This window comes from Cryptomeria japonica, chromosome 6, assembly GCF_030272615.1.
Source record: "Cryptomeria japonica chromosome 6, Sugi_1.0, whole genome shotgun sequence".
Classification (NCBI taxonomy): domain Eukaryota; kingdom Viridiplantae; phylum Streptophyta; class Pinopsida; order Cupressales; family Cupressaceae; genus Cryptomeria; species Cryptomeria japonica.
This window is the reverse complement of record NC_081410.1, coordinates 677,393,947-677,538,125: the sequence shown is the minus strand read 5'-3', so window position 1 is coordinate 677,538,125 and position 144,179 is coordinate 677,393,947. Positions and strand designations below refer to the sequence as shown.

At 34.5% G+C, this 144,179-nt stretch overlaps 1 non-coding gene across 1 annotated transcript; it reads right to left on the bottom strand.

Annotated features, from left to right (window-relative positions):
* Positions 1 to 30,381: 30,381 nt before the first annotated feature.
* TRNAV-AAC (transfer RNA valine (anticodon AAC)) lies at positions 30,382 to 30,452 on the bottom strand. Its single transcript has one exon. It is a non-coding gene; the product is annotated as a tRNA-Val (tRNA).
* Between the last annotated feature and the right edge of the window lie 113,727 nt (positions 30,453 to 144,179).

The following is a 144,179-nucleotide window of genomic DNA, read 5'->3' as shown; positions in this document are numbered from 1 at the left end:
AAAAGGAGGTCGGCTATGATTAGAAGGTAGGTAAAAGAAATAATAAAATAATGAAAGGGGTAGGTAGTGTATGAATTAAGAGATGAATGACATGTGTCATGGGTAGAAAAGGTTAATGAATTAATTAAATAAATAAAGATTTATTTAATTAATAGAAGAAGTGGGATAATTAAATAAATAAGATATTTATTTAATATAGGAAAAGGATAATTTAAATAAATAAATGTATTTATTTAAATGAGATATAAAGCTAGAAGAGGATAAATGAATTAATTAAATAAATAAAGATTTATTTAATTAATATATGAATTAGGCTAAAATAATTAAATAAATAAAAATATTTATTTAATTAGACTGGACAATTTTAGGTGTCTACAAATGGCAATGATAGAAATTAGATATTTGATAAAATCCGAAATCCGATTTTATTACTCATATTTTAGAGAGAGAGAGAGAGAGAGGGGGGGGGGGGGGGGGGGACAGAGAGAGTGATCATAAGGGGTCATACGGTGTCCCATGACCCCTTAGGATGACCCATAACAACACAATTTGGTGTCTTAAGGGGTGGTATGGTGTCCTAAGGGGTTGTAGGACACAATATGACCCCTTAGGACACCATATGACTCATAACAAACCAATATGGTGTCATAAGGAGTCTTATGTTGTCCTTAGGGGTCATATGGTGTCCCATGACTCCAAAGAATACAATATGACCTATTAGGATACAATATGACTTGTAACGACAAAATTTGGTGTCTTAAGTGGTAATATGGTGTCCTAAGGGGTCATAGGATACAATATAATCCTTATGGACACCATATGACTCATAACGACCCATATGTTGTTATAAGGGCTTGTATGTTGTCCTTGGGGATCATATGGTGTCCCATGACCCCTTAGGACACCATATGACCCATAACGACAACATTTGGTGTCTTAAGAGGCCATATAGTGTCCTAATGGGTTGTAGGACACAATGTGACCCCTTAGGATACCATAGGACCCATAATGACTGAATATGGTATCTTAAGGGGTCATATGGTGTCCTAAGGGGTCATAGGACACAATATGATCTCTATGGATACTATATGACTCATAATGACCCAATATGGTGTCATAACGGGTTTATGTTGTCACTAGGTATCATATAGTGTCCCATGACCCCTTATGACACAATATGAACCATAACGACATAATTTGGTGTCTTAAGGAGTCATATAATGTCCAAAAGGGTCATAGGACATAATATGACCCCTTAGGATACAATATGACTCATAAGAACCCAATATGGTGTCATAAGGGATCATATGTTGTCCTTAGGGATCATATGGTGTCCCATAACTCCATAGGACACAATACAACCCATAACAACAGAATTTGATGTCTTAAAGGATCATATGGTGTCCTAAGGGGCCTTAGGACACAATATGACCCCTATGGACACCATATGACTCAGAACGATCCAATATGGTGTCCTAAGGGCTTGTATGTTCTTCTTAGGGGTCATATGGTATCCCATGACCCCTTAGGACACTATATGACCCATAAGGAAACAATTTGGTGTCTTAAAGGGTCATCTGGTGTCCTAAGGGGTTGTAGGACAAAATATGATCTCTTAGGACACCATATGATTCATAACAACCTAATATGGTGTCACAAGGGGTCGTATATTGTCCTTAGGGGTCATATGGTATCTCATGACCCCTTAGGACATAATATGACCCACAATGATAGAATTTGGTGTCTTAAGGGGTCATATGGTGTCCTATGGGATCGTAGGACACAATATGACTCATAATGACCCAATATGATGTCATAAGGGCTTGTATATTGTCCTTTGGGGTCATATGGTGTCCCATGACCCCTTAGGACACCATATGACTCATAACAACACAATTTGGTGTCTTAAGGGGTCCTAGGACACAATGTGACCCCTTAGGACACCATATGACCCATAATGACCCAATATGGTGTCTTAAGGGGTCATATGGTGTCTTAAAGGATTGTAGCACATAATATGACCCCTTAGGACACCATAGGACCCATAACAACCCAATATGGTGTCATAAGGGGTTGTATATTGGCCTTAGGGGTCATATGGTGTCCCATGACCCCTTAGGACACAATATAACCCATAACAACAAAATTTGGTGTCTTAAGGGGTCATATGGTGTCCTAAGGGGTTGTAGAACACAATATGACCCCTATGGACACAATATGCCTCATAATGACACAATATGGTGTCATAAGGGCTCATAATTTATCCTTAGGGGTCATATGGTGTCACATGACCCCTTAGGACACCATATGACCCATAACAGCACAATTTGGTGTCTTAAGGGGTCATATGGTGTCCTAAGGCATTGTAGGACACAATATGACCCCTTAGGACACCATAGGACCAATAACAACACAATATGGTGTCGTAAGGGGTCATATGGTGTCCTAAGGGGTTGTAGGACACAATATGACCCCTATGGACACCATATGACTAATAACAACTCAATATGGTGTCATAAGGGGTCTTATGTTGTCCTTCGGGGTCATATGGTGTCCCATGACCCCATAGGACACAATATGAACCATAATGATACACTTTGGTGTCTTAAAGGGTCATATGGTGTCCTAAGGTGTTGTAGGACATAATATGACCCCTTATGACACCATATGACTCATAACGACACAATATGGTGTCATAAGGGGTCATATGTTGTTCTTAGGGGTCATATGGTGTCCCATGACCCCTTATGACACAATATGACCCATAATGATAGAATTTGGTGTCTTAAGAGTTCATTAGGTGTCCTAAGGGGTCAGAGGACACAATATGACACCTATGGACACCATATGACAAATAGAGATGCATTATGGTGTCATAAGGGCTCCTATGTTGTCCTTAGGGGTCATATGTGATGGTATGATGAAAGAATAAGTATTTGATAGAATTCGGAGAGGGGGGGGTGAATCAGTATATTGAAAAACTGATACAAAGTTCCCAAACTCAATCTTAGTCAAACCAATTAAATATATCTCAGTCAAGATCAATATTCATAAGAATACTTGGCATCAACCGGTTTGATTGTTAAGACAACTTTAATAGTAAACAACTTCAATCTCATAAACATCAACTATGCTTAATCATAACTCAACATATTCATCTCTCAATGCTTCTACTTAACATGCCTTATTAGAAATTAACCAAATCAACAAATAAGGTCATAACCACAAAAGCATTCACCACTTGAAACAAATGTTTATACGTGGAAAATCCAAATTGGTAAAAACCACGGTGAGATGGGACTCACAAGGATAGCTATCTGAACTCTTCTGAAGTTTGCCCTATTAGGAGCCAAGCCTATGAAATCTTTACAATAAGTCTTGTTAAGAACTAATTCCAGTTAGGAATCACCTAGTTAAGGGATTTACAAATATGCTTTGATGAAATAGTACAATACCCTATTAGGAGTAACCTCGCTAGAGTATTTAAGAATCCAAGCTAATGGACCACCTTGTTAGAAGATTTAATGAGTAACCAAGCTTGTTAGAGCTTACCCGGTTAAGGGATTTTACTTCTTTTGTAATTGTTAGAAAACAACAAGTTTTCTTGATCTGTCTGAGTAGCACTATATTTGCTTGATCAGATCCTTCTAAGCTTCAATTTGCCTTCACTCAAAGTGCAGATCCATTCACTAGTTAGGCAACTACACACTCAACAGGTTTTCATCAATCTTGCTAACAAATTTTACAAACAACTTCATCAACCTTAAATAGAAATCAATTTGGTCAGTAACACAGTAAAAACCTAATTCTCATCATCAAGATTACAAATAAGTCAGTTCAATCTTGACCGCTAGAAATCATGACAATCTCTTCACATTCTTCAAGAAAATTCCAACCGCTCCATGATCACTACTCCATTGGACTTTGTAACTCATCACGCGCTGTGCATTAAATGTAATCCACTTTGCTCCTTCCCTATAAAATAAGAAAATGCACCAAACCAATTTGAATTTATCCTCATACAATGATCACATGTGTCTTCATCACTATCGCTCATCAGATAATAAACCAAAAAACTTGATTGGTTAGGGTTTAACAGCTGATAGGGTTTACCAGTTAAATTACATAGAAAGGTTTAACCCTTTACACCGGTTCACTTGTTCAACTCACAACTTTACATACCGGTTTACAACATCTTCAACACAGCTCTTCTTACCGGTTACTAGCCAATATAAAAAACAACAATATCAATAATAACATAAATACCATTATCGGTTCAATTGACATCAATGACAACATATCATTAATGCAATCTCTATGCAAAATACCAACAATATGGTGTCACATGACTGCTTAGGACACCATTTAACTCACAATGACACAATTTGGTGTCTTAAGGGGTGATATGGTGTCCTAAGGGGTTGTAAGACACAATATGACCCCTTTAGACACCATATGACTCATAACGACCCAATATGGTGTCATAAGGGGTCATATGTTGTCCTTAGGAGTGATATGGTGTCCCATGACCCCTTAGGACACAATATGACCCTTAACAATAGAATTTGGTGTCTTAAGGGGTCATATGGTGTCCTAAGGGGTCGTAGGACACAATATGACCACTATGGACACCATATAACTCACAATGACCCAATATGGTGTCATAAGGGCTCGTATGTTGTCCTTAGGGGTCATATGGTGTCCCATGACCCCTTAGGACACCATATGAACCACAACAACATTATTTGGTGTCTTCAGATGTCATATGGTATCTTAAGGGGTTCTAGGACATAATATGACCCCTTAGGATACCATATAACCCATAACAACCAAATATGGTGTCTTAAGGGGTCATTTGTGTCCTAAGGGGTCATATGACACAATATGACCCCTTAGGACACCATAGGACCCATAAAAACCCAATATGGTGTCATAAGGGGTTGTATGTTGACCTTAGGGGTCATATGGTGTCCCATGACCCCTTAGGACACAATATGACCCATAATGACACAATTTGGTGTCTTAAGGGGTCATATGATGTCCTAAGGGATTGTAGGACACAATATGACCCCTATGGACACCATATGAGTCATAACAACCCAATATGGTGTCATAAGGGGTCGTATGTTGTCCTTAGGGTTTATATGGTGTCCCATGACCCCTTAAGACACCATGTGAACCATAACGACACAATTTGGTATCTTAAAGGGTCATATGGTGTCCTAAGGGGTTGTAGGACACAATATGATCCCTTAGAACACCATAGGACCCATAACGACCCAATATGGTGTCTTAAGGGGTCATATGTAGTCCTAAGGGGTCTTAGGACACAATATGACCCCTTAGGACACCATAGGACCCATAACAACTCAATATGATGTCATAAGGGGTTGTATGTTTTCCTTAGGGGTCTTATGGTGTCCTATGAACTATTAGAATACCATATGACCCCTAACAACACAATTTGGTGTCTTAAGGGGTCTTATGGTGTCCTAAGGGGTCGTAGGATACAATATGACCCCTTAGAACACCATAGTCCCCATAACGACCCAATATGGTTTCATAAGGGGTTGTATGTTGTCCTTAGGGGTCATATGGTGTCTCATAACCCCTTAGGACACAATAGGACCCATAATGACACAATTTGGTGTCTTAAGGGGTCATATGGTTTTGTAAGGTGTCGTAGGATACAATATGACCCCTTAAGACACCATAGGACCCATAATGACCCAATATGGTCTCTTAAAGGGTCATATGGTGTCCTAATGGTTTTTAGTACACAATATGACCCCATAAAACACCATATAACCCCTAACGACACTGTATGGTGTCGTAAGGGCTCATATGACCCATAACGACACTGTCTAGAGTCATGAAGGGTCATATTGTGTCCTAATGAGTTATATGACACAATATGAACCTTTAGAATACAATATGACCCATAAAAACACAATTTGGTGTCTTAAGGGGTTATATGGTGTCCTAAGGGGTTGTAGGACACAATATGACCCCTTAGGACACCATAGGACCCATAATCTATGTCTCCCTCTCCCCTAATTTCTCTATCTCTCTCTCCCTTCACCCTCTCTCTCTCTCTCTCTCTCTCTCTCTCTCTCTCTCTCTCTCTCTCTCTGTGTCTCTATCTCTCTCTATGTCTCTCTCCCTCTCCCTCTCTCTCTCTCTTTCCCCCTCTCTCTCCCCTCTCTTTTGCCCTCTTTCCCTCTGTCTCTATCTCTCTCTCTCTATCTCTCTCTCCCCTAATCTCTCTCTCTCTCTCTCTCTCTCTCTCTCTCTCTCTCTCTCTCTCTCTCTCTCTCTCTCTCTCTCTCTCTCTCTCTCTCTCTCTCTCTCTTTCCCTAATATCATATACTAATTTATCTATAAATTAATATATTAAACTATTATATATTAATAGATTAATTATGTGCAAATTTAGTTAGTGAATTTACTTGTTAAAATCGGATATGCAATTTTTGTTGTACAAATTTCAAATTTTAAATTTTGGCTCGAGAACGCTTTGAGATTTGGCTTGGAAGTGACAAGCCTGGAAAGTCAACTGAAAAAATGTGTTTTTCAGTATTCCTTGATTTTCCAGAATTTACACTAGTGGCTGACAACTTTTTTTGTAGCCAAAATTGATAAAACAAAAAGAGTTTTTTAAGGACGTTCTCAACTTTCGAACAATATAAGGCTTCTCTTATTTTGACTTTAATAAATAATTATTATTTATTTTCTAATTGAATTCTGACAATAGTCTTGATTGATAAATTGATTGAAAAACATTCATAACTTTCAAACGGTATAACATTTTTTGAATCCAAAACATGCATCACATCCTATGCTTCGTCTACTATAGGGAAAAAAAATTTTAAAAAAAAATTCATAAGGTTTTGACCAAGTTAAGGTGGTCAAACGTAGGAGTTTCTGAATTTCTGAAAAGTTGTAAAAAATTCATAAATAATTATTTACTTTATAAAAAATTATAACAAAATATGCATCACATCCGGATATGAGTCTAATATTTATATTATAAATATTATTAAAATTATTATGATTTGATTGTGATTAAGGTGGTCAGACCTAAGTCTACTTCTTATCTTTTTCCTGAAATTTAAGTACCATTGCATTCAAATTTGAAATTTTCATCAAATAGGGTTTTTTTTTCAGAAAACAACCAATAGCTTAGAAACTAAATTTAATTTTCTATAGATTCTCTTCTTATATATTTTAAAAATAATATTCACAACTTATTCAAATTTTCATTTCAAGTTGCATAACTCTGATTTTCTGAAATTTCATTGCCACTTAAGGGCTTGTTTTGGCACACAAGGGTCCTGCGCATATCCCATGTTATTAGTAATATAATATTTTTGGGTGGTGAGCAAAAGGATGTTCATGAGTGATAGGTCGTATGATAAGGAAATCAAGAAATTTTGAATTTCTTGTGATGACATTTTTATAATGCATTTAAAAAATATTGTCAATTTTGAATATTAATTATAATATCTTGAAGATTTCTTTTTTTTCAAAGAAAAGAGTAAAAATTAATTAATCATAGAAAAAAATTATAAAACAAAATTGGTCAACAATTCAACAAAGTGCAATTAATTGTACATCCTTATCTTTCACAACTAATTGTTCAAACATATGAGATAGATCTAATGGTAGATGCCCTCTGTCCTCAACATTCCAATCGTTCAAAACCCATTTGTCCAAGCGATCTACTACTATGTTCCACTCCAAGGGGATATGAGAAAAGGTAATAGACTTAAAAGAAGAACTCAAGCTTAGAATCTGCCTAAAAATTATAGCTAAATTCCAGTTAGTAGAATCTAATTGTTTCTCATTCTTGACACATTCACCATTACTTGTGAATCATATTCACAAATAATTCATTTTGATATTTTTCTTTTTTAAAGAAAAGGGTAAATATTTATTAACCAGAGAAGAAAATGGTAAAAAATAATTGGTCAATAGCTAAACAAAGTGCAATTAATTATACATCCTTATCTTCCACAACTAATTGTTTGAACATATGAGATAGATCCAAAGGCAAATGTCCTCTATCATCAATATTCCAACCCTTCAATCATTTAGACACCCATTTGTTCAAACAATCTACTCCTATGTTCCACTCCAAGGGGATGTGAGAAAAGGTAATAGACTTAGAAGAACTTCAGCTTAGAATCTGCCTAATAATTACAATTGAATGCCAATTAGCAACATCAAATCATTTTCCATTCAACACATTCACCAACACTTTTGAATCATATTCACAAATAATTCATTTCAAAAAAACTATTTTTTTAAGAAAAGGGTAAATATTTATTAACCATGGAAGAAAATTGTAAAACAAAATTGGTTAGTATCTCAATAAAGTGCAATTAATTATACATCCTTATCTTCCACAACTAATTGTTTGAACATATGAGATATATCCAAAGGAAAATGTCCTCTATCCTCAACATTTCAACCCTCCAATCATTCAGACACTCATTTGTGTACACAATCTACTACTTTGTTCCACTCCAAGGGGATGTGAGAAAAGGTAATAGACTTCAAAGAACTCAAGCTTAGAATATGCCTAATAAAAATAATGAAGTGTAGAGAACTATTGTACAAATTGAGTATGACGGTTCAAAAAAAATGATTTGATGTTACTTTTGAGTACCACTTTTGGGCAAAAAGTGGAAGTGTTTTCCCTATTTTTCAAATTTTCTGTCGATTGATGTAAAAATTTGAGGCACTTAGAGATTGAATCTCTGAAAACTTCGGTAATAGAAAATGTATTGCTCAGAGTCTAATTTTCAAATATGTTATTTATTTCAATACCCACATGATAGAAATTTATATTTAGTAGGCATGTTTAAAAACCACTTTCTCAAAATGCATGTTTCAAGACCATACCACAAGTGTATGACCACCATATTTTGACGTAAATAAATGAACTTTTGCAAATACTTCTGGGAAAATATACCTAAGACACCAAATATTGATGACAATATTTTTTCTTATTTTTTTATTGAATACATTTTTTTTATTAATTTTTAATTGACTATAAAGTACATTTTCAAAACATCTGGTGTACGACCACCATAATTTGATGAACATTTCATATTTAAATTTTTATTTATTTTTAATATTCAAAAGAATAGTATTTATATTGATTTCATACAGTTTAGTTTCTAAAAAGAAGAGAAACAAAAAAGTTATTAAAGTTTTACTCAATCTCACTATTTTACATTTAGATAGCACTTTTGATTAATAAATATTAAAAAAATAGTAAAATTAATCATATCACTATGAAATTTACATTTTTGAAATTAGGACAATAAGAAATCTAATGGGTTTTCGTTTCATCAAAAAATACAATCAAGAAGACCTTCAAAAAATTACGGGAAGCAAGAAATCTTGTATTCCAGTGCCTTAGCCATTTTTGTGGAGGTCCAAGCATAGGCTTGGTCCCACCAAGCCTAACCTAAAGCCAAAACCGAGGCATAGGTTTATTTCCCACTCCATATTTTATGAAACGGACACCCATTTAAAATTCAAAAAAACAGGCACCCATTTTGAAATTTGTAGCATTCTAAGAAACATGTGCCCATTTCTAAAAATAGTGCACCTGTTTCTCTACGATAGTCCAATCCTAAGTGGGAACCCATTTTTCAAAACATGCACCCATTTTATTTTTATGGGTCGGGCCCCCAAAGCTAAATAGGTGTCCATTTCTTAAAATACAGGCACTTGTTTCTAGCGGCAAATATTTTTGCTCACAGGATTTCCACAAAATTGGGACCCAATTTCTTGCATCCACCCTAATATAACTAAACATTTTTTCTGTTGTTGGATTTTCCTCTATGAAATTACCTAGGAGAATCATTAGATACTAGCAAAACAAAGATATTTGATATTTTAAAGAAATAAAAAATATAGATTACAAATTTACCAATAGCTTTATATATACAAATTATGATTATGTAGGTGAATTAGAAGACAAGAAATCCACTTTAGATGTCCTTATGCATCGAGGTCCAAGTCATCATTGTTAGGAAATCTAAGAAGCAACTAGTGCCAGCTCTATCCTCTATAAAACCATAATGTGTGGTAGTTGTTGAACCCAAGGTGGGACTGAGAAGGGGTTGAATTAGTCTTAAACAAAAATTAATCCAGCACAAACAATTAAATAACAACACATGTCCAACTCATGAACACCAAGATTTTTTACGTGCAAAATCCAAATATTGAAAAACCATGATGAGATCCTACCCACAAAATATATACATTGTGTATATCATATTACAATGAAAAGAGCTCACTACTCCGTACTTTCAAACCAAGGCTAACTACTCTTGGGGAAAGATACAAAAGAGAACTTGCAAAACCTGAAGCTATCTACAACAGGGCAAGATAAAAAATGATCTAAAAATAAGGATTTACTGATCATAAAATTGTCTTTGAACTCTGCATCAAGCAACCAACATAAACACACACAACTCAAACCTCAACTGTCAACACTTTCTTTCATATCTCTGTCACAATCTAAAATTATCTTACATATCTTTCAAACATTCTTCTTCTCTACTCTTTACCAAACTTCACTGACTGTTTTCACATCACACATTTACACTCCACGTCTCATTAATCACATAACTCAATTACATTCATTTCTATATACAAGATAGATCATCAAAGCTTAAACCAAGTCGTCTTGAACCAAAATATACCTTTCGAACCAAAAACAGGCATGTTGGTCCACTCTAGGAGAAAGAGGGAACCAAAACACATCTTCCAAAGATTAATTCATTGATCCACAATCATCAGATCATAACCAACACTTAATGCATCAATATGAAAAATTAATGATCAAAACATTTCCTCAATGCAAATACCTCTAATTCAGATCTTCACTCACTATGGTGACACCCATAACACATCAAAAAACTTCAACAAAATATATTTGGACCAAGGATAGGTCTAACATAGAACATTACAATGAGCTATGATCAATGCCACAACATCCAGAGAACACATATATATTTCCAAACCACAAAACTATCATATCCATGATACCAAAATAATATCCAAGAAAGATAACACTAGCAAACAAAATTAGTAACACTTTCCAGACCTGAACACTTCCAAAACAACCAATGAACACCATGGGGCTTCATTGGATAGCCAATATTATATCATGTGCATTCATATTGGGGGGTTTAATATCAAGAATAATAGGATAGTATCAACAATAGTACTCAGGTAATTAAGGAGTAGTAGATAGGAGAAAGGATGATCCAAAAGACTTCTCTTTTATTATTATCATTGTAATAAGCCCATGGTGGCTTGTGAGCTTGCATGTGGGGCCAATGGGCCAAACGCAAGGGAAATATGAATGCTTGTGAGCACATGTCGTCATTATTTTCTCAATGATAAAATTTTATGTTTCTTTTTTCATTCCACTGTGTTGTGTTTTGGTATATGTTTGACTGCAAGGTTGGATAGTTGATTTCAGACCCTTTGACCTTGATTGTATCATTGCTGCATTTCCACATAAATTTGTTGTTCATTTTTATAGATATGTGTTCTTTATTTAATTGATTTACAGTATTAAGAATTGAGTTTGTTTTTGGTGTGACGTTTGTAGAATTTATTAATGACAATCAATTTGAAATACGCATATATTGATCTACCCTCCTCTTAGAATATCTATGTGCTTAACAATACTTGGGCATATTAATCATAAAATACATTTATATTATGAAATTACTGGTGTTGTAGGTCTAGCCACTTTTCTCAAGATAACCAAAAACTATGAGGCTTGCATTATGAAAAAATAACAAAGAGATCAATTTCCTAGTTCAACTTGGTGATTGCAAATAAATTCTAACTCATTCACTTTAATTAAGAGAAGTAAATAGTAAATAATCATGTACATATTTAAACTAAATTATTTATTTATGTCTAATAAATACACAAATAGAGTTATGTTTTTCAAATAAATGTCAAATTGACTTTGCATGTCTTTTAGAGTTGGTAGAATGGATTGTATATTTTTTTAGAAGTGGATACAATAGCTTCTGAGGTCGAGTTTTGGATGCATATTGTTTGTGCTTTTATCTATTTCTTGTGTGTTTGATTGCATTTATCTACTTGTTGTGGGTTATGACTTTTTGGGCTCAGCATTATTTGTAATGAGCATTGTAAGATTGAAACATATTGAGAGGCATCCTTCTGAGGATTTATTTTGTATGAGCACTGTAAGAGTGAAACAAATTGAGAGGCATATTAACTAGTAACCTCCAAACTTCTGAAACTCCCATTCGGTCATATCTAAAGGACATACGTGATTTATCTTTAACCACCTGCTTATGCAGTGAAAGTGAAAGGCGTGGTTGCATGTTCCCCATGCAACTGCACATTCTTCGCTGGTGGGTCTAGGTTGCTTGGCCTCACACTCAATGCACAGGTCCCTCAGTCGCCTTCTGCAAATACCACAATTCTCAACCACAGCATTCGAAGCCATTCCTGCCCGCGCCAAAAACCACCATCTCCGTCCATTTTCTTTCCCTCTCTATAAATATCATTACAAATAAGCGTTCAGTTTTTTCACACTACCTCACCCGAAATATAACGGAAAAGCAAGATGGAGACGCTTATTGGATTACCGTTGTTTGCTTATCATGTCATATCGTTACACATACAATTGTAATGTATTTTACTAGGTTACATATATATCTTTGGGGTATTATATATATTTGACTCCCCACGCAACATAGGAAACAATAAAAAAATTCAAAATAGAACTATATAATATTATATTATTAATGTTTTTTGTAATAATATATAATATTATTATTGCAATTATTATTAATTTTCTATTTCTTTGTGGAATATTATAATATATTATTATTATTAATTTATATTGTTTTGATTATTATGATATTATTTTATAATTTATTGAAAATAATATTCATAATATAAATTTAAAATATTTTAAATGTATTATATTATTATTTTAAATTATTGTTAGTTATAATATTATTTTTATAGTTTTATTAGTAATATTATATTAATATAGTGCTATACGATAAGTATAATACTATTATATTCTTATTTTGAAGTGTATAATATGAGGGCTAGGGTTTAAAACTTGGTTAGAGTTAGGGTTACGATTATAGTTAGGGGTGGGACTATGGTTATAGATAAGATTATGATCATGATAGAATAACAATTATGTGGGCTTTAGTTGAAGATTAGGGTTAGGGTTAGGGCTAATATCATAGTCAGGGTTATGCTTAGGATTAGGTTTTGCATTAGAGATATAATTATAATGAGATAATGAGAGTTAGTATTGTACTTAGGATTAGGGTTAGGGTTGAGGTAAGGGTTACGATTCGGGTTAATCTTAGTGATTGTAATTAGGGTTAAGGTTAAGATTAGGGTTAGGGTTAGAATTAGGGTTAGAGTTACATAGTTAGGATTATAAGGTTATATATTATTAAAAATTAGATATAAAGTTAAGTTAAAGATTATAATTAATAAATAGATATAAAGTTAGGTTTTGGGTCATTATCAGGTTAGGGTTAGGGTTAGGGTCTAGATTAGAGGGAGTTATAGTATTATCGATAAAATAATAGTTACATTTGGTTTTAGTTATCAATTAGAGTTGTTATTTTAGGATAATGCTTGGAGTAAGGGTTGAGGTTCAATTATAATCAGTATTAGGGTTAGGGATAACGTTTAATTAGGATTAGGGTTAGCATTACAACTAAATTAAGGTTAGAGTTAGTGTTATGACTCAAGAAGGGTAAGGATTTAAGGATAAAGCACGTTGTTAGGTTTTCAGGTATATAATAGAGCTTTGTTTGAAGGTTAGTGTTTGAATTTAATTAGGGTTATGGTTATGGTTAGGGTTATTTCTTAGTTTAGGGTTTCTGGTTTGGGTTATTATTATGGTTATGGTTAGGGTTTAAATTTATATCATGCTTAGGTTTTAAATTTATATCATGGTTAGGATTAGGGTTTACATCATGTTTGGAATTATAAATAGGGTTAGGGTGTACATCATGGTAAGGGTTAGGCTTATGGTTATTTTTTAGCGAAAAAACTATCCAACCCTTAGGTTGCACCAAGATATTAATACCCTCCGTATATTATTAATACATTGTAATAGATGATTGGTGCACATCCTACAGGCTATAGAGCCATTCCCTAATTTTAGAGTTAGGGTTTACGGTTATGATTAGGTTAGGCTAGGGTTAGGGTTAGGGTTATGATTAAGGTAATGGTTTAGAGTTGTGGCTAGGACTATGGTAAAGGTTATGGTTTAGATCATCGTTCAGGTTAGTGTTAGAGTTAACATTAGTATTATAGCTAGGGTTATGGTTTATATCATGGTTAGTGTTAGGATTAATGTTAGTGTTTACATCATGGTTAAGGTTAGGTTTAGGGTCAACGTTATGGTTAGGATTTGCATCATGATTAGAGTTATTGTTATGATTATGGATAGGCTCGGGGCTTAGGATTATGGTTAGGTTTAGGATTTGAATTATGGTAAGCGTTACGATTATGGTTTGGGATAGGGTTTAAAATTAGGATTAGGATGATAGTTCATGTTTACATTATTATTCAGATTAGGGTTAGGGTTAAGGGCTACAATTAGTATTATGGTTAGGGCTAGGTTTAGGGTAAGGGTTATGATTATTGTTAGAATTCACATCATAGTTAGGATTAGGGTTAGGGTTAGGACTTATCATTATGGTTAGGATTAGGGTTTACATCATGGTTAGGGTTAGGGTAAGATTTATTGTTATGGTTTGGGTTGAGGATTAGGGTTAGAATTAGGATTATGGCTAGAGTATTATGATTATGATATAATAATAATTATTAGAGGTTTTAACTTAGGATTAGGGTTAGGGTTAGTATTCTAGTTAGTGTAGGAGTTTCATCATGGCTAGGGTTATGCATAAGATTAGGTTTTGTATTAGAGATATAGTTAGATTTAGGTTTGTTATTAGGCTAGGCTCAAAGTTAAGATTACATTTAGAAATAGTATTAGAGTTAGAATAACAATTATGATATGTGTTCTGGATAAGGTTTAGATTATTTTAGGATTAAGGTTTAATTTGGTTTAGTACTTAATTTGATTTAGTATTTAGTATTAGGGTCAAGATTATGTAAAGAATTAAATTAGGGTGGGAAGAATAGACTAATCATAATATAATAATAGTTACAACTCAATTATTTTTAGTGTTCAATTATGTTTAGGGTTAGGGTTCAATTTTATTTACAGCTCAATTAGGGTTAGGATTAAGGTTCAATTTGGTTTAATGTTCAATTATATTCAATTTTGGGTTATGATTCCATTTGTTTTATATTAGGGTTCAAGTTATGTTACTAATATAATTAGGGTTTACATAAGTGAAACAATCAATTATGTTAAAGGGGCTTAGGATCCAACTTGGTTTATTGCATACTGTAGAAGAGTCTTCTCCTTTAATGGATGATAAAAATTGACATATGATTTCCTCTTCATAGGAAGAAATGTCTTTCAAAACCTCTGAAAATTTTGGAAACCGCAATGCTTTAACAACTTGGTAGCTTTCTTTCTCTAGATTCATTTCAAAAGATTCTTTTTCTTTCATATTTTCAAAAAAATCTTCAACAGAGAAAGATTTTGTTTTATTTCTAACACAAGCCTCACTAGATAAACCTTCAAATAATATCATTGTATCTTCAAAGTGAAATGACTCCGGAATAGATTCATTAAAATACTGCAAAGAATCGTTCTTACCATCTTCTTCTATAAAATTGAAGGCTGCATATTCTTACTGTGTGTTAATTTGAAAACTTTCATCTTTAAAACTTGCTGGGACAAACTGATTTTCAATAATTTCAAAATTGACACTTTCTACTTCAAGAGAGGAAAAAGATTTCAATGAATCTTTATCATTCAATCTCACAAGACCTCCAATGTTGTCTTGATCATATGTTAAATCTTCATGAGGCTGAATCATTGCTCCTTGGATTTCTTGTTCACTCAAGACTGGATAGTTGTAAGATGAAAAGAAAATGAAATAGCTAGAGTATCCTCATCATCAACTCTTAATTCCTTTTTAAGTTGTGATATTCTCTCTTCATGTGCTTGCAGTAAATTTGTTATTTCTTCTATCTCTTTCAACTTATGAAACCAAGTGCATAGGCTCATCCATAAGAGTGCAGATACATGTTCATCTTCCATACTTTTCTTTGTTTTTATAGCTTCAGTAATACTTTCTTTGCAACGATCCCTAAAGTTGTGCATCACTTTATCATCCATCTGAAAAATTCCCAAGATGGTGGGATTTGGTCTTTTCCCCAATCTGGCAAGCTTTTGATTTTGCATGATGATTTAATAGAGTCACCAATCCTACAAACATAGAGATATTTAATAAAGCTAAGGAAAGAAAGCACCGATCTTTCATTTTCAAGTCCCCAGCAAAGTCGCCAAAAATCTATTGGTTAACAGATTTGTCCTTCTTAAATACCTTTGAAAAATGACTCCTAAATGCCCAAATTGAAAGACAAAAATAAGAACCAACAATTGAGTCACTTGTAATGGTGAGTGTAAGTGCTCTCTGAATTTTGATATGAAGGTAAAACTCCCTTCATTGGATAAAAATGTATATTTTCTGAATATGCTTTTAACCGGAAAGCAATAAAGGCAACCAATATCTGCTCATAGCCATGACACAAATGCACATAAGATATTTATAATGAGGTGAATGAAGATAAGTAAAATAGAGTTTAATTATCCACAACCATGAAAATACCCTTTCCAATAGATCAAAATGCTCTGGATATTGATCGAGTCTCTCTCATGTCTAAAAGGACAAGGGGGATCAGAATATATATAGATAAAGAGTTAGCATCAGATTTCTTTCCAAATACAAATTATTTCTAAAATCAAAGTTTCAGAATCAAATGCATATACATAGTTTGATGCAACAGAAAAGGCAATGAAAGAAAATTACAAGAGAGACAAAGATCATTGTAATCAAAAGAAAATATTGACAAATCCACAAATCAACAAAATCTTCTTTATTCTATCAATGCCAAAAATGTGAGCTCATAGACTCAACACTTCTGAAAAACAAAACTGTGTAGTCCAGAAAACAATGCTGCCCCCTTCTTTTTACAGCCGATGGATCCAAAAAAAAGAACCCCCACTCTTTTCTTTCATTACATATATATAGCCTCAGAGAATTTCAGTTATCAATAACTGATTCTTGAAAAGATTATTAATTAAACTTTTCCTTTATCTTCTATCTTCTTCTCAACAACTCTTTTTTTTGCTTCAAATCTTTTATCCTCCATTCCTTTCTAAAAAATATTTGAAGAGAATTTGAATTAAACACATTTAATTATGTGTTGACAAGTGGACATATTTTTTCTTATATTTGTAGGGTAAATTTATTATTTGGATCTCCATTTCAAAACAAAGTCTCCACCGTGAGCTTCTCATAACAATCTTTTTTCTCATAAATTTGTATAGACCCGTACTCAGGGGTAAATAACTTTCGAATGCAATAAGATTGTTCTAATCGTTCTGGTGAGGATTTAAAAAACTAGGTTTTATATAACATATCAAACATTCAACCTGATCACATGGTACAATTAAAAGTTATGCCCCCAGCACTGAGACTGATTTTTCTGTCCTAGAAAATTTATGGTTACAGATTACATTGAAAATTACAAACATTAGACATGTCAATGTTATTGGATTTTTGAAGTTTTTTGAACTCTTGAACTCACACACTTTGAACCTGCATTTGATGAATATCTGAACTCTAAATTTGAACCTCTAAAATTGAACCTTGAACCTTGAACCTACGGGCTTGAACCAACGTGCTTGAACCAAAGAAGGTTCAAAGTTCAACTTCAAAGACCAAAAAGTACAATGAACCTGAAATTTGAACTTTTTGAATCGTTTGAACCTTTTGAACCTGCAGGATTCAATCAAAAGGTTCAAAAACACAAACTGCCCCCACATTATGTTCAATTGATCACCTTTTTTCATATTTGGCTACGCGTTGAACCTTTGAAACTTGAACTTTTTGAACCTAAGAAGGTTCAAGGTTCAAGTTAACTGATAATTGTTCCTTTCAGATTCCATAGAAAAACTTGCATAACTTGTTACTAAGGGCTCTCATTCTTATGAAATTTAAACTGTAGAATAAATGATTCAAGTAAAGCATAACCCAGAAATCATTTTGGCATAGGACATATAAAACTTGGGATTTAATTGTTCGGGTATATGGGTAACCCAAAAATAAAATAATTAAAATCTCTCAGCCGACATGGAGTTTGGCCATAAAAACTTCAGCATTAAATCATTAACAATAGCTGATTATGAGGCTTTAGGAATGAGTAAAAATATAGGGGTAACATTGGTTCTAATTAGGGACCAGGACTGTAAAGGACTAGGAGAATCGAGAATGTCTCTGGGAGAGATCATTGCCTCGCATCCATTGGGTAACAAAGTCAAGGAGAAATAGAGCATGGGGAGCTACTTGTAGAGAGGGTGGAAGAGGCAACAAGAAAAAACTAACAAGCCAAAACCCACATTAAACCAAGACTGAAAACTAAAAAAAACTACACCTAGGTCACACCAAAAATTTATTTAAAAATTTGTACAGGGCTGGGAAATCCTTTTACCATACGGAAACTCCATGTTGCTCATGCAAAACTGTTAACTGGCTGGGAAAAATATCAACCTTTCATCAGCAATGGATTGTGACCATGAAATGTAGCTAAGAATAATGACCCTCTAGCAACTATTTCACTGCTAACTCTCAAATTAATGATGTGCAGGAAAAACCTGTATATATGCTCATCTTCAAAAAGCCACCTTTCATCATAAATTTCTGAATTTTCTTAAACTGTCTGCATGGTACTATTCAAGCATTTTTCTATTTTTGATTGCAAATAATAATAGTCAAAAAATTTTACATGAATGGATGCATCATCTTTAGAATTTCTAATAGTAAAATCACCACTCTTAAAAGGAATTTAAGCATTTATACCGAGCTTGGAATAAAGAAAGACTTCATCAAGCATAGGATCTACATTAGCTGAAAAAACTCCATCTTTCTTTATTGCAATGAAATCTAAAAACTCTCTATGCACAGCAAAGCATGAAATGCATCAATACTTGAGCTTACTGTAGAAGATCCATCTCCTTTAATGGATGACAAAAAGTGACATATGATTTCCTCTTCACAGAAAGAAATATATTTCAAAACCTCTGAAAATTCTGGAAACTGCAATGCTTTAACAACTTGGTAGCTTTCTTTCTCTAGATTCATTTCATAAGCCTCTTTTTATTTCAGATTTTCAAACAAATATTCAACGAAGCAAGATTTTTTTTTATTTCTAACACAAACCTCACTAGATAAACCTTCAAATAATACCATTGTATCTTCAAAGTGAAATGACTCTAGAATAGATTCATTAAAATCTTGCAAAGAATCATTCTTACCATCTTCTTCTATAAAATTGAAGGCTACATATCCTGACTGTGTGTTAATCTGAAAACTTTCATCTTTAAAACTTGCTGGGACAAGCTGATTTTCAATAATTTCAAAACTAAAACTTTCTACTTCTGGAGAGAAAAAAGATTTCAACAAATCTTTATCATTCAAGCTCACAAGACCTCCCATGTTGTCTTGATAATATGTTAAATCTTCATGAGCGTGAATCATTGCTCCTTGGATTTCTTGCTCACTCAAGACTGGATAGTTGTAAGAGTGAAAAGAAAATGAAATAGATGGAGTATCCTCATCATCAACTCTTAATTCCTTTTTAAGTTTTGATATTCTCTCTTCATGTGCTTGCAACAAATTTGTTCTTTCTTCCAGCTCTTTCAACTTATGAAACCGAGTGCATAGGCTCATCCATAAGAGTACAGATATATGGTCATCTTCCATAAATTTTTTGTTTTTACAAGTTCAGTAATACTTTCTTTGCAGTGATCCAAAAATTCGTGCATCACTTTATCATCCATCTCAAGAATTTGCAAGATGGTGGGATTTGGTATTTTCCCCAATCTTGCAACCTTTTGATTTTGCATAATGATTTAATAGAGTCACCATTCCTACATACACAAAGATATTTAATAAAGCTGAGGAAAGAAAACACTGATCTTTTGTTTCCGATTCCCCAGCAGAGTCACCAAAAATCTATTGGTTAATAGATTTTTCCTTCTTAAATACCTTTCAAAAATGACTACCAAATGCCCAAATTGAAAGACAAAAAGAAGAACCAACAGTTGAGTCACTTGAAATGGTGAGTGCAAGTGCTCTCTGAATTTTGATATGAAGGTACAACTCCCTTCATTGGATAAAAATGTATATTTTTTGAATATGATTTTAAACAGAAAGCAATAAAGGCAACAAACATCTACTCATAGTTGTGACACAGATGTGCATAATAGATTTATAATGAAGTGAATGAAGATAAGTTAAACACAGTTTAATTATCAACACCCATGAAAATACCCTTTCCAATATATCAAAATGCTCTGGATATTGATCAAGTCTCTCTCATACCTCAAAGGACAAGGGGGATCAGAATATCCAGATAAAGAGTTAACAACAGATTTCTTTACAAATACAAATTATTTCTGAAATCAAATTTTTAGAATCAAATGCATATACATAGTTTGATGTTAAAGAAAAGGCAATGAAAGGAAATTACAAGAGAGACAAAGCTCATTGTAATCAAAAGAAAATATTGACAAATTCACAGATCAACAAAATCTTCTTTATTTTATCAATGCCAAAAATGTGAGCTCACAGACTCAACACTTCTGAAAAACAAAACTGTTCAATCCAAAAAATAATGCTGCCCCGTTCTTTTTATAGCCGACGGATCCAAAAAAAGAACCCCCACTCTTTTCTTTCATTACATATATATAGTCTTTGAGAATTTCAATTATCAATAATTGATTCTTGAAAAGATTATTAATTAACCTTTTCCTTTATCTTCTATCTTCTTCCCGACAACTCCTTTTTTTTTCCTTCAAATCTTTTATCCTCCATTCCTTTCGAAAAAATATTTGAAGAGAATTTAAATTAAACACATCTAATTATGTGTTGACAGCTGGACATATTTTTTCTTATATGTGTAGAGCAAATTTATTATCTGGATATCCATTTCAAAACAAAGTCTCCACCGTGAGCTTCTCATAATATTTTTTTTTCTCAAAAATTTGTATAGACCCGTACTCAGAGATAAATAACTTTTGAACATGATAATATTGTTTTAATCATTCTGGTCAGGATTTAGAAAACTAGTTTTTCCAAAACATATCAAAAATTCAACCTGATCCAACGGTGCAATTAAAAGTTATGCCCCTGCACCGAGAATGATTTTTCTGTCTCAGAAAATTTGTGTTTACAGATTACATTGAAAATTACAAACATTACACATACCAATGTAATTGGATTTTTGAACTTTTTTGAAATCTTGAACTCACACACTTTGAACCTGCATCTGATGAATATCTGAACTCTGAATTTGAACCTCTGAAATTGAATCTTGAGCCTTGAACCTGCGGGCTTGACCCTGCACGCTTCAACCAAAGAAGGTTCAAAGTTAAAGTTCAAAGACCAAAAAGTACAATGAACCCAAAATTTGAAATTTGAACCTTTCGAACTTTATGAACCATTTGAACCTTTTGTACCTACGGGATTCAATCAGAAGGTTCAAAAACACAAACTGCCCCCACATTATGCTTCATTTATCACCTTGTTTTCATATTTGGCTATGCGTTGAACCTTTGAACCTTGAACCTTTTGAACCTAAGAAGGTTCAAGGTTCAAGTTCAATGATAATTGTTCCTTTGGGCTTCCATAGAAAAACTTGCATAACATTTTACTGAAGGCTCGCGTTCTTATGAAATTTTACCTATAGAATGAATGAGTCAGGTAGAGCATAACCTAGAAATCATTTTTCCATAGGACACATAAGAATTAGGATTTAATCGTTTGAATATATGGGTAACCCAAAAATAAAACAATTAAAATATCCCTGCCAACATGGAGTTTGGCCATAAAAAACTTCAGCATTAAAACATTAACAATAGTTGATTATGAGGCTTTAGGCATGAGCAAAAATATAGGGGTAATATTGGCTCTGATTGGGGACCAGGACTGTAAAGGACAAGGCGAATCCAAAATGTCTCTGGGAGAGATCAGTGTCGAGAATCCATTGGGTAACAAAGTCAAGGAGAAATAGAGCATGGGGAGTTGCTTGGAGAGAGGGTGGAAGAGGAAACAAGACAAAACTAACAAGCAAAAACCCACACTAAACCAAGGCTGAAAACTAAGACAAACTACACCTAGATCACACCAAAAATTTATTTACAAATATTTACAGGGGTTGGAAATCTTTTTACCACACGGGAACTCCATGTTGCTCATGCAAAATAGTTAATTGGCTAGGAAAAATATAAGCCTTTCCCCAACAATGGATTGTGACCATGAAATGTAGCTAAGAATAACGACCCTCTGGCGATTGTTTCACTGCTAACTATCAAATTAATGATGTACAAGAAAAACTTGTATATATGCTCATCTTCAAAAAGCCACCTTTCATTATAAATTTCTAAATTTTCTTGAACTGTCTGCATGGTAATACTCAAGCATTTTTCTATTTTTGATTGCAAATAATAAAAGTCATAAATATTTGTAGGAATGGTTGTATCATCTATAGAATTTCTACTATTAAAATCACCAGTCTTAAAAGGAATTTCAGCATTTATACCGAGCTTGGAATAAAGAAAGACTTCATCAAGCATAGGATCTACATTAGCTGAAAAAACTCCATCTTCTTTATTGCAATCAAATATGAAAACCCCCTATCCACAGCCAAAGCATGAAATGCAGCAATACATGAGCTTACTGTAGAAGAGCCTTCTCCTATAATGGATGACAAAAATTGACATATGATATCCTTTTCACAAAAATAAATGTCTTTCAAAACATTTGAAAATTCTGGTAACTGCAATGCTTTAACAACTTGGCAGTTTTCTTGCTCTAGATTCATTTCAAAAGCTTCTTTTTCTTTAATATTTTCAGAAAAATCTTCAATAGAGCAAGATTTTGTTTTATTTTTAACACAAGCCTCAGCAGATAAACCTTCAAATAATATCATTGTATCTTCAAAGTGAAATGACTCTAGAATGGATTCATTAAAATCTTGCAAAGAACCATTCTTACCATCTTCTTCTATAAAATTGAAGGCTGCATATTCTGATTGTGTGTTAATCTGAAAACTTTCATCTTTAAAACTTGCTGGGAAAAGCTAATTTTCAATAATTTCAAAACTGAAACTTTCTACTTCTGGAGAGGAAAAATATTTCAACGAATCTTTATCATTCAAGCTCACAAGACCTCCAATATTGTCTTGATTATATGTTAAATCTTCATGAGAGTGAATCATTTCTCCTTGGATTTCTTGCTCAGTCAAGACTGTATAGTTCTAAGAATGCAAAGAAAATGAAATTATTGGAGTATCCTCATCATCAACTCTTAATTCCTTTTTAAGTTATGATATTCTCTCTTCATGTGCTTGCAGCAAATTTGTTCTTTCTTCCAGCTCTTTCAACTTATGAAATCGAGTGCATAGGCTCATCCATAAGAGTGTAGATACGTGGTCATCTTCTATACTTTTCTTTATTTTTACAGCTTCAGTAATACTTTCTGTGCAGTGATCCCAAAAGCCATGCATCACTTTATCATCCATCTCAAGAATTTCCAAGATTGTGGGATTCGGTCTTTTCACCAATCTTGCAATTTTTTGATTTTGCATGATGATTTAACAGAGTCGCCAATCCTTCATACACAGAGATATTTAATAAAGCTAAGGAAAGAAAGCACTGATCTTTCTTTTCCAAGTCCCGAACAGAGTCGCCAAAAATCTGTTGGCGAACAGATTTGTCCATCTTAAATACCCTTCAAAAATGACTCCCAAATGCCCAAATTGAAAGACAAAAATAAGAACCAACAGTTGAGTCACTTGCAATGGTGAATGCAAGTGCTCTTTGAATTTTGACATGAAGGTACAACTTGCTTTGTTGGATAAAAATGTATATTTTCTAAATATTCGTTTGACTGGAAAGCAATAAAGGCAACTAACATCTGCTCATAGCCATGACACAGATGCGCATAACTGATTTATAATAAAGTGAATGAATAAGTAAAATACATTTTAATTATCCACACCCATGAAAATACCCTTTCCAATAGATCAAAATGCTCTGGATATTGATCGAGTCTCTCTCATGCTTCAAAGGACAAGAGGGATCAGAATATCTAGATAAAGAGTTAACAACAAATTTCTTTCCAAATACAAATTATTTCTGAAATGAAAGTTTCAGAATCAAATGCATATACATAGTTTGATGTAAAAGGAAAGGCAATGAAAAGAAATACAAGAAAGACAAAGCTCATTGTAATCAAAAGAAAATATTGACAAATTTACAAATCAACAAAATCGTCTTTATTCTATCAATACCAAAAATGTGAGCTGACAGACTCAACACTTCTGAAATACAAAATTGTGCAGTCCAAAAAATAATACTGCCCCGTTCTTTTTACAGCCGACAGATCCAAAAAAAAGAACCCCCACTCTTTTCTTTCATTACATATATATAGTCTCTGAGAATTTCAATTATCAATAACTGATTCTTGAAAAGATTATTAATTAACCTTTTCCTTTATCTTCTATCTTCTTCCTGACAACTCCTCTTGTTTTTTCCTTCAAATCTTTTATCCTCCATTCCTTTCGAAAAAATATTTGAAGATAATTTAAATTAAACACATCTAATTATGTGTTGAAAGGTGGACATATTTTTTCTTATATCTGTAGAGTAGATTTATTATCTGGAACTCCATTTCAAAACAAAGTCTCCACTTTGAGCTTCTCATAATATTTTTTTTTCTCAAAAATTTGTATAGACCCGTACTCAGAGATAAATAATTTTTGAATGTGATAATATTGTTTTAATCATTCTGGTCGGGATTTAGAAAACTAGTTTTTCTAAAACATATCAAAAAATCAGTCTGATCCAATGGTGCAACTAAAAGTTATGCCTCCGCACCGAGTCTAATTTTTCTATCTCAGAAAATTTGTAGTTAAAGATTACATTGAAAATTACAAACATTACACATGCCAATGTTATTGGATTTTTGAACTTTTTTGAAATCTTGAACTCACACACTTTGAACTTGAATCTGATGAATATGTGAACTCTGAATTTGAACCTTTGAAATTGAACCTTGAGCCTTGAACCTACGGGCTTGACCCTGCGCGCTTCAACCAAAGAAGGTTCAAAGTTCAAGTTCAAAGACCAAAAAGTACAATGAACCCAAAATTTGAAATTTGAACCTTTTGAATGCTTTGAACTTTATGAACCGTTTGAAACTTTTGAACCTGCAGGATTCAATCAGAAGGTTCAAAAACACAAACTACCCCCACATTATGCTTCATTTATCACCTGGTTTTCATATTTGGCTACGCGTTGAACCTTTGAACCTTGAACCTTTTGAACCTAAGAAGGTTCAAGGTTCAAGTTCAATGATAATTGTTCCTTTGGGCTTCCATAGAAAAGCTTTCATAACATTTTACTGAAGGCTCGCGTTCTTATGAAATTTTACCTATAGAATGAATGAGTCAGGTAGAGCATAACCCAGAAATCAATTTTCCATAGGACACATAAGACTTCGGATTTTTCCATAGGACACATAGGACACAATCCTCACTAGATAAACCTTCAAATAATATCATTGTATTTTCAAAGTGAAATGACTCTAGAATGGATTCATTAAAATCTTGCAAAGAACCATTCTTACTATCTTCTTCTATAAAATTGAAGGCTGCATATTTTGATTGTGTGTTAATTTGAAAACTTTCAGCTATAAAACTTGCTGGGACAAGCTGATTTTCAATAATTTCAAAACTGAAACTTTCTACTTCAAGAGAGGAAAAAGATTTCAACGAATCTTTATCATTCAAGCTCACAAGACCTCTAATATTGTCTTGATCATATGTTAAATCTTCATGAGGGTGAATCATTGCTCCTTGGATTTCTTGCTTAGTCAAGACTGGATAGTTGTAAGAATGAAAAGAAAATAAAATAGCTGGAGTATCCTCATCATCAACTCTTAATTCCTTTTTAAGTTATGATATTCTCTCTTCATGTGCTTACAGCAAATTTGTTCTTTCTTCCAGCTCTTTCAACTTATGAAACCGAGTGCATAGGCTCATCCATAAGAGTGCAAATACATGGTCATCTTCCATACTTTTCTTTATTTTTACAGCTTTAGTAATACTTTCTTTGCAGCGATCCCAAAAGTCATGCATCACTTTATCATCCATCTCAAGAATTTCCAAGATTGTGGGTTTCCGTCTTTTCTTCAATCTTGCAACCTTTTGATTTTGCATGATGATTTAACAAAGTCGCCAATCCTTCATACACAGAGATATTTAATAAAGCTGAGGAAAGAAAGCACTGATCTTTTGTTTCCGAGTCCTCAGCAGAGTCACCAAAAATCTGTTGGTGAACAAATTTGTCCTTCTTAAATACCTTTCAAAAATGACTTCCAAATGCCCAAATTGAAAGACAAAAATAAGAACCAATAGTTGAGTCACTTGCAATGGTGAGTGCAAGTGCTCTTTGAATTTTGATATGAAGGTACAGCTCGCTTCATTGGATAAAAATGTATATTTTCTGAATATTCTTTTAACTGGAAAGCAATAAAGGCAACTAACATCTACTCATAGCCATGACACAGATGCTTATAAATGATTTATAATAAAGTGAATGAAGATAATTAAAAAATATTTTAATTATCCACACCCACGAAAATACCCTTTCCAATAGATCAAATGCTCTGGATATTGATCAAGTCTCTCTCATGCTTCAAAGGACAAGGGGGATCAGAATATCTAGATAAAGAGTTAACAACAGATTTCTTTCCAAATACAAATTATTTCTAAAATCAAAGTTTCAGAATCAAATGCATATACATAGTTTGATGTAACAGAAAAGGCAATGAAAGGAAATTACAAGAGAGACAAAGCTCATTGTAATCAAAAGAAAATATTGAAAAATCCACAGATCAACAAAATCTTCTTTATTCTTTCAATGCCAAAAATGTGAGCTCATAGACTCAACACTTCTGAAAAATAAAACTGTGTAGTCCAGAAAGCAATGATGCTCCCTTCTTTTTACAGCCAACGGATAAAAAAAAAAGAACCCCCACTCTTTTCTTTCATTACATATATATAGCCTCTGAGAATTTCAGTTATCCTCCATTACTCTCTTCTTCCTGACAACTCCTCCCTTTTTTTGCTTCAACTCTTTTATCCTCCATTCCTTTCTAAAAAATATTTGAAGAGAATTTAAATTAAACAAATCTAATTATGTGTTGACAGGTGGACATATTTTTTCTTATATCTGAAGGGTAAATTTATTATCTGTATCTCCGTTTCAAAACAAAGTCTCCACCTTGAGCTTCTCATAATAATCTCTTTTCTCATAAATATGTATAGACCCATACTCAGAGATATATAACTTTCGAACGCGATAATATTTTTCTAATCGTTCTGGTGAGGATTTAGAAAACTTGGTTTTCTAAAACATATCAAAAATTCAGCCTAATCCAATAGTGTAATTAAAACTTATGCCCCCCACACTGAGACTGATTTTTCTTTCTCAGAAAATTCGTGGTTACAGATTACATTGAAAATTACAAACATTAGACATGCCAATGTTATTGGATTTTTGAAAATGAATATCTGAACTCGAAATTTGAACCTCTGAAATCAAACCTTGAACCTTGAACTTGCAAGCTTGAACCTGCACGCTTGAACCAAAGAAGGTTCAAAATTCAAGTTCAAAGACCAAAAAGTACAATGAAGCCAAAATTTGAAGCTTTTGGACCTATGGGATTCAATCAAAAGGTTCAAAAACACAAACTGCTCCCACATTATGCTTCATTTATCACCTTGTTTTCATATGTGGTTGCACGTTAAACCTTTGAACCCTGAACATTTTGAACCTAAGAAGGATCAAGGTTCAAGTTCAATGATAATTGTTCCTTTGGGCTGCGATAGAAAAAACATGCATAACTTTTTATTGAGGGCTCCAGTTCTTATGAAATTTTAAGTGTAGAATAAATCAACCAAGTAGAGCATAACCCAGAAATCATTTTTGCATAGAACACATAAGACATGGGATTTAATTATTTGCGTATATGGGTACCCGAAAGATAAAACAATTAAAATCTCCCAGCCGACATGGATATTGGCAATAAAAACTTCAGCATTAAAATATTAACAATAGGTGATTATGAGGCTTTAGGCATGAGAAAAAATATAAGGGTAGCATTGGCTCTGATTGGGGACCAAAACTGTAAAGGACTAGGAAAATCCAGAATGTCTCTGGGAGAGCCTAGCATCCATTGGGTAATAGACTCAAGGAGAAATAGAGCATGGGGAGCTTCTTAAAGAGAGGGTGGAAGAGGCAACAAGACAAAACTAGCAAGCCAAAACCCACACTAAACCAAGGCTGAAAACTAAGACAAACTACACCTAGATCACACCAAAAATTTAATTACAAATATGTACAAGGGTGGGAAATCCTTTTACCACACTAAAACTCCATGCTGCTCATGCAAAATTGTTAACTGGCTAGGAAAAATATGAGCCTTTCCTTAGCAAGTGATTGTGACCATGAAATGTAGGTAAGAATAATAACCCTCTGGAGACTGTTTCACTGCTAAATCTCAAATTAATTATGTGCAAAGAAAACCTGTATATATGCTCATCTTCAAAAAGCCACCTTTCATCATAAATTTCTAAATTTTCTTGAACTGTCTGCATGGTACTATTCAAGCATTTTTCTATTTTTGATTGCAAATAATAACAGTCATAAATTTTTGCAAGAATGGCTGCATCATCTTTAGAATTTCTACTATTAAAATCACCACTCTTAACAGGAATTTCAGCATTTATACCGAGCTTGGAATAAAGAAAGACTTCATCAAGCATAGGATCTACATTAGCTGAAAAAACTCCATCTTTCTTTATTGCAATCAAATCTGAAAAGCCCCTATCCACAACCAAAGTGTGAAATGCATCAATACCTAAGCTTACTGTAGAAGATCTTTCTCCTTTAATGGATGACAAAAATTGACATATCACTTCCTCTTCACAGAAAAAAATATCGTTCAAAACTTCTAAAATTTTTTGGAAACTGCAATGCTTTAACAACTTGGCAGCTTTCTTGCTCTAGATTCATTTCAAAAGCTTCTTTTTCTTTCATATTTTCAAAAAAATCTTCAACAGAGCAAGATTTTGTTTTATTTCTAACACAAGCCTCACTAAATAAACCTTCAAAATAATATCATCGTATCTTAAAAGTGAAATGACTCCTGAATAGATTCATTAAAATCTTGCAAAGAATAATTCTTACCATCTTCTTTTATAAAATTGAAGGCTGCATATTCTGACTGTGTGTTAATCTGAAAACTTTCATCTTTAAAACTTGCTGGGACAAGCTAATTTTCAATAATTTTAAAACTAAAACTTTCTACTTCTGGAGAGGAAAAAGATTTCAATGAATCTTTATCATTCAAGCTCACAAGACCTCCAATGTTGTCTTGATCATATGTTAAATCTTCATGAGGTTGAATCATTGCTCCTTGGATTTCTTTCTCACTAAAGAATGGATAGTTGTAAGAATGAAAAGAAAATGAAATAGCTGGAGTATCCTCATCATCAACTCTTAATTCCTTTTTAAGTTGTGATATTCTCTCTTCATGTGCTTGCAACAAATTTGTTCTTTCTTCCATCTCTTTCAACTTATGAAACCGAGTGCATAGGCTCATCCATAAGAGTGCAGATACATGGTCATCTTTCATACTTTTCTTTGTTTTTACAACTTCACTAATAGTTTCTTTGTAGCGATACTAAAAGTCGTGCATCACTTTATCATCCATCTCAAGAATTTCCAAGATGGTGGGATTTGGTAGTTTCCCCAATCTTGCAACCTTTTGATTTTGCATGATGATTTAACAGAGTCGCCAAATCTGCATACATAGAGATATTTAATAAAGCTGAGGAAAGATGTTGAGACATGGACAAGCTAGGACTCGAACCTAGGACCTTCCAACGCTACTGGAGTGCTCTACCACTGAGCTACTGGCCCCGCTTGGACCAGTCCATCGTCAGTCTAGGTGTGGCTTATTTCCAACACCAACATCCCCCCCTTAATCCACACCTCTCGTGTGCTTGGGGCTCCTAGCCTGGACCTGGCTCTGATATCATGTTGAGACATGGACCAGCTAGGACTCGAACCTAGGACCTTCCAACGTTGCTAGAGTGCTCTACCACTGAGCTACTGGCCCCTCTTGGACCAGTCCATCGTCGGTCCGGGTGTGGCTTATTTCCAACACCAACAAAAGAAAGCACTGATCTTTCATTTTCGAGTCCCCAGTAGAGTCGTCAAAAATCTATTGGTTAACAGATTTGTCCTTCTTAAATACCTTTCAAAAATGACTTCCAAATGCCCATATTGAAAGACAAAAATAAGAATCGACAGTTGATTCACTTGCAATGTTGAGTGCAAGTGCTCTCTGAATTTTGATATGAAGGTATAGCTCCCTTCATTGGATAAAAATGTATATTTTTTGAATATGCTTTTAACCGAAAAGCAAGAAAGGCAACTAACATCTACTCATAGCCATGACACAGATGTGCATAACAGATTTATAATGAAGTGAATAAAGACAAGTAAATTACATTTTAATTATCCACACCCATGAAAATACCCTTTCCAATAGATAAAAATGCTTTGGATATTGATCGAATCTCTCTCATGCCTCAAAGGACAAGGGGGATCAGAATATCCAGATAAAGAGTTAGCAGCAGAGTTCTTTCCAAATACAAATTATTTCTAAAATCAAAGTTTCAGAATCAAATGCATATATAGTTTGATGTAACAGAAAAGGCAATGAAAGTAAATTACAAGAGAGACAAATCTCATTGTAATCAAAAGAAAATATTGACAAATCCACAGGTCTACATTACTTCATTCTTGACAAACATGTTTCATTACTATATTGTTTTTCTTGGATTCTTTTTTATGTAAGTTATTATTGATTTACATTTTCATATATGCTAGCATGTTATACAATTTCTTATGTTTTAAGTATAATTATATCATGTTGTGTCTAATTAGAGTTAGTTAAATCACATTAGTCATTTAGTTCTCATGCTTAATACATTCTTCTTTTACATCATCACAGTAACATTTGATTAAATAATTGGTTATTTAATTAAATCACACATGTATCAATTTAATCATGAAGTATTGAGAAATCAATCACATGGAAATTAAATCAGATATACATTCTCATTACTCATATGTTACTTCTAATCTAAGCAATGTGTACATTGTAAAAGCATTAAAAATAACATAAATATGAGTATCATCATATATACATCAATACATCAAAATCATCTCCTATCCCTAGGACTAGTAACAAGAGGATGGTGGTTGTATTCCCCCTCCTGATCTGGCCATGCAGATGGCCTCATGGGGGCTGTATCGTGATACGGACTGCTAATGACTCTGTGAGGAGCTCCTGCGATCTCTCTCCATCATGATTCCTCGGTATGTGGCTGCCTTTATTTGCGTCGCTGCTAGATCATGCTCTGTCTATTGTAATATATCTTGTAGGTTCTCCACCTTCGTCCGAATAGGGGAGAAAAGGTCCTTGAGTTGTCCTGCACTCCTCTGGGGTTTGTGCGGTACCTGTACATGTGTAGTAACAATAAGGTCTATCACTGCATTCTAAATCAGAGAATGCCACTCTTGGATGCTAGCTACAAGATAGAGAGAAAGTTTTCATCAATAACATTCTATATCATCAAATTTAAAGCACGTAGAATGCATATGTTAATAAATAAAAGAGCACATTACCTGGATCTCCCTCTTGCCAATGAGGATCATGGATAGCGACTGCATGAGACTGGGACCCGCTTGGCTCTCCCCGCTCATATTATCTCTGTATAGTCGATATAGGACGATGAGGATCAAGATTAGGAACCCTTATGGGATCCTTCTCTGCCCACCCTGGGAGACTTGGTGGATCTAGGGCTCTCGTATGCTCTCTCAAGTGATGAACTGCACCTGACTCGTTCTCCTCATCCTCATCCTCATCCTCCTCCACCTCCTCCTCATCCTCCTCATCATCATCATCTCCATCCTGATCTCCCTCTCTGGTATCAGGATTGCCTCTGTCTTCGCCTACCTCATGCTCCTTTGTTTCATCACCCTGATCATTTGAATCCTCCTTAGATGCATTGGATCCCTCTCTATTGCCTGATTGTCTCCATGGTTTGGAGTTGCCTCTAGGGAAGTCTACTAGGAAAATGGCTCTAGGGTATGTCCTCCTCCACCATGTGATGTATCATTGGTGAGTGCCTGAATCATCTCTATAATCTCTTGCTATGTCCTAGTCTGACCCATTTGAATTTGTGATGTCAATCTCATCACTTGTAGGCCTAAGAATGGCTCCTAGCCTCGACATCACTTGTGAGTGTCAGATGTATACTAGTACGTTAGTAGGAACATACTGCTCGAACCCAAACTGCCGCCGAACTCGGTCGAAGTAGAAAGGAATGAATAAGTGGCTATAGCATCCCTCTAGTAGATGGTTCCTCTACATGCTAAATATCTATCTGCATAGCCCTTCCTACATGGACATCCTGAGGTAGTGTCTCCATATGATCTCGCCCGTTGTCAATCTATCCATGCTCAACCTCCAATACAGGAGGTCATCGAATTGCCACTCACGAGTTAGAGGATAAGCATATACCCCATGCTACTTTGGGACTATCTCTATGGGGTTCCACCAGGTCTAGTGCATGTGATATGATCAAACATCCACACCTATAGTAGTGTGCATGTCATAAGGTTGCATCCCTTTCCGAACACATACTCTCCCAAGTCATGATAGAGATGTGCAAACATGGTCCCACCCCAAGAGTATACCATCCTATGTCTCTCCATGGCTAGTATCGTGTGGATGAGTCCTCTATTATCGAAGGGATAAACTCTTGTGCAAGAGTAAAAAGGATAACCATGGTTAAAGCAATGAATGCTTAAAGAGACCCATGAGTTAAAGGATGGCTGAGTGAGAGAGAAAGTCTCTAACCAAAGGTGAAGTTTGAGTTAACCATTTATGGTCATGTAAGAGCCTTTAATGGTTTTAGAAGACTTTTGATGTTAGCTTTTTGAAGACACAAAACCTTTAATGGTTATTGAAGACTTTTGGGTTGTTTTGAGAAGTGACCTTTCTTAAGGGATGTGCAAATGATTAGAGAGGGGGACTGGGCTAATTAGAAAGGGTTAGAAGAGCTTAGAAGGGGGTTGGAAGAGTCTAGAAAGGGGGTTAGAAGAATCTAGAAGGAAGTTAGTGAGCAAGTGGGTGAGGATAAAAGGGGATTTTAATTAAAATAAAATTCATTTATTTTAACTAAAATTATGCAACTTGCATTTGTAGGAGAATGCAAGTGGGAGGGTGTTAGGGATTTTAAATATTTATTTATTTAAATATGAGAGAGATGATTTTAGGGATTTAAATAAATGTTGATTTATTTAAATGTGGAGAGGGGTTAATTAAACAAATATGCTTTATTTATTTAATTAATTGCGAGAATGTGGTTTAATGAATTAAATTAAATAAATTCAATAATTTATTTAATTAATAGGAGAAGAGGGTTAAGATGAATTAATTAAATATTAATTTAATTAATTTTTTATCGATGGTTAAATAATCAAATAAATACTAAGTATTCATTTAATTAAGTAGACAGATTTGGGTGTGTACAATATGTATGTATGTATGTATGTATGTATGTAGATGTATATAGAAATACATATGTATATATATTGTGGGTTGAATTCGTGGGTAAATGGGTGGGCTTGAGAAAAGGGGAGAAAAATCCAAATTGGCCTAGAGGGAGTTTGAAAATAGGGATGGGTGTAGTGTCCTAAATTGTACTCTCTTATAATTTTGTCTTTACTTTGGCATTTGTCCTCCAAGGTCTGATTGAAGTTCCGATTATGCTCACACCATGCATCAAACTCAATATTTTCACTATCTACATTTGTCTCCCCTTAATCCTAGGACCCTGATCTCTAGGACTAGGGCATCGGTGGCATGGTCCTCTTAAAAGGGGCCCATGTTGGAGCCTCATAATGGTAACACGATTTGAGCAAGAACCTAGATTCTGTATTGGCCTGTGTTGGAAAATTAACTTATTTTTTTACTAACATGTATAAAAGGAGGTCTACCCCTCTCATTTTGAGATGACACATTCATAATTCAAATTCAAGATCTCAATTACATCTTAGCAAATTCAAGTGAGAAAACAATCAATATTCTTTCAAGCATTAGAGCAGAAGAGAGAAGTCAAGATTCAACCATTGGAGATGACATTCATGTTCTATGTTTTATGAAGACTATCTACATGAAACCCTAATTCCTTGTGAAGACAAAGAAAACTTCATTAGAAGGTATATCATTAGTCTTTAAGATATTTTCAGCCTTTCCCTCAGAAGGAAAGCATTTCCATGGTAGTACTTCATTTACATTTCAATTATGTTTCATGGTCAATTCCAAAATTGAGGTTTGACCTAAGGCAAACCTCTATTCCCAACCATTTCCCCCTTTCTACTATGTGCAGGAATAGGTACAAAGCTGTGTTTCTGAGGAACGATAGGATTCGCAAAGAAGAAAAGGTTCCCTCTTGGAAGGCAAAACGTTCAGAGGACCAAGGCGACCACCACCATGATCCTGACGATTTAGGTTGAACTTCTAAGAACAGATCTAAACCTTCATCGACTACTTCGATACAAATTTGTGGCTCCCTTTGATGAGTGTAGCTCACTGTTTATGCATAATTGCTTCAATATCCACATATTTACCCTAATTTCAACATTTTTCATTAAGTCAATTCAATTTAAAGGGAAAGAATAGTTTCATCTACAAATCTGGGAATCTGATCATAATCTATATCTATCGAGGCTAGATCTATCAAATTCCATCATTCCCTAATGTAATAGTAATTGAGCAAAATTAATGGTCTTACTACATTCTATGTTGAAACCCTAATTTGTCACCATCACATTTTGGTGACCCCGACTTCTTACATCTTAATTTCTGATTCAAGTGTTCTCAAATCTGGTTGTTTATGCATTTACAAATTTAAATTTACATTTACAAGTTCAATTTTCAATTGAATTACATTTAAATTTAGAGGTTAAGTTCACAAAACCCTAATTTTAATTCTAAAATTGAGCTTGTGGGTTGTCTAATTTGGATTAATTATTTTAGATTTGACTATTTATGTAATTTAAAATTCAAATTTGCACATGGTTTTCATGGTGCATTTGAAAACACATGGTTATTATGAAATCATTGAGAATGCATGATTTTATCTTTTAAGTTCTTTATCAGAGATCAAAGAGACAGAGAAATTATTTCCCCACCATGTGTAGTGTCTTTGATAAACAAAGACCCAACCACGGTTAACCAATGAAAATGTCTCCTTATCGGAAATCAAAGAGACTTTGAAATTTTCACTCTGATGCAAGCGTGTCTTTTTAATACAGTTTGGGCCAACCATGCCACTTCTATTTGAATGCTAACATACATGGTAGAAAACACAATGTGTTATGTAGAAAGTTCAAAAACACATGGTTTTTCATGGTGTCTTTGAAAACACGTGGTTATTTATCGAATCATCGAAAACACATTGTTTTATGCTTTAATGTCTATTATTTGTCTACTAGATTAGATATAGAAATCAGAATAATATGGGTGGAGGATGCAATCCATTGTGGATATGTGGGCTTGAAACCAACATAAGTTCATTCATAAGAAAAGCTTACAAGGAGGGCGTCATATATGCGCTTGTATTAACAGTCTTGCATGTATGCGCACGTCGACAGTCGAGACTCGGGCGTCATTGTGTAGTTGAGAATCCTCCAACTATTTTTTATCTACCCTCACGCTCTGCATTTGCTGCCCAAGCCCCGACACCCGCACCTATTCCGCACATTTTGGCTCCTAAATTTAAAAAAACTTTGAGCCTTTTAAAAAAACCTCATTTTAACCCGTTCATAAAAACTGTTAAAATAAAAAAAGTTCGCTTTAATAATTATTTTCAAACTAAAACTGTAAAATCATTGTAAACTAAATTACAATTGTAATCAGTGTAACGATATGACAATGATAAATAATTAACAATAATCCAATAAGCGTCTCGAACTTCCTTTTCCGTTATATGTTGGGTTAATTAGTTAGTTGGAAAAAACCGAATGCTTGTTGTAATGATATTTATAGAGGGGGAAGGAAGTAGTTTTGGCAAAGACAAAGCATAATTCGTTTGGATAAAATGGAGAAGGCTGTAGCGTGGGCCGTGTTGATCCTCCTTCAAATGTACCCGACTACAGCTTCCCCAAATGACATTACTTCAAAGGACTACTTGCTTTCCAAGCCATTCAAAGCCATTCCTTTCGCTGCCAGTTATGCCTTCACTATGCCTCAAGATGGAGAATTCAAAGCGCTGTGGATTTTCAAGTGGGGAACAACCGGCGGGTGAGGATTTTCATACGGGAAAGAATATACGGGTGCGTGCGGAATTTAACTCTGTATTTGATAAACAAAATAATAATAATCTTTGGCATTCATTCTAAATGATTGGTGTGCACTTGCAGGAAGAAGGTGAAGATTTCGAAAAACAATTCTGAATCACCGAAAGGTCCTAAACCATCGGCTATGAAGCATGTAGTTCTTTGAAGTCATGTAATTTGGGGCAGCTGAAGTTGGGTATATTTGAAGGACCATCATCACGGCCCATGCTACAGCCTTCCCCATCTTATCTTTGTCTATGCTTTGTCTTTGCCAATCCCTATAGTGTACTGAAGGCATAAGTGGCAGCGAAAGGAATCATGCACCTCTGCATTGATTATCAGTCCAATGAAGTTAGTTCCACGAGTAAAGAATGTATGTTGCATGGGGAACATGTAGCCAGTTCCACCAGTGAAGAATGTATGTTGCATGGGGAACATGTATTCAGGCAGGCCTTCCACTTTCACTGCATATCAGAGTGGTTCAAGACGGCCACGCTTAACCGACACACTCTAACCTGTTACGTTAGGTGTTCAGGCTCACATCTCCTAATAAACTTCCCTTTTTCGGTTTAGAAACTTCCCTTTTTCGGTTTAGAAGTTGCTGTTAGTACCTAACTACATTACAAATTAGGCGTACATAATTTGTGACCTCTAATTCAAGAGGATAAGTTCTCTACCATTAGGCCAATTCAGACTGAAAGGGATTATAATGTAGGCACCATGTTATGAGTTTGTGGATTATAATGTAGGTACCATGTTATGAGTTTGTTTCTCCATTCAATAGGCAAAACAATATTTGATTAGCTTTTTAAGATATTTAAAAAGTTTGTTTTTTGGGGGTTTGTTTATACTTAAAACACTTAAATGTTTTGTTATTAAGATTGTAAATTAATATTATAAAAATAGTCGTTTTTAGCAATTTTAATTTTTATGATAAAATTTGTAAATTATAATATATATTTATTAAGAGTAATTAATATTTAATTCTAGTTAATATTGTTTAAAAATAATTTTTTTTATTTTTTATTTTTTATTTTTTATTTTTTAAAATAAAATTATATATGAATTATAATTGATATTTAACATGAGTAATTTATACTTATTAAGAATTAATTTTAATTTTTTAAAGTGTTTTAAGTAATTAATAATTATTAAAAAAATTAAGTATAATTTTAAATAATATATTGTTCTGGACGTCTAGAATTTGATATTTCAAATGGTTGATTTTGCAATTACAACTTTAATTAGTAAATGATAAATTTAATATAATTTTCTAATTTATAATACTAATATATAACTTTATATTAATTAGAATCTTATCAAATAAGTAGACCATCATATTAAATTTCATTCCAGGTCTAGTTGTGGGGCATTTCTAACATCAAATAAATTTACAATTCGATGGAAATAAATATAGAGTGGAAAAAAGTAATTGGAAACAACTTTTATTTTTTTTGTCTTTTCATCTTTATTTTCTATAGGTTATACAAATAACTCTCTAAACACAATATATAAAAGTCACTATCAGAAGATGGATCAAAGTATCTAGATAGTTAAGGATATATGGATATGATCATGTTCTTGCTTAAGTCGTGACATTTTTTATTAATTCAGGATTTTGGATTCGTGGATGAAAAGAATTCCAGAAAAAATTCATAAGAATATAAGATGGATTGTGGAAATCTCATAGCTTTAATTTATAGTATTTGTCAAAATGATCAACTTCTAATAAATCATAAATAGTGTTGTCAAAATTTGAAATGTCAAAATTATAAATAATTTTAAATAATAATTAATTATAAATAATAAATAATTAGCATTGTTATTGAAATATGATTTTTAATTAATAATTTAACAATATTTGCAATTTATTTTTTAATAATGATTGATTTCATAAATATCTTGAAAACATTTAAAATTAGTAATCACACCCTAAAAAAATTTGGTCTATTAGTGCATAAATTTGTGAAATAAATGAGATTAATCATTAGGCCATTTAGTAAATGGTTTTGTTTGTACAACAAAGGTTTCAATGGAAAAGTGATATTTTGAATCAATTGTTCATCCTTCTAAATACAATAAAAATAAAAATGATATGATATCCTTGAATCAATTTTTCATCCTTCTAAATACAATCAAAATAAAAATGACATGATATCTTTGAATCAATTGTTATCAAGAAGATAATGATGCTCTAGAGAGAGAGGAGGGTAACTTGGGAAAGATAGATGAGGTTTGAAAGAGAAATACATATAGAGAGAGGCGGGGCAAAGGAAAGGAAAATGAGAAATATATATATAAACCTCTAACATGAGTTGGTAACTTCTCATTTAAAACATCAAATATGCTACAAAGAAAATTGAGGTAAAAAACAAAAAATAAAAATAATAAAAAGCTTAGGTTAGGTTATCTATCCCTCTACCACCTCTCTCTGTAATATAAATATAATATTTAATATATAAAAGGTAAATATATAGTAGAATAACACTCACTCACTATTATACAATATAATAAGTAAATATTATTTAACATTAGAGTTATATCTAATTGAAATATTTATAGTTATTTTATAATTATTCTAAATATTTAGATTATATTTTATTTATGTTTGGATTGTAAAATTGAATAATTATATATTTAAAATAAATTAATATAATTTGAGTTATCAAATTTAATTGTCAACTAAATTAATTAAGTATATTCTAACTAAAAATTACTCTAATCTCTATACTTATAATTCTAATAATAAATTTAATCTTAAATAATTCTAATCATAATTATTAATAATTTTTTTTTACAAATTTAACTTTTTATAAGTAATACTATTAATAAATTATAATTTATATTTTGTAAGAATTAATTTTAAAAACAATAATAAACTTAAAAAACAAAATATAATTGTGTTTTGATTTTCATTTTATTCCTTACCGAAGTTAAGTTTTAATTCATTTATTTCCAAATAAAGAGTTTTCATTATTTCTTTTTAAAGACTTCTTTTATATTTTGCTCATTCGAAGACCGAGGGTCACAACTTAGAATTCTACACTTGAACTTGGGTCTCCACATTGAGAACTCAATGCTTTAACCAACTAAGCTCAACCCCTTAATTTTTTTGAAATTTATTTGATGTTAAATATGTTCATAATTAAGTCTTCAATTTGATGGTCAACCCTACTTATTATGAAAATTTTATGACAAGATTATAATTAATATATAGTTTTATTTTAAAATATAAACATCATAAAATAATATATATTGATATTAAATGATGATAACTAATGTATATCACAATATAAAATATATCTATTATAAGTAATTTTTTAAATTCATATTAAAAATATTTAAAAAGTCTTATTAAAAATGTTTTGAAAATTAAATTATCCAAATTTCTAAATTTATATTTAAAGCTATTCATAAATTATTCATCCTCAATTATCTATATTAATTTATGAATAATTTGAAAAAATTAAAAAATAACATAAATTTAATTATTTTTAAAAAAGCTATTATTTTTATAATGTTAATTTACAATTTTAATAATAAAACTCTCAAGTGTAGAAAAGGGAAAGGGTAAAAAAATCAAACTACGGTACCCGTACCCTTCACGGCCTTGTAATTCCTCTTTATAGCATTATAATCACCTTGCTCACCACGTGGGATAAAAAACATGGAAACAATACAACATGGAAACATAATTTTCCTTTATCCATTTCACTTTTAAAATAATCCTAATTTTTCATATGGATAATAAAGTGAGATAAACATAATCTATGATAAAACATATTTGAATGATATTGGCATGGTTGGAACTCTCTGGCCTTCTCAATTTAAGATATACATCACATCTAATTTTGATTATATCTAGAGTACTCAAGAATAAATATTATGGACTAGAGCTATTTTTAGGATTGAAAAATAAAACAATTATAGTTTTTACATGTTATTTGTAAAGAGCAATTTAATAATCACAACAAAATTTGAGAAGAAAACCATCAAACCATTGAAACTAAAATTAAAATTAAAAACATGTAACTCAAAATATTAACATGTGAACATTTATAAAGTTAATAAAGTTAAACTAATCCTATTTTTCATATAGATTAAAGTTGATTTTGAGATAATTGTATCCTATAATATTTAGCATATAGAAATGACAATGGCATTGTTGGAAACTCATCGCCCTCCCCAATATTAAATATACATCAGATTGAAGGGGTTGGAGTTAATTTAAACATGCCTATGAATATATGAATTTTTATTTTTTTTATTTTTGTCAATAAAAGTGGATTATTCCACTAAAATGTTTTATTAATATTTTTTATTTTTTACACAGGGTTCAAAGAGCATACCAGAGGAAAGAACCCTGGGAAGAAAACCTTCGGTCACAACTCATAAAATAAACCTATAGTATCTAACGGATCAATTTATACACTCCGCCCAAAACCACATACAAAATGCGGTCACAACACATATAATATCAGTTTTGCATAGAGCCCATATGACAATTTGCCAAAAAAACCCATCGGATAATTTTCAAATGTAGACTCCATAGCTGCTATCAATGGAAGAAGACAAAATTTTCCAAAGCCTTGTGCCAAATCCCATGAGCCAAAAACCTTCCTGCCAAAAAAGAAAGTATCAAAAAACCTTTCAAAAAACACTATTATATTAAATACCATGACCTCGAACTCTTCTCCAGACAACGAACATGAATACTTGAAATGAAAGGGGAAAGCATGAATAATTATCATCATAAAACTTTACATCGACATTACTCAAGAAAATCATATGACTATTGCTGCAAACCTTCCCATACCCTAGAAGGAATTTACCCAAAACCCACCTCTCGATGATTAACTTTGCTATCAATGGCTAAATTTGCCAAATAATCTGCAATCTTATTAACTTCTCTGAAACAATGGGATACCAAGAAAGATTCAAACAATTCTAATTTTTGTAAAATGGGATCAAGTATATACTACAAATTTCAACAATTCGATTTCTTTTTCATAACACATTGAATAATCACCATAGAATCATCTTCAATTATTAAGTCCTTAATTCTCAAAGAGATTGCCATATCCAATCCAAAAGACAAAGCATGAAATTCCGCATAATTGTTAGTTTTAAAACCAATAGCATGACACTTAGCTTGAATAAAATTTGCATTGTGATCTTAAATTACCATGCCTACCCCAGCTAGCCTAGGGTTACCACAAGAGGCCCCATCAAAATTCAGTTTAAAGTGCCCCTATGGAGGAGGTTTCCATCTAGCAGAGCATCTCTTACCTACTGCATCATTCTTTTTTAAAATTGAACCATGAGAGGGTAAAACTGACAGCAGCTTCCAAACTCTAGTAACTCTACTATCCCAGTGCGAAAAAGAAGTAAGATTTTCCAAATTCTTATAAATAAATGACAAAGCAACCTCAGAGATTGAAGAATCAATTTTTAATAGAACCTCAGACACAGGAGACCTTGTTTTTAAAATATCCTGTTGTTTCTCTCTAGCCAAACATTCCAAATCACAATAGATGGAGATATGATCCAAAGGCATGCATAAAAAGATGAGGCAAACATAAAGGGCCAAGATCTAAAATGGGAAATGAGATTTTTACCAATAACAAAGGATATATTTAACTTCTCAAACAACCACTGCCAACATTCATAAGCATAATCACAATGTAGGAACAGGTGTGAAGAAGATTCCAAATTTTTTGTTATAAAGGACACAAGGGAAAACAACAGTAATACCAAGCCTGTCTAGTCTCATCCCTGTAAGGACTTTGTCCTGAACTGCCAACCAAGCAAAGGCTCTAGCTTTGGGAAGACAAGCCGAATGCCAAAACAACTTATAAGGCCAAGAACATAAATCTTTAGCAGCCATAAGAGAGTTGTAACCATATTTAACAGTGTACTTACCAGAAATATTCTTTGTCCAAATAAGTTCATCCTCAGAATCAGAAAGAAATACAATTCTATCCCCCAAAATCTTTTCAAAATCTAATTTCATGCTTAGATCAACATCATCTAGCTAGCTTAAGGGGTCCACTAGTCACAATTTCAAAATAATCTGCTACAAAAACACCCCAAAGGGAGGAAAGAACAGTGATCAGAGGAGAGCAATCCCTAATATTCACCAAAGCTATGTGTCCATTCCATATTTCATCCCAGAATCTGACCTTTCTACCATTATGAACAATCCATGAGAGATGAGGCAAAATAATTGATCTACATTTACAAAGGAAATTCCAAATAGCAGAACCTGAAGGCAAATTTGAGACTTTAAAAATGCACTCTCTCGGTCCATTATTTAAATATTTGGCAAACATAATTTGTGCCCATAAGGAGCTAGGCTTGTCATATAATTTCCAAACCAACTTAGCACCTAAGGCTAAATTTTGATTCTCTAGACTCCGAATTCCTGTTCCCCCAAGTTCCTTAGGAAAACATACCTTATCCCATGCAACTAAAGGGAGTTTCTTCTTGCCATCTTTATTATTGTTCCAAAGAAAATCTCTAAGAGTATCCTGTAAACTAACAATGGCTGCTTTTGCAGACTTCAAAATAGACATGAGATATATGGGAACAACATTCAAAATAGACTTGATGAGAACAATTTTACCCGCCAAAGTTAACCATCTATGATTCCATGAGAGAATTCTTTTAGAAATGACGGAAATAATCTTATCCCAAAAACCAATCTTATCCTATTTAACAAAGAAAGGAATCCCAAGGTAGTACATGGAATATTTCCAATCTCAAATCCCCAAAAGGATTGCAACCTATGTTGAACCAGTTGTGATGTATTAAGGAAAAAAATCTTTGATTTATCACCATTCACTTTCTTACCAGAAAACGATGCATAATTTTGTAGTATTCCTTTAATCAGTTTTGCCTCAACTAATGAAGCATGTCCAAATAATAGAGTATCATTTGCAAAGAGACAATGAGAAATAATTTGGGGAATATTCTGAATCCTTATACCTTTCCAAAGCCCCCCCACTTTAGCAGCCCTAATAGCCCAACTAAAGGTTTTAGCTAGGAGAATAAACAAAAAGGGAGAAAGGGGATCTCCCTGTCTCAAACCCCTAGAGGAAGTGAAAAAACCACAAGGAGAACCATTAATTAAAATTGAGAATCTTGTAGAAGAAATACATGCACGAATCCATTTGACCCCAGGCCTTGGAAAAACCTAACTTCTCAAGAACAACACATAAAGGCCCCCACTCTACTCTATCATAAGCCTTCATCATGTCTAGTTTAAGTATCATGGTCGGGATTCTTTGGGTGGAAATAGAATGCAACACCTCATGTGCTACAATTGCACCCTCTGTCATCTCCCTTCCGGGAATAAACCACCTTGCTCCAATGAAATGATCCTAGGTAGAATTTTTGCCAACCTAAGAGAAATTGCCTTCATAAATATCTTATACAAAGTGTTACATAAAGCAATGGGGCGGAAGTCAGCAAAAGTCTTAGTATCCTCTTTTTTAGGAATAATTGCAATCATTGTAGTATTAAGTTCTTTTAAAATGGACCTATTTCTCCTAGATTCCTCGAGAGCCAATAAAACATCATTTCCCACAAAATCCCAACATTTTTGAAAAAATAAAGGAGTAAAACCATCTGGTCCCGAGGATTTATCCGGATTCATGGCAAAGAAAGCACCCTTAACTTCTTCTAAGGAAAAGGGAGACATCAACATCTTATTGTCTTCCAAAGATACTAAAGGAGGAATACTAGATATAATATCATTGCTAAGATTTCCATTTTCTGAAGATAATAATGACTTAAAAAACCTAACTGCCTTTGAAGTAATGTCCTCTGGCTCTGTCAATAAAGTCTCATTCTAACACTGAATACAAGATATCCTACTCTTACATCTTTTAATCTTAGTTGAAGAATGAAAAAAATTTGTGTTCCTGTCACCATTTGAAAGCCATAACTCTCTAGATTTTTGTCTCCAATAGATTTCCTCTCTAGCTAACACCTCCTCAAGCTATAATTTTAGTGACTTCAATTCATCAAAAACTTGTGGCACCATACCATGTTGAAGCACATGAGTATTAAAACACTCAATCGTATCTTGAATCCTTTGTTTCTCTTGGAAAATGTTCTTAAAATGCGAGATATTCCATTCCCTAATATTCAATTTCAAATAACTTAACTTCTTAGCAATCTGAAACATATGGGACCCAGAACAAAAAGGAGCAAAATTCCACCATTTCATAAGCAGAGAAAAAAAGGAAGAATCCCTAAACCACGTGGGCTCAAATTTAAATGAAAACTTAAAGGAAGCCCTATCCTTAATAATTGAAAGGGAAATTGGAAAATGATCAGAACCTGAGACGGGTAGAATAGAGGAAAAGAATTCAAAATCTAAATCAATCCAATTCTCAGATAACAAAAACTGATCTAATCTCTCAGCAATCTGAGAAAAATCCCTTCTCATGTTTGTCCATGTGAAAACCGCATTCTGAGACTTACAATCAAAAAGGCTCATATCAGAAATGAAATCCCCAAAGTCATCCATAATCCTTTAATTAGGGAAAACACCTCCTCTTTTCTCATCTAAATCAATAATAGCATTAAAATCACCCCCAAAGATAATAAAGGAACCATGTTTTAAGGGAGAAGAAATCCTCTTTAATTCACCCCATAACTTACTCTTCCCTTGAATTCTTGATGGAGCATAAATGTTAAAAAGCCAGAATTTAACCTTCGAAATCTTGCATATAACTAAAGCCAACATCCAATTTGTAGCAGATGCCATTAACTGTACCTCAATATTATAATTATTCCAAAGCAGTGCCAAACCTCCTGAAGCACCACAAGCCGGAGAAGAAAGAAAATTCCACCTTCTCCAAGATAAAAAAACCAAATCAGTAGACTCCTTTGACAACTTTGTTTCTTGCAACATTAAAATATCACACTTAATTAACTCCATTTGGGACTTAATTAAGTGTCTCTTGTTAGGGGCATTTAAGCCCCTAACATTCCAAGAAATAATTCTCATTGTCCTTGAGGGGAGGCAGAAGCTCCCCTCTCCCCATTAATCGAAGAATTTTTGCTTTCCCCAAAGCAACCTTGCAAATTATGTTTCACAGCCTCAGATCTTGTCATAGGTGGATTAATCACGAATCTTTTACTCCTCTTTCTTTTTACACTTATAGGAGTTTGGCATGTTTTCTTAGGCCTACCAAGAGAGACCGAATGCCTCCCTTGCCCACCAGTAGGAGAAAGGGACAAAATCTTTTGAATTCCAACATCAATTTCCATTTGAGTCTTAAGATTATTTGTAGGCCTACCTCTCCTAGGAGAAACCACCGACGGTGAAAAAACCGGAGTTGTTTGGACAATTGGTAAACTCTTGCATGACTTTGGAGAAGCTAGGAAAAATGGATTATCTTCAAAACCCAACTCTATTGTAGCCAAACCTGTAAAAGGATTAGCAGATGCAAAAATTGGAAGGGTCGAGTTTATACCCCCCAAATCATTCTCAATTAAACAAACAACTCTATCAGTAATACCCTCATCCATTTGATGTGCATGATTGTTAAAAATATCATGTACTTTCTGAACCAGATTCTCATCTAGCATAATAATAGGGACAACCTCTGACGGATTACTATTCCCTACGGAAGATTCATTAGCCATATTAATTTCAACATTTAGAGGGGAATTATTAGACACCAAATTCTTAATTTCCTGAACTAAAGAATCATCATTAGGAAAACCTATGGCAGGTACCTGTTTAATAGTTTCCATATCAACCACTGCATTTTTATCTAAATTCACATTCTTTGAAGAAACCAAAACCTCCTTTTGAGTGCATGAAGACAAATTGTCATCCTTACTCTTTGTCTGATTATTTTTCATCTTAGGGCAATCTATCATCAATGGGTGATCTACTCCATTCATTGGGGGATTACCATCCAATATACCCCCATTATTAGAAAATGTCTTCAGTATAGACGAAAGTGAGCCCGAACCCGAAGTGTGATCATTTGGTTTCCCAAAACTACGACACAATGGATTATTTTCAAGATTAATGTGACCTGTTTCTACTAATTTATGTGAAGAGACATTTGCACATCCTTCAATCAAAGGTCCCACCGACAAACTATCTTTATTAAGGGATTTAGGGACAGAGTCAACAACCTGCTGGTTTTTCTTAAAATCCATAAGTAAAGGAGGATCCAAAAGTAAAGGAGACTTAAGAAGTTCTGTATCTAATTTCTCAATTGACTGGTGCCAAATACCATCATGAGACTTGATGTTATAAGTACGAGGGCAAACATTGTTAGGGTTAATAAGAACACAAATTTTTACCATAACCTCCCCCTCCACAAAGTCCATTTTAGATGTTAAAAAAGTTCTAATAGTATTTCCAATTTTCTCAAGAACATCTGGATCCATAAATTCAAAAGGAATTTTAGGTAAACCAAGCCAGAAAGGAATAAGTTTTGAACTAGACCAAGAAGGAACAAAAAAAGGTTTCCAAACCGCAATTGAAATTAAATGTTTTCCAAACCAATGATGTGAAGTTCTTAATACCTCATCTCTGAAAGAAGGAGAATCAAAGACAATAATAAAATCATTCGCAGACAATAATTGAAAATAATGCATATCGCCCCATCTTTTCTGCAATTTATGATAACGCTTTAACAAACTAATTTGATCACCCCAAATTTCCCCAGAAATAGTAGTCGTATGCAAACAATTCACTTTCTTATCGACATAGGAACCTAAAAGATTGATACAAGGGATAGGAGCCCAAACCTGCAATGAAGAAACCTCAGGCAAAATAGGATCAGAAGGTATCTTACTTACCTTTTCCGGATGAGCTTCCTTGAGGTTCATATTTACCTTATTTCCCACCTACTATGAAGAAATAGAAAACCTAGCCATAGTCTCCTTATTAGCCAAGCCAACAACCGTAGAAAACGTTCACTGATTGCCCAGATACAAAGACCATTTCCTCAAAAAGCCCTTGAATTGCTTCTCAGAATTCCCATGATTCGCACTATTATTAAAATGCTCTTGAGTGAATCTCCTTCCATTGTTATTCTGCCTCCATGCCACACTGCGTTTTTTCCCAAAGAAGCCTTGAAAGTATATTGAAGCTGGCTGAAAATCCTTGTTATTTCCGCTCCGGTTTACCTGTATCACCATGTCCTTCCATCTACCTTTCGTGTAGACCCAGTGCGGAACATGAAGCGGGTCTTCCCAGCCCACATCCGCCCATGAACCCAAATATCCTCTATCAGCCCTGTCCAATCACTGTATTATGCTTATTTGATGTTACCCCAATTGTAGCGATGACAATGCAAGTAAACTTTTACTAACAATGAACCTCAAGATGATTGGCAGGTGTCGTCCTTTGCTGCTGTCACAAACAAGTCTGAGTATGACAAAGTTATCTGCTACTAATAGTCTGAAAACCTCCTCCCAAATGCCGATCTCCAAACCAAATGACAGCGTCTTCACCTGTAGATGTTTGGATCACCAAAGTTATTAAATGGTCACTAAACTGCCCTCCAATATGTCCCAAAGGGATCGCCCATTACTCCTATTAATTTAGGAATTATCCAAAGTGGAAATCGAAGCATGAAGAGAGTGGTGTGAACAAAATCATGGAAGCCTAGGGTCTGCAACTCATGTGTCAACAATAGCAATATAATTCATCCTTTCCAATAAGTTCACTTTGTGTATATCATGGTATTTCACGAAACTGCATTCCTTCAAAAATAATTTGTATCCCTTGTTTAAGCTTTAGTATTTGCATAAAACTATTGAAATTACACAATTTCCCATTTTGTTTATGCCTTCATGGAAGTCCATACCCGATTCCAAAGTTGCCATTTTGGCACAGGCAGGAAGGATGCGCAGTTGCGAGGTGCTCCTTCTCTAAAACCCTAATTTTGTGCGAAATGGCCCCAACCCTTACAAATCAAAATAAAAACTAATAAGAAAATAGGCTTGGAGATTATGCCAACAAACTACCATAGGACTAAAAGTTCAAAGACATAATCAGAATAACAAAATTCAAAAAATAGAGTACCATAATAAGCATAACTAATAAAGTCCCAATCTTCCACCTTGGTATCATTTTCTAAAAACTTTCCACCTTGGTAGCAGCTACTTTGTCAATAGGTTCATCAACTTTCCACCTTGAGAGCTTTTCATCTTTCAAATGATGTTGAATCAAATGAGATTTAAAAAAAAAAAATTGATTTGCTAGTATGTAATGATTTTTCTATCTTATTACATAAATATAGAGAAAAACCAAATATTTCCTAGGTTATTGCATAAATCTAGGGAAAATTCCAGCAACAAAAGATATGTATAGTTACGAAGAAAGGTTTATTCATAATCTATTCCATCTTTTCAACATATCCCTTGCAACAATCCTTTCTTTATGTTTATAAAGTGATTCATTTACTTTGTGTTTGTTTCAAAAGACCATTTATAACCAATAAATTTATAATCTAGTAGAGAATCATCTAACTCCTATGCGTCCGTTTTTAAAAGTCCTCATACTCAATTTGTATAACTTTTCTCTACAATTCAATATTTTTATCTTTTCTAAAGAACCAACTATGGAAATGTTGATTCTATCAAGATATTCCAAGCTAGCATCTTAATTGGTTTGAGCTTGTTGTCTTTTTTTGTATCAACTTCTTATTCATGTCTTTCTAAATTCATTAAGTATCACATTAGGAAGTTCAAACTATCTTTTTGTTGATACCCGATTAATGTTTTCCGTGCCATCATCTAAAGTATCTTTCTAGAATTTAATCATTTAAAATTTGTGTTGTTGAGAATACAATAATAGAGGTAGCCTTAAGAGGATTGACAAGATCTATAATTCTATCGATAACTTAAAGATAAAATAAAAAAACAATCTCAAAAGATATCAGATGACTCCTTCGAATCCTTATTTATAGATCCTAGATTGCCTATTGTTCAAGTGAATCCATATCTTAAATAGAATATTAGATATTTGGTGAATATGAATCAAGGTGTATCATGTCATAATGGACAACATTGTTTTTGATTAAGGTAAATGAGTTTTACAGGGACCTAAAACCCAAAAGTTTTACAATAACAAGAAAATAAGCATTAAAGTTTATAACCAATAGCAAAAGATAAACGAACTTGGGCCAAGCCCACAAAACAACCTACAAAACAAATACAATTAAGACCAACAACAACATAGACCTATTTATAAGAATGCACTAGCTCTACATTCTTCTGAATAACTTTCATGTTGATAGTCTCCAACTCGTCCATGATAAATCTGGAGTTTCCTTGCTCCTGGTTCTTGCTCCTTGTATGGCTACATGAACCTGTCGTAGTATGGGAATGAGATATCTGACCACCAGCATCCTTCACTTTCTTTTTCTTCTTGGAATTCGAAGGATTCACACTAGCAATGGGATCAACCCTGCAATCCACAATCATATTATTGACCCTCATCAAGCCTTCTGAACTATTATTCATGGTGGCCTTGCTGATCTCAACCATAATTTTCAGACTTACTTTGATTTATTCAACACTCACCTCCAAATTCCATATTCTACTTTCATGATTTGATTTCAACTTATCCACATCCTCACTAACTTTCTAGGTCAATTGGAGGATTTTCTCATTTTTATTGGGTCTAGGTTTGTCCGTAAAATTACCTACGATACCCTTTATACCCTCTTTTAGGACTTCAGTATCCATGCCCATCTTCCGGAGACACTCCATCTGACGACTGATTACAAGGGAAATGCAATCATCCAAATTTGGGTCAATGACAACCCTCCCCTGTTTCCCAGGATAAATGTCTATGGGGATTTTGATCTTAATCTATTGTTCACTATCTATGTTGATCCCCCCCCTTTTCAAATTCAAGCTTCTTTGATTTGGGTGAGACAAATTCAATAGGCTTGGTCCCCAGATTTTGGTATTTGCTAGCAGCCTACCTAGGGTGTTTGTTGCGCCTACTAATGCCTATTCCAAGGATAATATTCTAAATGGGGCCCTCATCAGTAGGCAGACAATACTTAGGATCATCAGACAATCTTGATCTTGCCAATCCTTGGCAAGCCCGCTATCTTCCCTTTCTAAATTCGTGTTATAAAACACCTGAACCTTTGGTTTGGAAGAAGAAACATGGGTTTTCATAATAGGGGATGACTTGACTTCATGGGCCTTAGAATATTCCATAATGAGATGGATAAGTCCCTCATGGAGGACCGAGCTCTCCACATTCTCAGCATGTTTCTCTAGACTATGCTTAAAAGAAGAAAGAAGATAAAATGGAATGGATATTTTCCTATCGTTCCTGAAGTGGTTCAAAATGACAAAGTGATAGGAAAAAATGCTCACATATCAGCCATCAAGAGTGATGTATCTCATGATAAACTTCACCACATCGGCCCAAGGCATTTGAAGATTGTTTCGGTTGTAGCCACCATTGGCCATCTTCTAAACCCCATTCCGCTCCTTTTTCTTGTCGAAGAAAGTGGATATAGCATCATCTGCAGATTTCCTTTCTCTATAGAAATTCCTTCCCTCTGTCTACAAGCTAGTAATTTCAGCGATAAATTCTTCATCAATCCTAAATTCTATGACATAGACCTTAAGGATATCATTATCCCATCCGCTCACAAATTCTTTAGTGGCGCTTGACGAATTCCCCTTCAACGTTTCCATATATGGCACTAGGCCTCCCTCCGAAATCTCATTCCAAACTACATAATTCCTTTTGCAGTTTTCAAAAGAGGTGGGTTCTATCCTATTCTTTTCACACCCCATGAAATGCATGATTTTGATAGAGCCAGAGAGTACACCTCTTTTGAAGCCTCTAGAATATCATGGATGACAAACGAAGCCTCTATAATAGCATGAATTGGGAGTCGTGAAAAAATTCCACCAGAAAAAATTATCCCAATGACATTCAGTCATAATGAATTGGTAATGTGATCTATTAATTCGGCGTCCCTTCTTGTTAGCTCGTATAGGTTTCTTGGGAAACTTTCCATGTATGTCCACCATTTAAAACTAGAAAACCAACATACATAAAAAAGGCCAAGTCCACCAAAACACTAAACAATTGTCCAAAGTAGACAGAAAGAGATGGTCTACTACATGGGGGTAACCTCGTCTTGCCAATATTGGCACAAACTAAGAACTTTATGAGAAAGGACATAAAGATAGAAAATAATAACACCCCTAGTAAGGTATTTAGTTTTAAAAAGTATGAATGCATTTTGAATGCTAATGCCTTTGGCCCTTTGTTACTTATTTTCAATAGGATATATACATAAAATATAAATTTATAAGCTATATTTTCCTTTGTCTTTTATCTTTCTTATACTTTAGGATATATTTTATCTATATATTGGGAGGATGTTTAAGAATGGTTTCAAATCTCTAGGTTTCATAATGTAGATTCTAGATTTTAGGAGATGTTATAGGTTTTCAAATAGTCAAATTTTAGTAATCATTCTCTTGCTATCTTTATTTCATATGCTCCTTGTCTCCCCAATCTCTAGGCCATTATGTTTTCCTATATATTTCCTTCTCCTCCCTCTCTACCCCTCTCTATTTCACTCTCTCCTCTCTTCCGAAGCTCTAGATCTTATGATTTCTCATACTTAGTCAAATTTCAATAATCACTAAGCTCCTATTATCATTCTCTCTCAATCTCTATTTCACTCTCTTTTCCACCTTGATTTCTAGACCTATCTCTCTTCCTACCACTCCCCCTCTCTTCCCCATCTCTCTATTTCACTCTCTACTCTCTCCCCAAGCTCTAAACCTATCTCTCTCACCCTTGTTTGTATCTCCCCTCTCTTCTCTACCTACCTCATACACATTATCTCCTCTCTATCTCACCTCTCTCCTCCTCCCCACCTCTATATATCCTTCCCTCTCTCTAGTTTTCTTTATCTCCTCTCTCCATCTCCCTACATATATCCCCTCACTCCCTCCCTACCTCTACTTCTCTACATACCTCTCCCTCTCTCCCCCTTTCTCTATTCCCCAAGTTTCCTTGCTCTCCCTCTACTTATCTCATTATCACCCTTTTGTCTCTACTTACCTCTATGTCCCCTCTCCCTCTCTCCACATACGTCTACCTCCTTACCTCTATTTATCTACGTAAATCTCTCTCTTTCCTTCCTTTATTTATCTTTATATCACTCTTTTTATATCTCAAACTTTATCCCTATCTCTCTCCCTATCACTCTTCTGTAAATTTTTGATGCTGATAGCTAACAAGATGAGAGGGGGGGGTGAATCATACAAACTTAATCTTCACTAAAATCAACAGATTCAACCTTGGTAACTTAAACTTCAGCAATATAACCAAAAACTGCTAAACATGCAAACTCATAAACACATAATCATCATAACACATATAACACCAGATTTAGCATGGAAACCCAAATAGGGAAAAACCACTGTGGGATTTCGGACCCACTAAGAAATATACTCTTCTAGAGTATGCTTGGTTAAAAGCAAATCCTGTTAAAGATTACAAACACATTGCTAGATGTGACCCGGTTAAGGGATTTCCCTCAAACCTATTAGGATCTTAACTTTGTTAGAAGTGACCTTGTCAAAGGATTTCAAACACTCATTTAGAAAATTACCTTGCTAGAGGGTTTACAAATAAGACTGTTAGGTCCACTTGATTAAGAGATTTTCTGTCACTTACAAACTAACAGTAATAAAAATATATCTGCAACTTCACATCTAAAATGCTAAAGCAGATTCTATTTGCTCAAAACAATGTTGTCATAGGACTTATCTTGTCCCTCGTTTGGGCTCCCTACTCTGTTATTCAAATAGGTCTTCAAGCTTCTATGTTCAGTAATCACTATGTAGCATCCCTGTGCGTACACTTGCCCGCATACATTGTTCATCAATAATTTCTTATTTATAAACAATTTGCTAACTGCTAAATCTCCTTGATCACATTTCCCATGATCAATCATAGCCATCAGATCTTCAATCTTGACTAGGTTCAATGTATCTTTCAATCTGAAAATGTTTTACCTCGCCTAGGAACTTGCATTCCATTCTTGGAACTTGTGCTAGGTTATTGCAGTTCAATCTGTGTTGTAGATCTTCCTCTTGATTTTCCATTGTCGTACATCTTTAACAAACTTCATGCATGACATACCAATCATTTATTCATCTCCAACTCATCAACATCTTTCATTAAATAATTCTTTTATCCATCCAATGTGATCTGTCATAACTCGATTGCAACTCGGTAAATACTAAACTTTACTCGGTAGACATTTCGCCTTCATTAACCGATATCGATAACCTTAGGGTTTACCGACTAGGTTCTTTGCTTGGTGACATAGTATAGTATTAACCTTACAATCAGCAACATATGTAGAATATCAAAACAATCTAAACATCATGATCTCATCATTGTCTAACTCGGTAATAGTTGCCCATTGAATAACTTATTTCTCCCCTTATTCATCACATCCTATCTATGTCTTTTACCAACATCTTAATTCTCTTCAAATAAATCTTATCAAGATATGGCAACATCATACTGAATCAGAAAATCAATTTCTTGACATCAATGACAAAATAATATTATAAAAACAGTAATCATCCTTCTTCAGTTATATCAATAATCTCCTTTCTATTGTAATGTCAACAATCTCCCCCTTTGGCATTGATGGCAAAACCAACAATTAAGTGGCAATACCAACTTGATTTATTCCAACTAATTCGGATTTAGATTGTTGTTAGACTTCTCCTGTTATCCTTGAGCTATTAAATTCTTCTGAAATCTTCTCCCTTTTTCAGTAATCTTCTCCCCCTGTAATTAGTCTTATGTTATCTTCTTCATTTAGAGCTTTACCATTTAGTCTACCATTTAGTCTTCTCCCCCTTTGACAACAATGCCAAAAAGTAAAAGAACTAAATCATGAACTCTTTTGATGTGAAGTGCTTGCTTCTGCTGAGTTACACATGTATCATCTCAGTCTCGGTCAAAGCAACTTGTCTCTATTCACTATTTCCTGCACACCTTTAGAAAACCTTCTAAAGTGCATAAATCAACATCAATCCACACATAATATTCTATAGATTCATCGAAGATGCTTTCACCGAACTCTATCAATGAGTAGAAGATAGGGGTAGGACCCCTAACTTGCTTCTGAGATACTCAAAAGTGTCCCTTGGTAGTGGCTTTGTGAAGATGTCTGCTATTTGCTCCTTTGAACTGATATATTCCAGCACAACTTTCTTCTCTTGAACTTCTTCTCTGAGATAATGATACTTTATAGAGATATGTTTTGTCTTAGAGTGCATTACCGGATTCTTTGAAATGTTAATGGAACTAGTATTATCACAGAATATAGTTACTGGCGCGGTAACTTTCTCATTTATACCTTCCAACAGTTGCTTGATCCATGCTATATTGGTACAGCTCAATGCTGCAACAACATATTCAGCTTCTGTTGTTGACTGTGAAATACATCCTTGTTTCTTGCTGAGCCAACTCACTAGTCTTTCTCCTAAAAAGAAAGCTCCACCACTTGTGCTTTTCCTGTCATCAATGTTGCCTGCCCAATCAACATTAGTATAAAATTTTAAATCAAAATCATTTCTCTTTTCATATACTAAGCCATAATCTTCAGTGCCTTTCAGGTATCTGAAAATTCACTTGATTGTTGTCATATGGGTTTCTTTGGGATCTGCAGAGAATCTTGCAACAATACCTACAACATGTGCTATATCTGGTCTACTGTGCACAACATATTGCAACTTCCCAATCATAGATCGGTAAAGTGTCTCATCAACATATGCAGATTCATCATTCTTTGATAGTTTACAGTTTATAGTCATAGGATTACTTACAGGTTTAGAATCCTCCATTCCAAATTTATTCAAGATTTCCTTTATGTACTTGGATTGAATAATGAAAATCTCATCTTTCATTTGTAGTATCTGTAAACCTATAAAATACTTTATCTCACCAATTAATGACATCTCAAATTCTTTGCACATTTCATTTCCAAAGTTCTTGCATAAGGAGTCATTACCACAAAAAATAATATCATCAACAAATATGGCTGAGATCAGTATTCCATTGTCCTCATCATTCCCCATGTACATATTGTTGTTTTCACTTGTCCTTATAAAACCAATCTTGATCAAATAAGACTGCAATCTTTCATACCATGCTCTAGGTGCTTGTTTCGGACAATATAAAGCTTTGTTTGATTTACCTACCTGATCTTTATCTTGTCTTCAGCAAATCCTTCAAGCTGTTCAATATAAACTTCTTCTTCTAGTATACCATTCAAAAATGTAGATTTAACATCCATTTGATATACCTTGAAATTTTTGAAAGCAGCATATGCCAACAATGTTCTTACTCCCTCAAGTCTAGCCACAAGTACAAAAGTCTCACCATAATCTATTCCTTCTTCTTGAGCATAACCTTTGCAAACTAGTCTTTCTTTGTTGCGAATGACCTCACCTTTTTCATTTAGCTTGTTTCTGAAAATCCACTTTGTACCGATTATATTTTTGTCCTTCAGTCTTGGGACTAGTGTCCATGTGACATTCTTCTTGATTTGATCAATCTCTTTTGTCATAGCATTTACCCAATCTTCACTGTTAAATGCCTCTTTTACTATTCTCAGTTCAAATTCAGATATCAGACATGTGTTATGTCTCAGTTTGTTCCTTGTCATCACTAGATCATCCTTATCTCCTATAATCTGACTTGATGCATGATGTCTTCTGACATATTTGGTTAATATAGGCTCAGTAGGTTCTGTATGATCTTCTTCATCACTCGGCAACTAGACATTATCTTCATTTTCTTCAACAACTTTCTCGGTAGGACTTCTCGGTTGAACATAAATAAATTCTTCATAATTTTCTAGTTCTTTGGAATTTCCTTCATCATTTCTTTCTGCAAATTCATCAATTTTCACATTTGCACTTTCTACTATTTTGTTAGATGATTTGATCAGACATTTAAGTGCTTTACTTCTAGAAGAATAACCAAGAAATGTTCCTTCCTCGCTTTTCTGATCAAACTTTCCATTTTTGTCATCTTTGTGAACATAACATCTACTTGTAAAGATTTTAAAATAACTTACATTAGGTTTCTTGTCCTACCAGATCTCATATGGTGTCTTCATAGTTCCTTTCTTTAGTTGTACTCGGTTCAGGGTGTAAACTACAGTGTTGATTGCTTCTCTCCAAAATGTTTGAGGTACCCTCTTTTCTATCATTAGGGTTCTGGCACAATCTACAATTGATCTGTTTCTTCTCTCAGCTATCCCATTTTGCTGAGGTGTTCTCGGTGCAGACACTTGCCTTTTTATACCATGATCATTGTAGAATAAGTTAAATTCATCAGAAGTGAACTCTCCTCCTCTATTAGATCTAAGACATTTCAGTTGTCTTCCTGCTTCATTTTCAACTCTTGCCTTGTACCATTCAAAAATTTGAAAAGCTTCTTATTTTTCTTTTAAAAACATAACTGACATCATCCTTGAGTAATCATCCACAAATAATATAAAATATTTATCACCATAATAACTTTGAACTTTCATGGGACCACAAAGATTAGTGTGTACTAGATCTAAAATTCCTTTAGAAGTGTAGGACTTACTTGTAAAGCTTGATCTTGTCATCTTACCCATTTGGCATCCTTGACACATAGCATTCTCAAGTTTTTCCAGACTCAGTAGACCTCTTACTCTGTGCTTCTTACTTATTTTGATCAGATTATCAAAATTTACATGACAAAACCTTTTATGCCATAACCAGGTATCATCTATTTTTGCATAAAGACACTTGTTCCGAGTTGAGTCAAGATGAAATGTATTACCTTTTGTTTGGGTCCTAGTAGCAGCTAACTTTCCATGCTTGTCATGAACTTTGACACATCCCCTCTGGAATTCTATTTGGTATCCTGTATTGTTTAGATGTGCTACACTCAACAAACTGTATTTCAAACCTTCAACCCAACATACATCATCACATTTAGCATTATCAAGAAATGTTATAGAGCCTTTACCTTTCACCGGACATGGTGCATCATTACCAAATCTTACATAACCTCCATCATAGTCTTATAATTTAACAAACTTGTGTTTATCACCTGTCATGTGATGTGAGCATGCATTGTCTATGATCCAAGAATCATTATTATTTATGTGAGATATTAGGGCATTTTCTTCCTACCTTTCTTCATCTGATCCATCTTTAATAGCCACATAAACAACTTCCTCTGTATCAATTTCATCAAATTTATCATCGTTGGATTCCTCATCAGCTACTAGGCATGTCTTTTTGTCTCTCCTTCTGAAGTCTAAGTGTCCTCTGTATTGGTTGTCTTTCTGCCTATTATCTCAGTATTCTCTCTTTTCACTAAAGTCTTTGTTAGGGCAATTAGAAGCCATATGTCCTATTTTATCACAATTGAAACATTTTAAAGGTAGCTTCCCTTTATACTTACCTTTTCCTCTCGGTAACCTTCTGGCTAACAATGCTTCAAACTCTTCTTCCTTTTTGATTTCCTCATACAGTTTGTGCACTTCTTCCATGTTCTTATGAAATCTTTCACTTGCTCCACTGTGATTCCCTTCAGAGTACTTACTCATTCTATCATTGTAATCATTAGATTCACCAATATGAAAAGAACTGAATGCAAATTCTACTTTATTTACCGAAGACCCACTGTTATCAAAATTACTTAACTCAAATGCATGTAGCTTACCAATAGTAGCATCCAAAGAAACTTACATGTTTGGTACAGACCTTAGTTTACTGATTGCAGAGACTCAAATGGCATAAGAAGGTAGAAGTGTTCTAAGCAACTTACTTGTTACATCCTTTTCTTCAATAGTTCCTCCTACTCCTTTGATTTGATTGACAATCTCCTTTAACCTTGTACTATATTGAGTTATGTTCTCACCTTCATTCATTCTCATGGATTCTAGTTGTCTTCTTAGACTATCTACTTTTTCTCTTTGAACATGTTCATCACCACCATACACAGATATGAGCTTGGTCCACATTGCTTTTCCATCATTATAGCCTTCTAGATCATTAAACTCTGAGTCAGTCAATGTTGATGTTATTTCAATCATAGCTTGAATATGTTCTTGCTTTGCCTTTATTTCTTCCAAGGTCACCGGGTTGGTGCTAGGTGGTATGTAATCATTCTCCAAATAATATGTTGCATATTCTCCAATTCCTGATAAATGCAGCTTCATCCTTTTCTGCCATGTGGAGAAACTTGACTTATTCAGCTTTGGTGCATCCCTTTTATACATCTTCGGATCTTTGCCTCAAGTACCTTTAAACTTTTCTTCTGGAGTCCATAGCTCTGATACCAATTGTAAAGTTCTGATGCCAATAGCTAACAAGATGAGAGGGGGGGGTGAATCATACAAACTTAATCTTCCATAAAATCAATAGATTCAACTTCGGTAACTTAAACTTCAGCAATATAACCAAAAACTACTAAACATGCAAACTCATAAACACATAATCATCATAACACATATAACACCAGATTTAACGTGGAAACCCAAATAGGGAAAAACCACTGTGGGATTTCGGACCCACTAAGAAATATACTCTTCTAGAGTATGCTCGGTTAAAAGCAAATCCTGTTAAAGATTACAAACACATTGCTAGATGTAACCCAGTTAAGGGATTTCCCTCAGATCTATTAGGATCTTCACTTTTTTAGAAGTGACCTTGTCAAAGGATTTCAAACACTCATTTAGAATGTTACCTTGCTAGAGGGTTTACAAATAAGACTATTAGGTCCACTCGATTAAGAGATTTTCTGTCACTTACAAAATAACAGTAATAAAAATATATCTGCAACTTCACATCTAAAATGCTAAAGCAGATTCTATTTGCTCAAAACAATCTTGTCATAGGACTTATCTTGTCCCTCGTTTGGGCTCCCTACTCTATTATTCAAATAGGTCTTCAAGCTTCTATGTTCAGTAATCACTATGTAGCATCCCTGTGCGTACACTTGCCCGCATACATTGTTCATCAATAATTTCTTATTTATAAACAATTTGCTAACTGCTAAATCTCCTTGATCACATTTCCCATGATCAATCATAGCCATCAGATCTTCAATCTTGACTAGGTTCAATGTATCTTTCAATCTGAAAATGTTTTACCTCGCCTAGGAACTTGCATTCCATTCTTGGAACTTGTGCTAGGTTATTGCGGTTCAATCTATGTTGTAGATCTTCCTCTTGATTTTCCATTGTCGTACATCTTTAACAAACTTCATGCATGACATACCAATCATTTATTCATCTCCAACTCATCAACATCCTTCATTAAATAATTCTTTTATCCATCCAATGTGATCTGTCATAACTCGATTGCAACTCGGTAAATACTAAACTTTACTCGGTAGACATTTCGCCTTCATTAACCGATATTGATAACCTTAGGGTTTACCGACTAGGTTCTTTGCTTGGTGACATAGTATAGTATTAACCTTACAATCAGCAACATATGTAGAATATCAAAACAATCTAAACATCATGATCTCATCATTGTCTAACTCGGTAATAGTTGCCCATTGAATAACTTATTTCTCCCCTTATTCATCACATCCTATCTATGTCTTTTACCAACATCTTAATTCTCTTCAAATAAATCTTATCAAGATATGGCAACATCATACTGAATCAGAAAATCAATTTCTTGACATCAATGACAAAATAATATTTTAAAGACAGTAATCATCCTTCTTCAGTTATATCAATAATCTCCTTTCTATTGTAATGCCAACATCTTCCTCTCTCCCCTCTCTCTACATCTCTCTATCTTACTCTCTCCTCTTCACCCCAAGAAATAGACTCATATTTCTACCTCTATCTCACCCTTCACCCTCTAGTCTTTCTTTATCTCTCTGTCCCTCCCTCTCACTCCCTTCCTACCTCTACTTTTCTACATAGATCTACTTCACTCTTTCCCTCCTCTCTCTACCCTTCTTTCTCTACATCTATATATCACTAATACATTTGACCTGGAATTCTAACGGACGTTTTCAATGGACAAGGCATTTTGTGATCAAATTTGATTTTTTTTAAATGTCTAATAATATCGAAATGCCGATGACATTTTTTTACGAAGACTGTGTTAGTCGGAGTTCCAACGACCATAAACATTATTAAAAAAAAAAAGTGCGGGATCGTTTGAAAACCATGCACAATAGATTGAATTAACTCTCTACTTCCTCTGCCTCTGCCAATTCCTTTGTTTCTTTTGCTTCTTCCTCTGCCTCTGCCTCTACAAATCAGGTTCGACGTGTCCTTCTCCTTCCCAATTAACAACAACAGATTTATAGCTGAGTGTTTTCTTATCTTTAAATCCTAGCAAGGATATCGAAGGATTTAGTTTTAACTTGCTCTCGAACAAGACTATCACTTCAAGGGCATCTATATGAATTATCTTTTTCTCATCTAGTTATCTTTTCCTGGTTTAAAATAGGGTTGTCTAGCAAGTGATATCAAAGTATTTAGTAGCTAGTTTGGAGGGTATCGAACTATTGGAGATGGAGAAATTCCTATAGATTTTTGCATGCCTGTAAATTCACGTGGACTTGCAGGTTGTGTCTTTGAATCATGTAAAGTTGGTTGCAGACAAATTCATTTCAGAGTGCGTGTCTCATAAATTTGATCTTGTCATCCTACCAGTATATTCTCATTTATCTGTTTTTCTTTACTTTCTTAATGCTGCAGTTCCTAGTAATTGAAAAGTCTTACAATTGTCGATTATGTTAGATAAAGGTTAAAAGTATTGTATAAAATTAAAAAATAAGTAAACTCTATTTACTATACCAAAATCAAGACATAAGGAGTAATGTCCACATATTTATCTAAGTGGTGTTACAAAATAGACTTCAAATTCCAAGTTTTGTCAAATCCACAAAAAAATCTTTTAAAATCAAATAAGGTGATAAGCGTTTGAATCTTCCATAGTTCAATTTGTTGGCATTTCAATAGAAAGGAGATTGTTGGTATTTCAATAAGGATATTGAGAAGGTTGTTGGAGATTATTGATATAACTGAAGAAGGATGATTATTGTCTTAATAATATTATTTTGTCATTGATGTCAAGAAATTGGTTTTCTGATTCAGTATGATGTTGCCATATCTTGAGAAGTATGTTTTGATGAGTATTAAGAGGTCGGTAAGTGACACAAAAAGAATGTGATAATGAAGGGAAATAATAAGTTATTCAATGGGCAACTATTACCGAGTTATACAATGATGAGATCATGTTGTTTTGATTGTTTTGATATCCTACATATGTTGTTGATTATAAGTTTAATATTGTACTATGTCACCGACCAAAGAACCTAGGCGGTAAACCCTAAGGTTATCGATATCGGTTAAAGAAGGCAGAATGTCTATTGAGTGAAGTTCAGTATTAACCGAGTAACAACCAAGTTATAATAGATCGCATTGGATGAATAAAAGCATTATTTAATGAACGATGCTGATGAGCTCAAGATGAATAAATGATTGGTATGTTGCGCACGAAGTTTGTTGAGGATCGACGACATGGAAAATCAAGAGGAAGATCTACAGCACAGATTGAACCGCAATAACCTAGCACAAGTTCCAAGGAAGGAATGCAAGTTCGAAGGTGAGGTAAAATGTTTTCAGATTGAAGGATATAATGAACCTAGTCAAGTTTGATGATCTGATGGCTAAGATTGATCATGGGAAATGTGATCAAGGAGATTAAGAGGTTAGGTATTGTTCATAAATAAGAAACTATTGATGAACAATGCATGCGGGCAAAATAGAAGAAAAGTGACATGACAGTAGTGATCACCGAGCACAAAAGATTGAAGATTTGATTGAAGAACAGATTGAGAAGCCCAACAAGAAGCAAGATAAGTCTTATGACAAGATTGTTTTGAGCATATAGAATCTGCTTTAGCATTTTAGATGTGAAGTTGCAGATATATTTTATTACTGTTATTTATTTTGTAAGTGACAGAAAATCTCTTAACCGAGTGGACTTAACAGTCTTATTTGTAAACCCTCTAGCAAGGTAACATTCTAAATGAGTGTTTAAAATCCTTTGACAAGGTCACTTCTAACAAAGTGCAAGACTCTATTTGGGTTTCCATGTTAAATCTGGTGTTAAATGTGTTATGATGTTTTAAGTGTATCTGTTTATAAGTATTGAATGATTTGCAGTCATAGTTGCATATAACCCTCCTATCTATGGCAGCCCTCTAAACTGTCCTTTAGTATTTATTGTTGTCACTACCTTTATTATAATGTCAGACTTGCCATAGATGTCCCCATTTAGCAAAAGGTGAGACAAAATGTAATAGGCCATATACGCTGTAGAATCTGACAAAGACTCAACAAGGAATTGTTCATCCCAAGTTATTCTTCTTCCAAGTCGAAATGATCTGGAGCAAGGCCCACTGATTAAGCCAGCTTAGTGTATATTCAAATCCATGCCTTGCTTCACCAGAGTAAAGATCTAGCTTGACAAAACATTCTTTAGTCTTAGTTCTCCAGCCCTTTTCTCGGGCTCACTCTACACAACTGCTTCCTCTGACTCTTAAAATCTTTTTCTAACTAGAGGTTTTTCTTCTTGAAATTTCGTGCCCTTGTTCTATTATTGCATGTTTCTTCATGACATAGGAAATTCTAACAACTTTTCTTTATGACCATTTATAGGGAGTAAGCATTGATGTCTTTGTTGTCTAAGACAACAGTTCCATTTTGTTCATGACAGTCCTATCTGCATGTTTTGACTTGCTCCTTCATTGCCTGATCCTCATGTTTTCAGTCTGTCCTATATTTTTGTAGGTTACTGTCTATAAGAACAGTTATGCTGTGGACTTGAAGACTACCATCTACCCTTTGTAGCTATAATAGTCTTCCACCTTTTAGCACTATCTTCTTCTTGAAGGATTTGGCTTCACTAGTCTTTTATGTTGTTAATGATTTTACTTTCAGATCTTGCATCTTTGCCCTTTAACAGTCACACGATTGTGATAATCAATGCTCGGGAAGAGTAAATACTTATTTTGATTGAAAACTTAAAGATGGACATGGGATAACTATGCTTCATTGCAACCTTCAAATAAAGCTAGCTTCATGACTATCATAAGGCTGACTTGTAAGTTCATATCATATTTCTTCGCGTCATGGCTCTCTTTCTCCTCTCTTAGGTTTTTAAATAACCTACACTCAATCACACTCCACTCACTTTTGGTGGAAAAGTCATACCAAACTTTGTCTATCGAATACTTCAAATCTTAAGGAGAAACTTTTCTACGCTTTTATCCTTTCGAGTTCTGCCATAAAAATGACTGGGGCATTCAGTTTGTTAGGACTGTAGCTGCATCATCAAAGAGCCATAAGACCCTTCCACTCTATGATGGTGGAAGCATGCACGATACCTTCCTCACTCGCTAGGAAAATCTTTACTGAATGAAGTGAACTTTAATGATAAGTATTGTTGTTATTGATCTTTAGAAATTGATATTTTCATGAACTTCTTTAACACTTCAGCACCTATCGTACTCTCTTTCTATGTTTCTCATTGTCACTTACACAGTGACTGAACTTCTTTAACACTTCAGCACCTATCCTACTCTCTTTCTATGTTGCTCATTGTCACTTACACAGTGACTGTCCCTTCACTTTTGACTGTCATTTTTATAGTACTATGACTCCCCTTTGAAAACAATCATACCATGTTATGTCTATTAGTGTAGAATATTCTGCATAGAATATTTCTTTAAATAAGTTTGCTAGTTGTTAAAAGACAGGATTATGATTTCTTAATTGTTCAATCTTGCATGGATTTTTCCAATCTTGCATAAAGTTAAAAGTCTATTTTCTAGTTGCTTGTTGCTATTCTAGATGGCTCTTCTTGTGGTATATTGTACACATTCCTAAATCAATCAAGCAGTTTATTCACAATTTTTATTTTTTTTCTCGATTTATACAATTATGTAATTTGCAGATCTATGCATGGTTATCAGAGAGCTCAGTATGGTATGAGTGCAAATTCGTTTGTATATTGTGTGAAGGTGTGATCTACTTTTTTATTTCACTTTATCTTTTGCAAGGAGTCTATATTTGTAGGCAATTTTTTGTGAAGATTATCACCACCGTGGAGGCAGGATGTAAACCTTTGTTTTTAGATGACAATGAAACTTAAAATATTGAAAGTTGCTAATTAACCACCAAACTCCGCTCTCTTCTTCCAATTGGCAGCCAAAAGTGTTCTTTTGTTCTAAATTCTTGTCTATATGAGATTCCAATGTTGCAACTTGGTTTGCTCCTAGAAATTCTTTCTAGTAGAGTTCCTAACTACATGAGATTCCAAAGTCGCATCCTCAAGTGCTTCCAGAGTTTCTTTCTAGTGAACCAGAGACCGTGTAGTGATAGAATATTTCTTTAAAGAAGTTTGCTTGTTGTTAAAAGATAATTAGTTGTGCAATATTGCATGGATTTTTCCAATCTTGCATAAAACTAAAAGCCTATTTTCTAGCTGGTTGTTGCTATTCTAGATGGCTCTTCTTGTGCTTTATATATTGTACGTATTTCAAGTGCATCTCATGTAGTGATAGAATATTTCTTTAAAGAAGTTTGCTTGTTGTTAAAAGATAATTAGTTGTGCAATCTTGCATGGATTTTTCCAATCTTGCATAAAACTAAAAGCCTATTTTCTAGCTGGTTGTTGCTATTCTAGATGGCTCTTCTTGTGCTTTATATATTGTACGTATTTCAAGTGCATCTCATGTAGTGATAGAATATTTCTTTAAAGAAGTTTGCTTGTTGTTAAAAGATAATTAGTTGTGCAATCTTGCATGGATTTTTCCAATCTTGCATAAAACTAAAAGCCTATTTTCTAGCTGGTTGTTGCTATTCTAGATGGCTCTTCTTGTGCTTTATATATTGTACGTATTCCTAATTCAATCAAAGCATTTTATTCACAATTTTTATTTTTCTTCTCAATTTTTATTTTTCTTCTCATTTTATACAATGCAGCTCTACCAGTATTCTTGGTTTTCACAGATTTAACAAATAATTTTACAATGTTGGTTCCTCAACTTCACAATCCATTGACTGTCATGTGCCTTTCTGCTCACTGTGACTTCTTTAAGCGCTGTCCATTCTTTAATGTGGCATCCACCTCTTGTAATATTCTTAGTTGAATTTTAGGAAGGTCTTATGTAAGCTGGGAGTAAGAACAATACAGACCATCGTGAGTATATGAACAGTTACACCTCTAAACAGATGTTTAAAATAAGCAATTTCTCCACACCTTTTTCCTCCTGTCCTCGTGTTAAAAAATGGAACTCGCTGCTGCCCTTCGTGATTACTCATTAAGGACTTTTATTAGCTTGCTATTCTTTGCATAATCTGACTATCCTTTAGGATTTATGACAGTGCCTTTCTTATGACAGACCGCTGCCTCGTAGACGCTTTGTTTGTGGAAACTCAAACAGTAGGCATTGTGAAGGCATTTTAAACTTGACAACAGAAAACAATTAGCAAGGCTTTCAAAAGGTTTCAATAGGATCATTGTCCCTGTTACTCACCTCACGTGCATATCTTCTCATGGCTATGCATCGCCAAGACTAGATTTATTTTTAAGGGTCCAACCAACATTTACATTCAACCTAACTTCTGATATACATGATCATATGCTAATACCTCTGCAAACATGATAATGAACAACAAAAGAATGCATGAAACAAAACAAGAAAAGGCAACCTTCACTAATGAGCTTCCACGTTGAAACTGCACGCAGAAAACTCCCAAGAACGTGCGTATGGCTTGTCACGACCTCCTGGAATCTCTCCTTTTCTATTCATCTCCCCCTGGAATGCTACCTTCTGCAATGTGCCCTATTTTCTCTCCTCCATCTTTGACTTATTCGAAACAAGTTTCGCTCTCAAGGGTGCACGATGAGTATTTGAGGAAACTAATTTTACATAACTGCTTTGAATTTTCCCAAAATTTCTGCGAAAGTTTGTTTTTCCTTATGAAGCACGTTTTGGCTGCTCTATATGAAAATTGTTTATTGTGTTTCTGTTAGAAATTTTTAGCTTCAGCAATCCATGAAAATTGTGCGAATTTTTTTCTGAGTAAAATCGTCATAATAATCCCTAACAGCGTAGGGATTCCTATTGTGATCCATCACCAGAACAAGTAATTAATGTTCTAATTGCAACAAGAAATCATATTATTCTATTGCTTGATTGTTTGATCACTTTGATCACTTTGAACTTTAAATTGATTTCTTTTTGAAATGATGTCTATAGATTTGTTTGGTTTAATTTTTTATACTTTTTATTGTAATTTTTTTTTTCTAAACAGATTTCATGGATTGCATGAAGGAAATTGGGTTAGCAGCATTAATCAGATTGAAATATTACATCTGACCTTCCGCCAATACAACCTTTTGTCACTCGGAGATTCTTACAATTTCTTAAAGACTGCTGCTTACAGCTTCGTACAGCTCTTCGGAGCTCGACTCTGCCAAGCGAATAAAGATAAAATACAGACCCAAATATTATATAAACCAACTCCACACTACGGAGGAGATAGAACATCAAATAAAATAGTACTTTTAAAATCATCCACAATCCGTGTGAGTCTGCAGAAGTGACAATGTAGACACATAGGAACAGATGAGATTAAATCCATTTAAATCCAAGAAAAATTAACCTTCAATGCTTGTCATAAATATGTTACTGCTTCATGAGATATGACTGCAAAATGGAGGATATAGAGATGACATGAACAGCCGTTAAGTGAGTAATTGGGATTACAATCTCCAACATTGCATTGCTTCTGTATTATACATATTGTGTTAGAAAAATATTATTTTCTATTCAAATATTCAAAGTTTATTATAGATTTATCAGATTAATAGCAAAGATGCTGAGAGGTTTCTATAATATGATATGATCGATTTACAAAAATTCATTTTTGACGAGACCAAAACCCTTTGACAACCCTACAATCATGTATTAATTAAACACTGTATTTTAAATAGCGAACAATTTGATCATAGTTATGTAGCTTGATTTTTAAGATTTAAAAAGTTACAGACCTGAAATAGCTTTTGTAACCTCCCATATCTTCTATAACAAAGATGCGTAAAATGAAGTTTTGAAGTTTGGATATATTTTGTATGAGCATTGTAAGCCTGAAACATATTAACACTACTTTCCATATTTCTGAAACACCCATTCGCTATTATCTAGAGGACAGACTTCACGTGTCTTTAACCAACTGTTAATGCAGTGAAAGTGGAAGGCATGGTTGCATGCTCCCCATACAACTTCACATTCTTTGCTGGTAGATTGGACTTGTTGATTGGCCTGACAATCATAGCAGAGTTCCATGATGTGGTTTTTGCAAATAGCACAATTCTGATCAGCCACCACATCCCAAGCCCAATAGGCAACGGCGTTCCATTTCTTTATTACAAAGCGCTTTGGCTTCCCCGAGCCCTCCCCACACGGCACTGCTTTCATTTCTACGTTAGATGTGGAAGACATTCCTTTTAAATTATAAATATAAATAAATTTATTTAGAATATTTTGAAATGTAAGGATGTAGTTGTTTCTAATTTTATAATATTTTAATATGATTTTTTAGGATAGTATTATTTTTTCATTTGAATTTAGAAACTTGTCATAATAGAAATGATAGAATATAATTGATAAAATATTTTAATATAAATTTTTACAATATATTCTATTTTTTATATACGAAATTAGAAACATGGTCAATTTAATTTTTTAAATATATTTAATAAGATTGTTATAAACTTGTCATAATATATATAATTTTAAAATTTTAAAGTTTATTATTACTAAATTAGTAATTATTAATTGATTAACATTAAATGATAATCAATTAATAATTACTAATTTAGTAATAATAAACTTTAAAATTTTAAAATTATATATATTATGACAAGTTTATAACAATCTTATTAAATATATTTAAAAAATTAAATTGACCATGTTTCTAATTTCGTATATAAAAAATAGAATATATTGTAAAAATTTATATTAAAATATTTTATCAATTATATTCTATCATTTCTATTATGACAAGTTTCTAAATTCAAATGAAAAAATAATACTATTCTAAAAAATCATATTAAAATATTATAAAATTAGAAACAACTACATCCTTCCATTTCAAAATATTCTAAATAAATTTATTTATATTTATAATTTAAAAGGAATGTCTTCCACATCTAACATAGAAATGAAAGCAGTGCCGTGTGGGGAGGGCTCGGGGAAGCCAAAGCGCTTTGTAATAAAGAAATGGAACGCCGTTGTATATATATATATATATATATATATATATATATATATATATATATATATATATATATATATATATATATATATATATATATAATAAAAGTGGATGGAACCACTAAAATTATATTAAATATTTAGTTTTTTACAAGTAAAGAGAATTGTATTAATTTTGAAACTTATTTAGTAAATTTAAGATTTTTGATATATTACTAATTTATCATTATTTTATGATTTTCATTTCTTCCTATTAAAGATGTGCATTGCATTTTGGTGCGCTTTCAATCTTCTATTTTTATATTTTTTGACAGTTAATATTTTTCTTATCAAATGAAAGGCATTGAAATGACTAAACCATCATCAAAAATTCATATGACAGGTAAGGATGACCGTCAACTTCCAGACCTACCTGCAACCACCCTCTCTTCCACTTAATCCTCTCCCTCCCTATAAATATCATTACAAGAAGACTTCAGTTTTTTCCAACTACCTGGCCCAACATATAACTGAAAAGGAATGTAGCGAGCCTTATTGGATTATGCTTATTATGTTTATCATTGTCATATGGTTACACTGACTACAATTCTAATATATTTTACAATAATTGTTATTACAGTTAACATTTTTTAAAAGGGTTTTCACTTACCGAACAAGAGATCTCCTTTGAATTTGCTGAAGTTGCTTTTGAAGTCTGCAAGATCTTAGTATGCTTGATGGACGGTCACTATATGATTTTGATTCTTGTGCTATATATTTTGGTTTATTTATAAATGCATGATGAAAATTGAAGGATTTTTAAGGATTTATTTGTAGGTGTTTGACTGAGGATATGAATAGTGGAGATTAATTGAATGATGGATGATGGAGCTGCCCTTGGGGAATTGGATCATGTGCAAGAAGCCACTTTTCTTATTTGATATAATTATTTTAGCTATATGATGTGGACCTATTTATTTTAATTTTTAGTGACATGGATTTAATTAGTGGAGTTGACTTTGAAATAAATTGTCTAATTAATTAAATGTGGTGAGTTTTAAGTCTTTATATTTGGTTTTATTTAAAATGGTATTTCAATTAAAAGAAGCAATGCCATTTCAAAGGAAATATAATAAAATATCCCAAGAACCTAGAGTTGAACTAGGAATGAATTAGGGATGCCTCCTTGAGAGAGAAGGTAAGTACAAAGGATAGAGTTGGGCTCTCAAAATATGAATATAATGATAACTAAATGCTCTTAATCTTGAGAAAGTTTCAAATGTTTTCACCAATGTAGTGTTTACTTTAGCATAGAATATAGTATGCAATATGGTATGAAAAACTATGATGATGTTGTTTCACATATATGAAGGATTGGTCCCCAAATAAATGGTTATGATCAAACATATGGCATATCACACCATGATATGAAGGACCATGATGTTACATTTTTATTATATGCTACAATCCCTAGCACTTATTCATGCAAATAATAAACACACAAAGATTCACACACAAATAATAAAATTTTAAATATTTTATCCTTTGATTATGCTAAAAACCAAATTTGTGTAATGATGATAATGTTGTATACCCTAATATATGATATATGTGAGGGGGTTTGATTGGGAATGATATATGTGTTAGTGAAAACCACCCAACCCAGGAACAACAATTTTTGAATAAAACACCTTCACAAATGTGAGAGAAGTAAATCTATTTCACCAAAGAGTGATGATGAATTGAGATATAGAACCATGTACAAACACCTTGTATAAATAGCAGAGGTGTGATGAGGTAGATTCTAACCAACATGTAACTACAGGTGGCAAATATTAAAGGCACTATGAAATATTAAATAATATTTACCTAAATGCAACTAAAATATAATAAAATATTATGTCAGTTGCCTAAGTGAAAATTAAGCATATGTAAATTGTAAAACCTTATTTACTCCAAAACCCCCCTTAAGAGCAACTTGGAGAGTAGATTATTACGCAATATGAAAGTAAGATGCAAGATGAGTCTTGACTACTAAGCCATGTTAGCTACCCATGTACAATGCAAATGCAAATGTTCTCCCACAAGTAAAGAAAGGAAGAAAGCCTAATGGGAAAAAACTCTTCTCCAATAGAGAGAAACAAACAAACAAAATGATGCATAAGGGAATCACTAATATCCCCCTGTCATAATTAAGAAGATCCAATGTTGATGAAGCATGTCGGAAAAGAAAAGGTGATCCAATACCTACAAGAAACACATCTCCACTTAGGAAGAAGCAATATGATCGAATGATGAAGAAGTCACTCCAAGTCCAACTAAAAGGAGGAAGAAGGAAGTCTCCAAATAAAAGTGTACAAAAACTAAATAAGAGTCTCCAAGCTTGAATAAGCCACCACATAATCATGATCAAATTTAACCATGAAATGTGACAAATCAAATAAAGTAGGTAACTCATGAATATCAATCTCCAAAGTGTTGAACACACCATAGAACTAAGAGGGAAGTGAAATCAGTCCAGATCTTAGTTTACTTCAAATCTATTAAATTTTAAACCATACTTAACTTATTATTGCAATTATGAAACATGAAAGTACAATACACAACATACACATGAACACCATATTTACGTGGAAAACCTTAAATAGGAAAAGTCCATGGTGAGAATTACGCTCACCATATGAATAATTGATTACAACATTTAGGCCATAGGTAAAGGAGATCACTACCCTTGAAAAGGCTTGCAAAAAACTAAGGCGCCCTGCCTTAGGACAATATACAAACGACTTGCAATAATGAGACTCATTGTCTTAGGATAAGATATAAATGAATGCACTGGCTTCCAAAAGGAACAAACCTTCTTCTAGTAGGTGCATAGGATCAATTAACTAAAATGAACAAGATCTCCTAAATAAAATTATCCTCTAATCGTCGTGTTAAGTGACCAATATCATGGCAAACATATTTGATCTCAAACAATGTCTCAAAGCTCTCTAGGAACTATCTTTCGCACTTCTTTTATACCAAATCTACTTGTGTGTCATTAAAATCCACTTCACACCAATTGACATACATTCCCATACTCAGCTTATACATCTACACTCTTGTATATACAAGATAATTCATAAAAACCCTAGTTATGGATCAACCACAAATAAAATAAATGATATTACATAAATTAGACCAAACAGACCTTCAACATCAAATACAGTCCACTCCAGAAGATACAGAGAACCCAAATACATCACAACACATCCTTTCCAAATTATTACAATGAACTACACATCTAACACATCCTCCAAGGTTGACATCAAATGAAACGTGTAGATAAACAATATAGCACACTAATTAATCACTTGAAAACCATTCTACGATGTACAAAACACAATGTGGATCTACACACTCTATGATGAAACCCAAATTACTATCAAAATTCAACCACCAAAGTATGTACAAACCAAATAGACAAGATACAAATAGGATACACCACCTCAGTCAACGGAAAACTAACCCAATTAATAGCACTAAACTCATGATGCAATAAGTTCTCTTGTCAATCAAACCATCTCTAGAAAAATAAACTGGAACACTACACAAGCCAAATAAACATGCCCTCCAAGACACAACACTTATATCCACAAATCATAAACCATCAAGCATTCTCCAAACAAGTTATGATAGACAACCAACAAACTCTGTCATCTGAGCAACAAAGGGCCCGTAAATTTGATAGGATAATATACGTAGAGATCATAAACATTATATCTAGAATCACAATCTATGATCTTCACATACCAAAGGAATTAAAAGAGTATTCTTCCACTAGAACATTAAAAACATATATAAATATTATTTTCTACATATTTAAAACTTCCACTACACCAACCTTTTGGAAATACCTCAATATCACTTCTAGTCCATACAACAATATCATAACATAAATTTTTAGATGATATACAAAATGAATCCATCTACAACACATAATGGCATCAATGACAACACAAGATAGGTTGACATAAATGACAACACAACAACTCAAGTTTCCAAGAATCTCCCCCTTGTCATTGATGACAACACCTGTGTACCACCAACAACAAAGAAAAATAAACTCATAACTAATCTATCTCCCAATATGTATATCTCTACCTCTTTTGTATCAAGGACAAAGGTTACTATGCTAAACACTCTCCCCCTTTAAAATCAAGGACAACAAACAAACACTTGATTAATTATTCATTTAATAAAAACTCTTTTCTCCAAAGAAGCACACCACTGTAGATTGTAACATTACTATAATTCTCTCTTATCCTTTTAAGAATAACATAAATATCTATAATACTCCCATTGATAGGGCTACCATTCTTCTATAACTATTTTCTTGTAATAAAAAAAACCTCAACCTTAATTACTCCCATGAGAGAAACAACCGCATCAATCCAAGAAGAAAAAGTAGAGCTCTAAAAACTCCACCTGGATAGATACACCACTACTTAAACTTATTCTGCAATCTACATTTTTGCCTTCTCCTATTTCATGTTTCTTCTTGAATCTTTCGAGAGTCTCGTATGCAATTTTATCTTTAGTAACTTCCTTCTTACTATTGTTAGATTCTATATCTGGATAGTTTTTGGACCACTATCTCCACATCTCCATCATCAATATTCACTTCTGGACACACCCCACCACAACTACTTCCAAGAGCACCTATATCTTAACTACCTCTTCTACAGCTTTAACTACTTCTTAATCTATCTTCTTGTTCAATCATCTTTATTCTTCTGGATCCTCACCTATGATGAGGTTGACTCTTTCATAGAATCTGTATTGAGACAATAAACTATCTCCATCCTTTCTAAGAAACATACATCTTTTACCAAGTATTCAAACTTTAAGACAAAAGCTACTACACTAAACTTCACAAACAACATTATGGGCCAAAAAAACAATTTAGAAACATTTTAAAATACCTTCAAAACTTTTACCATGCTAAAATCAACTCAACATCCAAACCACAAGGGGGTTGTAAGATCTTCATTTCGTTGCCCCCCTTAGATAGTGCATATTGTCTAGTTGCTAAAATAGGAATCAACACCACCTGAGGATGTGGACTCATCCACAAACATATTTTCATCTTTCTCATTTTATTTATTCATCCATGTCATATGCATCTTCTCCTCTTATTCATTAACATCAATCTTCTTTATTGGACCAATAGAATTCTCTTTCCTTCCTTTGTACAATCTAGAAATGTGTCAAATTTTATTGCAGTTATAACAAGTTGAACCTTGTTCTAGACCATTTCCATTCCTTCTGACATATCTTTTTCTTCAAACACTTTTACTTCTTTTGATATTACTTCTACACTCAGTAAAATTATTCTCAAATGCATTGCAAGTATAACAATATCCATTAAAAGACTAAACATTCCTACCATTCATATTCCACATCATCCTACTTCTGCACACATTAGCCTTACTACCAACCTTGTTACAAGAAAAAAAATTGTTCATTAAATGAATGATATATTATAACTTATAAACTCGCTTTCTCTATATCCAAATTTGTTGCATGAAAAATAATTACAAGTTTGAAAAATGGAGAATACCTAATTTGAGTAAGAAGAGTAGAATACCTCCTGAAAGCCTTCCTGTTTCAATCTTGAGGGATACCATTTTGCTTAGATTTCTTTGCTTCATCCTTGACCTTTTCTTTTTCTTTATCATATTTATTCATCTTATTCATGAATGCACACTTGTCTTTTTCTACTCTCTTGTCTACCAATCCAAGTACTAGTTCCAATGTCCAACTTTTTGTTATCAGATTCAACTCCTCTTCAACCATATTTATCCAGATTTTAACTTTTGATGCATCTTTCTCTTCTTTAGCAACAATCATAACTTTACTCTCAAGTATAGCCTTGATCTGCTTCCATTCCTCACAAACTTTTGCTAGCAAACAACTTCCTCCAATATTATCCTTCACATAGTAGACATTCCCATCAGTTCTTGTACCTTATGCAACTAATAATATGACCTTGTAACCTTTTTTACACATCCGACTTACACTTAATATATTATGTCTCAATACCTTGACATAATAAACATCATCAGTCTTATGATTATCATCAATTGAAATAGTCCCTTTAACACAAATATGTGTAACTTCCTCTCCTACAAATTTTATAGATTCACCATCATCATTCTCAAGATTAATGAACTTTCCTTTATCTCTTTTCATATGATTTGAACATATAAAATCAATTATCCATTCTTTAGGCTCTACTTTTTCATGTAGTTCTGGCTTCTCATTCTCTATTTTTTTACTATTATTCACATCTTTCAGATTACTAGACCTTTCGTCTCTCTTCTGATTTATAGCTAAAAGAAATGATTCTTCATTTAAGTCATTTCCATCTTCTTTCTCAAATTAATGAGTCTTCAATGAACATAAATTATTTTTAGGTTTGTCTTTGTGATCTATTCTCATGTTTCTATTATTGCATCTGTGATTATCTTCTCCTATTAGTATCATTCGATCTTCTATTATAGTCTTCTTTATAAATACATCTATAAGCATAATTACCAATTCTTTTACAATTAAAACATTTGAAGGGTAACTTACCTTTGTGCTTTCCAAATCCTTTCTTCAATATTATTACAAAGTTTTCCTCTATCTCATTCATGTCACTGCTTGATTTAGGTTCATCTTCAATCTTCCTACTAGCCTTTGTATGGAACATATTTCTTCTCTTTCTACAAGTCATCTAGCTTAGCAATCTCAAAGACAGAGAGTGAGTCATAGAACTGATCCAAAATGTACTCGTCCATATCATGGTTTTCTTCAATAGCATACTTCATAGGCTTGTAATATTTAGGTACTACCAACATCACTTTTATCACAAGTTCACTTTCTTCTAACTTACCATCAATAACTTAATTATACTCACACTCTCATTTACCTAGTATATGTGGCTTTTAATGTTCTCATCATCAGACATTCTCAGGTTCTTAAAATTATGCTTTAGATTTGTCAACTTGGCTTACTTAATCTTCTCATTACCTTCATATAAACTACTCAAATTTTCCCATACTTCTTTAATAGACATCAACCCAAAAAAATTATCAAATACTACATCACTTAAACAATTGATAATTACAACTTTAGCCTTTCCATTGTTCTCATGTGACTTAAACTCACCCATAGTTTGAAGACCATTTGTTGGAGCACTATACCCATTCCTACTAGATCCCATATTCCAGTTGACAGAGATTCCAATTGATATTCTATTATTTCCTTCCAATAAGAGTAACTTGTCTCATCAAACCTTGTGTAAGGTGGGAGAAGTAGGATTCACAAGTCTATGCATACAAACTAGGAAACTATTTCTTACCTATTGGTTACATTGGAAGGAGAATGATCGACTAGGCTCAAGATGGATTAAGAACAAAGTGGATGCGATGGTCCTTTGCTACAACAGAATATAACTATGCAAATTGTAAATGGAGAAGGCAAGAAGTAGGTCCAAATAGGTTGAAATAACAGTTTTAGACATGCATGGAAAATAGTTCAAATTGGCAAACCGATTCAGGAAAAAGATCTAGCAAAGTAGACAATAATTAACTTGCAATTTAATTTTTAGGCAAAAGTGCAAGGACCAAGGTGCCCAGCTTTCCTACTTCTAAGATTAAGGTGCCCTACTTAGCCTGCTCCCAACAATTTCAATTCCAATGAATTATAAATTGTAGATCTCATATTTCTTGCTCTATACCTATTTTGTAGGTTCGTCACTTATTCCTACACATAGAAAAGAGAGAAAATATTGGGTAGAAAGGGGTTTGCCTAAGTCAAACCCTGGTTTTAGTAATTAACCTTGAAAGTGAATTGAATCGAACCTAAATTAAAAGTGTGTTGTTAGGTAGCAGAGGTTAGAACTAAAAATAGAATTCTTATACCTTCATAAACCTTCTTCATGTCAAAAATTACTCTCAAATCTGAGAAGGGGATTTGCATACTTGAAGCTTTGATACCATATTAGAGTTATTCAAAGAATCAAGATCCAAATATTACTTAAAAATAAAAATATCATTCCATGAGAGAAAGAATCAAGAGTATAAATTTTTAATAATGAATGAAAATATATTAGATCAAATTTGATCAATGTTCATGTGTTTATGCAATGAAAAAATGTACATATGAGACCATGTGTTTATATTGATTGGACTAAGAAGTAGGACTAATTAGGTTGATGAAAAGTGCCTTAATCCTATGTCATATGATGACTAGGGGTTAAGATTACATGTATACTACATATTTCTAAAAAATTTCTTCCCACTAAATAAACTTAACATGTGAACATGTGTGAAAAGGTTCTAAGTAGGAACTAGTTAGATAATGTGCCTTCTTCACACTACAAAGGGGGAACCAAATACAAAATATCCTTGTTCATACCGATATTTTTTTTTAAAAATCTCTTAGTGTGGCTTCAAATCACTCCTTTTTAATACTCCAAGAGGCTAAAAATATTTTAATATCAATAAATGAGAGAATTCTAAGCTCCCAACCAATCAGTGACCTTGATCACTAACCCCCTAGCTTGGAGGAATCATTAAGAAATAGTTTCTATAATATAAAATAAAATACCATACTTTTACATACAAATGGGCATCACAAGAGAGATAAGTAGAATTTTCTATTACACAAAATAAATAATAGATAAACACACACTCATTTGAAACTTAATAGAAAGAATGCAAATTTTAGTGTTTTCTCAAAAAACATAGTATCAAACTTAACCCAAAAGAAGAGACCACAAAAGATTACATCCACTCTCATTTAAAATACTTGAAGAAAAATATTTCCAACAAAATCTATTTCTTCCAAAAAAATCTCCCAAGTAAACTTGTATAATCCAAAACCAAAATATGAAAGTGTAAATAGAAAAATATAAACCTTATCTAAGAAAGAAAAGACCCTCCATGGATAATTAACCCAAAGGATGAGATCAGAAAGACTTATCTTCACTCATGTTTGAAATACTTGAGCAAAAATACTTTCTAATGAAGCTCTTTCTTCCCCAAAATACCAAGCATTCCTAAAAGCTCCTCACATTAAACTTGCATCATCCAAAACAAAAGTTCATGAAAGTATCAAACGAAAGAGAAACCTTATAGTAGAAGGGATATAACTTCCACTTGAATATATATGATTGGTAAAGATTAATAGTGCTTTATGATGATCCCTCTTGGCCTCTCATTGGCTAATGTCTACATAATGTACCTTGTACACTAAATGAAAACAACCCATAGATATTATTAGCAAAAGACTTGGAACAAATAAGTTTGATAAATTCAAAGGCAATGTTTGAGTTACCTATAACCCCTTCAAAATTAGATTGGATGTACTTTTAAAACTAGTGAGGCCAATGAGTTCCAATCATGCCATTGTCATTCCAATATGTTTTATTATAGATTGCATCCATCTCAACTTAGTTATTATCTATATGAAAAATGAGATCATTTTAAAGTGAAATAGATAAAGAAAAATGGATGCTAGTGGATATTTTGACATAAAGTTCATTGAAAAGAATTCTCTTGTATTATAAATGTTTACATGTAATATTTTGAATTAAGGCAAATTCAATTTTTATTTTAGTTTCAATAGTTTGGTGGTTTCTTTCTCAATTTTTGTTGTGGTAGTTAAATTTCTCTTTATTACCCCTTGAATATAAATGTAAATAAGCTTCACAAATAAAAAAATAATACTGTGTTGTTTTATCTTTGGATCCTTTAAAAAAATCTAATTAAAAATTTATAGTCTTGACTAGTTTAGATTACATGATCAAAATGATCCCCCCCTCCCCCCCCCCCCCGAAACTTGTTGGTTGAAGCTGAATTTTGATGGGTCATCTAGGGGTAACCCAGATTAGGTGGGTGGGGGTGGAGTGATTAGAGACTCCTATGGTAGCCTCATCCTTGCCTATGTGGAAAATTTTGAAATTCAAACTTCAAGCATGACTGGAGTGGTCACTCTTTATCATGGGTTAATTGCAACTAGGAACAAGGGGCTTAAGTGCATCATTGTTGAAGGTGGCTCTAGAAATACCATCATGATGCTCAAAGGGGCAAAAAAACCGGATTGCAAATCTAACCCTCTCATTTCCAAGTGTCATGTTCTCAGTACTTCCATCATTGGGAAATGTTGGGTTTTGTCATGTGGGATGGGAAGGCAACTGTGTGGCAGATTAGTTGGTAGGGATGGGTGCATATGCTAATGATTTCAAAATTTGGATCCACTTCCACAAAATCCCAATGAGGTCTCATGCCATGATTTTGAAGGACTTGTCACTTAATGATGAATAATCTTAATGTTGGCTTTTTTTTACTTGTGTTCTCTCCTTTTCCTTTCCTTGTTGGTTAAGATAGCGAGACTTAAATATTTTTTTTGGTACCTCCTACCATTGTATTCACCAAGCCTATCACTTTCTCAACTTGATTTCCTATTTTGCGATTATGGGTGGCAATTTGATTCAGACTAAACCTGACGAATGTTCCAAAATTAAGAATAACAAGGAGCTATGGGATAATGTGGTTAAAGGAAATCTGGATAATTATGTGGAAGGAATGACTAGCCATGATCCTAAGGTCTTTGTTGATTTCATTCGTTCTTGGGATAATGGGAATGTTAATATTGGCAGTGTTATTTTCATGGTTTTGGTGGAGACTATTACAAAGGTGACATGGCTAGCACTTGATGGTGTGTCCTTTCCCATGAAACTCAAAGGGAACTACAAGGATGACTTTGAGTGGTTATTTCAACCAGGAAAAGGAGTTTATGGGCTTCAAAGTGGTTACAATAGGGAGGAGCTCCTCAGAATTTGGAAGGATGTGGCTCTTTTTATTATGAACTATTTCACCTTGGACGACATGAAAAGAAGGTTCCATATGTAGATTTATTCCATGTTAAATCATCTCCAACATGGGTTAAAAATTGAATTTCCCCTTTTGGGTTATGTCTTATTTGTCTCGGTCTATTTCCAAAACCATTGAAAGGAGTAAACCCCCTCTCCACTAGGGTCTCATTTAGAGAATGTATAACTTTTACTTGGCTTTATCCCCCTCTAGTGAGGTCCCTTCTATTATGGTTGGGTCTACCTATAATCCCAATCTATTTGTTGACCTTATTATTACCCCCTCTAATTTTGGGGAACAAATTATGTCTCACTTGGGTTCTATAATGCCCACTAGGAAAAAACCTTCCTAGAATGATTGAATTTAAGGCCATTGCTTCCACCATAAAGGATCACATTGTGGATGTCCAGCCTAAATTACAATAGAATGTGGTTAATGTGATTGTAGATGATTTTTATTCAGTGTCCCTTTCTTCGAAGGATTCAAAATCCTTGGATACCTTTGCGTCAGATTGGTCCCCTACTAAAATGGATGGTAACCCTAGCCCTGCCCCCTAAACCCCCCCTTCATTGGTACTCCCAACCCTTAGAGCACCACCTCGACGCTGGCTAAAATTGTGAAGCACCAGCATGAAGACGTTCAAATACAAGAAGAGTTGACTAAGTGGCTCTTTGGCCAGATGAATGTGGCCAATAAGAAGATATATCAACTGGATGTTGCGATAGAGGAAGAGACCAAGGCCAACACTTGAGTGGATGATTTGGATGAGGACAGGGTTTGGAAATCATCGGTGATCTTGTTGGCATGATGGGGAAGTGGGAGTAGGTAGATAGAAAGATTGATGATATGGACTACAAGATCAAGATGGTGGGTAACAAGCTCGAGCTAGAAGAGGCCAAGAAAACCCAAGAGGCTCTTGAAATGCAAATTGAGGAGGTCAATCTTGCTTGCAGGATTGTGTCTAGAAAGCACAATGCCTCCCTAAAGGCCATCCACGACAAGAGGAAAGGAGAAGGGAAACAAAAGAAGACGCATGAAGTCTCTGGCCATGGGATCTAGCTCCACTACTTAAATGGTTAATTCCACCCCTAACTTGACGTTGGTCTCCTCTAGTTTTGGGATTGGTTCGAGTAAAAAAGTCAATTGTTTTTATAAAGTGCTTAGTCCGTGCCAAGATTGGCAAGAAAAGGGTACCCCCACATAATAAACCATCACTTTATGTCTGTGCTAGTAGTTGTTTTGTGTTTTGGTGTTCCTGGTTTTTCTCCGTTTGCTGGCGCTTTAGTTTAGTTGTTGGCTCTTCATTCACCCTGTTGGGTTTTTGTTGTTCTTAGGTTGGCGGGTTTTCTTTTCTAATTGTGCATCCCTCATGCGCTCTTGATGTTTCTTTGCGGATATATAATCGTACATGCATATCCCTCTTTTTTAATCAAAACATTACATATTCACAATTATATTTAATGCATTCTTTAAATTGAGAAAGACAAATATTTCCAACCATGCCCATGTCCTTTCAATATGTTTTATTATATATTATGTTTATATCAACTAGCACTTTATTATGCATGTGAAAAAATGGGATGATGGAATCATTTAAAAAGTGAAATGAATAAAGGAAAATGGATATTGATGGATATCTTCACTTTAAGTTTATTGAGAAACATTCTCTTGTTTTTTAATCCACCACTCACTAAAAGTTGGAGAGAGGAAAGAAGGGGTATTGGTAGGGAATGAAGATGTATTTTTCAAATTAGCAAATATGAATATTCATTATAATTATTTAATTGTACAATTATAGAAATATTTTTAATAAACCAATCATGAAATTTTAAATAGAAATAATTTGACAATAGATATGAAAATTAATTTTTTATATTTAAAAGATTACATAGACCTGAAATAGGTTTTGTAAATTCTAATATCCTCTATGGCAAACATCCATGAATGAAGTATAGATTTATTTTGTATAATTATTGTAAGGCTGAAACATATTGAAATTAATATTAACTATTTCATTCATACATCTGAAGATCCCAATCGGGCATATCTAAAGGACAGACGTGATTTGTCTCAAACAACCTTGATATGCAATGAAAGTGGAAGGCGTGGTTGCATGTTCCACATCCTTCACTGCTTTGATTGGCCTGACACTTAATGCAGAGGCCCCTGATGCTGTTTCTGCAAATACCACAATTCTCAACCACGTTATTCGAAGCCATTCTTGCCAACAGGATATATGCTCATATTTAGAAGAAAATTTAGTCAATAAAGGAGATCTTAGTGCTTGGTAAGTGAAGGTAAGAAATTTTTTGTTTGGTCTTCTTAATGCTTAATACAAGAGTATTTTAGTTGATTTAGAACAAGGGTTTCTTATGGTTTTTTCTTGATCTAACATACAATTACCACAAAAAAATAAATAGAACCAAAAAGAGGATAATAAAGCGTGAATCTTGGATTCTTTTGAAGGAAACAAGAGTAAGAATTAGAGGAAAATGGAACCAGATAAAAGTTTCTAGGAAGTTACTAGTAGTAGGGAGATGACGTGAAATGGAAGTAGAGGTTGGTTGGGAAGAAGTGGTAATCAAATATTTTCCATTGGTTATCTTTATAAAGTAGAAATGTGAAATTAAAGTTGTGTCATGTTCTCTTATGGACAATACTTTAGGGCTATCTCTATAAAGAAGAAATATGAATTTGGTTTGGAGATCAGTTATGTGTTAAAACTATTAGATGGACTAAAAAGATGTTGATATTAGAATGGGCTTAAAAGAGGAAGGTTGATTATGAAACATATTCATAGTTTAAAAAGGAAGTTGCCAATGCACTTTGGAGTTGAGTGGTTCTAAACTTGTAGCCAATATTCATAAATAACATGAACCTTAAGATGCTTATTGCAGATATATTTAATGCAGCGAGTGTTTGTGAGATGGTCTTGTTACGTCTCTCGTTTGCTTGGTATAATTATTTCCAAACTAAAACAATAAAATCAGTGTAAAATAAATTACAATTGTAATCAGTGTAACGATATGACAATGATAACAAAATAACAGTAATCCAATAAGCGTCTCGACCTTCCTTTTCCGTTATATGTTGGGTTAGGTAGTTTCAAAAAACTGAATGCTTGCTGTAATCATATTTATAGAGAGGGAAAGAAAGCGGTTTTGGCAAAGACAAAGCATAATCCGTTTGGATAACATGGGGAAGGCTGTAGCATGGACTGTGTTGATCCTCCTCCAAATATACCCAACTACAGCTGCTCCAAATGACATGACTTCAAAGGACTACTTGCTTCAGAACCGATGATATTCGAAGCCATTCCTTTCGCTGCCGATGATAGAGTTAGACTGCCCCAAATGACCCTCCTGAGGAAGGTGAAGATTTTCATACAGGCCAGAATATACAGGTGCGTGGCGAATGATTGGTGTGCACTTGCAGGGAGAAGGTGAAGATTCCATCGAATAAGCCATTTGTTTCCTTCATCGGAGATGGGATCGGAAAATCAAATTTGACTTGGAACGACAACGCTTCAACGAAAGGCCCTAAACCCTAACCGTTGAAACGTTATCGTTCCAAGTCAGAATTGTTTTTCCGATTCCCAAATGAGAGTGGTTATTACACCACCGTTCAGAACGCTGTGCATTTTCGTACGGGCAACAATATACAGGCGCGTGGCGAATTTAACTCTTTATTTGTTAAAAAAATTAATCTTTGTTAGGGGAAAGGACTCAGTAGTTGTGCACCCTAACTTCGTGTTTCTCAAAATCTTACTTGGAAATTTCCAGCAGCTTACTTGGCAAGTCCTCTGCTTAAAACTAAGGTTTCAGGGTCACGTCATCAAATATGATGCCACATCAGCATGTTTTTTGCCAAGGTGTCCAAAACAGCCCCCAAAAAAAGAGAGATAGTTGTGCAGCTGACATGGCATCACCTGATTGGTTACTTTTTACAATATTAGTACATTTCTTAACAACTATTGGTACACTTCCTAACAACTGTTGGTACATTTCCTAACAAATATTGATATTTTTTGTTTCAAGCAATAGGTTTTATTTGTTTAATTTTTGGAACAAAACGTATCAACAACCCTCACAACAATTGGTACATGCTCAACCACTGGGTCCTTTACCCTATTCATTCTAAATGACTGGTGTGCACTTGTTGGTGTTTCCTTATTCCAAAAATGATTCTGACATGGAAGGACAACGTTTCAACGAAGGCCCATCGGTTATGAAGAAGTAGGGGAGAGGGACCACTAGTCGTTAGGGCTAATTTCATCAGCATGTAGTTGTTATATGGAATATCGTAAGACCTCTGTTTTTTCAGAAATGTAAAATGGACACTTAACTATTTACAACTAAGATTTGAAGGCGTGATTCATCATGCAACTCATCAAAATAACACGTCTACTTTAAGTGTCCAAAAAGTAGTAAAACTTAATCTAAAAATGCCTACTAACTGAAAAAATATATATCATTTCTTATTAGTATAATATCATATTTTTATTTAGAGTATAACTTATATGCAACATAAATGGACCAAATACATATTAGTAACCATAAATATTTCTTATCTCTAACTTGTAAATCCAACATAAATGGATCAATAGTTGAACAAAAAAAATATTTGCTGTCATAGAAAAGACACATTATTATATAAAATACAACTTATCCCCAACACAAATGGACCAATAGTTGAACACTAAAACTTGTTGAAAATCCTTCTCATTTCATGGAAAAATACAAGGTATTTTTTGTGCTCACCTTTTATATTTGTGATAGGACAAATTATTAATATGAAATACTCCAATGAATATACATAGCTACCCCAGTAGTTGTACACATAGGAATGCTATTTTTTCACTATGACAACAATACTTGCTTAAGAAAGTATCTTATTTTATTAAATGAGTATCTTATTTTTTAAATGACACACTTATAGTGGATAGTTATGATATTTTATTTCAAACAAAAAACTATTTATTTTTCTTGTTGATGAATGCATATTTGTACTTTTTATATAATGTTTACAGGTTCTTATGTGTTCAAGTATAGATCTATTTTAACCAACATTTGGTTATTTTTTTATTTACATGTGGACTATTTATTTGTAGTAAGATTAGATATTATGAGCACACTTGCTATAATGACTATTGGACCTCGTTCAGCTATTGGTCCCTCTCCCCTATCCCTTTAAAGTCATGTAATAATTATGCATTATCTTTGCCAATCTCGAGTGTATTGAAGGTAGCAAAATTAATGGCTTTGAATTTTGTGGTTGAGAACTGTGGTACATGTTCATTGACCTCTGCATTGAGTGTAAGTCCAATTAAGCTAATTATGGCCTTGAAGAATGTATTGTTGCATGGGGAACATGCAACCAGGCCTTACACTTTCACTGCATAAGTAGGTGGTTGAAGAGAAGTCTCGTCTATGCTTTAGATATGACCTACTAGGAGTTTGGTGATATGGACATGAGTTAATATGGATCTCAATTTTGTTTGTGTTACAATGATCATACAAAGCATATTCATACTTCATTTCATTCATGTTTGTCATATAAGATATTATAATTTCTAAAGGTTTGTATAATTCTTTTAGTATTGTGTTCTGATAAAGTGTTAGTTGAGATAATTTCTTTTTAATAAAGGTAAAATAGGTTTTGAAGAGATCTAAAACCTACTTGCAAAATGTTACAATAAGATACAATACACAAAAATAATAGCCAATCTACAGCTTAATAACAAAGACTAAGCATCAGTGAATTATTTATAACAACAGAAAGCAACCAAAGTCCAAGTTGAGATAATTATTAAAGTATACTTCTACAATAAAAAGTAAAGGGGTTATAGTTAAACCAAACATGCAACTTCTTAAACTCCCTTTAGTAAAGTGCTTCGCTTAGAATAGTATTAGCCAGTTTGTAGTTGGACAATGATTGCAAGTTGAACATTTTCATCTTTTTGAATTAAAATGAAACTTTGTATTGATATGCTTGGTTTAATTGTGAAAACCTACATTTTCGCCATTTTAATTCCAAATGAATTGTCAACTAGTAATCGTTAATTGAACCTATTATTTCTATAAAGGTTAGAGCTGACACTAATTTTCTCAAAAATGACAACTAGCCCTAGATGCATGAGGAAATCTAAGGTGGGTGTGCCATCTTCTAATTCACCCACACAATCAAAATTTGAATATCTTAAATATTGTGAAATTTATTTTTGTGGAGTTTGAGCCCATACTTCTCACTTCCCTTCAAATATTGAAAAACTGTTTTTGCTAGTATATAATGATTTTCCTATGTTATTGCAAAAAAATAGAGAAAAAACCACCAACAAAAGAATTTTTTAGTTATGTTTTGTTGCATAAATTATACTTTCAACATGCTATTCCTATTTAGTTATAGCGACAAACATTCTAGAATCATCTAATGTTAGTTCCAAAATTTTCTAAAGTACTAATTTATTTACAATTAGACATTTCAATTTTTCTTAAAATTTCATTAATACGTTTTTGTTTGGTGATGCTTACATATATTTGGATTTTTGAATCACTTGTTAAAATAAAGGTATCTGAGTGGATTATTTCAAACCTTTTCTTTAATTCCTCTTTCATAGTCATATTATAATTTTTATTGTTACCAACTAGAAACATATCATCTAAATAAACAACTAAATATTTAATGATAGTATCAGCCCTTTAAAAACATAGTTTCGAATAAATATATATCTAATTAAATTATATACATCATTTATCTACTTCAATTTTTTAATTCTATTAACCAATATTTAAGATATTCTTCTCCATTTAACCTTGTAATAATTGCCACCCTTACATTGGAAACTATTAATAATAATGGGAAGTATCTTGTGATCCTATTTTGAGGCCTCTTAATTATAATATTTTTCTAGTTCTTTCCCCAAAAATTCATAGAATGATTTTCTTGTTCTATTTTTTTGGAGATGATATCCAATGTACTATTATTTTGGGTACTCATAAATGTTCCTAAAATCAATCCAATATATAGTGTATAAAGTGTTTCACTAGGTCACTCAAAATGTTTAGTGAGAATCCATAATGTGGTAATGTTCTCATAAATATTTTTTTCTACACATTATGTGGTATAATCTTGCTTCCATCTTGTCAAGCATTCAATATTGGTCACATTATGTGGTATAATCTTGCTTCCATCTTGTCAAGCATTCAATATTGGTCACTTGACAAAAGGTACGTTCATTTTTTGGGTAGGATGACTATATAATCTTATAAAATAAATGAACCGTTTCTTGCATGGTTTTATGGCCATACTAATTGTCATGGAATTTCATCCCTTGCAATTTTTCTAACAATTCTTTCAAAAATATCTATCTTCACCTTTAAATGAAAGAGGACATCAAAATATAGCTATTATAACATTTCTTTTGTTGTATCTCTTTAGTTATGTCCTTTAGAGATTCCTTGGTGAGATATCTTTCATGATTTTCTCTCTTTCATGCTCTATCATTAGTCATCTTAAGATCTCATCTTTCTTACAATCTACGATTCCCCATTGAAATTAGTGTGTTGGAGACTTGTCATTTTATCATCTTCACTATTGTTATTGGTGAATATATTTATATCTAGTCATCTAATAATATCTCGTAGGTTATTAGGAAATATGGTTATTTAAATAGATGGGAATCTTCTAGATAATCCTCAATTAAGTCTCTCTTCTCCATTCTATTTTGGATACATAGTATAGTTTGTAATAAGTTTTCTTTTGTTTTACCATAATCTTTAAATCAAATTATTTAAATAACATTAACCACGTACGTGTATGTGGCCATGTAGACTAGTTTATTTATTAGATGCTTTAGTGATCCATAATTATTGTAAGAAATGAATGGTGTTGTTAATGGTGTCTAAATATATGTAGAGAAAATTTCATGGCTAGAACTTTAATCTATTATAGTATAGTTCTTGTCAACTCTTGCAAGATTTCTACTAGTAAATGCAACTAGACGGCCCTCTTTATCTCTTGGTTCTAATTATACCACATTTGTTAGGGTTAGGTATGAGTATATATGGGGATGAAAAGGTTGTCTAGTATAGAAATATTAGGATTGGGATGTCTACCATCTTATCCTTTAGTATATCAAATAATTTTTTTGGACATCTAAAATTTGATCAAATTTATCCCTAATTCATCCAATTTGTTTTTTATTGCATGAAAAATAGGTTTTGAAGGGCCCCCGAAATGCTTTACAGTGAATTGGAAGAGAGATAAAACAAGAAATGCCCAGCTAGAAAGAACAAAACAAAAATAAAAACAGGTCGCAGAAACAAAAAGCCAACAAGACAACCAAAAGTAACAAAAGGACAGCACAGTGAAACCAAAGGGACAGCCAAGAGCACAAGACAAAAAAACTAAGATAAATTCTTAAGAACCTCCATAGCCTCTTTCTCCTGCTAAACCATAGAGGCAGCAACACACTTCAGATCATCCAATTCCTTAGCTTGCTAAGTCATCTTCCTCGTATTCATCCAGGTTCTTTTGCCATGTCCAACAACCATACTGTAGGGATGAAGTCCTTGTGCTCAGAAATATCTATTGTATTCTTTTCCAACTGGATTCGTTCCATTTTACTAATCAACACTCTAAAATTATCAATTGAGGCTTTTAGAATCCTGTGACTTTATTCTCCTATCTCTTTTAGGGTTTCCTCATGAGGGTGAATTCACAATACTGGTTCCCACTTTTTGACCAACTTTGACACTTAGATGAATATTTTTTAAAAAAACTTCACTTTCCAAAACCTATAACTTTTAAACCGTTAAGAATTTGAAGGTGATATAAACTAGTGATTTTTAGCATCTTGTTTGTAGATTCTAAATATGTTTTTTTCAAATTTGTTTGAATAAAATTTTATTTATTTTTCAATCTCCCTCAAAAAGTAGTTTTTTACTGCAAACAACATTTTTTAAGAGTGATGTGTATCCCGAAACGTATAATTTTTTTTTTTATAAATGATAAAAACTTAATTCTTTTGAATTTTGGTTTGTAACATCAATACCCAGGGCATGCAGTTGGTTTGATAGTGATATGTTCAATATTTTTCATTTTATTAATTTTTAAATTTTGACTAATTATAATTCAGATATAGGTTTACGTTTGAACACATAACTTGTTCTATATATATAAAAATTTAATTTTATTTTTGTTTTTAGAAAGAAAACACCAATACCTAGTGCATAGATATTTTTCAGAATTTTTTTGAATTAGTTTACTATTTTTCCCAATGCATTGAACAAAGAAGTTCATGTTCGGTGAAAAACATACATTCATAAGAAATAAAATAAAAATATATTAATGAAATTAAATATATTAAAAGTTATACTATTTGGAAAGCTTATAATAAGGACTAAATACCTAAAAAAAATTAAAAAATAAATAAATTAATTTGACCCCCCAAAAGCTAATGTAAAATTGGTTTTTTATCAACATTTGATAGATGCAAAGGAGACTCCATTGCAAGTATGATTTAGAAGTAGAGAGGTTCTATCTAAGAAATTTTGATCTAAGAGCCTTTTATTGAACTCTCTTCAATTAATTACTTCAAATGGGACCTCTTAAAGCTTAAATCATTATATTTTTTAAAAAATGTACGATTTCAGCAAAAATCAGGAGGTACCAAAAAGTGGGAACCAACTTTGTGAGTTCACCCATGATTGTAAACCCTCATTTCCAGCCCATTGAACTGAGCCTTTACAACCCTGAATTTAGAACCATAAGCCTCAGTAATAGCCTTCGCATCGTGTTGAACACAAGATGCCACTAAGAGGGGGGGTGAATCAATGGTTCCCAAAGTTTACCCTTTTGTATGTACCGGTTATCAAATCTAACATTAAGAAAACATATCGGGTAGATATCAGGATGACACAAATGCAACCACACACAAAAGGAACATCACATAACACCGGATGTACGAGGAAAACCCAACATGGGAAAAACCTAGATGAGAAATGTTGCTGGAGTCTACTGCTCCAATCCAGCCTCATAATAAACACACTCATTATAACATTTAGGGAACCAACCCAAGGAGCACCACCCCTTCTTTAGGGCACCAACCCAAGGAGCACCAATCCCTGCACTAAGCTCCAACTCAGTGATTACAATATCATATATTGAAACAAAAGTAATATCCTTATTAAAAATGAACTTTTTAACTCTCACACATGTCTCTCCACCATTTCACCTCTACATTGATGTCTGTCAGTTCTCTGCTCGCCTTCTCTCTTATTGTAACCATACTTGTTCAGCCTATGCTTCTTCTCTTTCGATACTCTATTCTCTGCTCACTACTCTCTGATCACTATCGGTTCTCATCTTGTCGGTTCTTCAAGGATCCTCACTCTACTCTTCTCTTCTATACCTCTTCTCTGTCAGTGCAATCACCACCAGTGCACTCCACTATAAGGCTCAACGACAGTCTACCGATCACCTTACTCTCATCGGTTGAACTCTTCTAACCAGTTATCAATCAAGCACTCAGTCGCCTCTGCGATTTGTCGATGGACTCTCTGACTAGTTAACACTTGGATTCTTCTCACTTAACCGGTGTCTCTCTCTCTCATGCAGCAGCAATAGATCTGGACTTTGATCTGCATATCTATTCCAAGTCTTCCCACCAAAATACATTCAAACTTCTGGTGTTCTAGGGTTCCTTAATTGACCTCAAGGAAAACTAAATCCAATCAAATCTCTTTCCAAAGATCGACCACCTACAATGCTCAAACAAGCTCTGCCAATTGCACTGCATCTAGAATACGTTTTCCATTTTGGGCAAACACGACAACCTGCACTTGTCAAACACCATGAAGCAATCATGCAGATAGCTTCACCTACTCCGATCAACATCTATACCAACTACATCGATCATGATGCCAATGAATTTTATCTCTGAACTCAGATCTATGTTGAGCCGCACCCTTCCACACTTGGTCCATGATTCATGCAATCGACATGAATGTCAACTAGTCACCACCTACCTCACTGACAACACTTCACCGACCACAACATGCATGACATTTGTCTCTTATGTGTCATCTTTGTCGGATATCCACCTCTGCTAAGTCTTATGTGTTGGTCTAGACAAGATCACCAACTAACCACACAACCAGGTTCATCTACCGCTTCTCTTACCTGATCAATTCTACCCTAACCAATCTTCCTTCAAACTTGCACTTTGATGCTCTACTGGTGGAACACTCTTACCAGTCATCACACTTGCCAAGCCACCTCAAGCACATCTTCAACAGATGGGAGCCTTTTACTTCTGCACCTTGTCAACTTTATTGGTGGACATACTTACCGGTAACCACCTTGATGACAACATGTCATCAACCTTCAACAATCTCCATCTGTTTGCATCTATGGCAACACCTTTCTCCATCTTCAATCCGGTTGCATTCTCTATCTGCAACTACTTCAACTTTGCCTTCTTCATCAATAGACTGGTTCTCCTATCAACTGGTTTGTCACTATCCTTCCTTCTTCGTATTGGATACTCATCATGTCTGCCCTTATTGATCTAATGGACATCTCTGATTTCATGCACCTAAGGCAACTTAGTGTTTCACCAATTCATTCAGTGAGAGCCTTCAACCTAGCTTCCATCTACTCTTATGTCTTATCTTAGAGGACTAAGATGCATTCCATGCATAATGGGAGATAAGCTCCACTTATCGGTGAGAGTGGATCCTTGTCATCTGCATCCAGAAATGCACCAATATGGCTTCCCTGTTTGAGCAGGCATATCTTCAAATTGGCACATATGATCCAGTTGGGAACTCTCTCTATGAGTCTTCTCATCATCTAGTGACTGCATCTTTATTCAGTGAGAGTCCTGATGTTTCACATTTAGCCATCCAACACCAGAACAGTTGCCACTTCTTCATTAGCTCACTCTGCTTACTCACTTATCAGTTGGCAATAATGCACTGCCAACATATCACTTACCGGTTGTTATCCAATACCAGTCTGCATTCCTTATGTCTTCAATACAATCCAACACTAACTTGTGTACCAATGACTCCAATGATCATTATGCTAGATGGCATTCTCTTCCTTACCGGTGACCTGTTATGCTAGTTGACATTAATGACACCATTTCCGGTATGCAGCAATGACAACACTATTCATCAATCTCCCATACTGATTGCCATCCTATACCAGTTGACATCAATGACAACACAATGCCAACAATCTCCCCCTTTGGATTTGATGTCAACACATCTAGTATCCGGTATACTACAGATTCTTTCTCCCCCTTCGACAATAATGGCAAAGGGTCCTAACAGGGTTTCTCTCCTCCTTGTCTCTATTGTGCACAGAAAATTTTTTCTCTCCCCATTTTCTCTACCGGATGCTTCTCCTCCTTTGACCATCATAATTTGCGTCCTCTCAATCCACAACACTTGAGAGGTAGGTCTTAGACACCAACTGACATCAATTGTTGAGCAACCAAATGCATATACAAACCGAATACCTATTACATATACAATACTAATACCAATTGTAGGAACATGTGTTAGTGAATACAACTTACCTGCCAGTCAGACTGCATCATCTCCTTTTGATATGAAGAAGTTATTCTGACCCCAAAGTATTGATACCAAGTGTTGAAGCTGACAATGATACCAATTGTATCTTCACCGATACCAACTATATGTTCTCCTCATATGCATGTAACTCTCCCTTACTACAGGCCGCACTCCCGATGGTCTAGTTATGATTTCAATAAAGTAAAAATTGGATAGACATTGAAATACCTCACACCCCAGACTGTTGAGCACTTCCAAAGACATAATCATATTGGTACAGCCATAGATACATTCTCTCCCTCTATTTCTAGCATGTCTGATAACAATCAGAAGATATGGCTATGAACTCCCCCTGATCCATAGATCTTAGGTCATCTTTGTCTGTCAGGTTCTAAATCGAGACTCCAAATTGCGCCTTATACTAGTTGAGATGAGTGAGTAAGTGATCAATTGATGATCTTTTAGCTCCATGATATCCATCACTACTTATGATATGATCATGCATAAACAAAATTCCAAACCACATCACTATCATTCCAAAAATCAAACTGTTTAGCCCATAAAAATGTAAGCACATAAGGTCAGTTACCAGACCATCATAATGTCAATCAAGTCTTTTCCAATATCACCTGAGACATAATCACCATAATCCATGCTACCAAAGTTACTGCAATGATCCTAGAACTCATTGACTTACATAACCTGCAATACCAGTCAATATCCATACCCATTGCATATTGCACATACCGGTTTCCTATATCCACACCGAAGCACTTTGTCCATTATCCTTTGTCTTCTTGCGTCAAGTGCCTCTGATTCCAATTACAAATTAGCTATCCATTGACACATGCAATAGTGATTCATCTCTCATTTGTAGGTGTGTAGACAAGGCAGCCACTACACACACTTTCCATCTCATTTCCTTCCTTTATACCTGCAGCAACTTGTCCTTTCACTTGTCCTCTTACACTGAGGGGGTGAATGATATGGTCAATGTACTACTCCCCCTAAGGTCTCGCATCTTCTTTAAGACTTAGGAGATATCACTTGTGCATTGAATACATAGTGTTGATCCATGGTCCTACTCTCTTCCTTCTTCCTCCAAACCTTCTTGGTCTCATATCTCTTCCCCTTTTTAGTGCTAGGAGCAGATCTTACCTTCTTCTATTAATTGATCCTTACTCTTTCGGATTCAATAGTGTGATAAGAAGAATTACTAAGGAAGAAAATTATGTTCATGCCACACGCATGATTGGGGAACCTTCTGTCAAACTAGTTAGACCATCTTCTTTTGGTCATGTTGTTGTAACTGGCTACTAGAACTAGTTGACCTCTTGATCGTGCAGAGGAATTTCTCCTTATGTTTCATGCAGCCCTTTATCTCTCATATGCTCTATAACTGTTTTCATACTAAGCATAGAAGCTATACCGACTTTCATATTACTAAAAGTTCTTCTTCCTACATTCATACTCTCTATGCCTAAATCCATTGCATCTCTGACAGACAACATTATTATATCTAGGAGAAACACTTTGTCCATTCCTAGACCTCTTTTTGCATTCAACTGTCCTATGGCCATAATATTTGCAAGAGAAGTAGTAACCAGTAAAGAATGGCCGATAACTTACAAATTTATTCTGCTATGCATGAGGAGATCTTATTGGTTTAGTATCTCCATATCTGCTTTTTTGGGGATTGTTCTTGAACTGTCCGGTCACTGAAGTCCTTTCATCTAATCCCTTCTTCTCCCAGACTTGCTTTATCTTGTGGGCAACAACATTTCTTTGTCTTCTAGTGGTAGGAAGTCTTCTATGTTGTCTCCTTCTCAGGTTCTTGCTTCCGGTGAAGCTACCTTCTCATGTATTTCCTTTTCCTTTTGGATCAGCATTGTTCCTCTTTCTTGTAGCACCGGTCTTAATTCTTAGCTTCATGTCTACACTAGTTGTGGTTAGATCAACCTTCTTCATAGGAGTATTTTGGATAGTGAAGTTTTGTCCCTTATTTTCTCCATTTGAGGAGACAAACAGAATGTCTTTGTGGGGGAAATTCTTGTTGCTGGAGCATTCACCAACACCACAACCTAAGCCTCCAGTATCCTTGGAATGCTTTTGCTTCTTCACCATTTTGTCCAAGGCATCACTACTGCCATCAAACCGGATTCTTACCTTGAGCTCATCGTGACACTTCAAAAGGTCTTTTTGAAGATTATCCATTTCTCCTTCTAGCTACTAATACTCTTTAACTTTTGCCTCTAGCTCAGATGCTAGAGCTTTACACTTTTATTCCTTGGTGTCTTCTTGTTGAGTCTTCAACTCTAAGATACATTTCTCAAATTCTTCAAGGCATTTGATTAACCGGTTTTCTTCCACAATAGTAGCATTCTTGAATAACTTGTATTCATTTCTTACCCTACTAATCTCCTCGAGTGCACTTACAAGTTCTCCTTATAGATCTACCCCAGCTTCATCTTCTTCTTCATCTTCACTATCACTCCCAAACACATCTTGTTGGTAGGAGTGATCTGCATGATCACTCTCAGATGTGTCTCTCTAACTTTCTATCTCTTGAGCCATGAAGAGGTGAGTTTCCTCTTCATCATTTTTGTTGTTGCTAACATATCTGCCTTCATCATCTGCAAACACATGTGTTTCATTTATTTTCTTGCTTCCACAAACTGGTTTTGCAGTACAAGGTTCATTGCCATAAATTTTCTTCAAACCGTCGTATAGGATTTTTGTTGATCTATATTTGTCCACTTGTGAGGAGACATCACAGGATAGCCCACTAAAATAGCCTCCATAGCTTCATCATTACATTTATTTCTCCTTTTTGCTTCATGACCGGTGGGAGGACTAACTTTACTAGGGCGGTCATTTACTACTGACATCCATATATCAAACCCAAGGGAGGATAGGTAGACTTCTATCCTACGACTGCATATAGAAACGTTTGAAACATCAAACACCAAAGTAAGGGAGGAAACAAAATAGACCATTGTGTTCAAATACCATAATCTACCCAAGCTAGAGAAAGCTTATCAACTAGGGACCTAGGCTCTGATACCGATTGTCGAACACAAGATGCCACTGAGAGGGGGGGTGAATCAATGATTTCCAAACTTTACCCTTTTAAACCTAAGATGTATGTACCAATTAAAAGATCTAACATAAAGCAAACATACAGGGTAGATAAGAGGATAACACAAATGCAACCACACACAAAAAAGAACATCACATAACACTGGATGTATGAGGAAAACCCAACATGGGAAAAACCTCAGTGAGAAATGTTATTGGAGTCTACTGCTCTAATCCAGCCTCACAATAAACACACCGGTTACAACATTTAGGGCACCACCCCTACTTTAGGTTACCAACCCAAGGAGCACCAACCCTTAATTTTAGGGCACCAACCCCTGCATTGAGCTCCAACTCATTGATTACAATATCATATATTGAAACAAAATTAATATCCTTGTTACAAATGAACTTTATAACTCTCACACATGTCTCTCCATCGTTTCACCTCTATATAGATGTGTCGGTTCTCTGCTCACCTTCTCTGTTGCAATCTTCCTTATTCAGCCTATGCTTCTTCTCTATCGATACTCTTCTCTCGGTTCACTAATCTTTGATCACTGTCGGTTCTCATCTTGTTGGTTCTTCAGAGATCCTCACTCTACTCTTCTCTTCTCTGCCTCTTCTCTAATGGCACAATAAACACCGATGCCCTCCACTATCAGGCTTAATGACAGTCTACTGATCACCTTACCCTCGCTGGTTGAACTCTTCTAACCAATTATCACTCAAACACTCAGTAGCCTCTATGATTTGTCGATGGACTCTCTGACTGGTTAACACTTGGATTCTCCTCACCTAACCAGCGTCTCTCTCTCTCATGCAACACTAGCAGATCTGGACTTTGATCTTTTTAGTTAACATATTATGCTTCTTTGATTTTTACTCAATTAAACTCCATGTCCCCCACAAAGTCACAATTGTAAATTAACAAACTAGGAAAACATAGTTGTTCCTTTCCCTCTAAATTTTAAAATAGGTACAGCTCCCTTATATCATATTCAATAAATTATTCAATGTAAGTTTGTGCCCACTTTTAACCAGAAACTAGTTAAGGCAATACATTCATCCATAAACATGAAATGAACATAGCATACGTAAATATTTCCATTTAATCAATGAAAAACACAGTTTCACAAATTTCAGACTTCACACAAATGAGGAATTGGCAAATCAGTATTGCTAGATAATGTTCTTTCTCAGATAAATCATTCACATAAACAGATATATGATTTAGTGATAATTTAACCCACAAAGAGGCAAATGCTCAAGATTGAACACACAGATTCAAGTCTTTCAGCCAATATCTATTTTCTTCATTCAATCAAAGATAAATAACAATTCAACATGACTATCCTTCCAAAAGAAACATACAACAAAACAGTAATAAACCCAAAAAACCTTCTGGATTTTTCCAAAAATTCAAACCCTTCTTCAGTTCAAAACATCCCTTAAATAACATCCACTATTTCTTTTTACCCTTATGGAGTAATTTTCTATGGTAAACAATCACCAACAGAAACAGTTTGAAAACATAAATGTAAAATAACAAAAAAGTCTCATGAGAAAGATAAAAGAGGACGCGTCCTTAGAAATGAAAACAAATCCTAACTAGGCATTGGGGATCCTTGAGTTGCACCATCCTAAGCATTCACATTCAGTGTCGCCTTCCATTCTTGTATGCCCTAACGAACTCCTGTAAAGATGGAACATTGAGAACTTTAACAGATGTCATCCTCTATTTCCACACCTCTACCTGTAGCCAAATATTTTTTATTTCATCCACGTAGTTAGGTAACTGATCTGCATAAATGTATAATACAACCTCAACTCTGGAAACCTTTGTGAAATTAGTTTTCATAGGTACTAAATTCTTCTTAACTTCATTCATGGCATCACAGAAAAATTTTACAACCGCATTCATGCTCTTTTCGACGTGACAATTGCCCTAGACATAAGTGGTATGAATATGTCTCAATTCAGTCACTAAATTCTGACATATCCCCTTCAATTCTTTCTCCCACTTGATAAATTCCATGCATACTATCTTGAGTGTTGCATTCCTCCAATCAATATTGTGCTTACTAGTGAATAGGAGTGATTCATCCACTGTTTTAAGTGGTTTTTCAGTCAGGAATTTAGCCACCCCATACTTTTGAATTTCATAAATTTGTAAAGAGGCAAACATCCATTTGGTTTCTTCACTTTCCCACATTTTAACTTGTGACTGAATGTCTGCTATTAACAGTGAGGTTTCATCGAATACTTTTCTAGATTCTCAAATGAATTTGCATTCGTCATTAATGACTCCATTCACCCAATCGTCAAAAACAGTTGCAATGGCTTTTCCCCTTTGGATCTGACTCAATAACTTCTTATTGGCAGGTGATGTGGGATCAAAAGATTGGGAATCTTGAGCTAACGGCTTAGGAGAAGAAGATACACCACTGATCACATCAATGTAATCCGTTAGCACTCTAATCGTCTATTTTAGCTCCTTCTTATCCTTCCTATCCTTTTGCAATCGAGTTAGCATGAATTTTGTAGAAACTTCAAAGTGATGGTTATCTGTATCCCTGTCAACAACTCCAAGCTCTACTTTCTCCATGTGGTAACTACCGACAGAAAGCTCAGATGCTTCTCCATCAACCTTTGGCTTCACAACCTCCACCATCTATTTACCTATTTTATCATCAATCTCTACCCTTGTCATTGCTTTTGCCCTTTTTGGCTGAGGTGTTTTTTGTCACATACTTACTCACAACATCGCCGATTGGAAAAGCGATGGGAACAATATTTTTCCTTTTGTTTACAAAAGACACTAGCCATTGGGGAGAACTAACAACATAATCTTTTAGAATTAAAGACTTCTCCTAAGTCTGTTCCTTAAAACCAAGAGAAGTGTCAAGGTTTTCAGCAAAATCCAGATCAATGTCATCTTCAAGGTGATCCATCATTGACAATTTTCTTACTTTTGGCAACTTATCCTTCACACCTTCTTCACTCGGGTCTAGATCAATAAAGTATTCTACAACTTGTGGTTTTCTCCTACCAATTTTGGCCCTTGATCTAGTCACACGAATAGAAACAGGTGATCTAATATCCTCTTTAGCTATAGAGGTGGATTTCTTATGGTGAGAAGATTTCTTGGTTTTTGTTTCTGATCTTGCAAGACAAATATTTTCAGAAATGTTAGCATCAGGAGCCCTAAAAATAGCTTGCTTAATCATTTGTGATTCTGAACTCTAAGCAACCAATTGCCTCTTTCTAGAAAGCCAATGTACAGTTATTTGAATCATGGTTATCACCCTGACATAGATGTCATCCCTTTCATACTCAAACCAACTTATCTCAGCTAAAGGCTTTGATTTGATTCTATCAAATTCAGGATCAAGGATGTCTTTATCATGATCTGTAACCCCCTCAACATTCACCTCCAGCTTCCAATCAATAATTTGTTGGATCCTCAATCTGCTATAGTCTCTTAACCGGACTTTAAACTCATCTTTACAGTCCTCCCAAAAATCTTCCAAATGGGCAGAAGGAGCATAACTTTTTCCTAATTTGAAGGTCTGAACATCAAAGAGTTTATTATCAAAACTATTACTAGCTTGATAGAAACCTAAATTGAAATTATTTAAATCAAATCCAACACTGGATGCATTTGCAAATTACTTGCAAGAAAAAGAACCTAATTCAAGGGAAAAGAGGGCTTCATGATCACTTAAATCTGCATACTTTTTAAAAACATGAGCCAATTGCCTACAAAGCTCTGCTAGCACAAAACAATCAAAAGCATATCGAGGCAATTTCATAGGTTCCTCTTCAAAACCACCCACCCGAAGGTAATTGAAGTGAGGATACTAAATATAGTAGCTCCCGTATACTTTGATTGATTGTTGAGCCTCTTTAGAAATGCTTCTTTCTAGATTCCCTGTTAATTCTGCAAACATTCTTCCAGTAAAAACATCATGAACCCGCCTATATTTTTCCAAAGCCTTCTCACTCTGAAAACAGGGGTAGAATTCAAAAACCCGAATTCCTTCAAACACTGGGGCTTGAGGTACTCCTTGCTGCTCTTTTGTGCATGCCAAATGATATATGAGATATCAAGACATGTAGAAATCTCTATCCCCAAATCGTGCTTGTTTCGATTGATCTTGGAACTCTTCTACATTAACTTCTCCCCAATCTATGTAGTAGGTTCTGTCTAAGATGACTTGAATGAAATGATACATCCATTTCACGAACAAATACGAATTAGTCGCTCCTTTGACCTTATGCAACAAAACTATCAAATCCCTAATGTAGGGTTTCACATGATCTCTATTCAAGGATTTCGGTAAACGAGAACCACCTCTCTGAGGTTTAATCAACCAACTTCTAGCAATAACATTTCTATTCTTGTCTACCTTCTCATGAAATCTTGTAATAGAGAGAGAAGGGGTAAATTCAGAGTATGCATCCCTCACAAGAATTCTAAAAATGCATACAATTGTTTCTCGGTTCACTGTTAACAAGACTTGATCATCATCTTTCCTTATACACTTGTTTCTAATATCAAACCTATTAATGCATTCTCTCACCAATTCTGGACAAGCGACTGCTAAAGGAAATATTGTCACTTCCACAAAACCACTATTTTCTATATCAGTCATGAACGGTTCTGACATTTTACTTTTTAACCTCTCTAAAAGGTTGCCCATGTCAAAGTCTCTTAGGGTAGTGTCACTGAATTCAGGATGCACACATTCTAGACTAGCAGCATTACTGAATAAATAAAATGTAGACTTCACTTTCACTAACTCAACCATTAAAATACGATTCCTTAAGCAGGAAAACAAAACCAGAAGTAAAGCCAATAGGAAAACGGAAAAACTGAACTCACCTTGTGTCAACAAATTCTTGAAATCCCTATGCTTGCAGAAAAAGTTTACCTCTCGCCACCTCCAGCTCCTTACCAGAAACTGAGTGAGTTGTTGGTAAAATCATCACTTGTAATGGTGCCATATATTAAATTTAAACTTATTGAGAAACAAATCCGCCTCACACATGCTGGAGATTTTGATATGACAAGCATTAAATGCAATCTCTTAACTTCCGTCACCCCACTCATTTCGCTCATTGCAACTATTTTGACACGTCACATGAACTTAAACTTTCCATGATTACAAACATCCAATCATGTGCCTCGTGAAAATCAATGCTAGTTGTTATCTTTGAAAGAAGAGTCTTGGGCATTCAAAATGAATCATAACATTTCCTTATTGAACCCTGCAAACCCATTAAACACAAAGGTTCAAGTTAGTTCACGCATGTTCGAGCATGTTTATGCATTTATAAAGAAAGATTCCCTACTATATCAGAAAGAAAGGAGACGTAACTAACTTGAACGAAAACAAAAAGTACAAGGCAGTTCATGCTAGTTCAACTAGGTTCACATAAGTTCAATAAGGTACACATTTTACAAACTACCAACCTTACATTTAAAAATGAGGATACAAATTACCAAATAACTAACCTACCTAAAATGAACCTTGATCATGACATAAACTAGAATACAAAAATTGAAAGATGACAACAAATCCTAGGATATAGGCAAACCCTTGCCAACATCGGCTCTGACTGGGGACTGAATTTCATGCCTTAAATACGGAGAACTCCAAACTTTGGTTCCGCATAACTGAAACTAAGGAAGGGATAAACAGGTACAAAAACAAGATAAAAACAAACCAAAAACAAAACAAAACAATAAAAACTATATACAAAGGACGAATAGCTTCAGAACCTATAAAGCTTGAGATCTTGCTCGTTGTATGACAAAGGCAAGATCGAACCATCAGCATATGAGAGCTTGAAAGAATTCGGGCCTAATACTTGATGAATCTTGAAGGGGCCCTTCCATAGAGAATCAAATTTTACATGTGCACCTTCCGGCTCCCTTCGCTTATCCCATAAAAGGACCTCATCACCTTCCATAAACTTCTGAGGCCTTGCCTTTTTATCAAAAATATGTTTAACACGAGCTTGATGCAAATTTATTTTGTCAACTAGTTCTTCTCTTTCCTCTTCTAACTTGGTGAGATACATAATCTGCTTCTCAATAGAATCCCTAAAGAACTGATCCTCAATCACAGTCTGAATTCTAGAAGCAGTCGATTCCAATGGCAGCACCACTTGAGCTCTGATCCCATATACTAATTCAAAGGGTTCCATACCAATTTCTCTCTTTGGAGTTATCTGATCAGCCCACAGAGCTTCATAGAGATGTTTATGCTAGGTCTTTGTATTCTCATCAACCAATTTTTTCATTATATTGACCAAGTTTTTGTTACTCGACTCGGCTTGACCGTTTCCCTATAGATAATAATCAGATGAATGCACCAGGGATATGTGATGATCATAACAAAACATCATTAACTCTTGAGAAGTAAAATATGAAGCATTATATGTCACTCTTCTTTGTGGAACACCAAAATGAACCAATATGTTGTTCTTCAGAAAATCACAAACCACCTCTGTGGTTGTTCTCTTGGTTGGTATAGCCTCGACCCATTTGGTAAAATACTCAGTTGCTATCAATATGTATGATTGCCCTGCACTTGATGAAGGATTCACTGGACCAATAAAATCGAGACCCCATTGCTTAAACGGTTCCTCTACAACAACTGGCCTCAAAGGAAGAGCTGCTAATTGAGGTTTCCTAGTAAACATCTTACATTTTTTGCATTCTGCAACCCATCTATATGCATCCCTGAACATGCCAGGCCAATCGAAACAACTTCAGAGAATTTTAAATGCAATAATAGTTGAGGAAAAATGTCCATCGCGAGCATCATTATGATATGCGTGCAATAACTTTTGTTGTTGCTCTTTATCTACACAGTGCAAATAAGTACCATATAAACCTTTCTTATATAGAATATCCTGCCAGATTACATTTTTTGATGCCTTAAGTTTAAGATTCCTTTTCTCTTTAGTAGAGAGATGCCCTAGGCAACTACCATAAGTCAAATAATATGCTACATCAGAAAACCAAGTGTCCTTTACAAACCTACAAATAAGGTTAATGGAAATTCTTCCTCTATTTCTACCTTGTTTTCTGCAATCAATTTGCACAATCCCTGACCTCTCACCAATTTTGTAGGACATATGTCTAGGTCATACTCTTGAATTTTGGTCACCCATGTAGCCCTCTTATTGAGTCCAACTTCTTGCTGAGTTCAGATGCTCTTAACCACGGTATCTAGAACGAATACTATAGAATGAGAGTGTAGAATGTAATATCTGAATTGCTTCATGGCCTTAACAACTGCAAAAGCTTTCTTCTCAGAAAGTGAATAATTAAGCTCATGTTTCTTGAGAGGAACGCTCATAAACACAATAGGTGCTTCAACTCCTGCATCATCTTTTTGCAATAGAATCCTAGACATTGTGTGCTCTAATGCATAGCAATACACAATAAAATATTTTCTAAAATTTGGATTGATAATAGTAGGAGCCTCAACAACTGAACTTTTAACTCTTTCAAAAGCTTCTCTAGCCTCTTCAATCCATTTGAAAGGATGTTTTTTACTCATCAACCCAACAATGTGCTTTGTGGTTTTTGCAAAGTCGGGAACAAATCTTCTTAAGAAATTTACTTGCCTAAAAAATGATCTTACCCCATTCCGGTTTGATGGTAAACTGAGCTGCTGAATCGCCTTAACCCATTCAGGATCAATCTTATTTCCTTCTTTCGAAACTATATGCCCCAAAATTTTTCCCTCTATAACACAGAAAATTGATTTCTTTGGGTTCAGAGAAATTCCATGATCTCTGCAACGTTGATGGACTGCTCTCAAATCTCTGAGATGATTCTTCCTTTTTTTTGAGAATACTGTCAGATCATCTAAATAAATCACTATGACTCTATCTTTGAAATCTCTAAAAGAAGAATCCATTGCCCTTTGAAAAGTTGCACCTGCATTAATTAGTCCAAAAGGCATTCTATTGTATGCAAAAGTTCCCCATGGGGTTATGAATGCAGTCTTATGTTGCTCCTACTTGTCAATTCCAATTTGGTTATAGCCAGAAAACCCATCTAGCATTGACATCATTTCTGAACCAGCAACAATCTACAAGATATGATACATATTGGGTAGAGCATAATTGTCCTTTAAACTTGCTTGATTCAAGTTCCTAAAATCTACACAGATTTTGATCTCACCATTCTTTTTCCTTACTGGAACTATGTTCGCCACCCATGTGGAATGATGTATAGGATAAATTATCCTTGCCTTCAGCATTTTATCAACCTCCTTGAAAATTGCCTCAGCAACCACTGGATTGAAATTTCTCAACTTTTATTTAAAAGGAGTAGCACCAGGCTTCAAAGGAATTTGATGTCAAAAATGCCCATTTCTAAACTCCTTTAAGTCATCATAACACTAGGTGAATACTTCAATATATTCCCTGAGAAGTTCTATAAGTTTACATTTTTCCTCCAGAGTACAACATTTACCAATAGCAATCCATTTCAGATCTTCCTAACTCCCAATGTTCACCTTCTCACACTCTCCTTTTCCATCTTCTTTATTCAGAATCTTCCTTCTACCAGTAAACACATCATTCTGAGAGAAAAAATTCTCAAGAGTGACCAGACCTTTTGGGATCTTATTTCCCTTAAGCTATGTAATGTCCTTCTCTACTTCAATCTCAGGATTAGGACTAAATTCTTTACACACATCCTCAGAACCTTCAAATAAGAGTGAATAAAAGAACGAGCACACTCTAGAAAATCCCTTATATGTGCATCTCCTTCAAAAACCTACCAATTTTGAAATGTTGTCAGGGACACTTGGTCAGTAAATCATATCCACCCTATATGTATCTTCCTTAAAATCTGGATGAGGCAATAAAAGTGAGGCGGAAAATGCTAGAGAATCAACTCTAGTATTTTGCTCCCTAAGCACGACTTCGATTGAAAAGGCATCAAAGAATTCTATTTCATCCCTCACCCTATTCATGTAGTGCTTCAATGTTTCATATTTAACTGAAAAGACATTTCTAACCTGCGTCACTATCAACTCATCCTCACCCTTCTCTCTTAACAGCTTAATACCCTTATTTTTAGCCTCTCAAATACCCAATAATAATGCTTCATATTCTGTTGTATTATTGGTATTCTTAAAATCCAATTTAAAAGAAAAAGGAATAATATCACTTTGTGAAGAAATTGGGACCACACTTGCACCTGAACCAAAGCTAGCACAACTTCCATCAAACTCCATGGTCCATAAGTTATCGTTAGTAATATCTGACTCCTCTTTCTCCTTTTCCTCATCAGCTGAAAGAATGAGATAATTTCCAAACTCTGTCTCCTCAAAAAATATCTAAGCCTTTGGATTATCTGAAGGGAAGATTGTAGATTTGTTCTTGACCTTAGGTTCCAACTTGACTCGCTTATTACCAACTAGGATAACTACTTTAGACCAATCCATCTTAATTTCTCCTCTGAGATCTTTACAAAATGTTCTACTAAGAAGCATACCATAGCTGGCAGGTATATCAGCTAATAATATTGTTAATTTCAACCTTTTATCAGGGTATGCTACCAACACAGCCTGAGCATCTTTAACCTGACCCATGAGAAGAACCTGTTTACCATCTATGAGTAGCATCTCCCAAATTTTTTAGTCAAAGTTAACCCTAAAGCTTTAGCTATAGATGAGGGCATAATATTATCAGAGGCACCTGAATCAATAATACAGTTGCTCAGTTTATGACCATTGAGAAGTGGTGAGATATAAAAAGGATTGGGTTTGTCTTCACAAGCCTAAGAATGTTCACCTAAAATTCCCTAAATAGAACTGGATTCATCTTGTGAACTATAATCATGAAAAGGTAATTCAGTACTCACAGAACTTTATAAAACAAGTTTTTGGCCATTGGTGAATTCCTGACTCCCATCCCTAACATATTTAAACAATTTATCTAGCTCCTTTGGATTTAATCTCAAATACTCTGCGGGAGATATCTGAATAGTAGATGCTTTACAGAATTCAACAATATCAAATGAAGAGGACAGGGAAGTAGAAGGAGAAGGACCTCTTGGAAGGATTTCAACATCAGAAAACTTAGGATCCTTAAGAGTCTTTTGAGTCAACTTGTCTTTTTCATGGGTCGAGTCGACCTAAGAAAATATTCTAAATGGTGTATTAGTTTCCTTCTGATTCCTTGTCAAAATAGCACAAGAGGGATCCTCCAAAGTGACCAATATATCACCTCCTCATTCAGAATCTAAATCATATTCAAGGAAATAAGTTCCAGAGTCGCCAGGCACTCCAGAAGCTCTCTCTTCTGCTGTCATTTCCCCTAAATTATCTTTGGTAGCTTCCATTTGAAAATACCTTTACATGTCAGGACAAGTAGCTCCATCATGGTCAGTTGTCAAATGAAATACACACATACTTGTTTGTCAAGGTGGGGCTTCAATGGCTAACCTTGGTTGATCTACAAGTAATTGGGGTAACCTACTTGACTTGGGTTGATTAAACCACCTTCTCCCAATATCTTGATAGGGTTGTTGGTATGTTGGATTAGTCTTCGGTAATTGTCTTTTAAGAGCAATTACATCATTCATAAGGCATTGTATCACAGGGTCTGAGGATGTGGATGGTTGCATGTTGGGATTTTGTACATCTTTCCTCCATTTTCCAATAGTTATTAAGTCATCCTCTAAACTTATTGGTCTGTTATGTGTCGCTGTCAAATCCGCTATAGGACTTCTTCTAAGATGAAAACCTATATCTAGGGGCATTGCATTCAGAAAGAAAGTCTTTTGGTTCTCATCATTTGGTCTTTTGGCAACAGGAATCTTCTGAATTAATTTGTTGTATTTGGCCACAAATTCTCTCATTGGTTCATGTATTTCTTTCTTCATTTGAGTTAACTAGACTAACAAGGTATGATCATCCTCTACAGTCCTATATCTATTTTCAAACTAAGTTTTAATATCATTCCATGTTGTTATTATACCATGTGGTAAGTGATAGAACTAGTTAGTTGCACCATCAACTAGTGTTTGAACAAATAATCTCACAACTACATCCTCATGTTGCACAACCAATATCCTACAAGCCACATTAAAGGCATTCAAATGTTCATCAAATGAAATTTTATGATCTCCACTAAACTTGGGTAATACATCCCTCGCCCCTTTAGGAAGATTGTTATTTGTTGCAAGATTCAAAGGTCCCACTGCAACTCTCCACAGATTATTGGCCATTTGGTGAGTTACTTGTGTAAGGTTTATTACAATCGGCAAAATTGTACCATGCAAGATTAAAGCTTGGCAAATTGGAGATGTAACTTACTTTGGAGGAGGAGATGCGGGTCTACTCCCAGATCTACGCGAGGGAGAGGGATTTGAAAAATGAAGGTTTTGTAATTCTTGAAAAATGGGATCCACCAAACCTTCTCTCCTCTATGAACGAGTATAAGGTCTAGATTCTAGTAGAAACAGCAAAATCCTATGAGAAATCAAACTTAAAAATAACTCATGGCATCAAGCGTCTAGGATTTTGAAGGTAACACCACTCTCTGACATTTTATAGAAATGTAAAAAAAAAGCGACTGTTTTATGCAAAGACAATAATTAGTTATGTTTCCACAGCAGAGTCGCCAAAGATATGTTAGTTAACATATTATGCTTCTTTGATTTTTATTCAATTAAACTCCACGCCCTCATGGAGTCACAATTGTAAACTAACAAATTGGGAAAACATAGTTGTTCCTTTCCCTTTGAATTTTAAAACAGGTACATCTCCCTTATATCATATTCAATGAATTATTCAATGTAACTTTGTGCCCTCTTTTAACTAGAAAGTAGTTAAGGCAATACATTCATCCATAAACATACAACTAACATAACATACGTAAATATTTCCATTCAATCATGAAAAACACAGTTTCAGAGATTTTAGACTTCACACAAACGAGGAATTGACAAATCAATATTGCTAGATAATGTTCTTTCTCAGATAAATCATTCACATAAATAGATATGATTTAGTGATAATTTAACCCACAAAGAGGCAAATGCTCAAGATTGAACACACAAATTCAAGTCTTTCACCCAATATCTGTTTTCTTCATTCATTCAAAGATAAATAACGATTCAACATGATTATCCTTCCAAAAGAAACATACAGCAAAACAATAATAAACCCAAAAAACCTTCTGGATTTTTCCAAAAATTCGAACCCTTCTTCAGTTCAAAACATCCCTTAAATAACATCCATTGTTTCTTTTTACCCTTATGGAGTAATTTTCTATGGTAAACAATTACCAACAGAAACAGTTTGAAAACATAACTGTAAAATAATAGAAAAGTCTCTTGAGCAAGATAAAAGAGGACGCGTCCTCAGAAATAAAAACAAATCCTAACTAGGCATTGGGGATCCTTGAGTTGCACCATCCTCGATATTCACATTCAATGCCACCTTCCATTCCTTGTATGCCACGACGAACTCCTGTAAAGATGGAACACTGGGAACTTTAATGGATGTCATCCTCTCTTTCCATGCCTCTACCCTTAGCCGGGTCTTTTTTATTTCATCAATGTAGTTAGGTAACTGATCTATATAAATGTATAATATAGCCTCAACTCTGCCAAACTTTGTGAAATCATTTGTCATGGGTGATGCATTCTTCTTAACTTCATTCATGGCATCACAGAAAAGTATTACAACTGCATTCATGCTCTTTTCAACTTGACCATCACCCCAGACATAAGTGGTATGAATATGTCTCAATTCAGTCGCTAAATTCTGACATATCCCCTTTAATTATTTCTTACACTTGATGATTTCCATGCATCTTGTCTTGAGTGTTGCATTCTTCCAATCAATATTGCGCTTACCACTCAACAAGAATGATTCATCCACTGTTTTAAATGGTTTTTCAGTTAGTAATTTAGCCACTCCATACTTTTGAATTTCATAAATCTGTAAAGAGGCCGACATCCATTTGGTTTCTTCACTTTCCCACATTTTAACCTGTGACTGAATGTCTATTATTAACAGTGAGGTTTCATCAAACACTTTTCTGGATTCTCGAATGAATTTGCATCTGTCGTTAATGACTCCATTCACCCAATCATCAAAAACAACTCTGATGGCCTTTCCCCTTTGGATCTGACTCAATAAATTCTGACTGGCAGGTGATGTGGGATCAAAAGATTAGGAAGCTTAAGCTAATAGCTTAGGAGAAGAAGATACACCACTAATCACATCAATGTAATCCGCCAGCACTCTGATAGTCTGTTTTAGCTCCTTCTTATCCTTCTTGTCCTTTCGTGATCGAGTTAGCATGCATTTTGCAAAAAATTCAAAGTGATGGTTAGTTGTATCCCTGTCAGCAACTCCAAACTCTACTTTCTCCATGTGGTAACTATCGACAGAAAGCTCAAATGCTTCTCCATTAACCTTTGGCTTCACAACCTCCGCCATCCATTTACTTGTTTTATCATCAATCTATAACCTTGTCATTGCGTTTGCCCTTTTGGATGAGGTTTTTTTGTAACATACTTATGCACAACATCATCGATTGGCAAAGTAATGCGAACAATATTTTTCCTTTTGTTTACAGAAGACACTAGCCATTGGGGAGAACTAACAATAGAATCTTTTAGGATTAAAGACTTCTCCTGAGTTTGTTCCTTAAAACCAAGAGAAGTGTCAAGGTTTTCAACAAAATCCAGATCAATGTCATCTTTGAGGTGATATATCTTTGACAAATTTCTTACTTTTGGAAACTTATCCTTCACATCTTCTTCGCTCGGGTCTAGATCAATAAAGTGTTCTGCAACTTGTGGTTTTCTCCTACCAGTTTTGGCCCTTGATCTAGTCACACAAACATAAATAGGTGATCTGATAGCCTCTTTAGCTGTAGAGGTGGATTTCTTATGGTGAGAAGATTTCTTGGTTTTTGATTTTGTTCCTGCAAAACAAATATTTTCAGAAATGTTAGCATCAGGAGCCCTAAAAACAACTTGCTTAATCATTTGTGATTCTAAACTTTGAGCATCCAATCGTCTCATTCTAGAAAGCTAATGTGTGGTTCTTTGAATCATGGTTATCACCCTGACATAGATGTCATCCCTTTCATACTCAAACCAACTTATCTCATCTAAAGGCTTTGATTTGATTCTATCAAATTCAAGATCAACGATATCTTCGTCATGATCTGTAACCCCCTCAACATTCACTTCCAGCTTCCAATCAAGAATCTATTGGATCCTCAATCTGCTATAGTCTCTTAACTAGAATTCAAACTCATCTTTATAGTCCTCCCAAAAATATTCCAAATGGGCAGAAGGAGCATAACTTTTTTTCTAATTTGAAGTTCTAAAAAGAAAAGAGTTTATTATCAAAATTATTCCCAGCTTGATAAAAACCAAAATTGAAATTCTTTAAATCAACTCCAACACTAGCTGTCACTGCAAAAGAATTGCAAGAAAAAGAACCTAATTCAAGGGTAAAGAGGGCTTCACGATCACTTAAATATGCATACTTTTTAATTTCATGGGTTCCTCTTCAAAACCACCCACCAGAAGGTAAGTGAAGTGAAGATACTGAATATAGTAGCTCCCATATACTCTGATTAATTGTTGAGCCTCTTTAGAAATCCTTCTTTCTAGATTCCCTGCCAATTCTACAAACATTCTTCCAGTAAAAACATCATGAACCCGCCTATAGTTTTCCAAAGCCTTCTCACTCTGAAAACAGGGGTAGAATTTAAAAACCCGAATTCCTTCAAACACTGGGGCTTGAGGTACTCCTTGCCACTCTTTTGTGCATGCCAAACAATATATAAGATATGAAGACATGTAGAAATCTCTATCCCCAAACCATGCTTGTTTCGATTGATCTTGGAGCTCTTCTACAATAACTTCTCCCCAATCTATGTAGCAGGTTTCATCTAAGATGACTTGAATGAAATGATTCATCCATTCCGTGAACAAATATGAATCAGCTGCTCCTTTGACCTTATGCAAAAAAACCATCAAATCCCTAATGTAGGGTTTCACATGATCTCTATTCAAAGATTTCGGTAAACGAGAACCACCTCTCTGAGGTTCAATCAACCAGCTTCTAGCAATAACATTTCTATGCTTGTTCACTTTCTCATGAAATCTTGTAACAGAGAGAGAACGTGTAAATTCAAAGTATGCATCCCTCTCAGGAATTCTAAAAACTGAGACAATTGTTTCTGGGTTCACTGTTAACAAGACCTGACCATCATCTTTCCTTATACACTAGTGTCTAATATCAAACCTATTAATTCATTCTCTCACCAATTCTGGACAAGCGACTGCTAAAGGAAAGGTTGTCGCTTCCACCAAACCACTATTTGCTATCTCAATCATGAACGATTCTGACATTTGACTTTTTAACCTCTCTAAGAGGTCACCCATGTCAAAGTCTCTTAGGGTAGTGTCACTGAATTCAGGATGCACACATTCTAGACTAGCAGCATTACCAAATAAATGAAATGCAGACTTCACTTTCACTAACTCAACCATTAAAATACGATTCCCTAAGCAGGAAAACAAAACCAGAAGTAAAGCCAATAGGAAAAAGGAAAAACAAAACTCACCTTGTGTCAACAAATTCCTAAAATCCCTATGCTTGCAAAAAAAGTTTACCTCTAACCACCTCCAGCGCCTTACCAAAAATTGAGTGAGTTGTTGGTAAAATCATCACTTGTAACACTACCATATATTAAATTTAAATTTATTGAGAAACAAATCTGCCTCACACATGTCGGAGATTTTGATATGACAATCATTAAATGTAATCTCTTAACTTTCGCCACCCCACTCATTCCACTCATTGCAACAATTTTGACGTGTATCATGAACTTAACTTTCCATGATTACAAGCATCTAATCATGTGCCTCGAGAAAATCGGCGCCAACTGTTATCTTTGAAAGAAGAGTCTTGGGCATTCAAAATGAGTCATAACATTTCCTTATTGAATCTTGCGAACCCATTGAACACAAAGGTTCAATTTAGTTCACACATATTCAAGCATGTTTATTCAATTATCAAGAAATACTCTCAAGTATATTGGAAAGGAAGGAGACGTAACTGACTTGAACAAAAACAAAAAGTGCAAGGCAGTTCATGCTAGTTCAACTAGGTTCGCATAAGTTCAATAAGGTACACATTTTACAAACTGTCGACCTTACATTTAAAAAAAAGGATACAAATTACCAAAGAACTAACCTGTCTAAAATGAACCTTGATCATGACATAAACTAGAACACAAAATTGAAAGACGATGACAAATCCTAGGATATAGGCAAACCCTTGCCAACAAATATGCATATTTATCTGAAGCCTTCCTACCAAAATGACATTCAAACTTCTAGTGTGCTAGGGTTCCTTCATCAACCTCGAGGCAAACTAAATCCAATCAAATCTCTTTCTAGAGATCTACCACCTACAACGGATCAAACAAACTTTGCCAATCCCGCTACGTCCAGAACATGTTTTCCATATTTGGCAAACACGACAACCTGCAGTTGTCAAACACCATGAAGAAATCACATAAATAGCTTCACCAACTCCAATTAGCATCTGGACAAATTGCATCCATCATAATTCCAACGAATTAGATCTCTGATCTCATATCTGTCTCGATCTGCACCCTTTTGCACTTGGCCCATGATTCACGCAATTGACATTAATGTCGACCAGTCACCACCTACCTCACTGACAATACTTCATAGAGAACAACATGCATGACACCTATATCCTATGTATCATCTCTGTCAACATCCACCTCTTATAAGTCTTTTGTGTTAGTCCAGACAAAATCACCAACCAACCACACAATGGGGTTCATCTACTAGTTCTCTTACCCAGTCGGTTCTACCCTAACCGGTCTGCCTTCAAACTTGCACTTTGTTGCTCTGTCGGTGGAACACCCTTACCGGTCATCACACTTGCTAAACCACCTTATGCGCGTCTTCACTAGATGGGAACCTTTCACTTCTGCACCTTGTCAGCTTTAACGGTGGACATACTTACCGATAACCATCTTCATGACACTATGTCATCAACCTTCAACAATATCCATCTATCTGTATTTGTGGCAACACCTTTCTCCATCTTCAATCTGGTTGCACTCTTTGTCTGCAACTGCTTCAACTTTTCCTTCTTCATTAATAGACTGGTTCTCCTATCAACTGGTTTGTCAAAGTGACAAACCTATCCTCCCTTCTCTTTATCAGCAACTCATCATGTCTACCCTTGTTGATCTGGTGCACATATTTGATTTCTTGCACCTAAGGCAACTTAGTGTTTCACTAGTTCATCCAATGAGAGCCTTCAACATAGTTGCCATCTACTCTTGCGTCTTATCTCAGAGGACTAAGATGCATTCCATGCATAATGGGAGATAAGCTCCACTTACTGATGAGAGAGGATCCTTGTCATCTACATACAGCAATGCACCAATATGGCTTCCATGTTTGAGTAGGCATATCTTCAAATGGGCACTTATGATCTGGTTGGGCACTCTCTCTGTGAGTTTTCTCATCATCTGGTGAGTGCATCTTTATTCGGTGGGAGTCCTGCTATTTCACATCCAACCATCCAACAACATACCAGTTGCCACTTCTTCATTAGCTCACTCTGCTTACTCACTTGCTGGTTGTCAATAATGCATTGCCAACATATCACTTATCAATTATTATCCAATACTAGTCTCTAGTCCTTATGTCTTTAATACAAGCCAACACGAACTTGTGTACCAGTGACTCCAATTATGATTATGCTAGATGACATTCTCTTCCTTATTGGTGACCTGCTATGCTAGTCGACATCAGTGAAACCATTTCCAGTATGCATCAATGACAATACTTCTCATCAATCTCCCATACCGGTTGCCATCATATACCGGTTGACATCAATGCCAACACATTGCTGATGGCTTTAGTTAACTCCTTCAGATTATCAAGAAAAGAACTACCCATCCCAATAGCTTCCAGAATGTCCATTTTCTTTGAAGAGGCCACATGTTTAGACTTCAAACTTTCAATCTCCAAGTAGACCCATTTTAAAACCTTATAAAAATCCATCACCCCATTCTTCACAGTGTGAAGCATAGCTATGGGAGAATTACTACTTTCTTTATTGAAGTCTGAAAAATTGACATTATTCTTCAGGGTTTCCACATCAATAATTGTGACTCTGTCCATAGGAGGTAGAGTCTCCCCTTCCACCACATTCTTTTCCTCTTTCTCCACACCACAAATCCAGCTATTAGGATCTAGAGGAGGAGAAGGGACCTTTGACATGCCAACCTCCTTCTCTAAGCTGATTTTAGTGATAGTTGGACTGTGCTTAGTTTTCTTCTTAGGTGGTGGGGTAGCATTTTTACTTTCAGTCTCTATACCATCATCATCCTCATCATCTTCTTCAAACCAATCGTCCTCCTCCTGCACCTTTTTCCTATTTCCCTTGATTCATTTGCTGGAAGTCATTCTACCAGACCTAGAAGTCATATCTTTATCCTTCCCCTTTTCAGTTCCCTTAGCGGGGTTATCCATATTAGAATCACCTTCCAACTTTGTATCCGACCCCTCATCTTCATTGTCATCTGAGTTCTTTGACTCCTCTTCTGAGGACAAAAACTCAGTGTTAGAGTGCTGAACAGAGGTGGCCTTAACATGATTATATAAAAGAAACATTAACCCTTCATGCATGGGCGGATTGCTATCCAGGTTAGCCCTAAAATCCTTTATACTAGTGTTCAAGGAACAATATAGGTAGAAAGAGATAGACACCGTATCTTTGTGTTGAAAGTGATTCAAAAGCACAAAATGGTAGCCATAAACACGAGACTATTTACCACCTAGAGTGATATATTACATCACAGCAAACAAAACCCATCTCCATACCTTTTTAATCACTTTCGATGAATATTAGGTCTTGCTAGATTTAACCAATTTGGCTTTCTTAGAATCTTCCTTTGGAAACCTCTTAATAGCCGCCTCTATGAGCTTTCTATCCCTATAAAATTTTCTACCCTCCATTGGCATCCCAGTAACTTCAACAATCATTCCTTCATCAATTTCCACCTTCCTTCCACCTAGGGTGATTTTTCCCTCCTTCCAATTCTTCTTGAATAACCTGGTAACAGTAGGGTTTTTGCCAAGAATTCACTCCATATACCTCTTCATTTTAGCAGTTTTCAAAATAGCCCATGCTTTCAGATTATTCTTCCATTCATCACAGGTAAGTGGTTCAATCCTCTTAATGTTGCCTCCCATTGTAGCCACAGTGGAGTTTCTCACACCCTTCACAACGTAGAATAGAACAAAAATAGGGGCCAAAATGTGGAGAATAGAAACCCTCAAAAAATAAATGGACACTCAAAAAGCGTGCAAGGTCTTGTCTGCATTAAATGTCAGCTCACCCTTAGAGAACCATCCTTTACGATTCAAATGTATAGAAGCTTTCATTGATAAGTACATTATTATCAACACTTATCGCTCCCTCTTTTCCATGCAACCTGTAATAAATGAGGATGGCACAGGCATCATTAGGCAGATCCATCTCACCTCTCCAGTAGATCATTTGATCAGCATGAACAACCATGTTGGCAGCCCAATCAGCCATAGCATTGATCTCTCTATAACCATGTCAAATAACACACCGCTCAAAGGAGTTAATTATCTCCTTAGATAATGATATAATATTTTTGATAATCCATGATGGGGAGGAAAAACCTTTAAGGCATCTTATGATGTTATTTGAATCTCCCACGAGCCAAACTTTATTATAACCCAAGTTTTAGCGAGGGTAAGAACTTGGTAAGCTTCCATGGCTTCGGCTAAGTGGTTATTCTAAGATCCCAAGGGGAGTGCCACCAACGCAATACAATATCTAGCTTCATTTCTTATCACTCCCCCACACCCATCCGGCCCCTGGTTCCCCTTGACTGCCCCATTAATTCATCCAATTTGTTATCCTCATATTATTTAAATAGTATTTAATTACTTATATAATATTAATTATCGGGTGAATTCACAAAGCTGGTTCCCACTTTTGCCAACGAAGGAATTTGGCGAAAGTGGGAATTTCAGATTTGCCCGTGTTCGAGCGAAATGGGAATGTTCACTCGGACTACCCCTGGCAGTCCAAGTGAACCAACCTTCTGACTTGGGTTCACTCGAACATTGCGTAACTTTTGGGTTCGAGTGAACCCACTTTAATATTAATATTTTGATGGGTTCGCTCGAACCCGTTGCGGTTAGGGTTTTTTTTTTAAATTTATAAATATCGAAAATGACAGTTAAAAGGTCATTATCAAATTTTACTTTTTCTGTCTGGTGGGGGTTGGATCGAACCAGTCATCAGCATCACGTCACCAAACTTTGTCTGCAGCAATTAGCATCTTTCCTATTTCAGTTTTCGAACTTTGTTATATCAGGTGCACAAAATAACCCTTTGTTTGGTTTAATAATGTTTTTTTTAATTAAATTTGTAAATAATTTGTTTGTTAATTTATTTTTTTAATTAAATAATTGTATATAGTTATTGTTTTTCAACATTTTAGAAAAATGTTTGATAATTTATTGTTTTTCATTATTTTAGAAAAATGTTTGATAATTTAATGTTTTGATTGAAATGTGTCAATTTGTTTTTAAAATTACATAATTGTATAGATGTATATTTTTTTCGACATTTTAAAAAATTGTTATGAAAAACATAGAAAACTAACCTGTAGTAAATCAAAACTTAGAAAAACATTAGCAAAAAAAGAAAAACGTTAGAAAAATTAATTTAAATAAACATTAGAAAATTTAGATAACAAATTTAAACAAATTAAATTTCCTCTACAATGTGACCCATTTTCACATCCTATTACACGCACAACATGACCCCTTAAGACCACATATGACACTATGCATTCCCTTAGGAGGTCATAGAGGATCACATATAACATAGTAGTGTACATGTATGACATTCCCTTTAGGATCACATCTAGTGTCCTAAGGGGTCATACGTGGTTCTAAGGGGTCACACATGTGTTATAACACATGCGTGACCCCTTAGAACCGCATATGACCCCTTATAAAATTGTAGTGTGAACGACATACCCCTTAGTCCATCAAATAGTGTCTTAACACATGCGTGACCCATTACAACCGCATATGACCCTTTATAAAATCCTAGTGTGAACGACATACCCCTTAGTCCATCACATAGCGTCTTAAGGGGTCGTATGTGGTCCTAAGGGGTCACACATGCATTAACACATGTGTGACCCCTTAGTAGGTCACATAGGACCCCTTATAACATCCTACTATACATATGACATTCCCCTTAGGATCACATAGTGTCATAAGGGGTCATATGTGGTCCTGAGGGGTCATGCATGTGTTATAACATATGCATGACCCCTTAGAACCGCATATGACACCTTATAAAATCCTAGTGTGAACAACATACCCCTTAGTTCATCACATAGTGTCTTAAGGGGTCATATGTTGTCCTAAGGGGTCACGCATGCATTAACACATGCGTGACCCCTTAGTAGGTCACATATGACCCCTTATAACATCCTACTGTACATATGACATTCCCCTTAGGATCATATAGTGTCCTAAGGGGTCATATGTGGTTAGAACCACATATGACCCCTTATAAAATCCTAGTGTGAACGACATACCCCTTAGTTCATCACATAGTGTCTTAAGGGGTCGTATGTGGTCCTAAGGGGTCACGCATGCATTGACACATGTGTGACCCCTTAGTAGGTCACATATGACCCCTTATAACTATATATGGTGAAAATGGATAAAAATAATAACAATTATTGAAAGGCTAAATGAATTCAACCACAAAACCCTAGCCTAACAACAACAAAGATCCACCATAACATATGAAGATTACCTAAGACAATGCAAATCACATGAAATCACAAAGATTATACCATCACATGTCCAATAGGGTTTTGATCTCCATTCTTCCTATCTCCATTGATCTTGCTTGATATATTTTCTCTCAGATTTTATATGCACAAGAGCTCAACAAAGAATGGAATGTGGTTGCAAGTAGGATCGTAGTGTAGTCAAGTGAATGATTAGCCTGAGTGATTAGGGTTTGATAATGAAGGAAGCATCTCCTTATATAGAAGACACTATATGAAATGGAGGGATAAGATTGAGAGGTGTAAAAGGAGGTCGGCTATGATTAGAGGCTAGGTAAAAGAAATAATAAAATAATGAGAGGGGTAGGTAGTGTATGAATTAAGAGATGAATGACATGTGTCATAGGTAGAAAAGGCTAATGAATTAATTAAATAAATAAAGATTTATTTAATTAATAGAAGAAGTGGGATAATTAAATAAATATTCTTATTTATTTAATTTAGGAAAATGATAATTTAAATAAATAAATGTATTTATTTAAATGAGAAATAAGGCTAGAAGAGGATAAATGAATTAATTAAATAAATAAAGATTTATTTAATTAATAGAAGAATTAAGCTTAGATAATTAAATAAATAAAATATTTATTTAATTAGACATGACAATTTTAGGTGTCTACAATAACATCCTACTATACATATGACATTTCCTATGTGTCCTAAGGGGTTGAATATGTGGTCCTAAGGGCTCATGCATGCATTAACACATGCATGACCCCTTAGTAGGTCACATATGACCCCTTATAACATCCTACTGTACATATGACATTCCCCTTAGGATCACATAGTGTCATAAGGGGTCATATGTGGTCCTCAGGGATCATGCATGTGTTATAACATATGCATGACCCCTTAGAACCGCATATGACCCCTTATAGAATCCTACTGTGAACGACATACCCCTTAGTCAATCACATAGTGTCTTCAGGGGTCGTATGTGGTCCTAAGGGGTCACGCATGCATTAACACATGCGTGACCCCTTAGTAGGTCACATATGACCCCTTATAACATCCTAGTATACATATGACATTCCCCTTAGGATCACATAGTGTATAAGGGGTCATATGTGGTCCTAAGGGGTCATGCATGTGTTATAACATATGCATGACCCCTTAGAACCGCATATGACACCTTATAAAATCCTAGTGTGAACGACATACCCCTTAGTCCATCACATAGTGTCTTAAGGGGTCGTATGTTGTCCTAAGGGGTCACGCATGCATTAACACATTCGTGACCCCTTAGTAGCTCACATATGACCCCTTATAACATCCTGTTGTACATATGACATTCCCCTTAGGATCATATAGTGTCCTAAGGGGTAATATGTGGTTAGAACCACATATGACCCCTTATAAAATCCTAGTGTGAACGACATACCCCTTAGTTCATCACATAGTGTCTTAAGGGGTTGTATGTGGTCCTAAGGGGTCACGCATGCATTGACACATGTGTGACCCCTTAGTAGGTCACATATGACCCCTTATAACATCCTACTATACATATGACATTTCCTATGTGTCCTAAGGGGTTGAATATGTAGTCCTAAGGGCTCACGCATGCATTAACACATGCATGACCCCTTAGTAGGTCACATATGACCCCTTATAACATCCTACTATACATATGACATTCCCCTTAGGATCACATAGTGTCATAAGGGGTCATATGTGGTCCTAAGGGGTCATGCATGTGTTATAACATATGCATGACCCCTTAGAACTGCATATGACCCCTTATAGAATCCTAGTGTGAACGACATACCCCTTAGTCCATCACATAGTGTCATAAGGGGTTGAATATGTGGTCCTAAGGGCTCACGCATGCATTTACACATGCATGACCCCTTAGTAGGTCACATATGACCCCTTATAACATCCTACTATACATATGACATTCCCCTTAGGATCATATAGTGTCCTAAGGGGTCATATGTGGTTAGAACCACATATGAGCCCTTATAGATTTCTAGTGTGAATGACATACCCCTTAGTCCATCACATAGTGTCTTGAGGGGTCGTATGTTGTCCTAAGGGGTCACGCATGCATTAACACATGTGTGACCCCTTAGTAGGTCATATATAACCCCTTATAACATCCTACTATACATATGACATTCCCCTTAGGATCATATAGTGTCCTAAGGGGTCATATGTGGTTAGAACCACATATGACCCCTTATAGATTCCTAGTGTGAATGACATACCCCTTAGTCCATCACATAGTGTCTTAAGGGGTCGTATGTTGTCCTAAGGGGTCATGCATGCATTAACACATGTTTGACCCCTTAGTAGGTCACATATGACCCCTTATAACATCCTACTATACATATGACATTCCCCTTAGGATCATATAGTGTCCTAAGGGGTCAGATGTGGTTAGAACCACATATGACCCCTTATAAAATCCTAGTGTGAATGACATACCCCTTAGTTCATCACATAGTGTCTTAAGGGGTCGTATGTGGTCCTAAGGGGTCACGCATGCATTGACACATACGTGACCCCTTAGTAGGTCACATATGACCCCTTATAACATCCTACTGTACATATGGCATTCCCCTTAGGATCATATAGTGTCCTAAGGGGTCACACATGCATTAACACATGTGTGACCCCTTAGTAGGTCACATATGACCCCTTATAACATCCTACTATACATATGACATTCCCCTTAGGATCATATAGTGTCCTAAGGGGTCACACATGCATTAACACATACGTGACCCCTTAGTAGGTCACATATGACCCCTTATAACATCCTACTATACATATGACATTCCCCTTAGGATCATATAGTGTCCTAAGGGGTCACACATGCATTAACACATGTGTGACCCCTTAGTAGGTCACATATGACCCCTTATAACATCCTACTATACATATGACATTCCCCTTAGGATCATATAGTGTCCTAAGGGGTCATATGTGGTTAGAACCACATATGACCCCTTATAAAATCCTAGTGTGAATGACATACCCCTTAGTCCATCACATAGTGTCTTAAGGGGTCGTATGTTGTCCTTAGGATCATATAGTGTCCTAACATATGACGTGTTAGATCTCTCTATTCTTGAATTTTTTATGTATGTCAAAGATTTAAATATGTACACATGTTAGATCTCTCTATCTCTCTGAAATATATGTTATCTCTAGATCTGAAATATATGTTCTCTCTCTCTCTCACTGAAATATTTAAAAATTTTACATGTATTTTTTGAAAATGAAAATGATCTCTCTCTCTCTCTCTCTCATGAAAATGATCTCTCTCTCTCTCTCTGCTTACGTATTTATTTTAACTTTATGACATGTACCTAGATAGATGGCATCCCAGGATATACCTTCACAGGCTCCTGATCAGGATCCACCTTCGCAGGCTCCTGATCAGGATCCACCTGCTCACGCTCCACATCAGGATCCACCTGTGCAGGCTCCACATCAGGAGCCACCACAGCAGGATCCTCCACAGCAGGATCCCCCCTTGCCTGACATTGCTACTATTTTTCATTATAGTGATCGGGAGTTGCATAGGTTGAGGGCCATACTAGATGACCCTCGTACTGATGGCGTGTACAAGAGTACGTGCACGTCCATTTTTGACAGTTTGCGGACATTGAGGGACCGCTTAGCATTTCATACCTCATTCTCACCTGAGGTTATAGAGGATATATATAGACAGTTGAGGAGTGAGGTGAGGGGTCCTCATTCTTTTGCTAATGTGGTGGGGGTGGTCTCGAAGGAGACCATCAAGGAGAGATGCTTCCCACAATATCAAGAGAAGAGTAATGTGAGGGGATATCAGGTTACCAGATGTATCGACCCATAGGTTGCATCACTGATTTACCCACGATTCTTAGCAGCCCATGGTCGTTATCCTAATAACGACCAGATTCCATTATACTTTGCACAGCAGGTATTTGTTGAGGTTCATTGTTAGATGAAACCAAACTACCTTGATATTCTGGGATATTATGGACAGGGGAAGGGTAGGATTGCTGATAGAGATGCATATCGTAGGCATGATAGAGCTCCACCTAGACACAGGGACCTTGTTGGCCAGAGATTTCATGCAGTAGTCCCAGCCATGGCACCCATAGCGGATCACGTTGTGATTGCTTCTCAGAGAGAAGCAATTGATAGGATTGGATAGATTGCATCAGTAGCAGCCACCATATCTTCTAATAGGGTGGGCAGATATATGATGAGTCGACCACGTTCACGATCATCCATAGATCATGCATCTTCTAGTCATGGGGGGGCTTCAGATTCAAATGATTGATATATTTCTGTTGGCATCCCCTCCCCAGATGAGGTAGCAGCTATAGTCGGAGGTAGTAGACATGTACAGATGTCGCAGTATTTAGCCGAGGACCTACTACATGCTTATAGTTTTATTTCATCTCGACTTGGGATACCATTGGGTGATGTTAGAGAGGAGATTCTCAGAGATGGTCAAGCTACAATGGCATCGATGCATACCCCTAGGCAGTCACAGCATTCTCATCACTCTACGCATGCTCCAGTAACTGACCCACCTACAGATCACTCTGTTGCTACAGAGGAGGAGCTACGAGCTGATCAGCTCCATATCACAGATGAGGGCCGGTTGGATTCATTTGAGGAGGAGATACGAGCTGATCAGGTACATATCACAGATGAGGGTTTGGACTCATTTGAGGATCAGCTGAGAGATTTGAGCCATACTAGATTTATGGACATGCTACTATAGTCAGACACTTCATCCACGATGCCCACTCATCTAGTTAGCACCTTGCACTCCTCAGTGATATGTACAGCTAGAGAGAGATATGCAGGCATGAGTGATGTTGTTGATATGATCACGGGACAGGATCAGACTATACAACGTACTCCAGGTGATACACAGGTATGTACATGTACATGTGCGTTTAAAATTTTAGAAGATATGTATACATACATTGCAAATTTGTACCTGATAAATCTATATATATATATATATATATATATATATATATATATATATATATATATATATATATATATATATATATATATCTTGTTTAATAAATAATCTAGAGTTCTAAGTTTTAATTTGTAGATGATTTAAATTGATTGTGGACTAATCCTTAAATTGACAGTTAGCTCATGTCACTCCTTCCTTGAGCTCTGAGCATGTGCGTAGGAGAGATTCTTTAGATGCTGTTAGTGTACAAGTTAGTTATGGTTTTTGGTATATATATTTGATGTACATGCACGTCTAGAGAAATAGATATATTATATTTAATATTTAAATAAATTCTACTTTTGCAGGACTCCCCCTCAGATGGTCGCTCAGTTCGTAGCCGACATGATCCCTGTTGATTTGCTCCAGACTTTATAGCTCATTTACATTTATCTTTTTTATATACTTTCATCTTATATATATTCATGCACGTACATGGAGTTTAGACTCTAGATTATACTTTATACCTAGTTTGTGTTTGACTCTAGATTATACTTTATACATGGAGTTTAGAATCTAGATTATACTTTATACTTGGTTTGTGTTTGACTCTAGATTATACTTTATACTTTATACATGGAGTTTAGACTCTAGATTATACTTTATAAGTTTTATACATGTTTGATTATATTAGATTTATACATGTTTGATTATATTCTAGATTTATGTACATGATGTTTGATTAAATTAGATTTAAATACATGTTTGATTAGATTGTATATTTCATGCATGTACAACGACTTGTTTAGACTCTAGATTATACTTTATACCTGGTTTGTGTTTGATCAGATTATACATGTTTGATTATATTAGATTATATTAGATTATACATGAAATGAACAAACAAAACTTAATAGTTCATGTATTGAATAGTTCACATCCAATACATTGTAGGTATGTGAGCTTCTAGGTATGTATATTGTAGTTAAATAGTTCACAGATCATGTACATGTCCTAATTCCATATTAAATATCAATTTTACAAATGTACATATTACATTTTAATTTAAATATGCATTTTTTAATTAAATACAAATACAATTACATACAATTAAACATGTATGTACATTTAAATACATCCTAATTTGATATAATGTATAAATAAACTTACAAAATATTTATCCTTTAGTTTCAAATGTTCAAGTTACTTGAGATCTAGAATTTATCTTGATTGTATTAATTAGATTTATACATGTTTGATTAGATTAGATTTAAATACATGAAATGATTTTCAAATGTAAAAGAGTATGTATGATTATACATGTTTCAAGATTTTCAAACAAAAGAGTATGTATGAAATGAACAAACTAAACTTAATAGGTCATGTATTGAATAGTTCACATCCAGTACATGTATATTACATCTAGGTATGTATATTGTAGGTATGTGAGCTTCTAGGTATGTATATTGTAGTTAAATAGTTCACAACATGTGCATGTCCTAATTCCATATTAAATATCAATTTTACAAATGTACATATTACATTTTAATTTAAATATGCATTTTTTAATTAAATACAAATACAATTACATACAATTAAACATGTGTACATTTAAATACATCCTAATTTGATATAATGTATAAATAAACTTAAAAAATATTTATCCTTTAGTTTCAAATGTTCAAGTTACTTGAGATCTAGAATTTATCTTGATTGTATTAATTAGATTTATACATGTTTGATTATCTATTAGATTTAATTTATACATGAAATGATTTTCAAATGTAAAAGAGTATGTATGATTATACATGTTTCAAGATTTTCAAACAAAAGAGTATGTATGAAATGAACAAACTAAACTTAATAGGTCATGTATTGAATAGTTCACATCCAGTACATGTATATTACATCTAGGTATGTATATTGTAGGTATGTGAGCTTCTAGGTATGTATATTGTAGTTAAATAGTTCACAACATGTGCATGTCCTAATTCCATATTAAATATCAATTTTACAAATGTACATATTACATTCTAATTTAAATATGCATTTTTTAATTAAATACAAATACAATTACATACAGTTAAACATGCACATTTAAATACATCCTAATTTGATATAATATATAAATAAACTTAAAAAATATTTATCCTTTAGTTTCAAAACAAGTTACTTGAGATCTAGAATTTATCTTGAACTTACATTAAAATTCAATTCATGTGGATTACTAAATGTATATATAGTTCATACCAAATCAAGTGGTTCACAACGCTCTTCAATAACACTTAATATTTTGTCATGATCTTCACTATCTAGTCTCCACTTTTGAGACCGCCCTCGACGTGGAACTATTTGAAGAATTAGGCCAACAGCAATGACCAAGTGACTATACTGATATACCTTGTTGTCAATTTGGTATTCAGTGAAATGAATCCCATGTTGAACAATTTTAACTTGTTTGAAATATGTCCCTTGCACTACAACTGATCCTGCATGTACATGTATATAAGAAACATGAGAAATTAAAAAATTTCACATAAGCGATTTGTACATGTACATGTACATATTCAAATCAGAACTCAAACCTGTGGGAAATGACATTCCATCACTCATCTCAGATTTTGATAACTTCTTTCTCTCTTCTATGCAACGCAATAAATAATAACTAACACCTTCTATATTTCCATCTTTTGCTATGACTGCAAAAATATCTCCTGCAATTTGACACAAGTTAAATAAATTCTAAGTTATATGTCATTTTTAAGGAAATGTTTACATGTGTACATCATGTATGTACCTTTTTTAATCAATCCTGAAATATGATCGTAATCAACAGAAATCAAAGGAATGTCTTCAAAGTTTTCATCCTCATTTGAATCCTCGTATGTGTCAGAAACATCTAGTGGCACCATTTTCCATTCACTAACATATCCAAGCTCTTGGTTCTTGCAATCAACATAGTTTTCAAAAATGCATTCAGAACAAAAACATGAATAATCCCTAGTGTATAATGTCCATGGGCGATTATCTGTACTCATGACACAATGCAAAGATCTTGTCCTCTCCACACTCTTGCATCCATGCATTGATTTTCTATCCACATCTACAAAATGTACATGTCTACAAGAATGTACATGTAGATCAAGTTGTTAAATTAAAAAAAATTAAATAAAATACTAAAAGAGAACACGTACCAGTTATCTCCCAAAACACTCTATATGGAATGGGCTTATATGTTCTCGATGATGATTCCCCAGGATAATTCGGTTGCTCAAAGTGTTTCTTACACCATTCAACAACATCATGTGCATTTTCTATACGTTCTCTTGTGTACTTTATTTGATGCTTTCTTAGAGCACATTTGATACAAGCTCCTGCACCATCATGTTCACCCTTTCCATGACCACTCTCAAAAAAACTCCAAACATGTGGTATTTTGTCATTTCAATGATATCTACATAGTGCATAAAATGGCCTCAAAGATTTAAATTGTGTCGCACATCCATCAGACCAAACAAAATGTTTAACTGTTGTTATGCCTCTATCTTTCAAATATTCAAAAAACTTCTTAAAGCAATGTTGTACAAAAAGTGTGTCATGCTCCTTATCATCACTGATATAGAAGTGGTACTCTTTCTTAATGACACGATTTTCAAATTTACTATCAACACCATCCGAATTCATCTGTACATGTCGATAACACACATGCACGAAAATAGTGATTTGCTTTGAAAAGTAATACTCTGATTGAATCTCTTTTTGATGTACAAAAGAGTAATTCTCTACGAAGTCAACTACAGATAGAATAGTTCCAAGTGGGAAAGTGTCTCTTAATCTTTTAAATTGCTCTGCTTGCCACTTGGCAAAAAAACCATGGCATATGTATGGTTTTATCAACTTACGAAAATTTTCCATAAATGTTCCAATTGGTATTTCCTCTTCTACATAATCTAGTCTTGTAGATTCCTTTCCAAATTTTGTTTCAAATTTTTGGTACTTGTAACTCTTGCAATTTACCATCTTCCTCATGTCAGTATCTTCATCTCTCAAAGGCAATTTAGCCAAGTCCCCGCATGTTCCACAAATTCCTCTTATGCAATTTATTTGAACGGTTGCATTATCATCTGATTTATCACATAAGATGGATGCTATGAATTGACTTGTTCATTTAGGAGGAGAATTTTCATAACCATCATTATCTTCTCTAATCTTTTGAAACACCTGATAGTACAAGTCAAATTCGATGTGATAACGACAACAACAAGTTTCGAAAACTTTGTTTAACTTCACATAATATGGCCTTAACCGTTCAAACATGGTTTGTCCAATCTTTATATGAGGGTTTGTTTTAGTAAACAATACATACAATTCATGTTTTGTTGTGTCTATCCAATGTTTTACATGGAGATCATAACGATCAGGACCAATCCTTTGCTTGATAAAATCTCTACTATTTGATGAAGGGCGAGTATTATCATTCCAAAAACTTGTCACAAAGTTCCTAACAACATCTTCAATTCTATCAGAACGAGGAGCTCTACACATAATTGCCCAATTCCCTTCTGAGGTAGTATCATCCAAAATCTTTCTCCTTTTAACATATTTAGATATTGTCCTTCTACTAAAACCAAACTCAGATGACAGTGAAGAGATTTGTCTTTTTTGAGGCAATCTTTCATTTACTAAAGATGTCAACATCACTCTTCTTGAAATGGTCTTATCTAGTTTTCGAGATTTTTTACCAATGTTCACCAAACCTTTCTTAACATTATCAACAATAGATTTTTGTAGCTGAGAAGATTTCCTCTTTTGACTTGTTGCATCTATACCCAACAATTTCATTGGATCTATTAAGTCTTTATGAGTAAGTACAATTGATAACAATTGAGCTTTTTCTAGTGTAGTATCAAGATTATTGAAATGCGACATTATATCTTTTCCACTTTTATTCATTGACCTCCTTTTAGTATGTCTAGGTTCTTCACTGAGACGTTTCAACTCATCCACATCCATTTCAAGTAAATGATCTAAATTTTTATAAGAAATATTTCTCTTCACCTGTTTAGCTAGATCCACAATATGCTCATCCATATCAGTGGTAGGAGGTAAGGAACCTGACCCCTCTCCTTCAAAGGTCTCCATTGGTTCAACTTGGACAATCTCCTCCCTATGTTCATCAACTATATTGTGTTCTTCAACAGGTTCGTTTGCCCGTTCTGCACATAATTTAAGAGTTTGTGTAAGGTTCTTGAATTAATCAGAGATTATTCAATTAGGATTAAGAATAGGGATGAATTTGGCTTAAAGCTTTACATGTTAAAATTAGCCCATTCAATTTGGTTTATTAAATTTAATTACTTTCAGGACCTTATTGAACTTATAACTCTAATTAAATTACCTGTTTAGGTTTAAAGTTCAATTTGTTCTCAGGTTAGGATTAAAGTTCAATCTCTAATTTTGAGCACTAATTTAACACATAAAATAAAATTTCGATAAATTAGAAATTCCAATTTTGAAAATTAAAAGTAAAAATATTTTGATGCATGCATACGATAACTTAGGTGACCTCATATTAATTTGTTATGGACCATAATGTAAGTGGACTATAATTTGTCACATGTGTTTATATTTAAGACCTATTATTGCATAATAGACCTCCTAATCTGAAATGTTTTTGCATGTACGTGAAGTTGAATATAAATAGTTCACCTAAATTATTCAACATATTTAATAGGTTATAAAGTTATGTCACATTTAAGACCTATAATCAATGTAATATTCCTAATAGGCCTTATTATTAAAATCAATATGACCACATTTGAAAAAACATTTCACAATTAATATACTTAACTAACCTTAAGACAGATATATATTATGTGATATTAAAGGACCTATCACATGAAATTACTTGTACATGTAGATTAAATATTCAATATATATAATTTAGAACCTAGAAATTATGACATAATGCCTGTCTTATGAATTTTATGACTTAATAGGTCTTATCTATTATAAATGAACTTAATTATATAGGAGAAAAATACAATTACACAACAAGCAAGTTGATGGAATTTGAAATTTGCAAATACACATGTATTATCTCAAATTAATTATGCTTTCCAATTAAAACAAAATTATTTTTAATCCTATTAAAAATATTAGATAAAAAATATTGAATTCTAATTAATTGATACGTAATACATATTAAATTAAAAATACATACTTGCATCATGATATCTTTGTCTTCTTTGTTCTCGATATCTTTCTTCCGTTTCGGGAGAATAATTCCTTGAAGTCTTATTTTGCTCTCTTCTCTTGTTTCCCATGCTTTTACAAAAAACCTTCAAATTATTGCCTTCAAAATAATTTTCAAATGTCTTCTTTCATCCAAAAATGCGAATTATTTTAATCGAAAAAAAATTATGGATATTTATACGATTCCACAAATGAAAAAAAAAACAAAAAATGCGTCGGCCAGAGTTCGAACGAAAGCCGACAGTTAAAAATTGTTGGGTTCGCTCGAACATGACAGTTACAAAAATGTGCGTGCCAAAATCAAGCTCATTGGTTCGAGCGAATGGGGGTTCGCTCGAACCATTTTGGGTTCGAGCAAACCTAATTCGCTCGAACTCGTGTTCGTTCGAAACTGCAAACTAGGGGTTTCTCCCAAAAAATTTCAGAGTTCTGAAGAATTAATGACTTCGGAGCTCTGGATCAATACAAAAATGAAATAATCTTGATAACCCAAAAATATTAGATAGTAGTACTCGAAGCAAGCTTTCTAACGAGTATAATTTTGTTATATTTTGAATTTATTATGTTCTTGTTTTTTTAATTTTATGGAAAATTGGTTTTTCATCGAATATGAACTTCTCTGTTCAACACCTTGGGAAAAATAAGAAACTAATTCAAAAAAATTCTGAAAAATATCTAAGCCCCTAGTATTGATGTCTTCTTTCTAACAAAAAAAAAAAAATTGAATTTTGATTTATATAGAACAAGTTATGTGTTCAAACGTAAACCTATGTTTGAATTATGACTAGTCGGACTTCAAAACTTTATAAAATGAAAAATATTGAACATATCACTATAAAACCAAATGCAAGCCCTGGATATTGATGTTACAAACCAAAATTCGAAAGAATTGAGTTTTTATCATTTATATAAAAAAAGTTATACGTTTCGGGAGGCACTTCACTCTTAAAAAATGTAGTTTGTTGTAAAAAACTACTTTTCGAGGGAGATGGAAAAAAAATTTAAAAATCCTTCAAAAAAATTTGAAAAAAATGTATATAGAATCTACAAACAAAATGCTATAAATCACTAATTTACATCATCTTCAAATTTTTAATAGTTTAAAATTTATAGTTCTCAGAAGTTGAAGATTATTTTAAAAATGTACATCTCAGTGTCAAAAGTGGCAAAAAAGCAGGAACCATTATTGTGAGTTCACCCTATCTTGATAATTATCTAAAATCATTTATTTTATCACTCATAATTGCTATTCTAAGATAAATAATTTGTATCTTCATTGCATCCCTTTCTTCCAAAAAATCTAATAATGATTTCTATTTATTTAATTTATCTCCCTCACATGTCACACCCTCCATCTTTCCTTATTACCATGTAATCAACACCTAGTATTCAAATTATCAAGTGTACATTCATAGTCTATGATTAACACTTTGTAAATTTTCCCTCACCCACCTTGTCCTTCTCATTAATCTTTCCCCTTTTGGAAAATACCCCATATCCTTGGGGACATGGATCTTGTTTCCTTAAGTACCAAAAAGGAATTTTAAATTCATTTTCATTTCCTTATTTTTGTAATGAGATATATTGGATATTGTTGAGAAGTTTGCTAGAATGATGTGTTTTCATTGATGTCAACATATTCTTCTGTGTATTCTAGTGTTGCAGTCAGATTCAATGAGTTGGTTTGGTCAGTTTCTTTTAGATGAGTCATTGCGGTTTAATGGGTTTTGAGATAAGTATCTCTAGTTGAATCATTTGAAGTTTCAGAGGTCCACATGGTGATATGATCGAGCTATAAGATCCAATATTGTGGTTGTTATTCAGTTGTTCATGTTGTTCAGTGTTTTGGTTTCTACTCTATATTGCTCTGAAATTGCAATAGCTTGGTTTGTATATTTGGTAGAGTGTTTGGGATGTTCATGTGTGTCCTCAATTCATATGGTTAGTGATTTGGAGGTCCGCAAGTGAATCTTTCAATTTATTAGTTAGTTTAGTGTGTGTTCTTGAGGTTCGATATAATGATGATGGAGATTATAGTAAGTGGTGATGTTGCAGTCATTGCCATGGTGATCCACGTTACTTGTGGTCGTTTCTAGATCATTTTCTATTTGTTTTGATGGTCTGCATTGATTATTGTACACATTATTGATCATTTTCTTGATCTAGTGGTGTTCTTCATGGTTTGTGACATTCATGGTGATTGTAGCGTATTGTGAATGTTCGAGGAATAATTATTGGTGGTGTTTCTTGCATGCAGTATTGATTGAAGTCTAGAATATGTCTTAGATGACATTGTTTTGGTCCGCACGTGTTTTTGTAGTGTGTGAGTTTATATTCTTGTTATTTGTGTTGAGGGTTGAGCTAACCTTGAAATATAGGTTGATGATTTGTATAAATAAATGTAATATTCATTTGTGAGATGCATTTGTGTTGTATTTGTGAGTGTGTGATCGAATAAGTGTTTTGATCTTTCAGAAGTGTGAAGGAAGTTGTGGAAAAGAAGATTATACTATGCTTAACCGGAACTATAACCAGGCATGTGGAGATGTTATTTCATTAGCTCATGATCCTCCAAATGTAATCCTAATTTTTTTATAAGACGGTGAGTCTTCCTCAGGTTTGGAGCCCTTCTTGTTTTGTGATTTGAGCAGTGAGCTCTAGGCAATGTGCCTAAATGCATATGCATTCCCCATTGTAATATTTTATTTACTCCTAACAAGGTATTATCTCATTGTGGGAAGGTTCACACCATGGTTTTTCCCTTAGCTAGGTTTTCCACGTCAAAAAACTTGATGTTATGTGTGTTATTGATGTGGTGATGCTTTATTTTTTTCATTTTTAATTATCAAATCCAAATTTAAGTTTGATTTGCATAGAGTTTGTGAGAAAACTGATTCACGCCCAACCCCCCCCCCCTCTCAGTTTTCTGCCTTGTTGACAACATTTCCTTTATGAAAAGTCTTCTCAAATGTGGTCAAGGTACTTTCTATCCTCTCATCATATCATTTGGTATAATATCATGGATTGAGAGATCCAATTTCATCTCCACCCTTGATCTCATGATTTCATCCTAACCCTCCATTTTCCAAACACAAAATCTATTAATCTTTTTGTACAACCATTTTTTAATTTCATATTTCCATGAAAGTATCATTATACTACCAAAATTTCATCATGAGCATAAATCAATCGACCAATTGGGAAATCATATACAATAGGGTGTCTAGAATAGTTTCTGATTATTGAATTTTATAATTGTTTAGATTTTCTAGGCCTAATCTATATGTTATATTTTTTATTTGTTTTTAATTTATTTTATCATTCACTACATGCATTCTCTTGCACACAATTTCCACTCATCTATCAATTCAAATTTCTTGTTTTTGATTAGGGGTAAACATAGGTTTTGAAGGGACCTAGAACCCTTTACAAATAGATTTTGGAATCCACATTTAGAATGCTCCTAAAAGATAAGTGTAGCATCCTAAAATTGAAACCCTTTGTAATTTTGACAGCATTTGGATCTTCAACTTAGTGTTTGTGCCCCTTGGCCTATTCAAACACCTAATTATGCTCATGCCCCTCATAAATGCAACAAACAGGTTGATTTTTCACTCATTATGCACCTTGATCCTAACGAAAAATAGGGTAGGACTAGGGCATGGCGCCCAAGTTGGACCATGGCACTGCGCCATGGTCCTCCCTAAATTGGGCCCTCTTTAAACCCATTTTTTTAATTCAAAATTGAGCAGGATACCCCTCTCCATGTCGGCTCATGTCAAAAAATTATTCATTTATCCTAACGGGTAAGTATATAAAGAGGATTTCCCCTCTCATTTTGATATACATTCACAACAAGGCAATTTTGACATCAAGCAATCAAGCATTCAAGAGCAATTGAGCATTAATTAGTCTTCCTTCAAGCCTTGGAGTAGCACTAAAGTCAAGATTCAAGCATTGAAGATGACATTATTCATCCTATTTTGTTGAAGACATCATAAACCCTAATTCTTTGTGGAGGCAAGAAAAACTTCACAAGGAGGTATCATCATTCAATTTTTCGTCATAATTCAGCATCTCCCTCAAAAGGAGAATCTTTCATTATAGTCATATTTATCTCCATTTCATAGTTAATTCCAAAACCAAGGTTTGAACTAAGGCAAGCCTCTATTCTGAACATTTTTCCCCTTCTTTCTGTGTGTAGGAAATAGGTATGGAGTTGCAATCTTCAGAATAAGTATTATTTGTAGAGATGAATCAAACCTTTTCAGCATGTGAAAAAGGAGGACCAGGGCACCCACCACCACGGTCCCAACATTTTTGGAGTGTTTTCGAGGATTAGATCCGAATTTGCATATACTTCTCAAAACCAGGTATATGCAAAATTCTTGCATCTGTAGATCATTGTTTTCTCAGTTTTACCTTCATTTTTCAACGCTTTATCTTATTTCAGCATTTCAACTCACAAAGGAAGAAAATAAAAAATTAATTCAATCCATTTTGTATTCATACCTTACCTAATTTGTGATTGAATCTAGTAGATTTCCTTCCTCTTTTGAATGCAATGGTCCCTTAGTGAACAATTTAGTGGTTTTCTCCCTCTAATTGTAGAAACCCTAAATTTTTCCACCTTACATTTTGGTGAACTTGATTCCTTACACCCTTATTTCAGATTTGTGTTCTCAGATTTTATTGTTTATAAATTCAAGTTTTCATTTACAAGTTTGATTTACTTGCAAATTTTAAAAATTTAGAGGTTAATTTCACTTAAACCCTAATTTTTTACTTCAAAATTGAGCTTGTCAATTGCATAATTTGGATTAATTATTTCAAATCTTAGTGTTATTTTATTTCAAAATTCAAATTTTTACTCGCAAGTCAAATTTCACATTTAAATTTAAAAATTAAGTGGTTAATTGCAAATTTTTAAAAATTGAGCTTGTGGGTTGTTTAAATTTTGAAGTTATCATTTTGGAGTTGCATCAAATTCAAATTTGAAACCTTGGATCAAATTTCAAATTTCAAATTTAAATTTTAAAATTAAGTGGTTAATTAAAAAAAATCCTTAATTTTAAAATTTTAATTACCCTTGTGCTTATCCCAATTTCAATTCCAACATTGGATCTATTTTTAAATTTAAAATTAAGAGATTCTTTATACAAGGCCCTAATTTTAAATTTAAATTTCTTGTGGACAATTTAAAATTAAAATTTTAAAATCAAGTAGTTAATTAAAAGAGCCTTAATTTTTAGATTTAAATTGATTATTTCAATTCCCAAATGTCAACATTACATTCTAACTTTAAATTTTTAAATTAAGAGGTTCTTTTTACAATGCCCTAATTTTAAATTTCAATTTCCTTTAGATCATTTTAAATTTTAAATTTTAAAATTAAGAGGTTATTTTTAGCCCTACTTTTAAATTTTCATCTCTTGGTGGGTAATTTTAAATTAAAATTAAGCCATTATTTTGGCAAAGCCCTAATTTTAAATTTCAATTTCCTACGGAGTTGCATGATTTTTCATAATTATTCTTTATCTTTTCAATCAATTTGCTCATTTAATTGAATAATCATTTTTCTAAAAAAAATCATTATTCAATTACTTTGCAAAATACAAATTTCAAATCTCAAATTTCCAATTTCAAATTTCCCTCCCTTAGTGCATGAGTTTTACTACTATTATTCCAACCTATAATATCCCTATGAGAAGAAGTTGTAGAATTAAGGCTTCCCAAGGTTTAATTACCTAGGAGATGGGGCCTAATTTGGATAAATTATTTCATGAGGATGTTGCAGGTTCTTCCAATCCTACAAATGTCCCCATTTATCCTCATTCTTTTCATAATTTTCATGATGTGGATGAATCACTAACTAGGGTTTTCATTGATCAATTGGAGAAGATTGACAATCAATTTGAAAATCTTCAACAATGGATGAGTCAACGATACCTAGAAAGTGAAGCTCTCCCATTGATTGAAGGATTGAAAAGAATGGTTCAAAGTGATAAACTTAGTGTTGATGTCTTGCATGGCATTTCTCATATTGTTGATCCTAATATCATGCCTATGAAGAATTGTGCTCAAGTCCTTGGTTACACACAACCTCCTACTCAAGTTAATCAGTACATTCCCTTGACTACCCCTATGGCTAGTGATCCCACTATTACCTCCAACATCATGGCTACCTCTACATAGAATGTCATACCTACAAGTGTTAGTCAAGGGGGAAACTCCTCTAATCATAATTATTTCATCCCTCCTCAAGTGAGTCTTCCATTTTTTACCCAATCATCTCCCATAGCTACCTATCATAATGTTCCACCTCCTTATTCTCATCCCCCGCCTTCATATAACAATGTCCCTCCTTATTCTCAACCCCTTCTTGCATTCAAAAATGTTACTCCTCATCAATCCAACATGTCCAATTTCAATCCTTCTATCGAAACTACCATAAATAGTTTATCCCAAACAGTGTCTTCCTTGCAACAACAAATCACTTCTATGAATCAATCTAGGTATAATATGCTCACATTTGATATAGAGAGCCCATAATCCAATGATATTGTCCGAGTTGTCCCTCCTAAACATTTGGAAGTCCCTCAAATGGAGCTTTATAATGGAAAAGGTGATCCTTTAACTTATGTTAAAATATTTCAAACTTTGTGTAGTGACTTTGCTCATGACCAAATATTGTTGGCTAAATTATTTATTAGAATACTAAGTGATAAAGCTTTGCAATGGTATTTTTCTTTGCCTCCTTATTCTATTACTTATTTTCAACAAATCGCTAATGCTTTCATTCAACAATTTCACAATAATATTGGTCCTAAAATTACTTTGACTGATTTGATGCATTGCAAACAAGGTGTTAAAGAAAAATTGACTGATTTTATTGGTAGATATAAGCATTTGTATTCTCAAAAAAAAATCCAGTGCCTGATCAAGACATTCAAATAATTTTCATTTCTAATTTTCAAAAATATATTAGGGATAAACTTCTCTTTTCTGAGTTTACTTCCTTTACACAGTTGTGCATGGTACTTCATAATTGTCACCTTATCGTGACTCAATTGGAACAATCCTCTCCAATGGCTTGGAATGATAAAAGTGAAAGTTCTCAACAACGTTTTGTGAAGTTGAAACTAAATAAGGGATTCATCAAATTCAATGACAAGATAATACTCAAGTAGTAGGCACAATAAGTGAGTCTCCTTTGTCCAAATACTTAAAAAAAGAATTGACCTCTCTTACTGAATCTTTGCATAGTATTATGTCATAATTGTTACAAAGGAATGTGTTGAAACTTCCTCCTATTAAACCAATTGATACAACTAAGCCTTTGTCAGCTTCTTATGATGCTAAATTCTTTTTCCAATACCATCGTCAACCTGGACATGACACTGAAAAGTGTTATTCCTTGAGGAGTAAGATTCAAGACTTCATTGATAACAATACCATATGAATGGCTGGTGCGAATGATAAAGGAAACAAATCAGTGGCTCCTCCTAATCAAAATCTTCAAATATTCAATGATCCTTTACCTTCCCATTCCTCTAATATGATTGAGACTAATTATCTTGTCTTCTCTCCCGATGATCTTGGCCTTGAGTCTAACAATGTGGTGAACCTTATAGATCAAACTGAACCTCCTAAATATTTATGCATCGCATTTGATCCTATTGAGACTATTAAAGAACTTGATCACCCACTTTACATAACTGTGAAAATCAAAGGCATATCCTCTTGAGGGGTGCTCTTTGATCCAGCTTGCATGGTTAATGTGATAATTGAAGAATTTATTTGTACTTTGCAATTGCATCAAGCTGGACATATGATGAAACTAATGTGAAAGTTAGAATTTATGTTGGCTTCTTTTGTCCTGATATTGGTTCTATCACACTTCCTATTTATGTTGGCACTAAATGCTTAGATGTTATCTTTGATATCATTCCTACATCTGATCAATTTTTATGTGAAGTTGGGACATCCTTGGGTCTCTTCCATGAAAGTGATCACTTCTACTATTCATAAGTGTTTGAAATTTTCTCATAATGATATAATCATAACTGTTAATCATAGAGTATATCAACCTACGATGAGGCATGGAGATGTTTGTCTAGATTATTTTCGGTCTGAACAATTCCAACCTCTTCAACCTAGAAGCGATGCTATCTTTGAATCATATGAAAAATGAAAAAATGAGATGATTTCATCCTTGAGTAAACCTAGAAATCCAATACTGAGTCTTCCTCCTAATGATCATGTGGCTCTTCTTATAGATAAGACTATCCTTCTTCCTAATGATAGAGATATTCTTTCTCATAAGGAAGAATCTATTCCTTCTCCTAAGGATGAATCTATTCTTCCCACCAAGGATAGAAAATCTCTTCCTCCTAAGTGTCAATCTATTCCTTCTTCTAAGGATAAACCTATTTCTCCTAAGGATAAACCTATTCCTCCTCCTCATGATGGATCTAGTCTCCTTCCCACACCTCCTATTCTTCCTCTATATGGTGTGGTTCCACTTCCTACATCTTACAAAGGGAAGTGATTAACCTCCCCTATTGTTCAACCCAAAATACCTTCCCATATGCATCCTTCCTTCAAAGATGAAAGTAATCGTACACCTGATGACCCTAAACCTTCACAACCTGTGGCTAAAACTAAATGAAACTATTTTACAAGAGAACGTTGATGGAGACGTCGTCCTAGAGCTCATGAAATTGCTTCCCAAACCATTTCTTCTCCAAATACACCAACTGTTGGCATAATTCCATTCGTTCAACCTTATCCTAACCAAGATGTTCTATGATATTTTGCCAAAATCAAGAGCTCAATGAAAAGTACAAAATAAAGAGACAAAATATAGGACAAGAATAAATTGTATTCTCATCAATAGATAAATGATCAAATTGTTCAATAGTTGTTGCATACAATGAATACAAGCCTGCTTAAATAGGTCGGGCTATATGGATATGTGAGCACACAAACATGACATGTTGCTTAGTAATAAACAAGAGTAGGTAGGTAGGAGAAACAATAAAATATTCCACATGGTAGAAAGTAACAACAAGATAAGGCCACAAAAGGTGGAAATTCTCCTACACACACTATCCCAATGTGGCACAAACAGCCAAGTGTCTCATACCCAGACTACTATGAAATGCATTATCCTAAGTAAACTTAAGTAAGGTGTAATAATATCCAACATGAATAATTAATTACACCAACACCCCCCCTTAAGTGTAACTTAGGGGAATGCACTTAAGTCTACAATACAACTAAGAAATGCAAGATGGGTCCTGGCTACTAGGCCACGTTAGGTACCCACGTACAAATGCAAATGCATGCAAACCAATGCAATTAAATCTCTCACAAAGCGGGGAAAGAGAGAAAAACCCAATGATTAAAAACCCTCCCCCAAAAGAGAGATGAAAACTATACAAGAGAACTCTCATAGAAGTGTGTGAGGAACAAAACCCCATGTGAGGAAAAAGTCCCCCCATATGAGAGAAGAAGAGAAATTAGGTAGCCCCCCCTCAATGTAGAATCTGCACTAATGGTAGAAGCTCAAGAATGAATGAAGAAACTACTCCACGAATATCGAACAACATTCCTCCCCTTAGGAAGAAACAAACCCAAAGGTGTATCCATGAAGTCTCCCCAATCATGAAGGGAAGATGTAGGAGAAAAACTCATGATGAAAGGAATCTCTGAAAAATACTCAAGTTTCCCCATGTCGATGATGAAGGTTACCCCCTCCAAAGGTGGTGAACTACTCCACACTATTGAAAAAGGCACTCCAAGATCTAGTGCAGATGAATGTAGAACAAGTCCCAAAGACTCATGTCTCTCCTCTAAGGATAAAGAGACCTCCTCCAACTGTTTTACATAAGAATCCACAATCATATCAACCTCGAAAGAATGATCATGTAGAGAATGAACAAGAGGGTCAAAGTGTGCCCTTGAAAAAATCGAAGAAGGATCATCTTCATCAAAGAGAAGATGAATATCATCAATGATGTCTCCCAAATCTGCAATGTAGGACTCCACAAATAAACCTACAATTTCTGTCATGTACTCGTCCCATGAAACTGAAGCTAGAAGACAAGATGTATCTTGTTGCACTAAATCACAAGAAGGCAAAATTGCCGCACTATCTGCATTATCAGGTGCAATAGGTGATGTGATATCAATAGGAGGAGATGAAACACAAGGTTCAAGAAAGGGGTCACATGTGAGAATCCCCACGTTCAAGTACCCAAAGCTCTCAAAATCTAAATCATCACAAGAAGTGAGATCATCATGTGTAGAATAATCATATGTGAAATCATCCTCATCAACAAAATCTAAAAAAGAGTATAACCAAGATGCATGATCAACTACCCCATTCGCAATGATAGCTCTAGTCTCCAAGTCTCTAATAAAAATTAATTCAAGTGTTAACTCCATAATTCTCTTAGTTGCCCCATATGTGATTTGATAGATGGAAAGAAGATTGTTTGTCAAATGGGGTACACACAACACATCATTTAAGTAGTTATCCCCAATGGTAATAGTTCCTTTCCCAATCACATCCATGTATGTATGATTGCCCATCAAAATTTTTGGGATGGCACAAGGCTCAAATGTAGAGAACATAAACTGCGAAGATTCCATATGATGAGAAGCCCCTAAATCTAGAAGCCATCTCTTTGAATCATGACTTGTAGTAGCACAAAGAGATTGTCCTTTTCTTTTCCAAAAAGAGTGATTATTCCTACTTGTAGAAGCCATGAATCCTTGCCTTTTCCCTTTTGATTGGGAGGAAGTGGAAGGTGATGAATCCTCCTTCATATAGGCATTAGGCAAATCAATGTTGTGTTTTTTGAGGATTTGTGTGATCTCATCAATCTTCTTAGAATGGCAACGACGCTCCTCATGACCAACCTTTTTACAATAGGCACAAGTAGGTCTCTCCTTCTTTGGTGAATTCTTTTTCTTGGAAGAGGATGAATCTCCCTGTTGTGGAGAAGGTGGTGCTTCGTCCTTAGGCTTTGATTGCCATTTCTTCTTGTTTGAGTTGTCATTTCCTTGATTTCCTTTGTTCCCTTGATTTTCCACTAATTATTGAGACATAGAAGCCTTAAGAATGCCTATTCTTATCAACTTAGTTTGTTCCATCATCAACACTTTAGCTAAAGCATCAAATGTAGGCATTGTGTAGCTTGAACCCATTGTTATCCCATGAGTTTGGAAACTAGAAACAAATGTTGCATATTCTTGTGGAAGCTTGCCCATTAAATTGAAGATCAATTGAGTATCCTTCTTATCAATGCCACAATCCTTGAGTTGTGCCCTCAACTCTTTTGCCTTAGTGACATAATCTTGTATTGTATCAAAGTTCTTGGGATCTAACATGGTGAGATCACTATCAATCTGATATCCCCTAATTTCATCAAATTGACCATACAAGTCTTGAAACTTTTACCAATTTCCATGTGTTGGGCCCATATAAAATTTCCATTCCATATGTGTCCTTGTTTGAAGTAATGCCCGTCTAATCTGTTGGTCAAGCCATTTGCTTAATTTTCCTCATGTAACTCAGCCATTGTTAAGTTTCACTACGTTGAACTTGAACCTTTTTGGTTCAAGGTTCAAAGTTCAACGGGTGTTGTTTTGAATGTTTTTCCTTCCGCGTGGTTTTAAGTCTTCGCTAGTCCTTGTCGGCATTTTACATTCTTTGAACCTTGAACTTGAACCTTTTTGGTTCAAAGTTCAAAGTTCAAGATTTGTCATGTTAATTTTGTGGCATGATTGTTTCGCAATATTCAGAGTCTGTGTATAGGTTTCTTGGAAGACATGTGACTTGGCGCGAGGTGACGGTGCAGATTTTAAGAAATGATTAACAGCCGCAAAGGAGAGGAATAGTCTTTCTAAATTGTTGTAGTTTGTTTTAAAGATCTAGGTATTTTGTTAGTTGTTTGTTTCCGTTTCCACTTTCCTTCTTTGCATGGGTTAATTGGGGAAAATCACGAGCTAAAAATGAGGCCTACTTTGCCCAAATTAATGAGCTTGTCTTCCCTTGTAAGCTCTTTACTGAAATTAGGTGATACAACATTAGTCCAACTGGATTTAGATGATTTTCTAGAAAGAGTCCGGAACCCAGCCTCAAATCCTATGATGAGAGATGTTACATAGAGCGGGTTATTAGAAGCAGCCGCATTTCCTACAGCTGCTTCTTGCCCTGAATTAGTTCTAGAATGTATGAATCATTATGACAAGGGTAATAGATGCATAAGGAAAAACAATGCTGAGGTTTTGTTATCCATTGATAGACAGACAGTAATGGCAACCACGGGTATCCCACACCGGGAACCCTATGAAGATTGGATGATTGGAAAATCCTATGGAATTTTCTCCAAGAAAAAGCGATATTACAGAACTGTTATTGCACGGAATTGGCCTCTGAAATTTCAAAAAGGAGGCTTAAGGCTATCGATACCTCTAACCCATGAATATTTAATTCCCGCAATTCAAGACTTGGTAATATTGTTGAGCAGAGTAAAGGGTAATTCCCACTCCTTCTATTGGGAGGACTGGATGTATTTCTTTATCCAGGTCACTCTAGATAAAAATTGGTTCATTGACTAGGGAACTGTTATCGTGGAAAGGTTTCATGAAGGTTTGAGTAATTACCCTGGGATGTCAAACTTTCATATGTCTGTGTACCTGATATATATGCTTGCTTGTGTGAGAGAATGGTCTGGATTGTCCCATGCAAAATGGGTTCAAGGCATAAAGATATATGAGTATCATCCTAATTTGAATTTAAAAGGGCATGTTGATGATTATCTCCGCTGGAATGATATTTTTGATGGGAGGTTGACCTTTGAATTACAAGGTAACTTGCATAGGAGGATGTCTGCAGAAGCCGTTGAACTTGTTAATATCTATGGAAGTTTCTTTACACAGTTTAGTCACTTCACTTACCTAAGGGTTGGAGGATTTAAAGGTGAACCCTTTAGGCTACCCAGGTATGTTTTAGACTCCTATATTTTGATTGAAGTTTCCAGGCAGCTTGCCTATGTTGCAAAGGATTATGGTGAGGACTCTGACACAAGTGGGATTTTCCCCATTGACTCAGGCCATTACAGTTGTAGGTTTGTCTCTGATGCACTGAATCTTGAGCTAGAATTTAAGGGATTTCATTTGAATACCTTTGTGAAAAGGGATAATTTTGATAATAAAGGTTTCATTGCTCAATATCTGAAGAAGATGGTGCCTGATCAGCATGTGTCTCGGTTGGAAGATTATTGGGAGGGTTGCCCAGATGAATTTGAAGTAAGAAAAAGGAGTTGGTCCAGGTTAACCTTGAAACAAATCCATGACATGAAATTGCCAATGGACACTTCAGGTGTCACTACTGATGATGAAGATATACTTGATTCTGAGTTTCTGAAGCGGGTACATAATGAACCTCTTCTAGAGGTGGATTGGAGTGAAAAGATGGAGGATAGTATTCAGACACACTCCTTCAACATAATTCGCAAGATAGAAAATTGGCTTAGGAGTTGCCAATTTCATCCGACAAGAACAACCAGTTCAAGAAGCAAAAGTGGGAAGAGGAATACCGCAAGCAAAACTTCTATTTTAACTAACATTCATGTTTTTGTTGTAGGAAAAAGGCAGGAAAGGATTAAAGAAGAGAAACTTGACACCAAGGTTGAGCTTTCTATTGGTGGTCGAATTACTAGGTCAAGGTCCAAGAAGAGTTTTCAGTTGCCGGCTCCCCATCTCATTCTTGATTTGGACGCAGAGGAAGCACTATGCGATATGGCATCCCCTGTTTCTGATACAGATAAGCTTTCAACCGATGTAGACACTACTTTCTAGGATCCAAGGATGCCTGATATCCAGTCTCATGCAGATAGTGCCACACTGCCAACCTCAGTAGGATTTCCACCCATGCCATCTAAGGAACTGACTCTAGCACCCAAGTGGTTAAGTGATTCAATCACTAGGAAAAGGAATGTGGTTCCTATTTCGGTATCAATGGAGGATACTATGAGTAAATGTCTGGGAAAGTATACAAAGCCCAAAAAGTTAAAAATGGAGGCTATGATTGATTTTGATGAAAGCACGAAGCATTGGACTGCAAACATTGCCAAACCTACGTCCGACAAAGATGTTGTTATTATTTTAGAAGCAGACTATGCTATTGAATGAGTTGATTTGGGGGTCGGAACCAGAGCCGTAGATTTGAAACATCTAGAGACTTCAACTAAATGAATTATCCCTCATACTTGGAAAGACGAAAGAGATAAGGCTGAGTTAAAGAAAAATTTAACGCAAATGGCTCAGTATATTCATGCTATGGAGAATAGCCCATTATCATTGTCTCAAAGTTTGGGACCATTTAGCCCAAAATCACCAGGTAATTAGAAATTCTTTGATGAGGTTCAACGAAATAGGATGATTGTTGAGGTTTTCTCATAATGGCTCACCTCAATCATGCATCAAGCGACCAATTACATAATGGATTTAGTCCAGATTTTAAAAGATGCTAATGAAGTCACCAAAGCATTGGATTCTGACAATCTCATGGCAGAAAGAGAAAAATAAATGGGCAGTGATTTCAAAACAGATGCGCGATATTTAGCGTTATGGTCTAATGAATTTTCTTGTTGAAAATCAAGTGCTAGGGCTAAATGAGGATGTAATGTTTATTTGCAAAAAGAGTATTGAGTGGTGCAACCAGATTATTGAATAGGGTCATAGTGAATCAGCCAATGTGCGTGGCGAATTAACAACCTTAAGGGTGACCATGCAGAAGGATCTGCACTGCGTGGATGTCCAATTGCTTAAAGAAGATAGTGAAACCCTGGAAGATACCACAGAGTTGATTAACCAGTTTAGCAGCCACATTAAACAAATCAAAGTGGAGAAATCCTTGGCTGTGGGAGATTTCATGAGGATTTCCAAAGTAGAATTGATGCTCACAATTTGTCTCGATCACCTGGACTCACATAGGGACAAAGTGCAGATGGTGAAGAGGAAGAAGGAGCTCTGGAAGCAGAGAGTAATTCACATTAGTTTGCCACGCATAATAGTAATTCAAGAGTTTTCGAAGGTGCATCGAGAGTGGAGTGCGGAAAAGGCGGTGATGGTGTCTGTCCAAAATGCCAACCCGAGTGATCATACCCAGACCAAGCAGTCGGCATGACTAGCACTACTGGCAGTTGTTTGCCAGTGAGTTTAGTCATTTCTTTATTTCGGTTATGCAATTAGGGTAGTTTTCTATTAACTCTTACGAGTTAATTTTACTTCAATTAAAAACTATTGGTCTGGTGAC